The sequence below is a fragment of the Pristiophorus japonicus genome, unplaced genomic scaffold (assembly GCF_044704955.1).
Source record: "Pristiophorus japonicus isolate sPriJap1 unplaced genomic scaffold, sPriJap1.hap1 HAP1_SCAFFOLD_30, whole genome shotgun sequence".
NCBI classification, from domain to species: Eukaryota; Metazoa; Chordata; class Chondrichthyes; family Pristiophoridae; genus Pristiophorus; species Pristiophorus japonicus.
Window position 1 is genome coordinate 9,856,246 of NW_027252779.1, and position 144,179 is coordinate 10,000,424.

General features: G+C 44.7%; 25 non-coding genes across 25 annotated transcripts; all 25 read right to left on the minus strand.

Annotated features, from left to right (window-relative positions):
* Positions 1–46,419: 46,419 nt before the first annotated feature.
* On the minus strand, positions 46,420–46,501 carry trnas-gcu (transfer RNA serine (anticodon GCU)). Its single transcript has one exon. It is a non-coding gene; the product is annotated as a tRNA-Ser (tRNA).
* Positions 46,502–46,746: 245 nt separating this feature from the next.
* Positions 46,747–46,835, minus strand: trnar-ucg (transfer RNA arginine (anticodon UCG)). Its single transcript is given in 2 exon segments — positions 46,747–46,782; positions 46,799–46,835. It is a non-coding gene; the product is annotated as a tRNA-Arg (tRNA).
* Positions 46,836–48,759: 1,924 nt separating this feature from the next.
* Positions 48,760–48,841, minus strand: trnas-gcu (transfer RNA serine (anticodon GCU)). Its single transcript has one exon. It is a non-coding gene; the product is annotated as a tRNA-Ser (tRNA).
* A 2,270-nt stretch (positions 48,842–51,111) lies between these two features.
* On the minus strand, positions 51,112–51,196 carry trnas-gcu (transfer RNA serine (anticodon GCU)). Its single transcript has one exon. It is a non-coding gene; the product is annotated as a tRNA-Ser (tRNA).
* Positions 51,197–51,441: 245 nt separating this feature from the next.
* On the minus strand, positions 51,442–51,530 carry trnar-ucg (transfer RNA arginine (anticodon UCG)). Its single transcript is given in 2 exon segments — positions 51,442–51,477; positions 51,494–51,530. It is a non-coding gene; the product is annotated as a tRNA-Arg (tRNA).
* A 2,267-nt stretch (positions 51,531–53,797) lies between these two features.
* trnar-ucg (transfer RNA arginine (anticodon UCG)) lies at positions 53,798–53,886 on the minus strand. The gene is given in 2 exon segments: positions 53,798–53,833; positions 53,850–53,886. It is a non-coding gene; the product is annotated as a tRNA-Arg (tRNA).
* A 1,924-nt stretch (positions 53,887–55,810) lies between these two features.
* trnas-gcu (transfer RNA serine (anticodon GCU)) lies at positions 55,811–55,892 on the minus strand. The gene has a single exon. It is a non-coding gene; the product is annotated as a tRNA-Ser (tRNA).
* A 245-nt stretch (positions 55,893–56,137) lies between these two features.
* On the minus strand, positions 56,138–56,226 carry trnar-ucg (transfer RNA arginine (anticodon UCG)). The gene is given in 2 exon segments: positions 56,138–56,173; positions 56,190–56,226. It is a non-coding gene; the product is annotated as a tRNA-Arg (tRNA).
* Positions 56,227–58,152: 1,926 nt separating this feature from the next.
* trnas-gcu (transfer RNA serine (anticodon GCU)) lies at positions 58,153–58,234 on the minus strand. Its single transcript has one exon. It is a non-coding gene; the product is annotated as a tRNA-Ser (tRNA).
* A 245-nt stretch (positions 58,235–58,479) lies between these two features.
* trnar-ucg (transfer RNA arginine (anticodon UCG)) lies at positions 58,480–58,568 on the minus strand. Its single transcript is given in 2 exon segments — positions 58,480–58,515; positions 58,532–58,568. It is a non-coding gene; the product is annotated as a tRNA-Arg (tRNA).
* Positions 58,569–60,493: 1,925 nt separating this feature from the next.
* On the minus strand, positions 60,494–60,575 carry trnas-gcu (transfer RNA serine (anticodon GCU)). Its single transcript has one exon. It is a non-coding gene; the product is annotated as a tRNA-Ser (tRNA).
* Positions 60,576–60,820: 245 nt separating this feature from the next.
* On the minus strand, positions 60,821–60,909 carry trnar-ucg (transfer RNA arginine (anticodon UCG)). The gene is given in 2 exon segments: positions 60,821–60,856; positions 60,873–60,909. It is a non-coding gene; the product is annotated as a tRNA-Arg (tRNA).
* Positions 60,910–62,834: 1,925 nt separating this feature from the next.
* Positions 62,835–62,916, minus strand: trnas-gcu (transfer RNA serine (anticodon GCU)). Its single transcript has one exon. It is a non-coding gene; the product is annotated as a tRNA-Ser (tRNA).
* Positions 62,917–63,161: 245 nt separating this feature from the next.
* trnar-ucg (transfer RNA arginine (anticodon UCG)) lies at positions 63,162–63,250 on the minus strand. The gene is given in 2 exon segments: positions 63,162–63,197; positions 63,214–63,250. It is a non-coding gene; the product is annotated as a tRNA-Arg (tRNA).
* Positions 63,251–65,176: 1,926 nt separating this feature from the next.
* On the minus strand, positions 65,177–65,258 carry trnas-gcu (transfer RNA serine (anticodon GCU)). The gene has a single exon. It is a non-coding gene; the product is annotated as a tRNA-Ser (tRNA).
* Positions 65,259–65,503: 245 nt separating this feature from the next.
* trnar-ucg (transfer RNA arginine (anticodon UCG)) lies at positions 65,504–65,592 on the minus strand. The gene is given in 2 exon segments: positions 65,504–65,539; positions 65,556–65,592. It is a non-coding gene; the product is annotated as a tRNA-Arg (tRNA).
* A 1,926-nt stretch (positions 65,593–67,518) lies between these two features.
* On the minus strand, positions 67,519–67,600 carry trnas-gcu (transfer RNA serine (anticodon GCU)). The gene has a single exon. It is a non-coding gene; the product is annotated as a tRNA-Ser (tRNA).
* Positions 67,601–67,845: 245 nt separating this feature from the next.
* Positions 67,846–67,934, minus strand: trnar-ucg (transfer RNA arginine (anticodon UCG)). Its single transcript is given in 2 exon segments — positions 67,846–67,881; positions 67,898–67,934. It is a non-coding gene; the product is annotated as a tRNA-Arg (tRNA).
* Positions 67,935–69,860: 1,926 nt separating this feature from the next.
* Positions 69,861–69,942, minus strand: trnas-gcu (transfer RNA serine (anticodon GCU)). Its single transcript has one exon. It is a non-coding gene; the product is annotated as a tRNA-Ser (tRNA).
* A 245-nt stretch (positions 69,943–70,187) lies between these two features.
* Positions 70,188–70,276, minus strand: trnar-ucg (transfer RNA arginine (anticodon UCG)). The gene is given in 2 exon segments: positions 70,188–70,223; positions 70,240–70,276. It is a non-coding gene; the product is annotated as a tRNA-Arg (tRNA).
* Positions 70,277–72,201: 1,925 nt separating this feature from the next.
* On the minus strand, positions 72,202–72,283 carry trnas-gcu (transfer RNA serine (anticodon GCU)). The gene has a single exon. It is a non-coding gene; the product is annotated as a tRNA-Ser (tRNA).
* A 244-nt stretch (positions 72,284–72,527) lies between these two features.
* Positions 72,528–72,616, minus strand: trnar-ucg (transfer RNA arginine (anticodon UCG)). Its single transcript is given in 2 exon segments — positions 72,528–72,563; positions 72,580–72,616. It is a non-coding gene; the product is annotated as a tRNA-Arg (tRNA).
* A 1,923-nt stretch (positions 72,617–74,539) lies between these two features.
* Positions 74,540–74,621, minus strand: trnas-gcu (transfer RNA serine (anticodon GCU)). Its single transcript has one exon. It is a non-coding gene; the product is annotated as a tRNA-Ser (tRNA).
* A 245-nt stretch (positions 74,622–74,866) lies between these two features.
* On the minus strand, positions 74,867–74,955 carry trnar-ucg (transfer RNA arginine (anticodon UCG)). The gene is given in 2 exon segments: positions 74,867–74,902; positions 74,919–74,955. It is a non-coding gene; the product is annotated as a tRNA-Arg (tRNA).
* A 19,228-nt stretch (positions 74,956–94,183) lies between these two features.
* On the minus strand, positions 94,184–94,266 carry trnas-uga (transfer RNA serine (anticodon UGA)). Its single transcript has one exon. It is a non-coding gene; the product is annotated as a tRNA-Ser (tRNA).
* Between the last annotated feature and the right edge of the window lie 49,913 nt (positions 94,267–144,179).

Consider the following 144,179-nt stretch of genomic DNA (forward strand, 5'->3'; position numbering starts at 1 on the left):
GCATTGTGCTGATAAATGGCAAGCAACATTCTCTCCACACAAGTGTCAGGCGATGACAATCTCCAACAAGCTAACTGTCTACCCACCGCCATTTCATATTCAATGGCATTGCTTTTGCGAATCTCCCACTATCAACATCCTAGCGTCAGCATTGACTGGAAACCTAACTGGACTGGCCACATAAATAATGTAGCAACAGGAGCAGGTCAGATGCTGGGTATTCTGTGGCGAGTGTCTCAAATCTTGAGACTCCAAAGCTTTCCCACCAACTATAAACGAATCGATAGGGGATTAAGCGGTTATGGGGAGCAACCAGGAAAGTGCACCCAAGTCCAAGATCGGATCACCTATGATCGTATTAAATGGCGCAGCAGGCTCGAGAGGCCGTATAGCCGACTCCTTCTCATATTTCCTATGTTCTTATGTTCTCATAAGGCACAATTCAGGAGTATGATTGAATAATCTCAACTTGCCTGGATAAGTGCAGCCCCAAGAACGATCATGAAGCTCGACACTCTCCATGTCAAAGCAGTCCGCTTCATTAGCACCCCATCCACCTCCCTAAAAAATCACCCAGTCCATCACCGACATGCCGTGGCTGCAGTGTGTACCATCTGCAAGATGCACTGCTGCAACTCGCAAGTCATCACCAACAGCACCTTCCAAATCTGCGAACTCTACCATCCAGAAGGACAAGGGCAGCAAGCGCAAGGGAAAACCACCCTCTGCACGTCCCCCTACACCATCCTGACTTTGAAGTATATGTCCATTACTTCATTGTTGCTGGGTCAAAATCCTGGAGCTGCATCCCGAATAGTACTCTGGGAGTCCCTTCACCACATGGATTGCAACGGTTCAAGAAGACGGTTCACCACTATCTTCTCAATGCATATTAGGAATGGACTCCACATACTGACCTGGTTAGCAATGTCCAGATGCCATGAACGAATATTAAAACATGTACCTTGTTAAATGGTGCAGCAGGCTCGAAGGTCTACTCTTACATCATTATGTTCTGCCGAGTAGCATTATCACCAGTTCTGCAATATTTGATTCACAGACCATTTGAAAGGAATCAGGCAACGAGAACTGCATAAGCATCAAGTCGTGCAAAGCAAGGATAGTTGCCTTCACTAGTCCTGTGGGAATTCGCTACGAAGCAGTATTGCAAGACAGCACATTCTGCTGCAAACGATGCTTCTGTTACTTTCCAATAACAACACCAACCATTTTATTTTAATGTGACGTGTTAGATTTTAAAAACTATTCGCCTGAACCTATTTATTAAATGACTGTAACTAATACTAATTAAGATCATACCAGAATTTTCGCACTGGAGGATTGATGAGTGTAAAAATACAGGTTCTCTTCCATTTCTTCAGACGTGTGGAACCAAGATTATTCAGCTCCTACAGAATTAATCCCTTCTTATCGACAATGGAATAAGGAACAATTATACTGATTAAAGAGATTTATTACCCAATTTTCACTGCCGGCGGTGTTCCTTGTAAGCCAATATGACCTGTTTGTTAATCGGTGTTAACTGTCTCCCTGTTCTTACAGCATGTTTGATAAGGTAACTTGTTTTATGGATGTCAGCCTTACTCAGTCGCTAGTGACTGGAACCAAATCGTGTACTGCCTGTCTGTACTCTTCTAGTTTCCATTAATTTAATAATCTCACTGAAGTTGCAGTGTTCTTTCAGAATCCAGCACAAGGATTTTAGCGGATTTCTGGTGGCTTGTCACTCTGTGTAGAGAGAGCTTTGCAACACCTAATATAATGTGTGGGCCCGCTTCCCTGGTAAAGGGTCCAATACTACTCATGGTCTCGCAGTGCTCCGTGTTGACAATCTCACTGAATGAATTAAAATGCTGCACTCCAGACTTTGTAACTTTATTCATACCTTATCTGACTTTCTTACAGTGAACTTCGTGACAATTCGATACTCTTTCGAGCAAGCTGCCGCCTTTCCAAATGATTCTCTGTCGACAGACAATGGCAACAGCAGATCTACTGGTCATGATCATCAGTGTAATAGTTTATCATATTCTCAGTTATCACTTTCCACTTTCCTTCCTGTCCCACACTCTTGTGTGCACGTCTCTTCTATACATCGCCCATGTCAACATCGATCTTTCTATTCGGTTCACTATCTCCTTCACATTTGATCGATTTGTAGTTATCAGCTGCCAAAGGTTTAAAACAAATTATTGCACTGAGAGAACTGCAACCGCGGTTACAACAATGTTCTCGGTTCTGATCGTAATAAAGACCATTCCGATTTTGTTTTTGAATGAAGCGCAGCAAATAATTAACATTATGCAGTTGGCCTGCCGGCCAAATGTGGCTTTCCTTTCCTCACCCTCAGGTGCAGCGTACTTCTGGTTTCACATCGTCTGCGTAGTTCGGCTTAATTTTACTTTAATCAGCTTGTGCAACTCTTTGATCATCCAACGTGTTTTAATGGCCAATAGAGCCCGCAGGAGACTCCTAGGTCACAGCTGTGAGAATCAGTGTGATCCAGACAGAGGGAACCGAGTCAAATCCATAATTTTATTGTTCACTATATCGGGCAGTTTTATACTTTATGGCTGACAGCTGTCCTTAGCTTTCTAACTACTGTACTGACGAGACCCAATTATTACTGAGGTGACCGCATAAACCCAGCATATATCGCCAATGAAATTGGTGCTATGCTAAAACTTTTGAGTTCCTTTCTCAACCCGTGTATTTATGCAGCGACGCAGGCAAAATCAGAGAAGAGCTAATGAAGACGCTGACATCTCTATGGATACTGATTCTAAGATTAGTTAATAATGAAAGAAATACGAACTCAAGCTCGCCCTTGAAAAATAACATTCACTTTGACCTCAAATTCCAGCATAGACTGGGGTTTGTCTCCTGACATCTATGTCAAGATGATTCTTATAAAATCTCTCAGATAGGCGACAATATGTGTAGCACTTATTGCATTTAACCCACCTTTGACCGCCCCTCAAATACACATATAGTATTCGCTTCAGCCCCTCCCTCTGGTAGCGATTTCCAGAATGTCAACACTGTTTGAGTCAATAAGTTTCTTCTGAATTACTTATTTGATTTTTTGGCGACCATCTCACTATGATGGATTCCAGTTATGCTCTTCACCACAAGTAGAAACAATCATTCCATATCTACCCTATCAAATATTTCTTAATTTTAATAACCTATTTTTGGCCACTCCTCAGCGTTCACTTTTCAACAGAAAATAAATCAAGTCCATTCCTCGTTTCCTGCTAAGTATACACTCATATTTCTGGTATCATGCTTGCAAATCTTGTTTGCACCCTCAACAGCGCTTCTGTATCCTTTTTTTAAAGCATGGAATCAGAATTTTGCTCCACGTATGGTCGAACCAAGTTTCGATACACGTTTGGCATAACTTTACTTCTTTTCAAATCTATCGCTCTCGAGTTAAGTACTAGTGATCGGTTTGCTTTTTAGGGCCTTGTTTTCCTGCGTCGATACTTTTAGTGACTGGTTTATTTGTAATGCGAGATTTATTTTCTCACCTGCCCCAGCCAGACTCTCACCCTCCAAGTAATAAGTGACCTGTCCATTCTTCCAAGCAAATGTAAAATAGATGTAAAATGTAAAAATTTAGCAGCGCTGAATTTCATTTGCCAATTATCTACCTCTACTGCAAGTTTATTGTTAAGTTGATGCTGTTCTCCTCAGTATTGCCTTCTAACACAACCCCCCCAACAAATGTTGTGTCATCTACAAATCTACAAGTTGTGTTTTTGATTGCAAATTCTAAATCGGTAATGCAGTTTGTGAACAACAGTGCTCCCAGCAATTGTCCGTGTGGAACACCACTACCCACCTTCACCCACTTTAAATAGATATCCTTTTAACCGAAATCTCTGTTTACTCTCTCTCCGCCAGCTAGCGATAAGTTCTACTTGGTCCCTGACTTTCAATTCACTGACCATAAGCATTAGCCTATTATTTCGTAACCTATCGAAGTCCCATTGAAAATCTCGATCATTTACATGTACTGCATTACCATTGTCTATTAACTTGGTTGCCTCTTCAAAAAAATCACTGAGGATGTTCAAGCACGTAGTTCCCTTTTGAAATATGTGTTACCTATTCATTATCATAGTTTGGTTTCTAAATGTTCTATTTTCTGATTTCATAGCAATTCCATTTCTTTTCCTTCCACCTATTTATTATACAGCTCCCTGGACAAGATTTATTTCCCTTCTTAAATGTCGGTATTATGTTAACTATCCACCAATCCTCTGGCACTACAACTTTTGAACTAATTACTAGCAGACAGAAATATATTTATAACTGCTGCCTTTTAACAACTGCTGTTCAATGGCCATCGCCAGTGTAAGGCAGTGCATTCAGGGCAACATGCAGCATAACTGGGGACCTCGGATTGAGAGTGCTGCTCGGTGCAAAGGCATCAGTTGAAAATTTCAGTAAATTAATATGTTTAGTTTACCTCCTGTTCTTCCTCAGACAAAACTGCATGAACGTTTATGATGCAGTGTTTGAGTTACAGACTGGATCATATCGATGAGGGGCTGCCCTGAGATTGGTCAATTCCAATGTTAGCACTGCATGACGTGTTATTCGAGCAGTGTCGTGGACTGTGTCAACTTTACTATTGTTCAAAGAACTCGGCTACACATAGAATACAGCCAGCCCAGTGTCCACTCGATCATTACTCGCCTTGTTTGATTGATCGGCATTGCATAATGTAGTTGCTCTTTTGGTTTTACTTTCCATTAAAATGTATTGGCTTGATTTTGTTATAGTTTGTAAAGCCAGTTTGTATTTTTTACGTGGTGTCTTTCATCTAGCGGACGCCTGTAGTTCTCCTGATGGTGTTCTGTTGCACCCATTGTGGGAATATTCTCGGCCTGAACACAGGGAGTCAGAAGCGATGAAGGTAGCTCAGGTTAGAGCTCTTAACTTGACTATCTATAATGGGCTCGGTTCCAGAAGCGAAACAGTAACTAAGCTCGAGGTTTGCAAAAGATTTTCTAATTGTTACACGAGCCGGCCTTACACTGTAGAGAAACATAGAAACATCGAAAAATAGACATTTACAGCGCAGGAGGAGGCATCTGCGGCCCATCGTGTCCACGCCGGCCGAAAAAGAGCTGCATGGCCCTTGGTCAGCAATCTAAAAGTTACATATAAACCTATGAACAGTGACAGAAAGTCAAAGAGCACCGAGCACAACCAATTCGCCTCATAATACTGTGACATCCCATGTACTGAAACCATCTATATTCCAGCCCAACCGGTTGCAAGTGACCTCCTGGGAGAGGCAATAAACGAATAAAAACCAAGCCCAATTTAGGGAGAAAAAATCTGGGAAAATTCCACGAGTCCATATGGTGTTTCTACCGATATGGGAAAGCATTTGTAAAGCTGGTTTTCAGCGCTAAATGTGATTGCGCTGAAAACTTTTTTTTCCAATCAGTCAAGATGGAGCTTGACAGGTCCTCCGCATCTCGGGAGCGAATATATTTGCATGGGCAAGATTCTGGTATTCAGCTATATCTTGCCCAGCAAATGTACTCAAAACTCTTGTGCCTGATAAAACCAGGCACATAGCCTTCTTTTGCAGGCATAAGAGTTTTAACACACACAAAACATTGCAAAATAAAAATTTTAAAATACATTTTATCGTTAAAAAACCCTCCCCACTACGGTAAGTTTATTCTAAAATATAATTTTTAAACTTTTATTTTAAAAATCGGCAAATATATACGTTTTTAAATCCATAAATAAATGAATTACTAAAATATGTCGTGCTTTTTTTCTCTTTTATTATTGGATTTCTGTGTTTTGGGGGCTGTCACTCATTCATAATAATGTGAACTCCAACTTACGGAGTTCCCATTACTATGAATGAGAATAAACTATACCTGAATGGCTGCCCAGAACCATGTGACTCCAGCTTCTGGCCTGCGCACGTCCCAACATGCACGCACTTTGAGGCGCAGTCAGAGGAGGCCTCAGGATGGGGATCTCGCGTGGCTGCTGCAGCTTCAGGTAGTAGCCCTTCTTTTTTCTAGAATCCAGTAGAACGCCCGTGGGATGGAGAAAGTTGGATATATGGGCCAGTGACTTTCATGACCAGCTGAAGTTTCAATGTGTTTGCAGCCAATGAAGTACTTTTCGAGTGTAGTAACTGCTAAATGTGAGAAATAATTGGAGCAAATGTCAGTGCAAATCGGATATTAATTCTGTTCGAAGCAATACCTCCGTGTAGGAATACGTAAAGAACCAAATTCTATGATAGATTTTATTTTGTTGTGTTCTGTTTTAATTTTGTTTTATCTTGAAACTCACTTTAAGCTGCCATCGTGATTGATAACTGTGTAGTATCGATATACCAATTTACATTGTGAACTGTGGTGTCCTGTTCGGAGTGAGTTGCGGGGCAATATGTAAGGTGACCAAATGTTTCACTGATTAAGAGGAGAGACTGATTGTGCAACGCGGATCTTGGATCTGGGAACGTTGGGAGATGTGTGCTAAAAGTGAAGAGCTGAGTCTGCAGAGAATGCTACTGTTATGTATTCAGATGCTCTAATATTGATTCCACGAGACAATGTGTTGTCCTTGAACCATAGTGATCTTAGTCCATTTAATGTAACTCCAGAGTGAGGATAACACATGTTGGCCTGCCTTTTAAACTGGGCAAGGCACACGTGAACAGGTAACCTACAAGTCTCCAGCTGCAGTGCCACCTGGTGGCACACCGTGTAATAGTACAAGCAGTAACCATGCAGGATACATGAAAGATACAAAATCATGTGAACCATTGCGGAGGACTATTGCCCAAATAATCACTAACAGTGAACTCAGAAAAAGTTTGCATTCCCTATAAGACAAATTTATTGAATCGAGAAAACAGAGCAGTGTTTTTACTTAATGTTAATGCATCAAATCAAGGGCAGCAGTTGGTATATTCCATCATCGTGGTACATTACTAATTATAATAAATTCCTAAACGTTGAAATTATACTAGAATAATGACGGGACATTCCCAGAACATCCACAATTGCATGAGAAATCGCTCTGGCAGTTTCGCCGCAAATCTTGGATCTACGTTCTTATATTCTGCCCAATCAAGATGATAGCTAAGAGGCGGACTCCCAGAATTCACCAGTTCAGATTGAGTATCTCTCCCGGATAGACTGAAATTCTTAGAATGCAGCATTGTCTCAGTGTGTTTCTTTCCTTCTGACAAACATTCCATTGATGCAGCTTAACCCCATTCACTTCTCCTCTTTTATCCAGTCGCATACTGCTCAAGAAGAGACGTCTGACAATGTGTGACTGAGCATGTTGTCAATCAGAAAATAATATTTATTTTAAAGACAATTTCCAATTCCCGAGCAGTAAAACAACAAATAGCTTTGTTTTCTTACCGGCCTCGGATGCTCCCTGATAATTGTTCTGCATTGTATTCACCCACGCGGTGCTTAACGGGCAAATGATGAATGCAAAAACCTCCCACTCCATTATTAACGGTTTACTGTTGAGAGAGAGCAGATGGTTCACTTCAGATTTCGAAAATTAACATATATCTCCTATTCGTCTAAAGCTTCCCTTCTCTTGGCAGATAGAAATACGGACAAAGCAAAAGCAAAAGTATCTTATAAACTTGCAAATATCTCCTCGCTAAAATCTGGGGGCTTGTTCCAAATTTAGGAGAACTGTGTAGCAGACTGGGAAAGCAACAACCTCACATAATCATACTCACAGCTTCGTAGCTGTCTGCCGACGACCCAGACCATCAACAAAGTTGGTGTCTCATTACTCACTACAAGGACAAAACCAGCAGAGCTCGTGGCACAATGCTATACAGGCGGGAGGAGTGGCCCTGGGAATCCTCAGCATTGACTCCGATAAACTTGAACTTTCATGCCATCAGTTAAATCATGGAAAATGAAATATCCTTCTGATTATCAACTATGGCCCTGCTTCATTTGATGAATCAGTAGGCATTCATGTGGAACATTGGGGCTTCCGTATCAAGTACCAAGAATGGGTCAGTAGCACCAGTACCGGTAAGCTGCCGAGCCATGAAGGACATAATGGCCAGACTGGGCTGGTGGCAGTATGTGTGAAACCAACATGAGAGAAAAACATCCTTGTCCTGACCCTCAGCAGTCTACCTTTCACAGATACATCGCTCCTTGGCAGTATTGGCAGAATTGACCACTCAACAGATGTGCAGATGAATCCCCATCTTCACATTGCAGACACAAACCATCGTGTTTTGTGGCACTACTACTGTACTAAATTGGATAGATTCAGAACAGATGTAGCAGCTCAAAACTCGACCTCTATGAGGTGCAGTGTGCCAGCAGCAGAATTATATTGCTCCAAAATCTGTCGCATTATCGACCGGCATATCCCTCATGTCATCATTACCATCAAGCCTGATGGCCAACTGGGTTTCAGTGAGGAGTCTAGAAGAGCATGCAAAAGAAGCAACACCAGGCCTACCTCATAATGTGGTGCAAAACTGGAGAAGCTATTACAATGGAGAACACAGCGGAAGGAGCATTCTGTAAACAGAACTAACCAGCCCATTAACGAAAGGATCAGATTAAAGCTCTGCAGTCCTGCATCATGAATGGTCGTGGACAATTGAGCAACTAAGTGGAGGTGGAGGATCCATGAATACACCACAGCTTCAGTGCTGATGGAGCTCAGCACATGAGTACAAAGGACAAGCCTGAAGCATTTGCAAATATCTTCAGCTAGAAGTGCCGAGTGCATGATACGTCTCGGCCTTCTCCTGGCGTATCCAACATCACAGTTGCCAGTCTTAAACAAATTCAATTCATTCCACGCACAGGGTATAGTAGGAAAGTCTTCACTTCAGATTCACTTACTAACTAAACAGCGGTATAATCAATACATAATATTACTAACTGTACATTAAAAATGCCATTATATAATTGCTGCACTTATAATCATACTTGTTAACTTGCTGTGAAATATCCTGGGCATCCCTGGTTTTTGAAGTAAGATGGAAAGAAATGAAAGGTGCCCGGCGCCTCCTTGACCAAAATGTCAAAATAGCTGCCTGTAAAACAATAGGGATAACTTGACAAGGCTCTAGATAATTGATACGCGAAGCCATAACAAAATAATAATTGTTCACTTCCCAGGAGAGATTAATGTCATCATGTCCCATTTGAGTTAGACACTGCCAAGCAGTGAAAAACAGACCGTGCAAGATAAAGGACGGGTCATGAGGGTGATGGCTTGACAGGGACAGGCAGGATCACTGAGTATGTGGCACCTCTTTAATTGTATATTTAAATTCAAGTGTAAGCCCCATGAATGGCTTAACTTGTCCCCATAGATTTTTCTGCGAAGAATGGATATAAGAGGCGATCTCTTACATATGTGATGCAGAAAGATTCGGCAGAAAAGCTTACGGATATCCACAGATTGATCTCGGATGTACGGGCTGGAAGAGGGACCACATGTGTGACACAGACCTTATTCAGAGACAAAAGAACCCATGGGCTGGGGGAGCGGGTTGCACAAGCTGATCACAACCTGTCTACCCAGGACATAACGGGTAAAATAACACTTGATTGCGCCTCGTTAGCTACTGCTCAGATACAATAATGTATCAGATCTTCCTTGCACTGAATGAAATAAAACCACTGTCACCAATTATGGTCAAGCCGAATCGTTGGGAACATAAGATTGAAAAGGGTAATTGGCACAGACTCAGAAAATCAACACCTCCTGATATCACAAATTATATAAAAAGCAGTACATGTACGAACCCGACAGCAACCTGACTGTAGTGCTGAAGACTTGTGCACCAGAACCAAGCCCGCCTCCTTTGCTGGAGTAAAGCTAAAATACTGGTATCTAACTGAAAAAAAAACGAATACTTACCAAGGTATGTCACGTCCACAAAAAGTAAGCCAAATTGAATCCGGCTAATTACCGCCCATTCATTCGATTCTCACTCATCAGCAAATGATGGCAGGTTCCCTCTACAGTGCTATCAATCGGCAATTGCTCACCAATAACCAGCTCTCCGATGTTCAGCTTTGGTTCTGCCCGCACAACTCGGCTCCATAACACATTACAGCCTTGTTCCAAACATGGACAAAAGAATAAAATCGTGGGAGAAGCTGAAAGTGTCTGCCCTTGACATCAAGGCAGAATTTGACCTGGTGTGGCATCAAGACGCACGAGAAACAGTGGGTAAAACTTCCACTGGCTTCAGTCATACCCAGCACAAAGGCAGATTTTTGTGGTTATTGGAGGTCAACCATCTCAGCCCCAGCCTATCTCTGCAGGCATTCCTCAGGGAAGTGTCCAAGGCCCAAACTTCTTCAGGTGAATCATCAATGACCTTCCCTTCATAAGCAAGGGAGAAGTGAGGATATTCGGTGATGATTGCACAGTGTTCTGTTCCCCTCGAAATTACTTAGATAACGAAGCAGCCATGCGCGCATACAGATAGACCTGGAAAAATCCAGACTTGAGATCATAATTGTCAAGTAACAGTTATTCCCCACAAGTGCCAGATAATGATGCTTTCCAACAAGGAAGAATGTAACCACCGTCCCTTGATATCCAACGACATTACTTTGGCCGAGTCCTCCACCATCAACATCCTGCTGGTCACAATTGACTCGAAATATAACTGGACCAGCCACATAAATACTTTTCCTGCAAGAGCAGGTGACAGGCTTTATATGCTACGACGTGTGTGCACATCCCCAAAGCCTTTCCTCAAGCGACAAGGCACAAGTCAGTCGGGTGATGATACACTCTCCACTTGTCTGGATGAGTGAAGCTCCAAAAACAAACAAGAAGCTCGACACCATCAATGGAAAAGCAAACCGCTTTATTAGCGCACTATCGACCACGTTAAACATTAATTCCCCTCACCACCAGCGCGACTTGGCTGCACTGTGTACCATCTACAAAAAAACTGCAGCAACAAGTCAAAACTTATTCGACAGAACTTCTCAAAACCGCGACCTCTAAACCATAGAAGAATAAGGGCTTTATGCATTTGGCAAGAATACTACCTCCAAATTCTCCTCCAAGTGACACATAATCGCGCCTTGGAATATTATTGCAATTCATTGATCGTCACTTGGCTAATATCGTGGAGCTCTACCGAAGAACACTGCGAGCACCCTCACCACACGGTCTGCTGCGGTTCACGAAGGCAGTTCAACACTGAATTGTCAACTTCAAACAGGATTGTGCAATAAATGTGAATATTGCCAACGACACCGTAATGCCGTGAATGCACAAGCAAACTGTTTTTAAAAGAGTAAAGTTGCCTGAAATGTTCTGTTTTAGTAGACTATCTATTGTGCAGCTATGTACTGGTCTTGCAGCAGTGTGTGGATGATCATGAGGTGCTCTTGTGTGAACGGCTCTGTGACTCGGAATTTCCAGATCAGTTGCTTTAATTACATTTACTGCACACATTGTGACAGCGAAAATGAGCGCGAGGTATCTCAGGCTCCCGATCAGCTTTAAAGAAAAGTTAATTTTAAGGCCCCACAGCAAGAAAGGATCCACGTGGCAACCGATAACCCCACTGCTGAAAAGGTTTCAATGATTCATTTCTCTGTAACTAACGCCTGTGTTACAGGCAATGAAAGATGTTGATTCAATGATACAATTGTGAAAGACGAGGTTCTTCAAGCTCTGTATCTATTTATTCACACGTGGTCTATTTGGTTGACTGCCCAATGAAAGTGGAAATCTTTCCAGCAATCCAAGGAAGTACTCATGAATTAATGTAATCAATTTATAACCTCAGGCTGCTGTTGTTATTAATGCGCAGCATCCTTTGGTGCTGATTTACAGGGAAACACGCAATTCGCTTTGCAACCTTTGCTACTTAACCTCGTTAAGCAAATCTATGCGTTGATGATGTGCTATGCAATGGATGGATAACGCTGATTACATCTCTTCCCGAATTTTATTTGCCACTGTGCCTAACCTTAACTTTCGGCTATTTTTCTTGACGGTGAAATAGCGTTCAATACATGGCATGTGGTCTGGTTTTTCCCCTACTAGTTTTGCAAGGAAGATTTAATTCAATCACTCAGCAGCTTCAGGAATACCTAATCATCAGTTGAAAATTTAGATCCGAACGTGGTTAAATGAAAGTCAGTTTGGGTAGTGAGTCAAACCTCATTAATTCCTGGAGCTCCACTGGGAGGAAATACCCCAGTCAATTCTTTAGTAACAAGATAAGGGAAGGAAATTAGCATTCGTCAGATTCCTCAGCATATAACTGTCAAGATAGCTAAAAACAGCTTTACAACAATGGGATCTCCAGGACTTCGGAAGATACTTGGATTCACAGTGCGTGAGGTGCCGTGCATTTAATGATGTCTTTGGATCCCTTCTAAAACCACACAAGGAGCATCCTTTGGTTGTACTTCAATAGAAGGCAGAAATTGGAATGCCAGCTTTTGATTTGTGAAATTATGGACAAGCGCGGAAGACTATCTCCTTAAAATCTGTCATGATAAACATCGAACTGATCAAAATAATGTTAAATAATCGAGTTCTTGTTATTGTCTCCTAAGCTGCAGTACATGAGTAGTCATTTAAAAGAGTGTTTTTTTCGCTGATTTCAAGATAACTTGAGTGTTTCATCTCTTTAAATGTTTATTGTCAAACGGCCAGCATCGAGCTTGATCAGTTTACCACCATGTTTGCTTTGTTACTCAGCACATGGAGATTGCAGTTTGTTTACAGCAGAGTAGGTTGCGATGCTTTCAAACAGAAATATGAGATATTTGATAAACTTTCGACAATAAATACTAAACAGAATACGGTTATCCAATGAGCTCAAATGTTCCGCACACCTTTACTCCTAACTCCCAATTTCACATTTTGATGATATTGTAGATCTTTATGATTGAATTCTCTGCCACGAGGAACAATTTGCGCAAAGAAACTTGCGCACTCTCTTCATAATATTAAAAATGAGATTAGAAGGCATGTAGGTAGAATTTACGAATTCCTACAATGTGATCATAACTGGAAATGTGAATCACTGGAATCTCTTTTGCTGACCTGTGTGTACCATAAAGAGCGGAAGAATTTTTTCCATGATCAGCCTATCAGAAGTGAACACAATATAAATGGGCTAAGTTCAACAATTGCTGTAACAACAATAACACTTTGAGTTTGAACTCTATCCTTCGACGGACCATTCTCGAACAAAGGGATGATTGGGAACTGGTACAGTGTGGATAGCTGTGGAACTGGAACAACAGCAGTAAAGGGAACCAGGAGAGCGCGGTGGCGGCGGGGGGTGGGGGGATGCCAAAAACAAAGCGGGTAGATTCGAACAAATCAATCATATTTTGTTTTCAAATTTTAAAGACGGATAAGTGAAATTATACTAACAGCGATTCGATAAAATGCTAAAGGAAGAAATGGGATCAGTTTCAAACATGAATTGGACATGGTATTATGATCCATTTCGTTTCAAATTGAATTGTTGAAAATACATAACAGTTAAAGAAAAATCTTCAAAGTGAGCAAGAAAGATATCACGATAAGACTAGATTGACCCAGTCTTAAGTTGAGAGGTGAGGGTTTGGGTGAGGCGTTGATGACAGCGGGTGAATGACCTGGAAATTCGCGATATAGCCAGAGGATGGGTGGTTCTCTATAGAGCAGAGAAGGTTCAGGTGAAAGTTAAACGAGGTGTTCAAAATTAATAGTGGCCTGAGAAATTAAGGCTCGCTAAACAGAGAACACAAAGTTATGGCAATTGGCAAAAGAGCCAGGGGAAACTTGGATTGTTTTAACACGGTGATTTCTAATGATCTGGAATGCACTGGCGAACATGTTGATGCATGCAGATTCAATAAAAACGAACGATTTGCGTTTATATGGCGTCTTTTACTGCGTAAGGGCGCGCTAAAACACATTACAGACAATTAATTACATTTAAAGTGGAGTCACTTGTGCAATGTTGTGCACAACAAGGTCCCGCAAACAGCAATGAAATGAGCACCAAGTAATGCTGTTACTTAAGAGATAGGTTTTGGCCAGGATACGGTGGAGAAGACCTCTGCCCTTCTTCGAATTAATGCCATAATATGTGAGTGTAACATGGCTAATTTGCTGACGATGCCAATATTGGAGGAAAAGCAACGTGTGAAGAGGACACACAATATCTGCAAAAGGACATATACAGGCTAAGTGGAGTTTAATGTTGGAACGTGTGAGGTCATGCATTTTGGCAGAAAAAAATCAAAGAGAAAGTTATTATTTAACTAGAGAAAGATTGCAAAGTGCTTCAGTACAGCGGGACCTGGGGGTACTTGTGCATGAAACACAAAAGGTTAATATGCAGATACAGCAACTGATCAAGAAGGCCAATGAAATCTTGGCCTTTAATGCAAAGAGGATGGATTACAAAGGCAGGGAAGTATTGCTACAGCTAAAAAAGGTGTTATTGAGGCCAAACCTGGAATAATGCTTGCAGTTTTGGTTTCCATATTTACGAAAGGATATAGTTGCTTTGGAGGCAGTTCAGAGAAGGTTTACTGGGTTGTTTCCGGAGATGAGGCGGTTGACTTATGAGGAAAGGTCGAGTAGGTTGGGCCTCTGCTCATTGGAATTCAGAAGAATGAGAGGTGATCTTATCAAAACGTGTAAGATTATGAGTCGGCTTGACATGGTGGATGCAGAGAGGATGTTGCCACCGATGGCGGAGACTAGAACTAGAGGGCATGATCTTAGAATGTGGGGCCGCCCATTTAAAACTGAGATGAGGAGAAATTTCTTCGCTCAGAGGGGTGTAAATCTGTGGAATTCGCTATCTCAGAGAACCGTGGAAGATGGGTCATTGAATATATTTAATGCAGAAATCGACAGTTTCTTAGATGATAAGGGGATAAGAGATTACGGGTAGTGTGTAGGGAAGTGGAGCTGAGTCCATGATCAGATCAGCTTATTGAATGGTGGAGCAGGCTCGAAGGTCCGTATGGCCTACTCCTGTTCCTTTTTCTAATGTTCTTACGTCCTGAAGTTTTATGTCCACAAGTGTGGACAGAAGTGGCCTCGGTCGCGTTTCACACAAAGGACCGCACCTCTGACAATGCAGCACACACTCAATGCTGCAGTCAGCTGTCAGCATAGCTTTTCGGTCCAGATTTCTGCAGAGGAACTTTAACCCACGAACCTCTGACTCAGAGAATGTGATGATCGGAAACCTACTGACACCTTTTAAAGTTGTACCTTACAAAAATAAATTGGATATATACTTTGGAAAGTTAATGTTTGATCAGCCATGACCTGATTGCCTGGCGGAACAGGCTTGGGAGACTAAGTGGTCTCGTCCTCACCCTATGTTCCTATATTTGATAATCTGGAGGGAAAGACCATGGGAATTGGACTAAATGGGTGCCTATATTACAGAACGGGTATCGGCACGATAGGCCGAATGACAGCAGTCCTTGCTCTAGTTAATTCAGAGACCGTGGTCCAGAACTTCAAGAAGGGTAACTTTGAAGGTATGAGGCGTGAATTGGCTAGGATAGCTTGGCGAATGATACTGAAGGGGTTGACTGTGGATGGGCAATGGCAGACATTTAGAGACCGCGTGGATGAACGACAACAAATGTACATTCCTGCCTGGCGTAAAAATAAAAAAGAGAAGGTGGCTCAACCGTGGCTATCAAGGGAAATCAGGGATATAATTAAAGACAAGGAAGTGGCATACAAATTGGCCAGAAATAGCAGTGAACCCGGGGATTGGGAGAAATTTGGAACTCAGCAGAGGAGGAACAAGTGTTTGATTAGGGCAGGGAAAATGGAGTACGAGAAGAAGCTTGCAAGGAACATTAAGATGGAGTGCAAAAGTTTCAATAGATATGTAAAGAGAAAAAGATTAGTAAAGACAAACGTAGGTCCCCTGCAGTCAGAATCAGGGGAAGTCATAACGGGGAACAAAGAAATTGCGGACCAATTCAACAAGTACTTTAGTTCGGTATTCACTGAGGAGGACACAAACAAACTTCCGGATATAAAAGGGGTCGGAGGGTCTAGTAAGGAGGAAAAACTGAGGGAAATCCTTATTAGTCGGGAAATTGTTTTGGGGAAACTGATGAGATTGAAGGCCGATAAATCCCCAGGGCCTGATGGACTGCATTACAGAGTACTTAAGGAAGTGGCATTGGAAATAGTAGATGCATTGACAGTCATTTTCCAACATTCCATTGACTCTGGATCAGTTCCTATGGAGTGGAGGGTAGCCAATGTTACCCCACTTTTTAAAAAAGGAGGGAGAGAGAAAACAGGGAATTATAGACCGGTCAGCCTGACATCGGTAGTGGGTAAAATGATGGAATTAATTATTAAGAATATTATAACAGTGCATTTGGAAAGAGGTGATGTGATAGGTCCAAGTCAGCATGGATTTGTGAAAGGGAAATCATGCTTGACAAATCTTCTGGAATTTTTTGAGGATGTCTCCAATAGAGCGAACAAGGGAGAACCAGTTGATGTGGTATATTTGGACTTTCAGAAGGCTTTCGACAATGACCCACACAAGAGATTAATGTGCAAAGTTAAAGCACATGGGATTGGGGGTAGTGTGCTGACATGGATTGAGAACTGGTTGTCAGATAGGAAGCAAAGAGTAGGAGTAAATGGGGACTTTTCAGAATGGCAGGCAGTGATTAGTGGTGTACCGCAAGGTTCTTTGCTGGGGCCCCAGTTGTTTACACTGTACATTAATGATTTAGACGAGGGGATTCAATGTACTATCACCAAATTTGCGGATGACACTAAGTTGGGTGGCAGTGTGAGCTGCGAGGAGGATGCTGTGAGGCTGCAGAGTGACTTGGATAGGTTAGGTGAGTGGGCAAATGCATGGCAGATGAAGTATAATGTGGATAAACGTGAGGTTATCCACTCTGGTGTAAAAACAGAGAGACAGACTATTATCTGAATGGTGACAGATTAGGAAAAGGGGAGGTGCAAAGAGACCTGGGTGTCATGGTACATCAGTCATTGAAGGTTGGTATGCAGGTGCAGCAGGCGGTTCAGAAATCAAATGGCATGTTGGCCTTCATAGCAAGGGGATTTGAGTACAGGGGCAGGGAGATGTTGCTACAGTTGTACAGGGCATTGGTGAGGCCACAACTGGAGTATTGTGTACAGTGTTGGTCTCCTAACCTGAGGAAGGACATTCTTGCTATTGAGTGAGTGCAGCGAAGGTTCACCAGACTGATTCCCGGGATGGCACGACTGGATCAACTGGGCTTGTATTCACTGGAGTTCAGAAGAATGAGAGGGGACCTCATAGAAACATTTAAAATTCTGACGGGGTTAGACACGTTAGATGCAGGAAGAATGTTCCCAATGTTGGGGAAGTCCAGAACCAGAGGTCACAGTCTAAGGATGAGTGGTAAGCCATTTAGGACCGAGATGCAGAGAAACTTCTTCACCCAGAAAGTGGTGAACCTGTGGAATTCTCTACCACAGAAAGTTGTTGAGGCCAATTCACTAAATACATTCAAAAAGGAGTTAGATGAGGTCCTTACTACTAGGGGGATCAAGGGGTATGGCGAGAAAGCAGGAATGGGGTACTGAAGTTGAATGTTCAGCCATGAACTCATTGAATAGCGGTGCAGGATAGAAGGGCCGAATGGCCTACTCGTGCACCTATTTTCTATGTTTCTATGAATGGCGGTGCAGGCTAGAAGGGCCGAATGGCCTTCTCCTGCACCTATTTTCTATGTTTCTATGTTTCTATGTTTCTATGATTCTATGCATCTTGCATTGCGCGTGATCCTGTGCCCATTCAAAGGAATGATATTTGATGAAGCGCATTCACAATTTGCTAATAAACCACACACTGTTTGAGACTCGGGCAGTAGTGTGTGGAATTAAATAGTATATATCCACAATAAAAATAATGAAAGCACCCATAGGTCCAATAATTATATAGTGGTAATATAATAGGTACAGACACAGCTTTTTTCAGGATACAAGACCTTTAACAGGTAGATTATGAGGTTTAAATAAAACCGTTTAATTAGTGTACGGAGTAGAGCACAAATAAAGCATCGAATGAGTCATTGCTGGAGCGATGATTACGCGATTTTTAATGTAATTTAACCACATAACATGGGAATCTGGAATCCAGGCACACAGATACCACGAGATAATTGAATGGGGACTGACAGGAGCATAACTTTACTCACATCGTTTCATTGCCTCAATTAGAGAACATTCCTGAGGATCCGACGCTGGCTGAAATAAATCTAGTTTTTTAATTAATCCCAGGAAAGATATAATGTGTGAGCACCTGCAAGAGGAGCAATATAAAATGGAATTATTTTGGTTTGAGAGAGGTTGTGTAATCTTTACCTGACCTGGTGGAGTTTCTGAAACACATCAGTGGCCTGTAAGGCGGGAGCAATGCAGTACGAATGAGCCAGTCGGATTTTAATGCACTCGTGCACAAGGTTACGAAAATACAAACGGTGAAACGTTGTGGCATGGAGTTGGAAATTTTGCACTGCACAGAGAGCTAATTGAAAAATTACAGTAGTTTATTGACAAGTTGCAACATGTAAGTTACCATATCTACAAACGGTGAGGAGTTATGGGATGGGGAATGTGCGAGAGCAGAGTGAGTAATTACAAAATGACAGTACGCTATCGACAAATGGGAACATATAAGGGACAGGTGATATTTTACACTCTGGGTTCATCTTTTATACCAGTTTTTTGTAATGTTTGTTTAATAGAATCTCAACGGGAATAAGAGTATATTAGAAACAGAAACACTTTACAACCATAGAAATTTACTGGGTTGGTGTAGATCATTTGACCCAATCTCTCTCCACTGGGTTCTATAAAACAGCAATCAAAATCAATCAGCACTTTCCTCCTATCTCCCCACAATCTGTTATTTTCTCTGCTTCATATATTCATCAAAGTTTTCCTTAACTATTACTTGAGGCCAAACATTGTAAGCTCGATATATCCTTTGGCTAAACACATTCCCACGAACCACTCTGCTCATTCCTTTTATGACTAAATTAATATGATCACACTTTATCGCTGACCATTCTTCAAGACGGAATGATCCCTCCCACTTCACTATGCCAAAAATGTTCATAATGTTTAACATCTCATTTAAAGATCTTAGATGTGGATACTGCAGTAAAAAATCCATTAACTATGATGAGTGCAGTTCTGATCCAAGGCACTATCCTTCTGTATCTACAATACTCACTCTCTGTGGATTTAATGGCCTTAAGGCCTTGAGGCGACTGAAGCTGTGCCTGCTATTCTAATGGTGGCCACAACAATGCTTTGTAAAGATTCATCAACACTTGTTTATTATTGTGTTTTATTCGCATGCATACAAAATATAAATTTCAGTTGGCCTTATTACGGACTGATCCACCTGCAAACTAGTTTTGTTGTCATCATGTAATTGGATCCCGAGTTCTCGCTGTGACATCCACTCTTCAGTTCATTTCCATTGAGACTAATACCATTCCTTGGCATTTCTCGTAGATTGAGAAGAGATCACCGATAAATAAATTGTAAAGGATTCATATTTTACAGAACAAGTAAATTGCAAAGATTTAAACAAATATTTTGTAACTGACTTCAAGTTAGAAGGCACAAGAAGTATTCCAATCTAAGTGGGGAAAAAACGGATAATTAGGCTGAGTAACATAAACTAATTAATATCGGTAGACGAAAACAACTATAGAAAAGAAAGGGACTAATAGTTGACAAGTTCCCTGGATCTGATGAGCTACATTCTACAGTACTAAAAGGGACGGCTGCAGAAATAATGGATGCACTGGCTGTGATCTTTCAAAATTCCCTAGATTCTTTAACGGTCCCAGCGGATTGGAAGGTAGCAAATGTAACCCCGCTATTGAAGTTAGGAAGCAGTGATAAAACAGGGACTTTTGCCCATTTAGCCAGACATCAGTCGTCGGAAAGATTACAGGAATACAATTATTAACAAGATGGTAGTAGTCTACTTAGAAATGATAATATGATTATGCAAAATCAAATTCGTTGTCAGCAAAACAATGCATATTTCACAAAATTATTAGGATTTTTTGAATATGTAACTAGCAGGGTACATAACGGGGATCCAGTAGATGTAGTATATTTGGATTTCCAAAATACATTCGATAAAGTGCGATATAATAGGTTGTTTCGTAATATATGGGGAAATGGTGATGGGGTTAATGTAATAGCATGGATAAGAGATTGGTTAACAGACAGAATACAAGAGAGTTGTGATGATTGGGTCATTTTCAGATTGGCAGGCTGTAACTAATGTGGTGCCACAAGGAGCAGTGCTTGGACCTCAGCTATTTACGCTATATATTAATGACTTAGATGAAGGGACCCAGTGCAATGCATTCATGTTTGCTGACTATTCAAAGCTAGGTGGACAAATAAGATGTGAATAGGAAGCAAAGAGCCTGCAGAGGGATATAGCCAGATTAAGTGAGTGTGCAGAAAAGTGGCAGATTGAGTATAATGTGGACAAATGTGAAGTTATTCTCATTGGCAGCAATAATAGATAAAAATAATATTTTTCAATGGTGAGAAACTATTCCATGTTGGTACGCAGAGAAATTTAGTTGCCCTAGTACAGGAAACATGGAGACAGCAGGTACAGCAAGCCATTATGAAGGCACGTTGCATGTTAACTTCATCGCCATAGGGTTCGAGTGCAAGTTTAATAAAGTCTTGCTAAAATTCCACAGGGATCTGGTGCGACCACGCCAGTATTGTGCACAGTTTTGGTCTCCTAATTTAAGGAAATATATAATTGTATTTGAGGCGGTGCAACAAAATCTTCACTAGATTGGTTTCTCGGCTGATGCATCGAGGAGACTGTACTTAAACTCTCCAGAGTTTAGAAGAATACATGGTGTTCTCAGAGGGGAATTGAAAGGATAAAGCTGAGAAATGGTTTTTCTTGGCTAGAGAGTCAAGAGCGAGGGGATAGAGTCTTAGGGTAAGAGGCACTGAAATGAGGAGGAATTTCTTCACCCAGAGGGATGTAAAACTTTGAAAATATCTAGCCCAAAGGACTGTGGATGCTGAATCGTTGAGTATATTCAAAGCTGAGTTGGATAGATTTTATTCTCTATGTTAATTAAAGAATTCGTTGATAGGTGGGGACATTGAAGTTGAAGTCGAAGATCAGCCATCATCTTATTGCATGGCAGAGCAGGCGCCTAATACTCCTGCTGCTCCTAATTGTTAAGTTTTTATATTTATATAAGACAATAATGTCCAAAGAAACTTAACGATCATCTGAAAATATTCAGCCAAACACAAGAATACCTAAGTATCAGGTCGATTTTATCAGAATTTCGGCAGTGTTTTACAGATAACTTGCAAGAATTGTAATAATGAAGAACTTTATAGCAAACATTCATTTTGCATTACTTTATTAATTTGTTTGGAAGAGTGTTTCAGACAGAATATCAATAATATTACTCATGACAGTTTTGACGATAGCACAAAGGAAGAGCGGACCTAATCTATGTGCTGTGTGACAGAACCCACAGTGCATAATCGAGATTTTAAGTGAGTATCTGGGACAAATGAGGCGAAAGACCACATCGATTCGCCGAGTTACAATTGTTTCCTCCATTCGAACGCTGCTCACGTGAGAAGAACCTGATCTATTTGTCAAGAAGGAATGGTGAACAATAGAGAGCCCCGTGCCTGCATTATGCACACCGAACCTCCAACAAAGTTAGCAATAACGGCGATCGCAAGACCTTTGATTGTTTTGGCATTGAATGAAACATTATTTATGCTATTTAAGTGGCACGGCCGATCCCAGTATCTGCAGTGTAAGGTGAATTATTCTAGAGTCCTCATGTACAACTCAACTATTGAACTTCTTCATTATAATCTTTGATCTCTGAAGTTGAAATGTGCTAAATTTTAGGAATTGGCTATGTTTACTCATTTAAAAGCGTTTAAAAATAAAGCAATACAAACATCAAATGCATGTTACAAATTGGAGGAGATGTGCAAAGAAGAACTCTCGCATTTGTCCCATTCGTAGAAAGATGTACGTCGATGCTGGAAATAGAGCTGAAATTGAGCTTTAGTGACGAAGAAGCTTTCATTTGACTGAATCCATTTTATTCAAATTTTCTTACTCTTCGCAGAATGAATGTCCAGGATGATTTTAACAAATTCTTCAGCTCTTCTCTGAATTTCCTCTGGGTCGCTGCATAAATACACGGATTTTCAAACCAACTCAGATACTTCAGCATCGCCCCGGTTTCAGAGGCTATTTTTCCAGGGTCTGTGAGATCACCGCGGTAATAATTGAGGTTTGCCAGTTTGGCAGTTACCAAACTCACGGCAGATGTCAGCCACAACGGTATAACACTGCTGGATATAGTGAACAGTAAAATTACTGATGTCCTTCGACTCTCCATCTCCGGATCGCTCTGATTCTCAATCTTCTGGCCTCGGAGTCCCTTGCGTGATCTACTGGCCACTAAAATACGTCTGATTGTCAGACAATTTAAGAAGTAAATGGAAGCCAAACGCCCCAGGCGCTGTGAAACCATAGGTACGCTATACCAGCAGGTGATGAAATAAAAACCACACTTATCCGGCAGCCCCACTGCACATTGTTAATTATTTGATGAGGTTCAAATGCAAACAAAAGAGGGAAGTTCTTTAAAAAGATGAGGACTATGAAAGTTGTTATAACCGCGGCCGCAGTTCTCTCTGTGCAATACTTTGATTTAAACTTCTGGCAGCAAATAACTACAAATCGGTCAAATATGAAAGAGACGGTGAACCAAACTGAAAAATCGAGGTTGACAGCAGCCATGTATTGAATGAACTTACACACGGGAGTGTGGTAATTAAATGAAAGTGGAAAGTAATAACTGTATATATGATACACTGTTACATTGATGATCATGACCAGTAGATCTGCTGTTGCCATGGCCAACATGTAAAGAGAGATACACTTGGAAAGGCCGCAGTTTCCTCGGGAGAGAATCACCATTGTAACCAAGTTTGCTGTAAGAAAGAGCAAGGAGGCACATTTTATTTCTGTGTCAGGTTGGTATATATTTCGAGGTACATGTCCTCAGCATTTTACTCCGTTCAGTGTTGTTATCAACAATCAGCAGCGTGAGAACAGCATTTGTATTGGGGCCATTACCTGGGAAAGCGAACAACAATTTAATGAGATGCTGCAGTGTTCACTCCGCACGCGTAATGAAACAGTCTGGAAATCAGCTAAAATACTTTTGCCGTAGCTTCAGAGAACAGTATAAGTTCATTAATGTTACCAGCTTAAGGGGAACTGAGAATGTGCGGTCACACGATTCACGTATTTGCTTCCAGTCACGACCGACTCTGTCATGCTGCCATCTAGAACATACTCCTTTTAGAACCGGGATACAATGAACAAAGGTTAACAACAGAGAGGTTAGCATGGCTCACCGGGGACACCAACAGGTGCAAGAATCAGGTAAAAAATCCCTTTTGTCTGCAGCATCGTTAGTTGACCCATTTTCAATGAGAATGGATGAATTATGTCGGAGCTAAACGGCTCTGACTGGATAACTACTGAGGCTGTGGAAGTGAATGTATATTTATCCACACATCAGTCCACCAGGGACTCAATCAGGTTAAATCATACATTGCATTAGTTACAGTCATTTAACAAATAGAATGACGTAAGTTGTTTTTTATCTGATACGTCAGGTTAGAAAAATAATTGAAATTGTTATTAGAAAATGTCAGACAAACATGCACTATTTAAACATTCTTTACAATTAGAAAGTGCAATCTCCCGGTACTGCTGCAGAGCCGATTGCTACAGGAGCGCTAAGTGTGCTGACCCTCTCCTTGACTCAGTCTTATTGGTCCAACCTTTCTGAAACAGACTTTGAACCAAAACGTATGGTATTGGTGATGACCACTGTCAAGCGGCATTAGTTGTAGTACACCTACACGAATATGGGAGTTGACGGTGTTCCTCCTGTACCTATGGAAGTACTACACATAAATGCGTGATGACCGTGTTTATTTGGCTCGATGGGTACCCCTGCACTTACAGTGTTTCTCCAATACTAGTGGGATAATATGTTTATACTCGAGGTCATCTTGCTCCTCAGCAACTCGCGATAACCTTGCTATTGATGGATCTGAAAGTCCTGTTCTAGGTTGTCAATCTACTTACACCAACAGGACACCTGCTTCGCTGGTACGAGTGGATCCCATGGTTAGAATCTTCAGGTGACCATGCTCCTCCAGTAGCAGTGGTAAACCCACACTGAAAATGGTGGTGACAGTGCACGCCTGGTATTAATGTAAACCTACACATACAGGCGAGGTGAACGTGTTCCTCTGGTAGTAAACGTACCCTACACTTACACTAGCTGTGGTCATGCTCCACCTGTACTAGTTCTAATCATATATATGTTAGTTTAGATATGATCATGCTCCTCCCGGACTAGTGATACACCTACACTTAGACTAGAGCAGGCAGTGACTCTTCGTTGCTAGTGATACCCGACAGAGACTACACATGACACTTCTCCATCCGTATCAGTGGTATGCCTGCACTCATACTGGAGGTGACCGTGTTATTTCGGTATGAGTGGTATCCCTGCATTGTGGTCCATCTGGTATTAGGGGCAGTGAACATTTACATTAGAGCTGACCGTCCTCCGCCGGTGCTGTTGGTTCCCTATCCTTACACTAGTGGTGAACTTGATCGTCAGGCTACAGTACGTCCCTACACTTACTCCAGCGGTGCTACTGCTTCTAATGTACTAGAGATACCCATACACATGCACTAGTTGTGACCATGTTCCTTGTGTAATAGGGTGCCTATCGGTACTTCATATGTGACAAAACTATAGCTGATTGTATTCCTGTTCGAGGCTCCACTCTTGTTGCAATGATAGAGACCAACCTACTGCACGACTGGCGAATACTTTAAATTTCCGGCATTGGTGTTATACCTTTTGCTCCGACACAAGTACTGACCAGCTTAGCAATCCCTGTAAGGAAGGATTCCTTAGGTATGGATACCAGAATTGTACACAAACACCAGGTATGCTCTCACAAATATCTTACATAATTGCAGTAACATATCTTTACGTTTATACTACAATCATTTTGTAATGACGGCTAAAACACATTTTTATTTCCAAATTGTTTTCTCTACCTGCAGTGATATAAGTACTGGGGGAAACAAGTAAGAATACAATGATGTAGGAAATTATGAGGGGCCGAGATAGAGTGGAGAGGGATTGCATATTTCATTCAGCAGAGTGGTCAGTAACCACAGTGCATAGATTTAAACTAATTGGTAGTAGGATTAGATTGGAGATGGGTAGAATATGTTTCGCCCAGAAATTAGTGCGGGTCTTAAACTCACTAGCTGAATGTGGTAGAGGCAGAAACCTTGATCACATTTCAAAATTACTTTGCAATGGACTTTAAGAGCCGTAACCTACAAGCTACAAACCTGGGAGATGGAAAGTGGTGTGAGGCAGACTGGTTCCTTTACGGTCTGCACAGACAGAATGGGTGAAATGGATTCATGCTGAGCCATAAAGTGGTAAGATTATGTTCGGACCTTCGAGCCTGCTCAACATTCATTAAATCATGGAGGATCTTGTACTCAACTGTACCTTTTTGCATTATCGCCACATCCATTCCTACAATGAATATCCAGAAATCGATCGATCTCTGTCTTGAATATAATCAACGACTGTGCATTGATACGACAGTGTAGTAGAGAATTCCAAAGATTTACAATCATTTGATTGAAGAAATGGCACCTTATCTCAGTTCTAACTGGTTGATCCTTTATTCTGAGATTTGACGCCAATTCTAGACTCCACAGTCAGCATACATATCTTCCCTCCCTCGCAACTTAATTGACTTCGTTTCTATTAGATCACCTCTCATTATTCTAAACGAAGGAATTATAGGCCTAGTCTATGCAATCTCTTCACAGATGACAATCGCCTCAATCCGAGGATTCACTCTCATGAAACTTCGTTGCATTCCCTCTAAGGCAGGATTCCTTAGATAATGATACCAACACTGTACAGCATACTCCAGGTGTGCTCTCACCAAGAACTCATATAATTGCTGTAAGACGTCTTTACACTTATACTTCAATCATTTTGTAATGAAGGCTAATGTTACATTTACTTTCTTAATTGCTTGCTGTACCTGCATGTTTACATTCTTTGATTCGAGTATAAGAACACACAGGCTCTTCTGAATAACCATATTTCCCAATCATTCAGCACTGAAAAAATATTCTGCTTGTTTAGTTTTCCTGCCAAAGTGGACAACTTCATACTTCTCCACTTTGTATTCAATTTCCCATGTTCGTGCCTATTCACTTAATCTCTCTATATCCCTATGCAGGCTATTTGCATTCTGCTCACAATGTAATTTTCCACTTGTATCGTCAGCAAACTTGGATATATTCAATATGGGCCCCTTATCTAAGCCATTTATATAGACTGTAAATAGCTGCGGTCGAAGCACTGACACTTACAGTGATCCATTGGTTAGAAATTGACAGTGGTATTCCTGCCCTGAATTTATTTGCGTTAACCAAAGCTCAATACATACTAATATTTTACCCTCAATACCATGAGCCAGAAATTTGTGTCAGCATCATCATCATCATAGACCGTCCCTCGGAATCAGAGAAGACTTGTTTCCATTCATATAATGAGTTCTTAGATGGCTGAACAGTCTAATACGACAACCAGTGTCTGCCACAGGTTGGGCCGATTGTTGTTGCGGGAAAGGGTGGGTGGAACTGGTTTGCCGCAGGACCTTTTTGCAGCATGCACTTGGTTTCTTCATGATCTCGGCGACGAGACTCGAGGTCCTCCGGATGCGCTTAATCCACTTGGGGCCGTCTTTGGCCAGGTTCTCCCAGGTGTCAGTGGGGATGTTGCACTTCATCAGAGAGGTTTTGATGGTGTCCTTGTAACGCTTCCGCTGCCCAGCTTTCGCTCCTTTGCCGTGAAGGTTATCTGAGTTGAGCGCTTGCTTTGTGATTCTCCTGTCTGGCATGTGAACTATGTGGCATGCCCAGCGGAGCTGATCAAGTGTGGTCAGTGCTTCAATGCTGTGGATGCTGGCCTGTGTAATAACCTCTTGTGTAGCATATTATCGACTGCTGTTTGACAATCAAATTACAATAAATCCACTGTGCGCTCTTATCGACCCTGCTCGTCACAACCTCAAAAACTAATAGATTTGTTGATCATGACTTGCCTTTCATCAAATCGTGTTGATACTGACCAATCATAATATGATTTTCTAACTGACCTGTTACCAAATCCCTAATAATAGATTATTTGATTTTCATTTCCGCTACTACTGATGGCATGTTAACATATTTTCTCTCTTCTTCCTTTCTTGACTACCAGTTTACATTTGATACCTTCAAATCTGTGGGGAACGTTATAGAAGATAGGGAATTCTGGAAGATCAAAACCCATGCTTCCACTATCTCGGCAGCCAACATTTTAAAACCCTAGTTTGGAAGCCATCAGCTCCAGTGGATGTGTTGCCTTTCAGTCCTATTAATTCTCCAGTACCATTCCTTTACGAATAGCCTTAAGTTCCACATTCCAACTAGGCCCGTTGTTACCCACTATTTCCGGAATGTGTTATGTCTTCTTCCGTGAAGACAGATATAAAGTATTTGATTAATGACTCTCATATTTCCTTATTCACATTTATAATTTCTACTGTCTCTGTCTGTAATGGTTCAAAAAGGAACCTTGGGAGACCGCCAAGGGAATCTAAGTAAAACTGTTTTTGACTTGCCTTAATGTGGAGTCAGATGGTGCAGAAAGAGGACCTCGGCTCATCATCTAACTTTTTCCTCCTTCCCCAATGGCTGGGTCGCTGTCGTTGCCAAATGGATTTACTTGTGTCTCGACAACCGAGCTGCATTGGACGATGGGCATGTGAAGCTCAGAATTTTTAAGTGTAGGAAGCCGAAAATCCAATTTTCAGTGAGCTTTGGCTTTATGTCTTTGAGTCTCGTTAAAATTCTGCAAAACACTTGACGATGCTTTCCAGTACTAGAAAAATTTATCACCCTCTGGGAATGAAATCGGGCGGCAGTTCTTAACTGCGGCTCGTCCACATCATCGTCAGCAATAACATATATTTAACTAACGCCTTTAATGTAGTAAAATGTCACAGGGCACTTCCGGGTGCGTTTATGGAACAAAATATCATATCCAGACATATAAGCAGCTATCAGGACAGGAGGCCGAAATCTTGGCCAAAAAGGTAGGTTTTAAACAGCGTCTTTGAGGAGGAGAGCGAGAGAAACCGAGAGTGAGAGAGAGAGTTAGGTAGAGAGGAGTACATGATTCTGGAGGTTTTGTCAAATTGTTTGGCCTTTGCAGCTGAAGGGACGGTCGCCAATTGTGTTAAAAATCGTGGATGCACAAGAGGATAGAAGTGGAGCAGCCATATATCTTGGAGGGTTGTAGAGCTGGAGCAAGTTACAGAGAAAAAGATTGTTAGGCCATGGAGGGATTTGAAAACATGGATGAGAATTTAAAATCGCAGTTTTGCCAGACCGGGTGTCAATGTAGTTCTGGAAGTTCAAGAAATAATGAGTGAACGCGATTTGGTGCCAATTGGAATACAGGAAGCAGAAATCCGCATGGCTAGTTTTTGTACACCGGTTTTAGGCTACTATATCAACTTTACAAACGATCACGCAGAAAGAGAAATAAGTGTGTGCAACGGAATGATGTATTGTGAGTTTAGAAATTACTGTTTGCCATATTAGCAGATTAAATCATAATATTTCCCTCCAAACTATTAAATTGTGGTTTAGACATTGATATCATAAATGGCAGGCGAAATTGCTCGAAATGAATTTGTTAACCATGCCGATACCAGTAATGTACAGCAAAACATAGGAGAGAAAGACTGGACAACTATTAATATTCTTTCAATGGAGAGCAAATTCACATGGATATTAAAATGAGCCAGAGACCACAACCCATCCGTTCAATGCGCGATCAGTTAATTTAAAATACCCCGTCGGTGTCTTATCATATACTTTCAACAGGAGCACCAGTGCCATGTCAGTCCCTGTGAATAATTTTGGTAACTCGCTGGGAATTCCGAGGAAATTGGCAAGCACCGTTCCATTTCCGCAAACTGCGTGAAGAGCCCAATCGTTTCCCTGTGGAGCCATGTATCTCTGTGAGCTGGAGATCTTAGTGGAAGAATGCAAGGGGGTCATTCATCTACTTTAGCGGAGGTGTTAAACCATTTTATCAGAAATTTACTGTTTTCAATCAAGGATCTGCTGAGTGCAAGGGCGTTCCCCAGTCTTATAGTCTAGAACCGAAAATCGCTCCAATTCTTCATAGTTCAGTACAGACCGGTGAAATTGGATATCAGTATATGGGCACAACACGCGGACCAGCTAACGTCTGCTTTTCGTATTCCATGGATCAGCCCATTTATGCAACTAATTGCTAAAGCACACAGTGTAGCCATGTCGAAAATTCAATATTGCCTTATAATTCGTTCGGAGGAGGAAAAACAAATGATTAGCACCTTTGGAGACAATTTTGCAATAATCTGGCAGATGGGAAAATGATGAAACCAGTTGCTCGCCAGTTATGCACGCCATCTAATTTTAATTTCATTGAAGCCAATGGAGAGTAACATTCGCCCGTCCTGATTGTAAAAATTACCCCAGTGCGAGGGGTGTGTTTGAGAGATGTCGAGGTCCAGATATAAGTGAACTCTGAGCGGACAGGCTGAGATGTGTAGAGTTGACACCGCCCGATTGCCAGTCTGATCACCTAGAACCAACAAGTAATGAATACCCTCATGGGTGAAAGGTGAAGTGGGGGAATTGGCAGGTGGTACAGGGAGAAAGTAATATCGTCTTAAGTCAATCGAGTAATTGCGCCATTGTTAGTTTATTTCAGTCGTTTAAGCAACAAGCGCATTACTTCATTATAGATCATTGTCACCTTCATCATCAAAGGCAGTCCCTCGGATTCGAGGAAGATTTGCTTCCACTCCTGAAGTGAGTACTTTGGTGGATGAACATTCAAATACGAGAGCCACGGACTCTATCACCGTTGAGATAGATAGTCGTTGGGGGAAGGGTTAGGTGGGACTGTTTTTCTGATCTCTCTTTCTGTTGCATGCACTTGATTTCTGCATGCTCTCAGCGTTGAGACTCGAGGTGCTCAGTGCCTTTCTGGATGCGCTTCATCCACTTCGGGCGATCTTTGGCCATTGACTCCATGGTGTCGGTGGGGATGTCACACTTTATCAGGGAGGCTTTGAGGGTATCCTTGTAACTTTTCCTCTGACCACCTTTGGCTCGTTTGCCGTGAACGAGTTACGAGTGGAGCATTGCTTTGGGACTCTCGTGTCTGGCATGAGAACTATATGGCCTGTCCAGCGGAGCTGGTCGAGTATGGTCAGTGCTTCAGTTATGTGGATATTAGCCTGTGCAAGGTTATTCATTGCAGAAAGACCAAAGATTCAGAGCTGAATCCTGTTTTAATCCCGGGTGATTTTTTCCCAACTATAAACCTTGTGACTGGTCTCAATATCTCATCATTCTCTTTTTTGATGAGCTGGATTTTCACGTAATGCACATAACTTCACACATGTTGATCGACAGGAAGAAATAAGGTCAATCAGGAACTGGATTCGGACGCCACGGAACAAAGAGTCTTCTTACTTAATCATAGAAATCCAGAATGAAACAGCACAGACAGAGGCCATTTCACTCATCGTGCCTGTGCCGACTTTCTGACAGAGCTATCCAATTACACGCACCCCGCTGCTCATTCGCCATAGCACTGATAAATATTCCGTTTTACGTGGCTTTCCAGTTCCCTTTTGAAAGGTATTGTTGAATCTGTATCCACCGCCGTTTGGCATTACATTCCAGTTCATAAGGACTCGCTGGGTAAGTACATTTCTCCTCATCGCCCCTCTTGCACTTCTGCCAATTACATTAAAATGTGTCGTCTGTTTAAAGACTCTTCTATCAGTGGAAACAACTTCACCCCAATTATTTTATCAAAACGCATCATAATTTTGAACACCTCTAATTAATCGCTCTTTATTCCACCATACTCGAAACAGAATGCTCCCAGCATTGTTTACCCTTCACATAACTGAGAAAATTCACCACTGCCAAATTTCTAAAAAAATCCCAGCACCATCAAGGTATTGATTTCCTTCCTAAAATATCGTATCCAGAATTAGACGCAATGCCCCAGTAGAGGCCTAATCAACGATTTGAAAAGATTTAGCATAACATCTGTGCTTCTGTACGCTATGCCTGTATTTGCAACGCAAATTATCCCATATGCTTTTGAACAACTACATCAGTTTCTCCTGCTATCAGTAAAGATGTGAGACCCTGAATCTCCAGGCCTCTCGCTTCCTGCACCAACTTTAAAATTGGACTATTTATTTTATAAAGACGCTCCTCGTTCCTCCTTCAGAATGCTTATAATCTAAATTAATGATTTAGATGAGGGGATTAAATGTGGTATCTCCAAATTTGCGGATGACACGAAGTTGGGTGGCAGTGTGATCTGCGAGGAGGATGCTGTGAGGCTGCAGAGCGACTTGGATAGGTTAGGTGAGTGGGCAAATGCATGGCAGATGAAGTATAATGTGGATAAATGTGAGGTTATCCACTTTGGTGGTAAAAACAGAGAGACAGTATATTATCTGAATGGTGACAGATTAGGAAAAGGGGAGGTGCAAAGAGACCTATTTGTCGTGGTACATCAGTCATTGAAGGTTGGCATGCAGGTGCAGCAGGCGGTTAAGAAAGCAAATGGCATGTTGGCCTTCATAGCAAGGGGATTTGAGTACAGGGGCAGGGAGGTGTTGCTACAGTTGTACAGGGCATTGGTGAGGCCACACCTGGAGTATTGTGTACAGTTTTGGTCTCCCAACCGGAGGAAGGACATTCTTGCTATTGAGGGAGTGCAGCGAAGGTTCACCAGACTGATTCCCGGGATGGCGGGACTGACCTATCAAGAAAGTCTGGATCAACTGGGCTTGTATTCACTGGACTTCAGAAGAATGAGAGGGGACCTCATAGAAACATTTAAAATTCTGACGGGGTTAGACAGGTTAGATGCAGGAAGAATGTTTCCAATGTTGGGGAAGTCCAGAACCAGAGGTCACAGTCTAAGGATAAGGGGTAAGCCATTTAGGACCGAGATGCGGAGGAACTTCTTCACCCAGAGAGTGGTGAACCTGTGGAATTCTCTACCACAGAAAATTGTTGAGGCCAATTCACTAAATATATTCAAAAAGGAGTTAGATGAGGTCCTTACTACGAGGGGGAACAAGGGGAATGGGGTACTGAAGTTGAATGTTCAGCCATGAACTCATTGAATGGCGGTGCAGGCTAGAAGGGCCGAATGGCCAACTCCTGCACCTATTTTCTATGTTTCTATGTTTCTATGTTACACACTTCTCAATATTACATGTCATCTGCAATGTGCCCCAATTTAAGGTCTTCATTTGTGCCACTGAAAGCATTTCTAAACGGTACTGGTATCAGCATGTTGTGGGTTGGACCTCGTAGATTAGTGTTTGCGAAGGGTTGTCCTGATCAGTGGGCTCATGGGAATGCTAGGAAAGAAAACAGCGTTATTGCAAAATAGTAAATAAACAAATAAAAAATACAAAAATATACAAACAAACAAGCTGAGGTGAATGATAATGATTTCCCCCACGTACTAAATTAAATTTTCGATAAATGAGAATCGCGGCATACGTTGTAATAGGCGAGGATTTACAGTGAAAATAACTGTGCGTGTAATTCAACTCACTGTTAATTATTCACGAATCGGACCGCAAATTCGAGTTAGGACAGGTGAGCAGCTCAAAGCGAAATCCTGGTGTTGCTGTCCGAGATCCAGTTCTAAGCTGCTTCGAAGTAAGCTGCTCGCATCTCCCTTTCTGGTTGCCCATCCAAGTGTATTGAGCTGCATGCATTTCCTGTACTTGCATAACAGAGAGAGGCTAATCTTGCCACACAAAGCTAGGGATGGTCTACATAGGGCGAAGTGGCATTTTTTAAGCGTGATAAATTTTCATTCTTGTCAAACAATCTCCCCGGCACTGATAATTAACTTTACGAATGTAGACTTCAGATTTTAATTGTTGAACGAGATTATTTTAGAAACGAAAAATTAAAAATAATTCGTTTAACTTTCTTTATGTCTGTTTTCTCTCTCTGTGAATCCAATGTCTGTTTCCCGTTCTTTATTTCACTTTCAATACCTGAGTTGATCTTGAATATTCTAACTTATACTTCCTGTTTCCGAATCTGCACCGTTCAAACATGAACCCTTCAATATGATTGCTGATTGAGATACATAGATGCTTGCTGGGTTCACACAGTTTCTTTCTGCTCTCTTGTGGGGGCTGCAACGTTTTCAAACCTTCCTGCAGCTATCAGTACAAACGGTCATAGATGTTGAATGGACATGGACAAGTCTAACGAAAGCTGTGCACCGTTCGTCCGCAAAATTCCTGGCGCAAAATTTATCATTGCAATACCTTGGAGAGGTGCTTAGCAAATTAAGATTTTTAGAATCAATATTTAGCAGAGCCGGAAGTATTAGTCAGTAATTTAACCTTGTAACTATAAATCTTATTGACTTGTATTATGGAATGGTTCCAGTGCTCCTTGCCTACGAAAACGGAAACGACAATTGATTTCAGCAGCTAGAGCATTGCCAGCACGTAAAGAACGACTACGACAATGAAAAGCTGTATCTTTGCATCAGTGCCAATAAAATGTTCAGGGCAACAAGAAATAAAACGACTTCAGGCAACGAGAGCTGTTGTACATAGAACGACAACACGATTCAAGGAGAATCTGACAATTAAGCTTACAAATTAGCCAATATATTTGGAGTGACATTGATTTGCGCCAGTACATGTGAATGGGAAATTGAAGCGAGTGTTATGATCCTCCCGTTTATCCTCCTCAATTGAATTCAATGCAAAAGAAAATCGAGAGGAGCGCAACCCAGTCTAATTGCATCCCCATTATCTCGATATGACGCAGTCATCCACATGGCATCATAAACATGTCTTCAGCTGAAAGCTTATTTCAGTGTGGGGAAGGGAATTACTGCTCCAGTCCATGGAAATAATATTCGGCCTCAACTTTAAATTTGCCTTTCAATAACAAAACTTACTGCAATATTGGAATTCTATAACAACAGTTAATTGAAGCATATCTGTGATTCTGGCTGAGAGGGAGCAGTCACACAATACAAGCGCTAGAGCGCCATGGCTGGACGGCTGATGTAATTACAGCTTAAGGTCTGCTCATTTCAAATGAGAACAGATGACCATTTAATGGGAAATATTATGGCAGGTTGTGCACATAGAAAGTACGGACAGGCCGAAGAGTGCTTTAATCTTCATAGCACCATTTCATAGATTCATAGAATTATACAACAGAAAAGGAAGGCATCGTTTCTGTGCTTGAACCCTGAAAGAGATATACATTAAGAAACAATTCCCTGCATTTCCCCATAGCCGCGCAATTTTTTTCCATTCAAGTATTCCTCCAATTCACTTTTGAAAGTTATTACTGAAGCTGCTTGCACAATCCATTCATGACTTCCAGATCATAGCAAGTCGCTGTGTACAAAACAAATCCATTATATCTCCCTGTTGGTTAATTTGCTAATTACTTTCCAATTGATTCCTCTGGCCAGCGACACTCTGCCACTGGAATCATGTTTTAATTATTTACTCTATAACCACAACAGGATTCTTCCGGCCTATGTAATAAATATTTTTGTTAGCCATTTGGAGATTTTAAGAACGTTTATGTTGTCTCTCTAATGATTTATATTAACTTCAAACTTGTTTCCTGTTTACATGACTTTATACTATGTTCCATACATAGTATGTTCAAAATTCTCCCACTCCAGGCGAGGTTCTAGACCACCCTAACTTCTTTTGTCGAGCTACATTAGGCAGACAACGCTTGCGTCTGCACCCATTCAGAGTCTGAACTCCAGGACAGAGTCAACATATTTACAGAGGCATACAAAAGCATGGGTCTTAGGCTAAACACCTGTAAAACAAAGGTCCTCAACCGGCCTGTCCTCGCCACACAACACTGACCCCCATAATGTAGTCTATTTCCCATACCTCGGGAGCCTCTTATCAACAAGTGCAGACATTGATGAGGAGGCAAAACAAGTGCGCCAGCACAGCCTTCTGCCGCCTGAGGAAATGAGTCTTCGAAGACCAGTCTCTCCAATCTACCACCAAGCTCATGGTCTACAGGGCTGTAGTTATACCTACCCTGCTGTATGGATCAGAGATACGGAACATGTACAGCAGGCACCTCAAGTCCCTGGAGAAATACCACCAACGATGCCACCGCAAATTCTCTGGAAGGGCAGACACACCAACACTAGTGTCCTCGACCAGGCCAGCATTCCCAGCATTGGAGCACTGAGCATACTTGACCAACTCCGCTGGGCAGTCCACATTGTTCGCAAGCCAGACACGAGACTCCCAAAGCAAGCACTCTACTTGGAACTACTTCATGGCAAACGAGCCAAAGGTGGACAGATGAAACTAGGACATCCCAAGAACCTTCCTGGTAAAGTGCAACATCCTCACTGACCTCATCTGAGAGTTTCTGGCAGGAGATCGCCCTAAGTGGAAGAAGTGAATCCGGGAGGATGTGAACGCCTCAAGTCTCATCGCCAAGTACATGCAGAATATAAATGCAAGCAGCGGACAGAACGTGCAGCAAACCTGTCCCACCCTCCCTTACCCTCAACGACTGTCAGGGACTGTAGCTCTCGTATTGGACTATTTAGCCACCTAATGACATTCTAAGAGAGGAAGCAAGTCTTCCTCGATTCCGACGGACTGCCTATGTCCCTTCATCCCATAGCAACGCTGAATTGAGACTGCACTGCAGTTACGCCATTAAGATTGCAAACACGGAGGAGAGTGGGGGGGGTCTTGGAATTCCTCCTAAATGGATGTCTCAATGCTTCTCTCTGTAGTTGATACGCTAACATTGGTTTCACGATGCCTGTTTGTGCCTGGGAAATGGAAAGTGATGCATAGTTGTACTGTGAAGGGCAATCTCAATAGTTTTGTGTAGGAAATTATTTAATTGTGCAACGAACCATAACACGCTCAGAGAAAGTGCCAATTTGAAATAGTTATTCGTGTATTAATGAAGTTATGTTAACATTGTAGAAAACATTGCTTAGGCTTCAGCTGGACTATTGAAGCCAATTATTGCCTTTACGCTTTCGGAAGGAGGTCAAAGCCTTAGTGAGGATGTGGGTGAGATTTTATACAATGGCATTAAGGATGAAAAACTTCAGTTCCTTGGATAGTCTAGAGAAACTGGGATTGTACTCCTTAGAGCAAAGAATGCTAAGGGGAAATCTGATAGAAATGTTAAAAATCATGTAGACGTTCGATAGATAAAGGAAGGAGAAAGATTCCAGTGGCAGAGCGATCGGTACCAAGAGAAGTAGATTTAAGGTAATTGGAAAATTAACCAGTGGAGACATGAGGACAAAAAATATGCATGGAGTTGTTGTGGTGTGGAATGCATTGTCTGAACAGGTGGTGGAAGCAGATTGAACGATAACTTCAGAAGGGGCATTGGTAAATACAGTTCTGCACTGACGGTCAGATTAAAGGACATAGAATCACAGCTATTACCAGAAGGGCAGAGAATGAGTGGGGACCTATCATCGAATTAAGTGAACAACATGACCGGATTGGCTGTGCCAAGAAAGGCACTGATTGCATTCAGCGCCAGACACGTCACCACATTTATGGAAAAAGCAAAAGATTATTAAAATATTTGAATTTCGTGATATCTTCTCAATGACATTAGTTGTCTGGGTGGACAATCGCATTCAAAGCAACTAACTAAATACATAAACGAGTTCCAAATTCGATATAAAATGGATTTATTGCAATAAATATAGAATTATAGAATCGTACAGGCCAGAAGGCGGCCAGCCAGTCCATAATATATGTGTCGGTTCTTTGAAAGAGCAAACAAATGAGATTATATTTTTCTCGTAACAACATTTGACCTAGTATAGCAGGTTATGTAGTTGGCAGGGTGGAGAAACAGAAGAAGTGGGATGTATTTCAAACCGATTTGTATAGCAAAGCGTTTTTCGATTTTGTATTTCGCAGCGCCATCTAAGTAGTGTCAGTTACTGTACTGACCAGGGATAAAGTCAAATAAACAAGTAATTAAATAATTACATATACATTATCGGCTAGACAGACATTAGGAACATACGAACATACTAACGTGAGTGGACCTTTCAGCCCCTCTGAACTGTTCCGCCATTCAACTAGATTATTATAGCTCAACTCCACCTACCCGTCTTCGTTCCAAAGAACCTTCAGACTCTTACCTAGTAAAAATGACAGAAGAAAATGTGTCGGGAATTAACATTGGACCTAATGGTTAAAACATTGGGAATTATCCTAAAACGGCGACTCGCTATTACCCGCTTTACTGTAAAAAAAAGTACGAATTTACGCCATTTAAATAAAAAGGCCAATGGCCCAAAATTGCCCTTTGCCGCGATTGTTGGCATGCTGGGACTTCCTCTTCCTGGCATGGAAGTCCCAACCTCGGAGCAGTATTGGGCCTTGCACCCTTCACAGGAAGTAGCACAGTTTCTCTGGTGCTCCTCTTCTTTGAGGGGCGCTCTCACGACGTTTGCGTGTCACTGAGTCCATCTACGTGTAGCAATGCCACTCCACGCCAATTAAATGGGAGTGTCGCAGCAAACTCTGCAGGTCGTTTGGTTTCCGTTTCTAGGCCACCAGCGAGGCGATGGACCGGTCCAGCAGCCCAAATGGGAGCGCTAGGCTACAACATCGTCGGCCGACAAATAAAGATGACGGCTCTGGGTACTAAAGGTCACCCTTTTAAGGGGTGTCCCGCCAATCTGGTGGTGACATCGACCTTCGCCAGCCTCCCAAACCGCAGGGCAAATTGCCTGGTGGGGACTAAAGGAGTCTTCACTGTGTCGGTACTCACAACGACTACGTCATGGTCGGTTGCACGCAGGCCTGGGGCTTTAAACATGGGGCGCGGCGATGCCAGGACAGTACCCTCCGAATCTCCAGTGCGATTTCACAATTAGTACAAGGGCCCCTCCTCCCCCGCGTGTAAATGCCATTGAGACCCGTTAGCGCCACTGGAAGCACTAAAGGGCTATAAAAAATGGCAAAGTTGCCCTGCACCACAATTAGGGGGCGGTAACTTTCTGAGGTTGGGACTTTTACTGCCAACCACAGACGTCCCACTCCCGCCACAGAATTCGCCTTATCTAAACGCAAAGGCAGCAGACCACAATCTCTGCCACTCTTCCTGTGGCGGTAACCAGGGTGCTGTTAAGCAACGTTTAAACTACTTAAATAATTAAGGAGAACTTTTAAATTTTTAATGAACGAAACTAACTTTTAAGCATTCTGATTTACATTTTAGACGTTCTTTTAATCAACTTTTAACGTACTCTTAATCGATTTATTAAGCCTTTAATCAACCTGCGTAATTTTTTTAATATTTTGAAATACTTTTAAACGCTGAAACTTTTAAAACAACTTGGAAACCTCTGAGGAAATATTTAAACTTGGAATAAACTTTACAAAACATCCTTTGGAAGCCCAAAATCCGATACATCATCCACACTAACATAGCCCCAACGCAGAGTGGACAGCAGAAGCAGTGCCGTAAAAAGGTTAATGCCTTGGCATTTAAATACCCGGTTAGGAGAGCACTATACAGCCAGCGCCTCACATCTAATCTGGCATGTCTTGATGACCCTGAGATGCTCAATTCCTAAAGCGTTTGGTCTGGCCTCCAGGCCTCCATAAACAGTGTCTGTGAAGGGAAACTTTGTTACTCACACAGAAAAAAACAGGACTGCTTGATAAAAATGATCGGGAGATCGAAGAACTACCAGATCGCAAGCCTCAAGCAACAACCCAACTTGGGAGCAGCAAGGCAGCATTACAGACGGCTGAAGGCCGAGGTCCCACAAAAAAAAACGAGACCTAAAGAACAGGTGGTGAATGGAGAAAGCACAGGAGATACAACAACTGGTCGACAGCCACGATATGCAAGGATTATTCTTCGCAGTCAAGGCCACTTACGGTCCAAGCTTGCAAGGCCCCAAGCGACTCCTGGCTAACAATGGAGGAGCACTCATCAAGGAGAGTGTGGCTGTCAGGGCCCGGTGGAAGGAACACTTTGAAGATCTCCTCAATCGAGACTCTGCCGTTGACTCAAGTGTTCACAACTTCGTCCCGCAGCATGCGACCCGCCACCACCTCAGTGACACCCCAACGCTGCAAGAGGTAGCAAAGCCATAAAACAGTTCACGAACAAACAAGACTATGGGTACGGATGGAATACCTGTTGAGCCGGTAAAGTATGGCGGACAGGCGCTGTTAGCGCCGACACATAATCTCATCCCTCTCATTTGGAGGTAGGAGAGCTGCTGGGAGATCTCAGAGATGATGTGATCATGATCATTTTTAAAAAGGGGGACAAGTCCGACGACGGCAACTACAGGGGAATCTCCCTATTATCAGCTACTGGGAAGGTTGTCGCTAGAGTTCTCCTCAACCATCTTTTCCCTGTGGCTGAGGAACTCCTCCTGGAGGCACAGTGCGAATTTCGTCCCCTACGTGGCACAACGCACATAATCTTTGAAGAGAGACAGCTGCAGGAACAATGCAGGGAGCAGCGCCAGCCCTAGTACATTGTCTTTTTCGATCTTACAAAGGCCTTTGACACTGTCAACCATGAGGGTCTATGGAGCATCCTCCTTCGTGTTGGATGCCCCCAAAGCTTTGTCAACATCTTTCCCCTACTCCATGACGACATGCAGACCATGATGCTGACCAACGGATCCATTAGCAAACCCAATTCACGTCCGGACCGGGGTTAAACATGGCTACGTCATCGTTCCAATCTTCTTCTCAATCTTCCTCGCTGCCATGCTCCACCTCACAGTTAACAAGCTTCCTGTTGGAGTGGACATAAACTATAGAACTAGTGGGAAGCTGTTTAACCTACGCCGTTTCCAGGCCAGGTCCAAGATCACCTCAACCTCTGTCATTGAGCTGCAGTACGCGGACGATGCCATTATCAGTGCATTATCTGAGGCTGAACTCCAGTATATTCGATGTATTTTCAAGTCATATGAAAGCATCGGCCTTACGCTTAACATCCGTAAGACAAAGTCCTTCACCATCCTATGTTCGCCGCACAGCACTGCCCCCCAGTCATCAAGATTCACGATGTGGCCCTGAACAACGTGGACCACTTCCCATACCTAGGGCGCCTCTTACCAGCAAAGGCATACATTAATTCGGAGGGTAAACATCGTCTCCTTTGCGCTATGCAGCCTTCGGCCGCCTGAGGAAAAGAGTGCTCGAAGATGTGGCCCTCAAACCTACCACCCAGCTCATGGTCTACAGGGCTGTATTAATACCCGCCCTCCTGTGTGGATCAGAGGCATGGATGATGTACAGAAGACACATCAAGTCGCTGGAAAGAGATCACGAACGCTGTCTCTGCAAGATCCTGCAAATCCCCTAGGAGGACAAGCGCATCAATGTCCTCACCCAGGCGAACAACCACACCATTGAATCAATGACCATACTCGATTAGCTTCACTGGGCAGGCCAAAGAGTTCGCATGCCAGATACGAGACTCCTGGGCAATTGCTCTATGCGGTGCTCCTTCACGGCAAACGAGCCAAAGGTGGGCAGCGTAAGTGTTATATGACACCCCTAAAGCCTCCCTGGTGAAGTGCGACATCACCACCGACACGTGGGAGTCCATGCCCGGAGTCCGCCCTAGGTGGAGGAAGGGCATCCGGGAGGGCGTTGAGCACTTCGAATCTCAATGCTGCGAGCAGGAAGGGGTCAGGTGCAGGCAGTGGAAAGAGAGCGTGGTAAATCAGTATCACCCCCACTCCCACCCATCACATCTCCTGTCGAATGGCGGTCGAACCTGCGACTGGGTCCATGACATTCGAGTTCGACTATGCAGCCACCAAAGAACTCACTTTAGGAATGGAAGCAAGTATTCCTCGATTCCGAACGACTGTCTATGATGAGGGCTATTGGGGCACTGCAGGAAGCTCTACGTGGAGGCTGCATTGCGCTGATGAGCTTCAAAGCCTCGCCCCTTTGATTAAAGGCGAGGACCGCTGCACACCCTGCAAAGCCTCTGATTGCCTGCAATCGACCACGAGCGCAGTGTGAGATTGGGCCTACAGCCAGGCAGCCAAGACGGAGTGCTGGACGAAATGATGGCGGACCGGACCACGCTAGGGCCGACATTATTGTGCCGACCAGAGTTGGGCGAGAAACAAAGATGTCGTGCCGGGGTGCCATCCCCATTAATGAGCGCCCCGATAGATGTCGACCAGTTCTTTGATGCAGAAAGCTAGTGATGACATCTGCTCGCGCCAGCGTCGCGGTCCAGAGATAAATTTGCCCCACGAGGATCGATCGCATTGTACCTGGTCCCAAAGCTGGTGAAGTTGACCTAATGTGCAAATAACCCAATCGAGCGCGCTACTTGGGCGAATGACTTATCAATCCATCTTTGATTTAGCTCTCTCTGATGTTTCCCTCAGGTGAGCTGTTTCTGATCCACACTTAATTTTATCTGGTGAAGAGAATGACTCGAGGCCTTCATGCCAAAAGTATTGGAACTATTCGCAAATTTTACATGTTTAAGAACGGCTGAATTGCGCCTGTTAACTTAATGCTCTATTTTACTAAACTTCACAAGATAATAGTTCTCATAAGTAGCGTTCCCTAATTCATAAGGCACAGATACATACGTGAAGATGAAAAATGTCGGAAACAAGCATCAAAACCGAGGACTGTGGAGAACAGCAAGTTCGTTTGTTGCCAGCTCAGTTTCCTCAGGACGTTCCATGGGTCATCAGGTCTGCACAAAATCTCATGGTGGGTTGTTGCTTTATTAATGGGGTTCCATGTTAAACTGTACCCGCAGTGAGCACACGGGATTTCATTTCTATGATAACACCAATACCTGCCTCCGTGTTGTAATGGGGAATAAGGTAATAGTAGAGAATTTAAAAAATACTTTGCGTCTGTCATCGTGGAAGTTGATGAATAAAATCTCCTGGAAATATTGGAGAACCAAGGGTGTCGCAAACGAGGAACTGAAATAAATTAATATTAATACAGGAATAGTTTTGGATATTTAATGGTTCTTAAAGTCAATACATCCCTTGGACCTGATGGTCGACATCCTTGGATTTTGAAACATTTGGCATTAGAGTTAGTGGATGCATTGGTTATCATCTTCCAAAATTCCAGGATTTTTGGAACGGTTTCTGCGAATTGAAAGGTAGCAAATGTAACCCCGCTTTTGAAGAAATAATAATAATAACTTTTATTATCTGGCGCCTTTAACGATATAAAACTTCACAAGGCACTTCACAATAGCCTTACAACATGTTAAATATTAACAAGGGATGGAAAGGGAAAACAAGTGGGAGAAGGAAGTGCAAAAGACTTTAAAAAGTCGGTTCTGAAGCGGCAGCTAAAATGCACATACAAATAGACACAGGCGAAAAAAATTAAACAAAGAAATTCAAATTACATTGTAAATAATAGAATAAGGAGTATACAAAAGTAAACCAGTATAATAATAATTAATTATAATTAAACATAATTAAATAATATATGCAATGATTATAGATTAAGTTAAAAATTAAGAAAGACGTGAGAGAGAAAACGGGCTACTGCAGACCAGACAGGTTCACGTCAGTAGTAGGGAAACTGCAAGAATCTATTATTATATTTGTGGTAACAGAACACCTGGAAAATAATAATACGACTAGGCAGCGTTAATACGGATTTATGAAAGCGAAATCATGTTTGGGTTTTTGAGGAGAAGAGATAAGAGGGGCTGGTGAATGTACTGTATTTGGATTTTCTGAAGGCAATATACAAGTTGCCACACAACTGGTTATTAAACAAAATTAATCCTCATCGACTTGGGAGATATATGTTAGCATGGATTGAGGATTGCTTAACAGACAGAAAACAGAGATTAGAAACAAACGGGTCATTTTAGGGTTGGGAGTCTGTAAATCGCGGTTACAACAAGGATCATTGCTTCTACCACAACTATTCACAATCTATTTCAATTATTTGGATGAGGGGAATATATCCAAGATTATTGATGATACAAAGCTAGCTGGGATTACAACATTTGAGGAGGATGCAAAGAGATTTCAAGGGGAAATTGACAGGCTAACTGAGTGGGCAATAAGATGGCAAATGGAATATAATTTGGAGAAATGTGAAGTATCCACGTTGGTAGGAAAATACAAAAGCAAAGTATGTTTTAAATGAAGAGAGGTTGGCGAACGTTGGTGTTCAGAGGGACCTGGGTGTCCTGTATGAGAATCGCTGACAATTAACACGCAGGTACTGCAAGCAATTAAGAAAGCAAATGTTGCATTGGCATTTATTACAAGAGGTTTTGCGTATCAGAGTGAAGATGACTTAATACAATTACATAGCGTCCTGATGGGAGCACACCAGTAGTACTGAGTATCGCTTTATTCTCCTTACATAAGGAAGGCTGTGCTTGCCATAGAGGGAGTGCAACGAAGGTTCATCAGACTGATTCCTGAAATGGGGAGATTGTCCGATGAGGAACGATTGATCGTTAGGCCCATATTTTCTAGAGTATACAAGAATATGAGATGATCTCATTGAAACATTAAAAAAAAATCAGATTTGACTTGACTGGGTACATGCAGCGACGATGTTTCCCTTGGCTGTTTCTTCTAGAACCAAGGAATGCAGTCTCAGAATAAGGGGTCAGCAATTTAGTACTGAGATGAGGAGAACTTTCTTCATTCAGATGGTGTTGAAACTTGAGAATTCTCTAACCGAGAGGGCTGGGGAGCCCCACTCTTTAGTATGCTCAAGGCAGACATCGATAGATTTTTGGATACACAGGGAATCAAGCGATATGAGAATAGAGCAGGAAAGTGGAGTTGATGTCGAACATCAACATTTATCTAAATGAAAGGCGGAGCAGGCTCGAGTGACCGAATGGCCTATCCCTGCTCCTGTTTCTTAGAGAAACATAGAAATCTACAGTGCAGAAGGAGACTATTTCGGCGCATCGTATCTGCGCAGGCCGACAAAGAGCCACACGGCCCTCAGTCAGCACCCTGAAGGTTACATATCAACCGATGAACAATGAACAATGCCGGAAAGGAAAAGAGCAACCAGCCCAAACAGTCTGCCCCACAAAAGTGCGCCACTCCTTCACCGAAACATTCCACACTCGACCCCAACCGGTACCATGTGTTCTCCTGGGAGAGAGAAAAACAACATCAAAACCATGTTCTTATATTCATATTATGCCAGAGTATATAAATGATTTAACTAATACAATTTTTCATGCTGTTTAAAATTTTTACGTGGGACGTTGTAAACATCTTGAAAGGCGTATAAATTCTTCCTGGTGGGTGATATTTATCAGTTGGGTATGATGTGCGGGCGATATAATGCCACCCGTTTGTCACCTCCGCCCGACCAGATTTTATACAGGACTCACTTTACGAACATGACTTTTACAACTCTTTCTAATTGTTCCCTCCATGCACGTCATTTTTTTAAACAGGAGGCCTGTGAGAGAGAAACATGCTTCTTGAGGACTTTTCCCGATTATTGGTGTGATTCTGCCACATAGATTCGAACGTTCCAGGGAATAACATAGAAGATTGAGGAATCACGACCGGCGCCTGAACAGAATGAACTACTGCTCACAACAGAGTGTGTATATGGTGAGGCTGTCATAATGTCGGATGATTTTTGGTTGCCGAGGCTGCGCTTTAGCAAAAAGGCAATCAGCCTGTGTGTGACATGTTAATGGTGACCTGCATACACGCGCAAAGACCTGCACTGCCTTGTCAGTGTCCATGAATGTAACAACAGCACTGAACTTCTTTGCAAGTGCATCACTTCTGTTCGGCAATGCGGAAATTTCGAACCAAGAGCGCTGTGATGGCCTATATGCAGCAGGTGACATATGCCATATTGCGTAGGGCTTCTGAGTTCATAGAGTTTTAATTGTCCACTCGGCAGAAAAAGGACTGAGCTCTTGCATTTTTTAGGATTGGCAACTTCCCAAAAGTGGTGGCCCCATCGCTGGAACCCATATTGCAATGAAGGCACCAATTGATTCATCTGTATCCGACATCAACAGGAATAGGTTTCATTCCTTAAATGCAACGACTGACTGTGATGCACAACTGAGGATCCTAAACGTGAAGGCTGATCACCGGGGAGGTGTTCATGACTCCTTCGTCCTCCGTCACTCGGAGGTATATGGTTCTATCAGAACATTGCCTTCTGAATCCGCAATGTAAATTGGCCGACAAGGGCTACCCGCTAAAACCGTGGCTGATGACACCACAGTGCAGGACCAATAATGAGGCAAATGAGAGATAAAACTCTGCCCAGCTGGCCATCACAGCAAGTGATCGCAAGTACAATCCAGCTTCTGAAATCACGTTTTATGACGTTAAATGTGCTATATAAATGCAAGTTGTTTTTGTAGTTGAAATTAACTTCATGAAGTGTTTATGTTTATTCAATATACACTCAAATGATTTTCCGTGCACAAACCCGTTAACTTTGTCCCACTGCTGGCCACTATGCAGCCACGCATGCGCAATGCAGCGCCAGGAGCTTGTGAGCATCCTGTGCTGGTCTGCTCGATGGTTGCGCGATCATGCAGCCACGCGCTCACATGTCTAGCGGCTGTTAGAAGCGGAACTTTGAGTAAAATATGGCGGGGCTCGACCGGGATTTGGCCCGTGACCTCTCGCATTTCAAATGTGATAATTCCGAAGGGAGAATCGTAACAGTGGACCAACGAGGCGCCGACAGTGAAAAGCGCAGCTCTCAGATTCTGACGGTGGTGAGAAATGATATTATGGCCCATCGTGCATGTGCTGTCTCTCAGATACCTATCTAATTAGTGCCCCTCGCCATTGTACTGCAACTGTTCTCCTTTTGACGAATACATTATTAATTTGAGACATGACAGGAGGAAAGTACAGCATCCCTGTAAGTAAAAGGGGAATTTGGCGATGAGGTTAAATGTGAATGTCAAAAAGTGGTTACGCTGCAAGCCAACGACGACGAGAATGGGATTCGAAACCATGCGTGCAGAGCACAATGGATTAGCAGTCCATCGCCTTAACCTCTCGGCCACCTCGTCTCTGCTATAAGACATTGTCAGCCATTCAATCTCCTGCTTTTTGTATCCAAACAGAAATAATGTGCAAGAAAGTCCACTTCACAGCTTGCTCTGCCCGTGCATGCAGATCGACAATGATGAAAACTTGCCATGAGATTCTTCAAGCAAACAGCCTTCCTTCACTTCAGGTGAGTGACTGGAAGAGATGGTTGGTTTCTCGGCAGAATCACAAGAAATAATATAAAATTTCACGTAGCGAGCTAAGTTGACAGCGGCAGGACTCGAACCTGCAATCTTCTGATAACTTTGCTGTTATAATCGAAGTCAGACGCCTTATCCATTAGGCCACGCGGCCGCTGCTAGCATCATTCATTGTGTTGTTGTGCATATTGCGAGCAAATTCGGGGCAACTGCAATATCAAGGAGTGGATTTAGGAAAAGATGAGCATATTTCGAGTGAATGAACAGATGCACTGCGATCTGGGTGCGCACCGGCGCAGGCAACCCCAATGTAAATTGGAACACTGTACTTTAACAATTCGGTCATTGCAGCTGAAATCATACTCCATCTCAAACAATACAGTATGACCCGGGTTTATGAGAAAATCCGTTTTGAAGGGAAAGATTATGAACCGGAACTGACAACCAGCCCATTTAAACAGACACAGAATGATCCGGGATTGCAAGGACATCCATTTTACCCAGATGCAGAATGACCCTTGACTGACAGCAGTTCCCTTTTAAATGAATAAAGTGAGATTTCGATCATCCCTGAAGGCAATTGTGCAGTGGGGCTCAGGACCACGCGGCGCAGAGACTGTTATTGAAGCCACATGTGATAGACAAGGAGGGAGGGACGTAAAACCAGCCCAGTCTGAAACACACAAACAAACTAAAATTCCTTAACCTCCAAAGGCAGCTTTTGAAATTTGAAATTGGAAATCCGGGACAGACAGCACATCCCTTTTAAACAGACACAGAATGATGAGGGTCTGATAGCACACCATTTACAGAGACAGAGAATGATCTCGGACAGACAGCAAATCCCCTTAAAAGGGACACGGAAATAGAATGAATAAAAACAGATAAATATGTAAATCTCGGCAGGTCGTGCAGATTTTGTGGAGGAAGAATCCGGTTTCACGTTCTGTTGGATAATCATTCCGATATTACAGGAAAAAGTTAAAGATTACAGATATTTTCAACAAAAATAGCGCCTGGAAAAAATATGCAGCGAGAAAGTTCAAATGGGAACGTCTGTGATACAGCGGAACGCAGGAGTGATTAAATAATACATGGCACAAAGGAGAAAGGCAAAGTGGATGGTAATCGGGCAATAACGTAACAAAGGATGGTCCAGAGGAGGTGTTAGTGGGAACAGCAGAACCATTACCAGACAATGGGAGCGATGCTTATCATCCGATACGTTGAACCTGATGTTGAGGCCAGAAGACGAGAACATGCCTACAATATAGGCTATCACCGCCTTTTAATCAGACCAGGCAGCTTTGCCAGCCCGGATTGATTTCCTGTCCGCTTTGAATTCGGCAGCCAAGGGACGAATTCAAAAGTCAGCTTCTCTCATCTTTTCAGCTCTAGAGACAAAGGACGCACTCATATTCAGGGCAGAGGTGGAGATTGACGCTGAATGTATGCTTATCCCAATTGAGGTGAACTTATGCGTACAGACAGGAAGATATACTGATCAAGTATCGGCCGGAACCAAACAAGGCTTTAGGTTATCCAACGAGTCACAGAGCCGAGTACCTCTGAGATATTTTAACTTTACTCAGTTTGGCGGGTTTCACTTTGCTCTGGGATTTCGATGCTAAGGGAACATCGGCGTAAAATCAAACGTTTTAACGTGAAATACGTCTGTTTTCTAACATGTCGAGCGGCTGTTGGACGCGGAACTTTGAGTAAAACATGGCGGGGCTCGTCCGGGATTTGGCCCGTGAACTCTTGCATTTCAAATGTGATCATTCCGAAGGGAGAATCATAACCGTGGACCAACGAGCCGCCGACAGTGAAAAGCGCAGCTCTCAGATTCTGACGGTGGAAAGGAATGATATTATGGTCCATCGTGCATGTGCTGTCTCTCAGATACCTATCTAATTAGTGCTCCTCGCCATTGTACTGCAACTGTTCACCTTTTGACGAATATATTACTAATTTGAGACATGACAGGAGGAAAGTACAGCATCCCTGTAAGTAAATGGGGAATTTGGCGATGAGGTTAAATGTGAATGTCAAAAGCTGGTTAAGCTGCAAGGCAACGACGATGAGAATGGGATTCGAACCCATGCGTGCAGAGCACAATAGATTAGCACTCCATCGCCTTAACCTCTCGGCCACCTCGTCTCTGCTATAATGCATCGTCAGCCATTCAATCTCCTGCTTTTCGTATCCAAACAGAAATAATGTGCAAGAAAGTCCACTTCACAGCTTGCTCTGCCCGTGCATGCAGATCGACAATGATGAAAACTTGCCATGAGATTCTTCAAGCAAACAGCCTTCCTTCACTTCAGGTGAGTGACTGGAAGAGATGGTTGGTTTCTCGGCAGAATCACAACAAAGAATATAAAATTTCACGTAGCGAGCTAAGTTGACCACGGCAGGACTCGAACCTGCAATCTTCGGATAACTTTGCTGTTGTAATCGAAGTCAGACGCCTCATCCATTAGTCCACGCGTCCGCTGCCAGCGCCTTTCATTGTGTTGTTGTTTTTATTGCGAGCAAATTCGGGGCAACTGCAATATCAAGCAGTGAATTTCGGAAAACATGAGCATATTTCGAGTGAATGAACAGATGCACTGCGATCTGGGTGCGCACCGGTGCAGGCAACCCGAATGTAAATTGGAACACTATACTTTAACAATTCGGTCATTGCAGCTGAAATCATACTCCTTCTCAAACAATACAGGATGACCCGGGTTTATGAGAAAATCCGTTTTAAAGGGAAAGATTATGAACCGGAACTGACAACCAGCCCATTTAAACAGACACAGAATGATCCGGGATTGCAAGAACATCCCTTTTACCCAGATGCAGAATGACCCTTGACTGACAGCAGTTCCCTTTTAAAAGAATAAAGTGAGATTTCGAACATCCCTGAAGGCAATTGTGCAGTGGGGCTCAGGACCACGCGGCGCAGAGACTGTTATTGAAGCCACAGGTGAAAGACAGGCAGGAAGGAAGGAAGGAGGGAGGGACGTAAAACTAGCCCAGTCTGAAACACACAAACAAACTAAAATTCCTTAACCTCCAAAGGCAGGTTTTGAAATTTGAAATTGGAAATCCGGGACAGACAGCACATCCCTTTTTAACAGACATAGAATGATGAGGGTCTGATAGCACACCATTTTACAGAGACAGAGAATGATCTCGGACAGACAGCAAATCCCCTTAAAAGGGACACGGAAATAGAATGAATAAAAACAGATAAATATGTAAATCTCGGCAGGTCGTGCAGATTTTGTGGAGGAAGAATCCGGTTTCACGTTTGTCGGATAATCATTCCGATATGACTGGAAAAAGTTAAAGATTACAGATGTTTTCAACAAAAATAGCGCCTGGAAAAAATATGCAGCGAGAAAGTTCAAATGGGAACGTCTGCGATACCGCGGAACGCAGGAGTGATTAAATAATACATGGCACAATGGAGAAAGGCAAAGTGGGTGGTAATCGGGCAATATCGTAACAAAGGATGGTCCAGAGGAGGTGTTAGTGGGAACAGCAGAACCATTACCAGACAACTGGAGCGGTGCTAATCATACGATACATTGAACCTAATGTTGAGGCCAGAAGACGAGAACATGCCTACAATTTAGGGTATCACCGCCTTTTGATCAGACCAGGCAGCTTTGCCAGCACGGATTGATTTCCTGTCCGCTTTGAATTCGGCAGCCAAGGGACGAATTCAAAAGGCAGCTTCTCTCATCTTTTCAGCTCTAGAGACACAGGACGCACTCATATTCAGGGCAGAGGTGGAGATTGACGCCGAATGTATGCTTATCCCAATTGAGGTGAACTTATGCGTACAGACAGGAAGATATACTGATCAAGTATCGGCCGGAAACAAACAAAGCTTTAGGTTATCCAACGAGTCACAGAGCCGAGTACCTCTGAGATATTTTAACATTACTCAGTATGACGGGTTTCACTTTGCTCTGGGATTTGGATGCTAAGTAAACATCGGCGTAAAATCACACGTTTTAACGTGAAATACGTCTGTTTTCTCACATGTCGAGCGGCTGTTAGAAGCGGAACTTTGAGTAAAACATGGCGGGGCTCGTCCGGGATTTGGCCCCTGACCTCTCGCATTTCAAATGTGATCGTTCCGAATGGAGAATCATAACCGTGGACCAACGAGCCGCCGACAGTGAAAAGCGCAGCTCTCAGATTCTGACGGTGTTGAGAAATGATATTATGGCACATCGTGCATGTGCTGTCTCTCAGATACCTATCTAATTAGTACCCCTCGCCATTGTATTGCAACTGTTCTCCATTTGACGAATATATTATTAATTTGTGACATGACATGAGGAAAGTACAGCATCCCTGAAAGTAAAAGGGGAATTTGGCGATGAGATGAAATGTGAATGTCAAAAAGTGGTTAAGCTGCAAGCCAACGACGAGGAGAATGGGATTCGAATCCATGCGTGCAGAGCACAATGTATTAGCAGTCCATCGCCTTAACCTCTCGGCCACCTCGTCTCTGCTATAAGAAATCGTCAGCCATTCAATCTCCTGCTTTTTGTATCCAAACAGAAATAATGTGCAAGAAAGTCCACTTCACAGCTTGCTCTGCCCGTGCATGCAGATCGACAATAATGAAAACTTGCCATGAGATTCTTTCAGCAAACAGCCTTCCTTCACTTCAGGTGAGTGACTGGAAGAGATGGTTGGTTTCTCGGCAGAATCACAACAAAGAATATAAAATTTCACTTGGCGTGCTAAGTTGACCGCGGCAAGACTCGAACCTGCAATCTTCTGATAACTTTGCGGTTGTAATCGAAGTCAGACGCCTTATCCATTAGGCCACGCGGCCGCTACCAGCACCATTCATTGCGTTGTTGTGTATATTGCGAGCAAATGCGGGGCAACTGCGATATCAATTAGTGGATTTCGGAAAAGATGAGCATATTTCGAGTGAATGAACAGATGCACTGCCATCTGGATGCGCACCGGCGTAGGAAACCCCAATGTAAATTGGAACACTATAGTTTAACAATCGGTCATTGCAGCTGAAATCATACTCCTTCTCAAACAATACAGGATGACCCGGGTTTATGAGAAAATTCGTTTTGAAGGAAAAGATTATGAACCGGAACTGACAACCAGCCCATTTAAACAGACACAGAATGATCCGGGATTGCAAGGACATCCCTTTTACCCACATGCAGAATGACCCTTGCCTGACAGCAGTTCCCTTTCAAAAGAATAAAGTGAGATTTCGAACATCCCTGAAGGCAATTGTGCAGTGGGGCTCAGGACCACGCGGCGCAGAGACTGTTATTGAAACCACAGTTAAAGACAAGCAGGAAGGAAGGAAGGATGGAGGGAGGGACGTAAAACCAGCCCAGTCTGAAACACACGAACAAACTAAAATTCCTTAACCTCCAAAGGCAGGTTTTGACATTTGAAATTGGAAATCCGGGACAGACAACACATCCCTTTTAAACAGACACAGAATGATGAGGATCTGATAGCACACCATTTTACAGAGACAGAGAATGATCTCGGACAGTCAGCAAATCCCCTTAAAAGGGACACGGAAATAGAATGAATAAAAACAGATAAATATGTAAATCTCGGCAGGTCGTGCAGATTTTGTGGAAGAAGGATCCGGTTTCACGTTTGTCGGATAATCATTCCGATATTACAGGAAAAAGTTAACGATTACAGATGTTTTCAACAAAAATAGCGCCTGGAAAAAATATGCAGCGAGAAAGTTCAAATGGGAACGTCTGTGATACAGCGGAACGCAGGAGTGATTAAATAATATATGGCACAATGGAGAAAGGCAAAGTGGGTGGTAATCGGGCAATAACGTAACAAAGGATGGTCCAGAGGAGGTGTTAGTGGGAACAGCAGAACCATTACCAGACAATGGGAGCGGTGCTTATCATCCGATACGTTGAACCTAATGTTGAGGCCAGAAGACGAGAACATGCCTACAATATAGGGTATCACCGCCTTTTAATCAGACCAGGCAGCTTTGCCAGCACGGATTGATTTCCTGTCCGCTTTGAATTCGGCAGCCAAGGGACGAATTCAAAAGGCAGCTTCTCTCATCTTTTCAGCTCTAGAGACACAGGACGCACTCATATTCAGGGCAGAGGTGGAGATTGATGCTGAATGTATGCTTATCCCAATTGAGGTGAACTTATGCGTACAGACAGGAAGATATGCTGATCAAGTATCGGCCGGAATCAAACAAGGCTTTAGGTTATCCAACGAGTCACAGAGCCGAGTACCTCTGAGATATTTTAACTTTACTCAATTTGGCGGGTTTCACTTTGCTCTGGGATTTGGATGCTAAGGAAACATCGGCGTAAAATCACACGTTTTAACGTGAAATACGTCTGTTTTCTCACATGTCGAGCGGCTGTTAGAAGCGGAACTTTGAGTAAAACATGGCGGGGCTCGTCCGGGATTTGGCCCGTGACCTCTCGCATTTCAAATGTGATCATTCCGAATGGAGAATAATAACCGTGGACCAACGAGCCGCCGACAGTGAAAAGCGCAGCTCTCAGATTCTGACGGTGGTGAGAAATGATATTATGGCCCATCTTGCATGTGCTGTCTCTCAGATACCTATCTAATTAGTGCCCCTCGCCATTGTACTGCAACTGTTCTCCATTTGACGAATATATTATTAATTTGTGACATGACATGAGGAAAGTATAGCATCCCTGTTAGTAAAAGGGAAATTTGGCGATGAGGTGAAATGTGAATGTCAAAAAGTGGTTAATCTGCAAGCCAACGACGACGAGAATGGGATTCGAACCCATGCGTGCAAAGCACAATAGATTAGCAGTCCGTCGCCTAAACCTCTCAGCCACCTCTTTCCTGCTATAATATATCGTCACCCATTCAATCTCCTGCTTTTTGTATCCAAACAGAAATAACGTGCAAGAAGTCCACTTCACAGCTTGCTCTGCCCGTGCATCCAGATCGACAATGATGAAAACTTGCCATGAGATTCTTTAAGCAAACAGCCTTCCTTCACTTCAGGTGAGTGACTGGAAGAGATGGCTGGTTTCTCGGCAGAATCACAACAAAGAATATAAAATTTCACGGAGCGAGCTAAGTTGACCACGGCAGGACTCGAACCTGCAATCTTCTGATAACTTTGCGGTTGTAATCGAAGTCAGACGCCTTATCCATTAGGCCACGCGGTCGCTGCCAGCGCCAGTCATTGTGTTGTTGTGTATATTGCGAGCAAATTCGGGGCAACTGCAATATCAAGGAGTGGATTTTGGAAAAGATGAACATATTTCGAGTGAATGAACAGATGCACTGCGACCTGGGTGCGCACCGGCGCAGGCAACCCCAATTTAAATTGGAACACTATAGTTTAACAATTCGGTCATTGCAGCTGAAATCATACTCCTTCTCAAAAAATACAGGATGACCCGGGTTTATGTGAAAATCCGTTTTAAAGGGAAAGATTATGAACCGGAACTGACAACCAGCCCATTGAAACAGACACAGAATGATTCGGGATTGCAAGGACATCCCTTTTACCAGATGCAGAATGACCCTTGACTGACAGCAGTTCCCTTTTAAAAGAATAAAGTGAGATTTCGATCATCCCTGAAGGCAATGGTGCAATGGGGCTCAGGATCACGCGGTGCAGAGACTGTTATTGAAGCCACAGGTGATAGACAAGGAGGGAGGGACGTAAAACCAGCCCAGTCTGAAACACACAAACAAACTAAAATTCCTTAACCTCCAAAGGCAGGTTTTGAAATTTGAAATTGGAAATCCGGGACAGACAGCACATCCCTTTTAAACAGACACAGAATGACGAGGGTCTGATAGCACACCATTTTACAGAGACAGAGAATGATCTCGGACAGACAGCAAATCCCCTTAAAAGGGACACGGAAATAGAATGAATAAAAACAGATAAATATGTAAATCTCGGCAGATCGTGCAGATTTTGTGGAGGAAGAATCCGGTTTCACGTTCTGTCGGATAATCATTCCGATATTACAGGAAAAAGTTAAAGATTACAGATGTTTTCAACAAAAATAGCGCCTGGAAAAAATATGCAGCGAGAAAGTTCAAATGGGAACGTCTGTGATACAGCGGTACGCAGGAGTGATTAAATAATACATGGCACAATGGAGAAAGGCAAAGTGGGTGGTAATCGGGCAATAACGTAACAAACGATGGTCCAGAGGAGGTGTTAGTGGGAACAGCAGAACCATTACCAGATAATGGGAGCGGTGCTTATCATCCGATACGTTGAACCTAATATTGAGGCCAGAAGACGAGAACATGCCTACAATATAGGGTATCACCGCCTTTTAATCAGACCAGGCAGCTTTGCCTGCACGGATTGATTTCCTGTCCGCTTTGAATTCGGCAGCCAAGGGACGAATTCAAAAGGCAGCTTCTCTCATCTTTTCAGCTCGAGAGACACAGGACGCACTCATATTCAGGGCAGAGGTGGAGATTGACGCTGAATGTATGCTTATCCCAATTGATATGAACTTATGCGTACAGACAGGAAGATATACTGATCAAGTATCGGCCGGAACCAAACAAGGCTTTAGGTTATCCAACGAGTCACAGAGCCGAGTAGCTCTGAGATATTTTAACTTTACTCAGTTTGACGGGTTTCACTTTGCTCTGGGATTTGGATGCTATGGGAACATCGGCGTAAAATCACACGTTTTAACGCGGAATACGTCTGTTTTCTCACATGTCGAGCGGCTGTTAGAAGCGGAACTTTGAGTAAAACATGGCGGGGCTCGTCCGGGATTTGGCCCGTGACCTCTCGCATTTCAAATGTGATCATTCCGAAGGGAGAATCATAACCGTGGACCAACGAGCCGCCGACAGTGAAAAGCGCAGCTCTCAGATTCTGACGGTGGAGAGAAATGATATTATGGCCCATCGTGCATGTGCTGTCTCTCAGATACCTATCTAATTAGTGCCCCTCGCCATTGTACTGCAACTGTTCTCCATTTGACGAATATATTATTAATTTGTGACATGACATGAGGAAAGTACAGCATCCCTGTAAGTAAAAGGGGAATTTGGCGATGAGGTGAAATGTGAATGTCAAAAAGTGGTTAAGCTGCAAGCCAACGACGACGAGAATGAGATTCGAACCCATGCGTGCAAAGCACAATGGATTAGCAGTCCATCGCCTTAACCACTCGGACACCTCTTTTCTGCTATAATATATCGTCAGCCATTCAATCTCCTGCTTTTTGTATCCAAACAGAAATAATGTGCAAGAAAGTTCACTTCACAGTTTGCTCTGCCCGTGCATGCAGATCCGCAATGATGAAAACTTGCCATGAAATTCTTTAAGCAAACAGCCTTCCTTCACTTCAGGTGAGTGACTGGAAGAGATGGCTGGTTTCTCGGCAGAATCACAACAAAGAATATAAAATTTCACGGAGCGAGCTAAGTTGACCGCGGCAGGACTCGAACCTGCAATTTTCTGATAACTTTGCGGTTGTAATCGAAGTCAGACGCCTTATCCATTAGGCCACGCGGTCGCTGCCAGCACCAATCATTGTGTTGTTGTGTATATTGCGAGCAAATTCGGGGCAACTGCAATATCAAGGAGTGGATTTAGGAAAAGATGAACATATTTCGAGTGAATGAACAGATGCACTGCGACCTGGGTGCGCACCGGCGCAGGCAACCCCAATTTAAATTGGAACACTATAGTTTAACAATTCGGTCATTGCAGCTGAAATCATACTCCTTCTCAAAAAATACAGGATGACCCGGGTTTATGTGAAAATCCGTTTTAAAGGGAAAGATTATGAACCGGAACTGACAACCAGCCCATTGAAACAGACACAGAATGATTCGGGATTGCAAGGACATCCCTTTTACCCAGATGCAGAATGACCCTTGACTGACAGCAGTTCCCTTTTAAAAGAATAAAGTGAGATTTCGATCAGCCCTGAAGGCAATGGTGCAATGGGGCTCAGGATCACGCGGTGCAGAGACTGTTATTGAAGCCACAGGTGATAGACAAGGAGGGAGGGACGTAAAACCAGCCCAGTCTGAAACACACAAACAAACTAAAATTCCTTAACCTCCAACGGCAGGTTTTGAAATTTGAAATTGGAAATCCGGGACAGACAGCACATCCCTTTTAAACAGACACAGAATGATGAGGGTCTGATAGCACACCATTTTACAGAGACAGAGAATGATCTCGGACAGACAGCAAATCCCCTTAAAAGGGACACGGAAATAGAAATGAATAAAAACAGATAAATATGTAAATCTCGGCAGATCGTGCAGATTTTGTGGAGGAAGAATCCGGTTTCACGTTCTGTCGGATAATCATTCCGATATTACAGGAAAAAGTTAAAGATTACAGATGTTTTCAACAAAAATAGCGCCTGGAAAAAATATGCAGCGAGAAAGTTCAAATGGGAACGTCTGTGATACAGCAGAACGCAGGAGTGATGAAATAATACATGGCACAATGGAGAAAGGCAAAGTGGGTGGTAATCGGGCAATAACGTAACAAAGGATGGTCCAGAGGAGGTGTTAGTGGGAACAGCAGAACCATTACCAGATAATGGGAGCGGTGCTTATCATCCGATACGTTGAACCTAATGTTGAGGCCAGAAGACGAGAACATGCCTACAATATAGGGTATCACCGCCTTTTAATCAGACCAGGCAGCTTTGCCAGCACGGATTGATTTCCTGTCCGCTTTGAATTCGGCAGCCAAGGGACGAACTCAAAAGGCAGCTTCTCTCATCTTTTCAGCTCGAGAGACACAGGACGCACTCATATTCAGGGCAGAGGTGGAGATTGACGCTGAATGTATGCTTATCCCAATTGAGGTGAACTTATGCGTAGAGACAGGAAGATATACTGATCAAGTATCGGCCGGAACCAAACAAGGCTTTAGGTTATCCAACGAGTCACAGAGCCGAGTACCTCTGAGATATTTTAACTTTACTCAGTTTGACGGGTTTCACTTTGCTCTGGGATTTGGATGCTATGGGAACATCGGCGTAAAATCACACGTTTTAACGCGGAATACGTCTGTTTTCTCACATGTCGAGCGGCTGTTAGAAGCGGAACTTTGAGTAAAACATGGCGGGGCTCGTCCGGGATTTGGCCCGTGACCTCTCGCATTTCAAATTTGATCATTCCGAAGGGAGAATCATAACCGTGGACCAACGAGCCGCCGACAGTGAAAAGCGCAGCTCTCAGATTCTGACGGTGGTGAGAAATGATATTATGGCCCATCTTGCATGTGCTGTCTCTCAGATAACTATCTAATTAGTGCCCCTCGCCATTGTACTGCAACTGTTCTCCATTTGACGAATATATTATTAATTTGTGACATGACATGAGGAAAGTACAGCATCCCTGTAAGTAAAAGGGGAATTTGGCGATGAGGTGAAATGTGAATGTCAAAAAGTGGTTAAGCTGCAAGCCAACGACGACGAGAATGAGATTCGAACCCATGCGTGCAAAGCACAATGGATTAGCAGTCCATCGCCTTAACCTCTCGGACACCTCTTCTCTGCTATAATATATCGTCAGCCATTCAATCTCCTGCTTTTTGTATCCAAACAGAAATAATGTGCAAGAAAGTTCACTTCACAGCTTGCTCTGCCCGTGCATGCAGATCGACAATGATGAAAACTTGCCATGAAATTCTTTAAGCAAACAGCCTTCCTTCACTTCAGGTGAGTGACTGGAAGAGATGGCTGGTTTCTCGGCAGAATCACAACAAAGAATATAAAATTTCACGGAGCGAGCTAAGTTGACCGCGGCAGGACTCGAACCTGCAATCTTCTGATAACTTTGCGGTTGTAATCGAAGTCAGACGCCTTATCCATTAGGCCACGCGGTCGCTGCCAGCACCAGTCATTGTGTTGTTGTGTATATTGCGAGCAAATTCGGGGCAACTGCAATATCAAGGAGTGGATTTAGGAAAAGATGAACATATTTCGAGTGAATGAACAGATGCACTGCGACCTGGGTGCGCACCGGCGCAGGCAACCCCAATTTAAATTGGAACACTATAGTTTAACAATTCGGTCATTGCAGCTGAAGTCATACTCCTTCTCAAAAAATACAGGATGACCCGGGTTTATGTGAAAATCCGTTTTAAAGGGAAAGATTATGAACCGGAACTGACAACCAGCCCATTGAAACAGACACAGAATGATTCGGGATTGCAAGGACATCCCTTTTACCCAGATGCAGAATGACCCTTGACTGACAGCAGTTCCCTTTTAAAAGAATAAGGTGAGATTTCGATCAGCCCTGAAGGCAATGGTGCAATGGGGCTCAGGATCACGCGGTGCAGAGACTGTTATTGAAGCCACAGGTGATAGACAAGGAGGGAGGGACGTAAAACCAGCCCAGTCTGAAACACACAAACAAACTAAAATTCCTTAACCTCCAAAGGCAGGTTTTGAAATTTGAAATTGGAAATCCGGGACAGACAGCACATCCCTTTTAAACAGACACAGAATGATGAGGGTCTGATAGCACACCATTTTACAGAGACAGAGAATGATCTCGGACAGACAGCAAATCCCCTTAAAAGGGACACGGAAATAGAAATGAATAAAAACAGTAAATATGTAAATCTCGGCAGATCGTGCAGATTTTGTGGAGGAAGAATCCGGTTTCACGTTCTGTCGGATAATCATTCCGATATTACAGGAAAAAGTTAAAGATTACAGATGTTTTCAACAAAAATAGCGCCTGGAAAAAATATGCAGCGAGAAAGTTCAAATGGGAACGTCTGTGATACAGCAGAACGCAGGAGTGATGAAATAATACATGGCACAATGGAGAAAGGCAAAGTGGGTGGTAATCGGGCAATAACGTAACAAAGGATGGTCCAGAGGAGGTGTTAGTGGGAACAGCAGAACCATTACCAGATAATGGGAGCGGTGCTTATCATCCGATACGTTGAACCTAATGTTGAGGCCAGAAGACGAGAACATGCCTACAATATAGGGTATCACCGCCTTTTAATCAGACCAGGCAGCTTTGCCAGCACGGATTGATTTCCTGTCCGCTTTGAATTCGGCAGCCAAGGGACGAACTCAAAAGGCAGCTTCTCTCATCTTTTCAGCTCGAGAGACACAGGACGCACTCATATTCAGGGCAGAGGTGGAGATTGACGCTGAATGTATGCTTATCCCAATTGAGGTGAACTGATGCGTACAGACAGGAAGATATACTGATCAAGTATCGGCCGGAACCAAACAAGGCTTTAGGTTATCCAACGAGTCACAGAGCCGAGTACCTCTGAGATATTTTAACTTTACTCAGTTTGACGGGTTTCACTTTGCTCTGGGATTTGGATGCTATGGGAACATCGGCGTAAAATCACACGTTTTAACGCGGAATACGTCTGTTTTCTCACATGTCGAGCGGCTGTTAGAAGCGGAACTTTGAGTAAAACATGGCGGGGCTCGTCCGGGATTTGGCCCGTGACCTCTCGCATTTCAAATGTGATCATTCCGAAGGGAGAATCATAACCGTGGACCAACGAGCCGCCGACAGTGAAAAGCGCAGCTCTCAGATTCTGACGGTGGAGAGAAATGATATTATGGCCCATCGTGCATGTGCTGTCTCTCAGATACCTATCTAATTAGTGCCCCTCGCCATTGTACTGCAACTGTTCTCCATTTGACGAATATATTATTAATTTGTGACATGACATGAGGAAAGTACAGCATCCCTGTAAGTAAAAGGGGAATTTGGCGATGAGGTGAAATGTGAATGTCAAAAAGTGGTTAAGCTGCAAGCCAACGACGACGAGAATGAGATTCGAACCCATGCGTGCAAAGCACAATGGATTAGCAGTCCATCGCCTTAACCTCTCGGACACCTCTTCTCTGCTATAATATATCGTCAGCCATTCAATCTCCTGCTTTTTGTATCCAAACAGAAATAATGTGCAAGAAAGTTCACTTCACAGCTTGCTCTGCCCGTGCATGCAGATCGACAATGATGAAAACTTGCCATGAAATTCTTTAAGCAAACAGCCTTCCTTCACTTCAGGTGAGTGACTGGAAGAGATGGCTGGTTTCTCGGCAGAATCACAACAAAGAATATAAAATTTCACGGAGCAAGCTAAGTTGACCGCGGCAGGACTCGAACCTGCAATCTTCTGATAACTTTGCGGTTGCAATCGAAGTCAGACGCCTTATCCATTAGGCCACGCGGTCGCTGCCAGCACCAGTCATTGTGTTGTTGTGTATATTGCGAGCAAATTCGGGGCAACTGCAATATCAAGGAGTGGATTTAGGAAAAGATGAACATATTTCGAGTGAATGAACAGATGCACTGCGACCTGGGTGCGCACCGGCGCAGGCAACCCCAATTTAAATTGGAACACTATAGTTTAACAATTCGGTCATTGCAGCTGAAGTCATACTCCTTCTCTAAAAATACAGGATGACCCGGGTTTATGTGAAAATCCGTTTTAAAGGGAAAGATTATGAACCGGAACTGACAACCAGCCCATTGAAACAGACACAGAATGATTCGGGATTGCAAGGACATCCCTTTTACCCAGATGCAGAATGACCCTTGACTGACAGCAGTTCCCTTTTAAAAGAATAAAGTGAGATTTCGATCAGCCCTGAAGGCAATGGTGCAATGGGGCTCAGGATCACGCGGTGCAGAGACTGTTATTGAAGCCACAGGTGATAGACAAGGAGGGAGGGACGTAAAACCAGCCCAGTCTGAAACACACAAACAAACTAAAATTCCTTAACCTCCAAAGGCAGGTTTTGAAATTTGAAATTGGAAATCCGGGACAGACAGCACATCCCTTTTAAACAGACACAGAATGATGAGGGTCTGATAGCACACCATTTTACAGAGACAGAGAATGATCTCGGACAGACAGCAAATCCCCTTAAAAGGGACACGGAAATAGAAATGAATAAAAACAGTAAATATGTAAATCTCGGCAGATCGTGCAGATTTTGTGGAGGAAGAATCCGGTTTCACGTTCTGTCGGATAATCATTCCGATATTACAGGAAAAAGTTAAAGATTACAGATGTTTTCAACAAAAATAGCGCCTGGAAAAAATATGCAGCGAGAAAGTTCAAATGGGAACGTCTGTGATACAGCAGAACGCAGGAGTGATGAAATAATACATGGCACAATGGAGAAAGGCAAAGTGGGTGGTAATCGGGCAATAACGTAACAAAGGATGGTCCAGAGGAGGTGTTAGTGGGAACAGCAGAACCATTACCAGATAATGGGAGCGGTGCTTATCATCCGATACGTTGAACCTAATATTGAGGCCAGAAGACGAGAACATGCCTACAATATAGGGTATCACCGCCTTTTAATCAGACCAGGCAGCTTTGCCTGCACGGATTGATTTCCTGTCCGCTTTGAATTCGGCAGCCAAGGGACGAATTCAAAAGGCAGCTTCTCTCATCTTTTCAGCTCGAGAGACACAGGACGCACTCATATTCAGGGCAGAGGTGGAGATTGACGCTGAATGTATGCTTATCCCAATTGAGGTGAACTTATGCGTACAGACTGGAATATATACTGATCAAGTATCGGCCGGAACCAAACAAGGCTTTAGGTTATCCAACGAGTCACAGAGCCGAGTACCTCTGAGATATTTTAACTTTACTCAGTTTGACGGGTTTCACTTTGCTCTGGGATTTGGATGCTATGGGAACATCGCCGTAAAATCACACGTTTTAACGCGGAATACGTCTGTTTTCTCACATGTCGAGCGGCTGTTAGAAGCGGAACTTTGAGTAAAACATGGCGGGGCTCGTCCGGGATTTGGCCCGTGACCTCTCGCATTTCAAATGTGATCATTCCGAAGGGAGAATCATAACCGTGGACCAACGAGCCGCCGACAGTGAAAAGCGCAGCTCTCAGATTCTGACGGTGGTGAGAAATGATATTATGGCCCATCGTGCATGTGCTGTCTCTCAGATACCTATCTAATTAGTGCCCCTCGCCATTGTACTGCAACTGTTCTCCATTTGACGAATATATTATTAATTTGTGACATGACATGAGGAAAGTACAGCATCCCTGTAAGTAAAAGGGGAATTTGGCGATGAGGTGAAATGTGAATGTCAAAAAGTGGTTAAGCTGCAAGCCAACGACGACGAGAATGAGATTCGAACCCATGCGTGCAAAGCACAATGGATTAGCAGTCCATCGCCTTAACCTCTCGGACACCTCTTCTCTGCTATAATATATCGTCAGCCATTCAATCTCCTGCTTTTTGTATCCAAACAGAAATAATGTGCAAGAAAGTTCACTTCACAGCTTGCTCTGCCCGTGCATGCAGATCGACAATGATGAAAACTTGCCATGAAATTCTTTAAGCAAACAGCCTTCCTTCACTTCAGGTGAGTGACTGGAAGAGATGGCTGGTTTCTCGGCAGAATCACAACAAAGAATATAAAATTTCACGGAGCGAGCCAAGTTGACCGCGGCAGGACTCGAACCTGCAATCTTCTGATAACTTTGCGGTTGCAATCGAAGTCAGACGCCTTATCCATTAGGCCACGCGGTCGCTGCCAGCACCAGTCATTGTGTTGTTGTGTATATTGCGAGCAAATTCGGGGCAACTGCAATATCAAGGAGTGGATTTAGGAAAAGATGAACATATTTCGAGTGAATGAACAGATGCACTGCGACCTGGGTGCGCACCGGCGCAGGCAACCCCAATTTAAATTGGAACACTATAGTTTAACAATTCGGTCATTGCAGCTGAAGTCATACTCCTTCTCTAAAAATACAGGATGACCCGGGTTTATGTGAAAATCCGTTTTAAAGGGAAAGATTATGAACCGGAACTGACAACCAGCCCATTGAAACAGACACAGAATGATTCGGGATTGCAAGGACATCCCTTTTACCCAGATGCAGAATGACCCTTGACTGACAGCAGTTCCCTTTTAAAAGAATAAAGTGAGATTTCGATCAGCCCTGAAGGCAATGGTGCAATGGGGCTCAGGATCACGCGGTGCAGAGACTGTTATTGAAGCCACAGGTGATAGACAAGGAGGGAGGGACGTAAAACCAGCCCAGTCTGAAACACACAAACAAACTAAAATTCCTTAACCTCCAAAGGCAGGTTTTGAAATTTGAAATTGGAAATCCGGGACAGACAGCACATCCCTTTTAAACAGACACAGAATGATGAGGGTCTGATAGCACACCATTTTACAGAGACAGAGAATGATCTCGGACAGACAGCAAATCCCCTTAAAAGGGACACGGAAATAGAAATGAATAAAAACAGATAAATATGTAAATCTCGGCAGATCGTGCAGATTTTGTGGAGGAAGAATCCGGTTTCACGTTCTGTCGGATAATCATTCCGATATTACAGGAAAAAGTTAAAGATTACAGATGTTTTCAACAAAAATAGCGCCTGGAAAAAATATGCAGCGAGAAAGTTCAAATGGGAACGTCTGTGATACAGCAGAACGCAGGAGTGATGAAATAATACATGGCACAATGGAGAAAGGCAAAGTGGGTGGTAATCGGGCAATAACGTAACAAAGGATGGTCCAGAGGAGGTGTTAGTGGGAACAGCAGAACCATTACCAGATAATGGGAGCGGTGCTTATCATCCGATACGTTGAACCTAATATTGAGGCCAGAAGACGAGAACATGCCTACAATATAGGGTATCACCGCCTTTTAATCAGACCAGGCAGCTTTGCCTGCACGGATTGATTTCCTGTCCGCTTTGAATTCGGCAGCCAAGGGACGAATTCAAAAGGCAGCTTCTCTCATCTTTTCAGCTCGAGAGACACAGGACGCACTCATATTCAGGGCAGAGGTGGAGATTGACGCTGAATGTATGCTTATCCCAATTGAGGTGAACTTATGCGTACAGACTGGAATATATACTGATCAAGTATCGGCCGGAACCAAACAAGGCTTTAGGTTATCCAACGAGTCACAGAGCCGAGTACCTCTGAGATATTTTAACTTTACTCAGTTTGACGGGTTTCACTTTGCTCTGGGATTTGGATGCTATGGGAACATCGCCGTAAAATCACACGTTTTAACGCGGAATACGTCTGTTTTCTCACATGTCGAGCGGCTGTTAGAAGCGGAACTTTGAGTAAAACATGGCGGGGCTCGTCCGGGATTTGGCCCGTGACCTCTCGCATTTCAAATGTGATCATTCCGAAGGGAGAATCATAACCGTGGACCAACGAGCCGCCGACAGTGAAAAGCGCAGCTCTCAGATTCTGACGGTGGTGAGAAATGATATTATGGCCCATCGTGCATGTGCTGTCTCTCAGATACCTATCTAATTAGTGCCCCTCGCCATTGTACTGCAACTGTTCTCCATTTGACGAATATATTATTAATTTGTGACATGACATGAGGAAAGTACAGCATCCCTGTAAGTAAAAGGGGAATTTGGCGATGAGGTGAAATGTGAATGTCAAAAAGTGGTTAAGCTGCAAGCCAACGACGACGAGAATGAGATTCGAACCCATGCGTGCAAAGCACAATGGATTAGCAGTCCATCGCCTTAACCTCTCGGACACCTCTTCTCTGCTATAATATATCGTCAGCCATTCAATCTCCTGCTTTTTGTATCCAAACAGAAATAATGTGCAAGAAAGTTCACTTCACAGCTTGCTCTGCCCGTGCATGCAGATCGACAATGATGAAAACTTGCCATGAAATTCTTTAAGCAAACAGCCTTCCTTCACTTCAGGTGAGTGACTGGAAGAGATGGCTGGTTTCTCGGCAGAATCACAACAAAGAATATAAAATTTCACGGAGCGAGCCAAGTTGACCGCGGCAGGACTCGAACCTGCAATCTTCTGATAACTTTGCGGTTGCAATCGAAGTCAGACGCCTTATCCATTAGGCCACGCGGTCGCTGCCAGCACCAGTCATTGTGTTGTTGTGTATATTGCGAGCAAATTCGGGGCAACTGCAATATCAAGGAGTGGATTTAGGAAAAGATGAACATATTTCGAGTGAATGAACAGATGCACTGCGACCTGGGTGCGCACCGGCGCAGGCAACCCCAATTTAAATTGGAACACTATAGTTTAACAATTCGGTCATTGCAGCTGAAGTCATACTCCTTCTCTAAAAATACAGGATGACCCGGGTTTATGTGAAAATCCATTTTAAAGGGAAAGATTATGAACCGGAACTGACAACCAGCCCATTGAAACAGACACAGAATGATTCGGGATTGCAAGGACATCCCTTTTACCCAGATGCAGAATGACCCTTGACTGACAGCAGTTCCCTTTTAAAAGAATAAAGTGAGATTTCGATCAGCCCTGAAGGCAATGGTGCAATGGGGCTCAGGATCACGCGGTGCAGAGACTGTTATTGAAGCCACAGGTGATAGACAAGGAGGGAGGGACGTAAAACCAGCCCAGTCTGAAACACACAAACAAACTAAAATTCCTTAACCTCCAAAGGCAGGTTTTGAAATTTGAAATTGGAAATCCGGGACAGACAGCACATCCCTTTTAAACAGACACAGAATGATGAGGGTCTGATAGCACACCATTTTACAGAGACAGAGAATGATCTCGGACAGACAGCAAATCCCCTTAAAAGGGACACGGAAATAGAAATGAATAAAAACAGATAAATATGTAAATCTCGGCAGATCGTGCAGATTTTGTGGAGGAAGAATCCGGTTTCACGTTCTGTCGGATAATCATTCCGATATTACAGGAAAAAGTTAAAGATTACAGATGTTTTCAACAAAAATAGCGCCTGGAAAAAATATGCAGCGAGAAAGTTCAAATGGGAACGTCTGTGATACAGCAGAACGCAGGAGTGATGAAATAATACATGGCACAATGGAGAAAGGCAAAGTGGGTGGTAATCGGGCAATAACGTAACAAAGGATGGTCCAGAGGAGGTGTTAGTGGGAACAGCAGAACCATTACCAGATAATGGGAGCGGTGCTTATCATCCGATACGTTGAACCTAATATTGAGGCCAGAAGACGAGAACATGCCTACAATATAGGGTATCACCGCCTTTTAATCAGACCAGGCAGCTTTGCCTGCACGGATTGATTTCCTGTCCGCTTTGAATTCGGCAGCCAAGGGACGAATTCAAAAGGCAGCTTCTCTCATCTTTTCAGCTCGAGAGACACAGGACGCACTCATATTCAGGGCAGAGGTGGAGATTGACGCTGAATGTATGCTTATCCCAATTGAGGTGAACTTATGCGTACAGACTGGAATATATACTGATCAAGTATCGGCCGGAACCAAACAAGGCTTTAGGTTATCCAACGAGTCACAGAGCCGAGTACCTCTGAGATATTTTAACTTTACTCAGTTTGACGGGTTTCACTTTGCTCTGGGATTTGGATGCTATGGGAACATCGCCGTAAAATCACACGTTTTAACGCGAAATACGTCTGTTTTCTGACATGTCGAGCCTTTGTTAGAAGCGGAACTTTGAGTAAAACATGGCGGGGCTCGTCCGGGATTTGGCCCGTGACCTCTCGCATTTCAAATGTGATCATTCCGAAGGGAGAATCATAACCGTGGACCAACGAGCCGCCGACAGTGAAAAGCGCAGCTCTCAGATTCTGACGGTGGTGAGAAATGATATTATGGCCCATCGTGCATGTGCTGTCTCTCAGATACCTATCTAATTAGTGCCCCTCGCCATTGTACTGCAACTGTTCTCCATTTGACGAATATATTATTAATTTGTGACATGACATGAGGAAAGTACAGCATCCCTGTAAGTAAAAGGGGAATTTGGCGATGAGGTGAAATGTGAATTTCAAAAAGTGGTTAAGCTGCAAGCCAACGACGACGAGAATGAGATTCGAACCCATGCGTGCAAAGCACAATGGATTAGCAGTCCATCGCCTTAACCTCTCGGCCACCTCTTCTCTGCTATAATATATCGTCAGCCATTCAATCTCCTGCTTTTTGTATCCAAACAGAAATAATGTGCAAGAAAGTCCACATCACAGCTTGCTCTGCCCGTGCATGCAGATCGACAATGATGAAAACTTGCCATGAAATTCTTTAAGCAAACAGCCTTCCTTCACTTCAGGTGAGTGACTGGAAGAGATGGCTGGTTTCTCGGCAGAATCACAACAAAGAATATAAAATTTCACGGAGCGAGCCAAGTTGACCGCGGCAGGACTCGAACCTGCAATCTTCTGATAACTTTGCGGTTGCAATCGAAGTCAGACGCCTTATCCATTAGGCCACGCGGTCGCTGCCAGCACCAGTCATTGTGTTGTTGTGTATATTGCGAGCAAATTCGGGGCAACTGCAATATCAAGGAGTGGATTTAGGAAAAGATGAACATATTTCGAGTGAATGAACAGATGCACTGCGACCTGGGTGCGCACCGGCGCAGGCAACCCCAATTTAAATTGGAACACTATAGTTTAACAATTCGGTCATTGCAGCTGAAGTCATACTCCTTCTCTAAAAATACAGGATGACCCGGGTTTATGTGAAAATCCATTTTAAAGGGAAAGATTATGAACCGGAACTGACAACCAGCCCATTGAAACAGACACAGAATGATTCGGGATTGCAAGGACATCCCTTTTACCCAGATGCAGAATGACCCTTGACTGACAGCAGTTCCCTTTTAAAAGAATAAAGTGAGATTTCGATCAGCCCTGAAGGCAATGGTGCAATGGGGCTCAGGATCACGCGGTGCAGAGACTGTTATTGAAGCCACAGGTGATAGACAAGGAGGGAGGGACGTAAAACCAGCCCAGTCTGAAACACACAAACAAACTAAAATTCCTTAACCTCCAAAGGCAGGTTTTGAAATTTGAAATTGGAAATCCGGGACAGACAGCACATCCCTTTTAAACAGACACAGAATGATGAGGGTCTGATAGCACACCATTTTACAGAGACAGAGAATGATCTCGGACAGACAGCAAATCCCCTTAAAAGGGACACGGAAATAGAAATGAATAAAAACAGATAAATATGTAAATCTCGGCAGATCGTGCAGATTTTGTGGAGGAAGAATCCGGTTTCACGTTCTGTCGGATAATCATTCCGATATTACAGGAAAAAGTTAAAGATTACAGATGTTTTCAACAAAAATAGCGCCTGGAAAAAATATGCAGCGAGAAAGTTCAAATGGGAACGTCTGTGATACAGCAGAACGCAGGAGTGATGAAATAATACATGGCACAATGGAGAAAGGCAAAGTGGGTGGTAATCGGGCAATAACGTAACAAAGGATGGTCCAGAGGAGGTGTTAGTGGGAACAGCAGAACCATTACCAGATAATGGGAGCGGTGCTTATCATCCGATACGTTGAACCTAATATTGAGGCCAGAAGACGAGAACATGCCTACAATATAGGGTATCACCGCCTTTTAATCAGACCAGGCAGCTTTGCCTGCACGGATTGATTTCCTGTCCGCTTTGAATTCGGCAGCCAAGGGACGAATTCAAAAGGCAGCTTCTCTCATCTTTTCAGCTCGAGAGACACAGGACGCACTCATATTCAGGGCAGAGGTGGAGATTGACGCTGAATGTATGCTTATCCCAATTGAGGTGAACTTATGCGTACAGACTGGAATATATACTGATCAAGTATCGGCCGGAACCAAACAAGGCTTTAGGTTATCCAACGAGTCACAGAGCCGAGTACCTCTGAGATATTTTAACTTTACTCAGTTTGACGGGTTTCACTTTGCTCTGGGATTTGGATGCTATGGGAACATCGCCGTAAAATCACACGTTTTAACGCGAAATACGTCTGTTTTCTGACATGTCGAGCCTTTGTTAGAAGCGGAACTTTGAGTAAAACATGGCGGGGCTCGTCCGGGATTTGGCCCGTGACCTCTCGCATTTCAAATGTGATCATTCCGAAGGGAGAATCATAACCGTGGACCAACGAGCCGCCGACAGTGAAAAGCGCAGCTCTCAGATTCTGACGGTGGTGAGAAATGATATTATGGCCCATCGTGCATGTGCTGTCTCTCAGATACCTATCTAATTAGTGCCCCTCGCCATTGTACTGCAACTGTTCTCCATTTGACGAATATATTATTAATTTGTGACATGACATGAGGAAAGTACAGCATCCCTGTAAGTAAAAGGGGAATTTGGCGATGAGGTGAAATGTGAATTTCAAAAAGTGGTTAAGCTGCAAGCCAACGACGACGAGAATGAGATTCGAACCCATGCGTGCAAAGCACAATGGATTAGCAGTCCATCGCCTTAACCTCTCGGCCACCTCTTCTCTGCTATAATATATCGTCAGCCATTCAATCTCCTGCTTTTTGTATCCAAACAGAAATAATGTGCAAGAAAGTCCACATCACAGCTTGCTCTGCCCGTGCATGCAGATCGACAATGATGAAAACTTGCCATGAAATTCTTTAAGCAAACAGCCTTCCTTCACTTCAGGTGAGTGACTGGAAGAGATGGCTGGTTTCTCGGCAGAATCACAACAAAGAATATAAAATTTCACGGAGCGAGCTAAGTTGACCGCGGCAGGACTCGAACCTGCAATCTTCTGATAACTTTGCGGTTGTAATCGAAGTCAGACGCCTTATCCATTAGGCCACGTGGTCGCTGCCAGCACCAGTCATTGTGTTGTTGTGTATATTGCGAGCAAATTCGGGGCAACTGCAATATCAAGGAGTGGATTTAGGAAAAGATGAACATATTTCGAGTGAATGAACAGATGCAAGGCGACCTGGGTGCGCACCGGCGCAGGCAACCACAATGTAAATTGGAACACTATAGTTTAACAATTCGGTCATTGCAACTGAAATCATACTCCTTCTCAAAAAATACAGGATGACCCGGGTTTATGTGAAAATCCGTTTTAAAGGGAAAGATTATGAACCGGAACTGACAACCAGCCCATTGAAACAGACACAGAATGATTCGGGATTGCAAGGACATCCCTTTTACCCAGATGCAGAATGACCCTTGACTGACAGCAGTTCCCTTTTAAAAGAATAAAGTGAGATTTCGATCATCCCTGAAGGCAATGGTGCAATGGGGCTCAGGACCACGCGGCACAGAGACTGTTATTGAAGCCACAGGTGATAGACAAGGAGGGAGGGACGTAAAACCAGCCCAGTCTGAAACACACAAACAAACTAAAATTATTTAACCTCCAAAGGCAGGTTTTGAAATTTGAAATTGGAAATCCGGGACAGACAGCACATCCCTTTTAAACAGACACAGAATGATGAGGGTCTGATAGCACACCATTTTACAGAGACAGAGAATGATTTCGGACAGACAGCAAATCCCCTTAAAAGGGACACGGAAATAGAATGAATAAAAACAGATAAATATGTAAATCTCGGCAGATCGTGCAGATTTTATGGAGGAAGAATCCGGTTTCACGTTCTGTCGGATAATCATTCCGATATTACAGGAAAAAGTTAAAGATTACAGATTTTTTCAACAAAAATAGCGCCTGGAAAAAATATGCAGCGAGAAAGTTCAAATGGGAACGTCTGTGATACAGCGGAACGCAGGAGTGATTAAATAATACATGGCACAATGGAGAAAGGCAAAGTGGGTGGTAATCGGGCAATAACGTAACAAAGGATGGTCCAGAGGAGGTGTTAGTGGGAACAGCAGAACCATTACCAGATAATGGGAGCGGTGCTTATCATCCGCTACGTTGAACCTAATGTTGAGGCCAGAAGACGAGAACATGCCTACAATATAGGGTATCACCGCCTTTTAATCAGACCAGGCAGCTTTGCCAGCACGGATTGATTTCCTGTCCGCTTTGAATTCGGCAGCCAAGGGACGAATTCAAAAGGCAGCTTCTCTCATCTTTTCGGCTCGAGAGACACAGGACGCACTCATATTCAGGGCAGAGGTGGAGATTGACGCTGAATGTATGCTTATCCCAATTGAGGTGAACTTATGCGTACAGACAGGAAGATATACTGATCAAGTATCGGCCGGAACCAAACAAGGCTTTAGGTTATCCAACGAGTCACAGAGCCGAGTACCTCTGAGATATTTTAACTTTACTCAGTTTGACGGGTTTCACTTTGCTCTGGGATTTGGATGCGAAGGGAACATCGGCGTAAAATCACACGTTTTAACGTGAAATACGTCTGTTTTCTCACATGTCGAGCGGCTGTTAGAAGCGGAACTTTGAGTAAAACATGGCGGGGCTCGTCCGGGATTTGGCCCGTGACCTCTCGCATTTCAAATGTGATCATTCCGAAGGGAGAATCATAACCGTGGACCAACGAGCCGCCGACAGTGAAAAGCGCAGCTCTCAGATTCTGACGGTGGTGAGAAATGATATTATGGCCCATCGTGCCTGTGCTGTCTCTCAGATACCTATCTAATTAGTGCCCCTCGCCATTGTACTGCAACTGTTCTCCATTTGACGAATATATTATTAATTTGTGACATGACATGAGGAAAGTACAGCATCCCTGTAAGTAAAAGGGGAATTTGGCGATGAGGTGAAATGTGAATGTCAAAAAGTGGTTAAGCTGCAAGCCAACAACGACGAGAATGAGATTCGAACCCATGCGTGCAAAGCACAATGGATTAGCAGTCCATCGCCTTAACCTCTCGGCCACCTCTTCTCTGCTATAGTATATCGTCAGCCATTCAATCTCCTGCTTTTTGTATCCAAACAGAAATAATGTCCATAAAGTCCACTTCACAGCTTGCTCTGCCCGTGCATGCAGATCGACAATGATGAAAACTTGCCATGAAATTCTTTCAGCAAACAGCCTTCCTTCACTTCAGGTGAGTGACTGGAAGAGATGGTTGGTTTCTCGGCAGAATCACAGCAAAGAATATAAAATTTCACGGAGCGAGCTAAGTTGACCGCGGCAGGACTCGAACCTGCAATCTTCTGATAACTTTGCGGTTGTAATCGAAGTCAGACGCCTTATCCATTAGGCCACGCGGTCGCTGCCGGCACCAGTCATTGTGTTGTTGTGTATATTGCGAGCAAATTTGGGGCAACTGCAATATCAAGGAGTGGATTTCGGAAAAGATGAACATATTTCGAGTGAATGAACAGATGCACTGCGACCTGGGTGCGCACCGGCGCAGGCAACCCCAATGTAAATTGGAACACTATAGTTTAACAATTCGGTCATTGCAGCTGAAATCATACTCTTCTCAAAAAATACAGGATGACCCGGGTTTATGTGAAAATCCGTTTTAAAGGGAAAGATTATGAACCGGAACTGACAACCAGCCCATTGAAACAGACACAGAATGATTCGGGATTGCAAGGACATCCCTTTTACCCAGATGCAGAATGACCCTTGACTGACAGCAGTTCCCTTTTAAAAGAATAAAGTGAGATTTCGATCATCCCTGAAGGAAATGGTGCAATGGGGCTCAGGACCACGCGGCGCAGAGACTGTTATTGAAGCCACAGGTGATAGACAAGGAGGGAGGGACGTAAAACCAGCCCAGTCTGAAACACACAAACAAACTAAAATTCCTTAACCTCCAAAGGCAGGTTTTGAAATTTGAAATTGGAAATCCGGGACAGACAGCACATCCCTTTTAAACAGACATAAAAAGATGAGGTTCTGATAGCACACCATTTTACAGAGACAGAGAATGATCTCGGACAGACAGCAAATCCCCTTAAAAGGGACACGGAAATAGAATGAATAAAAACAGATAAATATGTAAATCTCGGCAGGTCGTGCAGATTTTGTGGAGGAAGAATCCGGTTTCACGTTTGTCTGATAATCATTTCGATATTACAGGAAAAAGTTAACGATTAGAGATGTTTTCAACAAAAATAGCGCCTAGAAAAAATATGCAGCGAGGAAGTTCAAATGGAAACGTCTGTGATACAGCGGAACGCAGGAGTGATTAAATAATACATGGCACAATGGAGAAAGGCAAAGTGGGTGGTAATCGGGCAATAACGTAACAAAGGATGGTCCAGAGGAGGTGTTAGTGGGAACCGCAGAACCATTACCAGACAATGGGAGCGGTGCTTATCATGCGATACGTTGAACCTAATGTTGAGGCCAGAAGACGAGAACATGCCTACAATATAGGGTATCACCGCCTTTTAATCAGACCAGGCAGCTTTGCCAGCCGGGATTGATTTCCTGTCCGCTTTGAATTCGGCAGCCAAGGGACGAATTCAAAAGGCAGCTTCTCTCATCGTTTCAGCTCTAGAGACACAGGACGCACTCATTTTCAGGGCAGAGGTGGAGATTGACGCTGAATGTATTCTTATCCCAATTGAGGTGAACTTATGCGTACAGACAGGAAGATATACTGATCAAGTATCGGCCGGAACCAAACAAGGCTTTAGGTTATCCAACGAGTCACAGAGCCGAGTACCTCTGAGATATTTTAACTTTACTCAGTTTGGCGGGTTTCACTTTGCTCTGGGATTTGGATGCTAAGGGAACATCGGCGTAAAATCACACGTTTTAACGTGAAATACGTCTGTTCTCTCACATGTCGAGCGGCTGTTAGAAGCGGAACTTTGAGTAAAACATGGCGCGGCTCGTCCGGGATTTGGCCCGTGACCTCTCGCATTTCAAATGTGATCATTCCGAAGGGAGAATCATAACCGTGGACCAACGAGCCGCCGACAGTGAAAAGCGCAGCTCTCAGATTCTGACGGTGGTGAGAAATGATATTATGGCCCATCGTGCATGTGCTGTCTCTCAGATACCTATCTAATTAGTGCCCCTCGCCATTGTACTGCAACTGTTCTCCATTTGACGAATATATTATTAATTTGTGACATGACATGAGGAAAGTACAGCATCCCTGTAAGTAAAAGGGGAATTTGTCGATGAGGTGAAATGTGAATGTCAAAAAGTGGTTAATCTGCAAGCCAACGACGACGAGAATGGGATTCGAACCCATGCGTGCAGAGCACAATGGATTAGCAGTCCATCGCCTTAACTTCTCGGCCACCTCTTCTCTGCTATGATATATCGTCAGCCATTCAATCTCCTGCTTTTTGTATCCAAACAGAAATAATGTGCAAGAAAGTCCACTTCACTGCTTGCTCTGCACGTGCATGCAGATCGACAATGATGAAAACTTGCCATGAGATTCTTCAAGCAAACAGCCTTCCTTCACTTCAGGTCAGTGACTGGAAGAGATGATTGGTTTCTCGGCAGAACCACAACAAAGAATATAAAATTTCACGTAGCGAGCTAAGTTGACCGCGGCAGGACTCGAACCTGCAATCTTCTGATAACTTTGCGGTTGTAATCGAAGTCAGACGCCATATCCATTAGGCCACGCGGCCGCTGCCAGCACCATTCATTGTGTTGTTGTGTATATTGCGAGCAAATTCGGGGCAACTGCAATATCAAGGAGTGGATTTAGGAAAAGATGAGCATATTTCGAGTGAATGAACAGATGCACTGCGATCTGGCTGCGCACCGGCGCAGGCAACCCCAATGTAAATGGGAACACTATAGTTTAACAATTCGGTCATTGCAGCTGAAATCATACTCCTTCTCAAACAATACAGGATGACCCGGGTTAATGAGAAAATCCGTTTTAAAGGGAAAGATTATGAACCGGAACTGACAACAAGCCCATTTAAACAGACACAGAATGATCCGGGATTGCAAGGACATCCCTTTAACCAGATGCAGAATGAGACTTGACTGACAGCAGTTCCCTTTTAAAAGAATAAAGTGAGATTTCGATCATCCCTGAAGGCAATTATGCAGTGGGGCTCAGGACCACGCGGCGCAGAGACTGTTATTGAAGCCACAGGTGATAGACAGGCAGGAAGGAAGGAGGGAGGGACGTAAAACCAGCCCAGTCTGAAATATATAAATATTTAACATTTTTAGAAAATAAATGCATTTAAATTGTATTTTAAAAAAATTGAATTTGAGTTGCTTTAAAGAAATAAATAATTGATTCATAATCTATGTATTTTGTTATTGAACGAAGGCTGTGTAACTATAAGAATTCCATTGGAAATGAGAGGTGCAGTCAATAAATACCCAAACACAGTACGCCCCTGGTGGAAGACAAGCAATGATGGAAGATGTGGGCTACAAGGGCGATCTTTTAAAGTCGAGTGTATCATTCTGCTGGATCTGACAGCAGCTGCTTGTGCTGTGAAAGAGGTCAAATGTAATAGAGCCCAGCGCAGGCAGAACTGAAAAAGCACAGTTATTTTGGAAGTTAAAAATTTGGGATTATATATAAATATACACATATATATATATATATACATGTATAAACAAAGTCAGTCAGTCAGTCATGTCATGTATTGGTTTGATTTGATTTGAATTTGAAAATAAGGATGGAGGATGTCATCATGTCACACAGCCCAAACGCAAACCCTGTCTAAAATCGCTATATTTCTAACTTGTGTATTTTCCCTTCTTTCAGATGTGGAATAGCAAAATCCCACAGCAGATTCTTCTACCGTCAGAGAGTCCACTAAGGAGTGTTCAATCAAATCAGTACGGTTTCAAGTTGCATTTAATGCATTTTTCTCACATGACAGTAAGATCGCACAGCACGTTTGCACACACTCTAGATTACACAAACACACAAACAAACTAAAATTCCTTAACCTCCAAAGGCAGGGTTGAAATTTGAAAATGGAAATCCGGGACAGACAGCACATCCCTTTTAAACAGACACAGAATGATGAGGATCTGATAGCACACCAATTTAAAGAGACAGAGAATGATCTCGGACAGACAGCACATCCCCTTAAAATGGGACACGGAAATAGAATGAATAAAAACAGATAAATATGTAACACTCGGCAGGTCGTGCAGATTTTGTGGAGGAAGAATCCGGTTTCATGTTCTGTCGGATAATCATTCCGATATTTCAGGAAAAAGTTAAAGATTACAGATGTTTTCAACAAAAATAGCGCCTGGAAAAAATACTCAGCGAGAAAGGTCAAATGGGAACGTCTGAGATACAGTGGAACGCAGGAGTGATTAAATAATAAATGGCACAATGGAGAAAGGCAAAGTGGGTGGTAATCGGGCAAGAACGTAACAAAGGATAGTCCAGAGGAGGTGGTAGTGGGAATAGCAGAACCATTACCAGAAAATGGGAGCGGTGCTTTTGATCCGATACGTTGAACATCATGTTGAGGCCAGAAGACGAGAACATGCCTACAATAGAGGGTGTCACCGCCTTTTAATCAGACCAGGCAGCTTTTCCAGCCCGGATAGATTTCCTATCCGCTTTGCATTCGGCAGCCAAGGGACGAATTCAAAAGGCAGCTTCTCTCATCTTTTCAGCTCTAGAGAAACAGGACGCACTCATATTCAGGGCAGAGGTGGAGATTGACGCTGAATGTCTGCTTCTCCCAATTGAGGTGAAGTTATGCGTACAGACAGGAAGCTATACTGATCAAGTATTGGCCGGAACCAAACAAGGCTTTAGGTTATCCAACGAGTCACAGAGCCGAGTACCTGTGAGATATTTTAACTTTACTCAGTTTGGCGGGTTTCACTTTGCTCTGGGATTTTGCATGCTTATGAAACATCGGCGTAAAATCACACGTGTTAACGTGAAATATGTCTGTTTTCTCACATGTCGAGCGGCTGTTAGAAGCGGAAATTTGAGTAAAACATGGCGGGGCTCGTCCGGGATTTGGCCCGCAACTCTCGCATTTCAAATGTGATCATTCCGAGGCAAGAATCATAACCCTAGACCAACGTGCCGCCGACAGTGAAAAGTGCAGCTCTCAGATTCTGACGGTGGTGAGAAATGATATTATGGCCCATCGTGCATGTGCTGTCTCTCAGATACCTATCTAATTACTGCCCCTCGCCATTGTACTGCAACTGTTCTCCTTTTGACGAATATATTGTTAATTTGAGACATGACATGAGGAAAGTACAGCATCCCTGTAAGTAAAAGGGGAATTTGGCGATGAGGTTAAATGTGAATGTCAAAACGTGGTCAAGCTGTAAGCCAACGACGACGAGTCCGTCGCCTTAACCTCTCGGCCACCTCGTCTCTGCCTTAATACATCGTCAGCCATTCAATCTCCTGCTTTTTGTATCCAAACAGAAATAATGTGCAAGAAAGTCCACTTCACAGCTTGCTCTGCCCGTGCATGCAGATCGACAATGATGAAATCTTGCCATGAGATTCTTTAAGCAAACAGCCTTCCTTTACTTCAGGTGAGTGACTGGAAGAGATGGTTGGTTTCTCGGCAGTATCAAAACAAAGAATCAAACATTTCACGCAGTGAGCTAAGTTGACCGTGGCACGACTCTTCTGATAATTTCGCGGTTTTCATCGAAGAGAGACGCTTATCCTTCAGGCCACGCAACCCCTGCGTACGACGTGCATTGTGTTGTTGTGTATATTGGGAGAACATTCGGGGCAACTGCAACATCAAGGAGTGGATTTCCGAAAAGTTGAGCATATTTCGAGTGAATGAACAGATGCACTGTGATCTGGGTGCGCACCGGCGCAGGCAGCCCCAATGTGAATTGCAACACAACAGTTTAACAATTCGGTCATTGCAGCTGAAATCATCCTCCTTCCCAAGCAATACAGGATGACCCGTGTTTATGAGAAAAGCCGTTTTAAAGGGAAAGATTATGAACCGGAACTGACAACCAGCCCGTTGAAACAGACACAGAATGATCCGGGACTGCAAGGACATCCCTTTTAACCAGATGCAGAATGAGCCTGGACTGACAGCAGTTCCCTTTTAAAAGAATAAAGTGAGATGTCTATCATCCCTGAAGGCAATTGTGTAGTGGGGCTCAGAGCACGCGGGACAGAGACGGTTATTGAAGCCACAGGTGATTGACAGGCAGGAAGGAGGGAGGGACGTAAAACCAGCCCAGACTGAAAGCCAATTTTTAAATATAGATATATTTCACATTTTAAGAAAATAAATACATTTAATTTTTTTTTAATTGAATTTGATTTGTTTTAAATAAATAAATAATTGATTCATAATCCATATATTTTTGATTGAACGAAGGCTGTGTGACTGGAAGAATTAGATTGGAAATCAGGAGGTGCAGTCAATAAATACCCAAACACAGGAAGCCCATGCTGGAAGACAAGACACGAGGGAAGCTGTGGGCTACAAAGGCGATCTTTTAAAGTCGCGTGTGACTTGCTGCTGGATCTGACAGCAGCTCCTTGTGCTGTGAAAGAGTCAAATGTAATAGAGCCCGGAGCAGGCGGAACAGAAAAAGTACATTTAATTTGGAAGTTAAAAAGTTGGGATTGGATATAAATATATATATATATATATATATATAAAAACATACAAAGTCAGTCATGTCTTGTCTCGTCTTGTTTTGATTTGATTTTATTTGATTTGAATTTGAAATTAAGGGTGGAGGATGTCATCACATCACACAGCTCACACGTAAGCTCTCGATAAAATCGCTATATTTCTAACTTGTGTATTTTCCCTTCTTTCAGATATGGAATAGCAAAATCCCACAGCAGATTCTTCTACCGTCCGAGAGTGCACGAAAGAGTGTTCAATCAAATCAGTACGGTTTCAAGTCTTCATGTAATGTATTTTTCTCACATAACAGTAAGATCGCACAGCACATTTGCACACACACTTTGTTACACAAACACACAAACAAACTAAAATTCCTGCACCCTCTAAAGGCAGTGTTTGAAATTTGAAATTTGAATTCCGGGACAGGCAGCACATCGCTTTTAAACAGATACAGAATGATGCAGAGCTGATAGCACACCATTTTAAATAGACAGGGAATTATCCCAGACAGACAGCACATCCCCGTAAAAGGGACAGGGAAACAGGATGAATAAAAACAGATAAATATGTAAAACACAGCAGTTCGTGCAGATTCTGTGGATGAAGAACCCGGTTTCACGTTCTGTCGGATAATCATTCCTATATTTTAGGAAAAAGTTAAAGATTACAGATTTTTAAACAAAAATAGCGCCTGGAAAAAATACGCAGCGAGAAAGGTCAAATGGGAACGTCTGTCATACAGTGGAACGCAGCAATGATTAAATAATACATGGCACAATGGATAAAGGCAAAGTGAGTGGTAATCGGCCAATAACGTAACAAAGGATGGTCTAGAGGACGTGTTAGTGGGAATAGCAGAACCATTACCAGACAATGGTAGCGGTACTTATCAACCGATACGTTGAACCTAATGTTGAGGCCAGAAGACTATAACATGCCTACAATATAAGGTGTCACCGCCTTTTAATCAGACCAGGAAGCTTGGCCACGCCGGATTGATTTCCTGTCCGCTCTGAATTCGGCAGCCAAGGGTCTAATTCAAAAGCCAGCTTCTCTCATCTTTTCAGCTCTGGAGAAACAGGACGCTTTCATATTCAGGGCAGAGGTGGAGATTGACGCTGAATATATGCGTATCCCCATTGAGTAGAACTGATGCGTACAGACAGGAAGATATACTGATCAATTATTGGCCGGAACTAAACACGGGTTTACGTTATCCAGCGAGTCACAGAGCCGAGTACCTCTGAGATATTTTAACTTTACTCAGTTGTGTGAGTTTCACTTTGCTCTGGGATTTGGACGCTGTGCGAACAATCGCCGCAAAATCACACGTTTTAATGTGAAATATATTTGCTTTCTCACATGTCAAGCAGCTGTGAGGAGCGGAACTTTGAATAAAAAATGGTGGCGCTCGTTCAGGATTTGGCCCGAGACCTCTCGCATTTCAAATGTGATCATTCCTTAGCGAGAATCATATCCCGAGACGAACGAGCCGCCGGCAGTGAAGAGTGCAGCTCTCAGATTCTGACGGTAGTGAGAAAAGATGTTAGGCCCATCGTGCTTGTGCATTCACTCAGAGATCTATTTAATTAGTCTCCCTCTCCGCAGTCCGACAAATGTTATCCATTTGACGAATATATTATTAATTTGAGACATGACATGATCAAAGTGCAGCATCCTTGTCAGTGAAAGGGAAATTCGGTATGAGGTTAACGTGATTGACGAAGTGACCAGGGGAGTCAAAGCTGAACACAAATACGACGAGGATGGGATTCGAACTCATCGTGCAGAACAAAATTGATTAGTAGTCCACCGCCTTAATTTCTGGGCCACCTCGCCTTTTATTCAGCTAAGCGTCAGCGTTTAATCTCCTGCTTTTTGTAACCCAACAGAAATAACGTGCAAGAATATCCACTTCACAGCTTGCTCTGCACGTGCATGCAGATCGACAATGATGAACACGTGCCATTAGATTCTTAAAGCAAACAGCCTTCCTTTACTTCAGGTGAGTGACTCGAAGAGATGGTTGTTTTTTCGGCAGAATCGCATCAAATATAACACTTCACGCAGCGAGTTAATTGACCGCGGCAAGATACGAATCTGCAATGTTTTGATAAGTTCGCGGTTATAATCGAAGTCAGACGCCGTATCCATTAGACCACGCGGCCGCAGCCACCATCGTGCACTGTGCTGTTGTGTATATTGCGAGCAAAATCAAGGAGTGGATTTAGGAAAAGATGAGCATATTTCGAGTAAATGAACAGATGCACGGCGATCTGGGTGCGCACCGGCGCAGGCAACCCCAATGTAAATTGGAACACAACAGTTTAACAATTCGGTCATTGCAGCTGAAATCATGCTCCTTCTCAAACTATACAGGATGACCCGGGTTTATGAGAAAATCCGTTTTAAAGGGAAAGATTATGAACCGGAACTGACAACCAACCCTTTTAATCAGATACAGAATGATCGGGGACTGCAAGGACATCCCTTTTACCCAGATGCAGAATCACCCTTGACTGACCGCAGTTCCCTTTTAAAAGAATAAAGTGAGATTTCTTACATCCCTGAAGGCAATTGTGCAGTGGGGCTCAGGACCATGCTGGGCAGAGACGGTTATTGGAGCCACAGGTGATAGACAGGCAGGAAAGAGGGAGGTACATAAAACCAGCCCACTGAAAGCCAATTTACAAATATATATATATTAAACAACTTAAGAAAATAAATACATTTAATTTTTATTTAAAGAAAATTGAATTTGATTTGTTTTAAATAAATAAATAATTGTTTCATAATCTAGATATTTTTTGATTGATCGAAGGCTGTGTGACTGGAATAATTCCATTGGAAATGAGGGGTTGCCTCTTATCAACAAAGGCAGAAACTGATATGGAGATTCAGCATCTCCTCCAGTGCTCCTGTGCAGCATTCGGCCGCCTGCGGAAAAGACTGATTGAAGACCAGGCCCTCAAATCTACCACCAAACTCATGGTCTACAGGGCTGTAGTAATACCCGCCCTCCTGTATGGGTCTGAGGCATGGACGATGTGCAGAAGCCACCTCAGGTCGCTGGAGATATATCACCAACGATGTCTCCGCAAGATCCTGCAAATCTCCTGGGAGGACAGACGCATCAACATCAGTGTCCTCGACCAGTGTAACATCCCCAGTATTGAAGCACTGACCACACTCGATCAGCTTCGCTGGGCAGGCCACATAGCATTCATGCCAGATGTGAGACTCCATAAGCAATGCTTTATGCGGAACTCCTTCATGGTAAACGAGCCAAAGGAGGACAGCGTAAACGTTATAAGGACAACCTCAAAGCCTCGCTGGGAAAGTGCGACATTACCACTGACACCTGTGAGACCCTGGCCGCAGATCGCCCGAGGTGGAGAAAATCCATCCGGGAGGGCGTTGAGCTCTTTGAGGCTCGATGCAAGGAGCATGAAGAGCCCAGGCGCACGCAGCAGGAGGAGCGTGCGGCAAACCAGCCCTACCGACCCCTTCCCCTGACGAATGTCTGTCCCACCTGTGAAAGGGTCTGTGGCCCTCGTATCGGACTGCTCAGCCATAAACAAATCACTTCGGGAGTGGAAGCAAGTCCTCCATAGGACCCCTGGACCTGATGGCTTATATCCTGTGGACACAACCAATGCATCCATAGGATATAAGCCATCAGGTCCAGGGGACTAGTCCGCCTTTAGTCCCATTATTTTACCTCATACTGCTTCATTCGTGATAATGATAGTATTAAGTTCCTCCCTCCATATAGTCCTAGGATTGATTATCCACTATTTGGATGTTTTTACTGACTTCTACCGTGAGAACTGAAACAAAATATTTGTTCAAAGTCTCTGCCATTTCCCTGTTCTCGATTATTAATGCCCCAGTCTCATCCTCCACGAGACTAACATTTACTTTAGCCATTCTTTTCCTTTTTACATACCTGTAGAAACTCTTACTATTTGTTTTTATATTTCGTTCAAGTTAACATTCATAATCTACCCTCTTTTAACCATATTTTTAGTCATTCTTTGCTGGATTATAGAAATGTCCCAATCCTCTGGACTCGCGCGAGTGGATGATTGGGTGAGCGTGACAGAACAGGTGGCCGACAAGTTGCTGCAAAATAATTCAGAACAATTACACCTCAAACCACCTCCAAACAGAGCGGATTACGTGCGAATGCCTACAGCTACTGATTCATTGTGAACAGGGCTCGAACTTACTCAGAAACAATTTCGATTACATTCCTAATCCAAAGATTTAACCACCCAGCCAAGGCAGCTAGCACGTCGCATTTTTTTAAACACACACTGAATGAAGCAGCACTGAGAGCGCAATCATTTTAAACAGATAAAGACTGATCCGAGACTGACAGTACAACAACTTGATGTCACTGTATTACACAATAGAAAGCGGGAATGGCTGAATCGCTTTCGGCGGGAATTAAATGCTGTACTCCCTGCTTGTCTCAGCTAATCAGCTCGTTGGTCAAGGGGTATGATTGTCACTTATATAGGAAAATAATGGAACCCTTGCTAATGGAGAAAATAGAAGAACATCTAGAAACCAAAAGTATAAAAATGAATAATCAGCATGGATTTCAATAGGGAAAGTACTGCTGGACCAAACTCATAATGTTTGAAGAGGTTATAGAGAGGGTAAACATTGATCATGCAATAAGTATAAGGTATCTAGATTTTCAAAAGACCCTCACTATGATACCCAATAATAACCTGCTGAGCAACGTCAGGGTATAAGCAGCAGAATGCATAGCGAGCTAGCTTCAAGACTGAAATCAGAGATTGGAGGTAAAAGGCAGATATTCACATTGGCAGAAGATGTGTAGTGGTGTTCCAAAAGGATCAATGCCGGAACCACTATTGTTCACAATTTATATTAACGATTTAGAATTTGGAACTAAAAACAGAATTTCCAAATTTGCCAATGATACCAAATTGGAGGATATTTATACTGAGGAGGGCTGCAACAAATTAAGGACAACATTAATAAACACGCAGAATGGGCATATAATTTTCAATTAAGTTCCACACACACACATGTGAGGTATTACATTTTGGTAGGAAGCATATGGAGGTCACTAATTACTTTGCACAAACGACTCTCGGTGGGGTAGAGGAACAATAGGATCTCTGAGTACAACTACACAAATCACAAAAATTGTCACAGAGTTTACCAAGACAAAATAAAGGTAACTAAGAAGTGGAGGATATTTCTAGTGGTATAAAATTGCAAAATAGGAAGGTTATGCTAAACCTGAATTGAACCTCGGTTAGACCACACTTAGAGTACTGTATGCAGTTCTGGTCATCCTAATATAAAGATGATATAGAGGCATTTGGGAGGGTGCAGAGAAGATTTACACGGATGCTGCCAGAAATGGGAGGTTATTCATAACTGGAAATAATGAACAAGCTGGGTCTCTTTTCTCTTGAAGATTGATCTATAGGGGTGACCTAATAGATTTATTTAAAATTATGAAAGATTTTGATGGAATGTTTACAGAGAGAATGTTTTCACATGTGGGGAAGAGCATAACTGGAGGCCACCAATATAAGATAGTCATCAAAAAATTCAGAAATCAAATAGAGAATTCAGAAGCAACTTCTTTCTGGAAAGAGTGATGAGAATGTGGAATTCAAAGGCGTAGGAGTGGTTCAAGCGAATAGTATAGATGCATTTACGGAGAAGCTATACAAGCATATGACGTAGAAAGGAATAGATGGCTATGCTGATAGATTTAAATCAAGAAAGACTCCAGAATATTCGAGCGGACCATAAACGCTGGCATGGTCAGAATATCCAGAAAGGCAGTATACGCTATGCTGTCCTTTGTAAGCCTATTTAATTCAGGTATCTGCAGCATTATGCATTGGATTCAATGAAAAGCTCTGTGAGTATAGGTAGGAGTGTCTGTGTCACTGTAAGAGCCTTCTGTTTCTGTGTAATAGTTTTTGGGTCTCTTTAGGTGCTGTCTGGGTCTGTGTTGCAGCTGCCTGTGTCAGGATTTGAGCTGACTGTGTCTGTTTAAGTGTTGTCCGGGTTTGTGTAGGAGCGTCGGGCTTTGTGTTGCAGCTCCGTGTGTCAGGTTTGGAGCTGACTGGGTCTCTGCAAGAGTTGCCTCTTTTTATGCCGGAGAGTCTGCATCTGTGATGGAGTATGTCTGTCTCTGGTTGATCTCCCTGGGTCAGTGTGGTTCTGCATTGAGCTTTTTGATTCAGTACCGGTGCTGTCTTTATCTTTAAATGAGTTGTCTGCATCTCCGAAGCGAGCTGTCTGGCTAGGTGAACGAGCAGTCTGGTCCTTTGTCGGAACTGTCTGCGCCTGTGCAAGAACTGCTTATATTTGTGCAGGAGCTCTTGGATCTGTGTTGGTGATGCCTTGGCCAGGTTAGAGCTGTCTATGTCTATGAAGGAGGGACATAATCTGTCTCGGAGGTCCCAATGTCTCTGAACGGAGCTGTATGGGTTTGTGTAGGAAAGTTTGTGCCTGTGCTGTTAATCCCTGCTTCAGTGTAGCACCTGCCTGGTTCTGTACAGGAGCTGCCTAATTTCGCGAAGGAAATGTCAGTGTCTCTGTCGAAGCTCTCTGGAAATGTGTTGGTGTAGTCTGCAGCTGTTGAGGACATGTTTGCTCCTGTGTAGGTGATGCTGGGTCTCTGAAAAGAACTGTCTCAGTCTGTACACAAGCATTTTGATGCTGTGTATGCGCTTTGCCTATCTGCACAGGAGTGTATGGATCTGTGCAGTAATGTGTGACTCGCTGTAGGATCAGTACTCTTCTGTACGGGAGCTGCCTGGGTCTGTTTAGCCGCTGTCTCGGTCGGTGCAGTAAAAGTTTGGATCTGTGAAGGTAGATTGTGTTACTGTGTCGGAAGTTTGTGAATCTGTGAATGTGGAGTCTGGGACTGTGAAAGAGCCGTCTGAATATGTGTTGCAGTGTCTGGCTCTGTGAAGGAATAGTCTGGGGCTGTGAAATTACATAGAAATCTAGAAATCCACAGCGCTGAAGGAGGCCAATTCGGCCCATAGTATAAATGCCAGCCGACAAAAAGCCACAGGGCCCTTTGATCAACAACCCTGAAGGCTATATATGAACCTGTGAAGTATGACAATGGCGGAAAGATAAAGAACGCCCAGCCCAATAAGTCCGCCCCACACAACTTCTACAACCCTTGCACCGAAAAATTATACACACCACCCCAACCCGAGCCATGCGAACGCATGGGAGAAGCAAAAAAGCAGAAAAATCCCCTAGGCTAATTGTGGGAAAAAATCTGTTAAAATTCCTCTCCATCTACGCGATCAAATTAGTCCACGAGATCAACTTGGCCGTATTGGAATCCCTGCAGTACTTACCATCGTATCTGCGCCAGCCAACAAAAGGTTATCCAGCCTAATCCCACTTACCAGCTCTCGGTCCATAACTCTGCAAGTTACAGCAAGGACGTTGTACTTGACTGTATAATACATTGGTTAGGCCGCTGCTGGAGTACTGTGTGCAGTTCTGGTCACCACATTTAAAAAAAAAGATGTGATTACGCTGGAAAGGGTACTGAGGAGATTTACAAAAAAAGTTGCCTGGAATGGAGAATTTTGGTGATGAGGAAAGATTGGAAATGCTGAGTCTGTTTTCTTTGGAACAGAGAAGGCTGAGGGGAGACTATATTGAGGTGCATAACTTTATGAGGGATCTAGATAGAGTTGGAAGGAAGGTCCTGTTTCCCTTTGCAGAGTGGTCAACAACCAGGGGGAATAGATTTATACTAATTTCGGGATGGACCAATTCCCCTATCTCGGGCCCCTCCTATCAACAAGAGCAGGCATTGATGACGAGATCCAACACCGCCTGCGGTACGCCAGTGCAGCCTTCGGCCGCCTGAGGAAAAGAGTGTTTGAAGATGAGTCCCTCAAAACTGTCAACAAACTCATGGTCTACAAGGCTGTAGTAATAGCCGCCCTTCTGTATGGCTCAGGGACGTGGACTATGTACAGTAAACACCTCAAGTCGCTGGAGAAATGCCACCAGCGATGTCTCCTCAAGATCCTGCAAATCCCCTGGCAGGACAGACGCGCAAACATTCGCGTCCTCGTCCAAGACATCATCCCCAGCATTGCACCACTTACCACACTTGATCAGCTCCGCTGGGCAGGCCATATGCCAGACACGAGACTGCCATAGCAAGCGCTCTTCTCGGAACTCGTCCACGGCAAATGAGCCAAAGGCAGACAGAGAAAACGTTAAAAAGACACCCTCAAAGCCTCCCTGATAAAGTGTGACATCCCCACTGTGAACTGGGAGTCCTTGGCCATAGATCGCCCTAAGTGGAGGAAGTGCATGCGGGAGTGTGCTGAGCTCCTCGAGTATCGTCGCCGAGAGCATGCAGAAATCAGGTGCAGGCAGCGGAAGAAACTGCGGCAAACCAGGCTGCCTGCCCATCCTTTCCCTCAACGACGGTCTGTCTGACCTGTGACAGAGACTGTGGTTCCCGTATTGAACTGTACAGCCATCGAAGAACACATGCTAAGAGTGGAAGCAAGTCTTCCTCGATTCCGAGGGACTGCCTATGATGATGAATTAGGGGGAGGGTTAGACGAGCTGTGAGGATAAATGTCTTCACCCAAGGCGTCATGGTAGTAGGAAACTCAATGCCTCAATGCGGCAGAAACCCTCACACATTTTAAAAATACTTGAATGCCACTTAAATTGCTGTAACCCATAGGACGGACTTAGAGCTGGGAAGTGGGAACTAGGCTGGAAAGCTCTTGATCGGCCTACTCGGGCACTATTGGCTGAAATGGCCTCCTTCCATGCTGTACATTTTTGCATTTCCTATACTACAAAGTGATCACATTTTAAAAGTAATGAATTTGCTCTGAACTGCTTTGGGAAGTGCTAAGGTAAAAGTCGCTATAGGAATGCTATCATTTTAATGTAAAAGTGCCATAAGAAAGTACATAGCATTAAGGCCGGTTGCCTCACTTGGTTAGCGCTTGGTGTTAGTAACGCCAAATTGGCGAGTTCGTACCCATTACGGGCCATTTATTTTATTTTTGGTGGTGCGGTTGGCCTGCAAGTATTTTAGAGCAGCTTAAACATTCAGGGACGAAACTCACACCAAACCTGTAATACATTGAAGCAATGCTGCAAAACATTAGTTCTGCCGAGAGCTGGTGGCCCTGAGGAGTGTTTCCAGCATTAAATGAATAATTCCATATCCTCCGGGGATTTGTGACTTCTCGTATTTCAATCAGTGAAAGGCTCACTGCCGCTGATTGGTTTGTTGTGCAAAGTATGGAACTGATCTAAATACAATTCTGCTGCATAATCCCTCATTATAAGTACATAAGAATTAGGAACAGGAGTAGGCCATCTAGCTCCTTGAGCCTGATCCACCATTCAACAAGATCATGGCTGACCTGGCCGAGGACTCAGCTCCACGGACTCGCCCGCTCCCCGTAACCGCTAATTCCCTTATTAGTTAAAAATGTATCTATCTGTGATTTGAATACATTCAATGAGCTAACCTCAACTGCTTCCTTGGGCAGAGAAGTGCACAGATTCACAACCCTCTGGGAGATGAAATTCCTTCTCAACTTGGTTTTAAATTGGCTCCCCCTTATTTTGAGGCTGTGCCCCTAGTTCTAGTCTCCCCGACCAGTGGAAACAACCTTTCTGCAACTATCTTGTCTCTCCCTTTCATTCGTTTAAATGTTTCTTTCAGATCACCTCTCATCCTTCTGAACTCCAACGAGTAAAGACCCAGTCTACGCAATCTATCATAATAAAGTAACCCCCTTATCTCCGGAATCAGCCTATTAAATCTTCTCTGTACACCCTTCAAAGCAAGTATATCCTTCCTAAGGAAAGGTGATGAAAATTGCACGGAGTACTCCAGGTGCGTCCTCAACAATGCCCTATACAGTTGCAGCAGGACCTCCCTGGTTTTCTACTCCATCCCTCTCGCAATGAAGGCCAACATTCCATTCGCCTTCCTGATTACTTGCTGCACCTGCAAACTAACATTTTGTGATTCATATCTGCTCAGAACTCTGCGCGCTTTCGGGTTCGGGACGCATTTCGTCGCCCGGATCCGACTTTTGTACGCCGCCGCGGAGTGTCTGATTAAGGTTAACGGGTCCTTGATGGCGCCCCTTCTCTTTAGGAGAGGGGTGCGCCAGGGATGCCCCATGTCCGGCCAGTTATACGCCGTTTGCGTGGAGCATTTCCTGCGCCTCTTGCGGACGAGGTTGACGGGACTGGCTCTGCAAGGGCCGGGCGTGGAGATCGTCCTCTCGGCTTACGCCGATGACGTGCTCCTCGCGGTAGAGGATCCCGCTGACCTGCGGAGGATGCGCGAGTGCCAGGAGATTTACTCGGCCGCGTCCTCCGCCAGGATCAACTGGGAGAAATGTTCCGGACTCCTGGTGGGTCAGTGGCGGGTGGACTCCCTGCCGGAGGAGCTCAGGCCTTTTGCCTGGAGCACGACCCATCTCCTCTATCTGGGAGTCTACCTTAGCCCCGACGAGGGAGCCTGGCCGGCGAACTGGCAGGAGCTGGAGGCCAAGGTCGCCGCTCGCCGAGGGCGCTGGACAGGACTGCTCCGAGTGCTGTCCTACAGGGGTCGAGCGCTAGTCATAAACCAGCTGGTGGCCGCAATGTTGTGGTACCGGCTGGTCACTTTGACCCCTCCCCCTGCGTTTGTCGCCAAGATACAGAAGAAGCTGGTGGACTTCTTCTGGAACAAGAGGAAGCACTGGGTCTCTGCCGCGGTCTTGAGTCTCCCGCTTGAGGAGGGCGGTCAGTCGTTGGTGTGCGTCATCGCCCAGCTCGCGACTTTCCGTCTTCAGACCCTGCAGAGATACCTTTACGTCGAGCCCCCACCTAGGTGGTGTGCTCTGGCGAGGTATTTCTTCCGCCAGCAGCGCGACCTCAATTATGACACGCAGCTCCTGTTTGTGAACTTGGGGGGTGCCTAGACCGCCCTCCGGGAGCTGCCTGTCTTTTACAGGGAATTCATCAGGGTCTGGAACAAAGTCTCCACCAAGCGCAGCTCTCCGCCGGCTGGAGTGGCGGCCGTCCTGCAGGAGCCGCTGCTCGGGAATCTGTACCTCCACGGCAGAGGTTTCATGTGGCGGTCGGAAGAGAGGGCTGTGGCTGGTGAGGTGACCAAGGTCAGGGACCTGCTCGATGGCGGAGGTGCGGGCTGGATGGCGCCAGACACGCTGGCGCGGCGCCTAAACTCTGCCAACGTCCGCCACGCGGCCAATGCCATCGAGTCGCTAAAAACAGCTCTGGGCCCTGACTCCGTTAGGTGCATCGAGGAGGCTCAAGCACGTGGGGAGATCCCGTCCGAACTGACCCCCGTCCGGACGGAATTCCTCATCGGCGCCAAACCCCGGAACCTCCCTCGGGGGCCGGCGCCTCACAACTTGAGCCGCCTCGGGGAAATCCCCTCCGTGCCTTTCAGTTCCGCGCGGAGGGGTTTCCTGTACGGGCTGCTCCTGCACACCCTCAACTTTGCCATCCTCGCCGGCCGTCCGGACACGCCATGGCGTACCATCTTGCCGTCCGGAGGAGGCGGAGGTCCCCGATGGAGGGCACTCTACGCAGGGGTCCTCCCACTATTCATCGGGGACCTGGCCTGGAGGGTGGTGCACGGAGCAGTGCCGTGCAACAAATTTTTAAGCCGGTTCACGGACTCCCAGGACGCCTGCAATTTCTGCGGTCTGGAGGAGTCCGTGTTCCATGTTTTTATTGAGTGCACGCGGTTGCAGCCCCTGTTCCATTATTTGAAGGGGCTGCTCCTGAAATTCTGGCTGCACTTCAGTCCCACCCTCCTGATCTTTGGGCACCCTGTGCGGAGGGGAGCGGGTAGGTCCGAAGGCCTCCTCATAGGACTGCTCCTGGGCACGGCCAAGGGTGCCATCAGCCGGTCCAGGCAGCGGGCGGTCGAGGGGGTCGTTCAACCTGACTGCCTGCCTCTCTTCCGCTCTTACATCCGGTCCAGGGTGTCCTTGGAGATGGAGCACGCGGTGTCCACCGGTACGCTCGCGGCCTTCCGCGAGAGGTGGGCACCGGTGGGACTGGAGTGCATCATCACGCCCGGCAACCAAATTTTAATTTGATTTTACGTTTTAAAGTTTAATTTGTTTTAATTGCCGGTGCTTTTAGTGTCCCCTTCCCTTTTATAGGGGGCACCGGAGAAATTGTGATTTTAGTGCCCAAAAAAAAAATAATAAAAAAAAACACAAAAAAAAAAAGGAAAAAAAGGGCCTTGTAAATGTCTGGTGTGTCAGCCAGGTCGGGTGGCACAGTTTAATGTTTATGTTTTGCAGGTAGACTCTAAAAGAGTTTCATGCACAAGGACCCCCAGGTCCCTCTGCACCTCAGCATGTTGTAATTTCTCCCCATTCAAATAATATTCCTTTTTACAGTTTTTTTTCCCCAAGGTGGATGACCTCACATTTTCTGACATAGTATTCCATCTGCCAAACCTTAGCCCATTCGCTTAACCGATCTAAATCTCTTTGCAGCCTCTCTGTGTCCTCTACACAATCCTCTTTCTCACTAATCTTTGTGTCATCTGCAAATTTTGTTACACGACACTCTGTCCCCTCTTCCAGGTCATCTATGTATATTGTAAACAGTTGTGGTCCCAGCTCCGATCCCTGTGGCACACCACTAACCACCGATTTCCAACCCGAAAAGGACCCATTTATCCAGACTTTCTGCTTTCTGTTCGTTAGCCAATTCTCTATCCATGCTAATAGATTTCCTATGACTCCAGGTATCTTTATCTTCTGCAGTAACCTTTTGTGTGGCACCTTATCGAAAGCCTTTTGGAAATCTAAATACACCACATCCATCGGTACACCTCTATCCACCATGCCCGTTATATCCTCAAAGAATTCCAGTAAATTATTTAAACATGCTTTCCCCTTCCTAAATCCACATTGCGTCTGCTTGATTGCACTATTCCTATCTCGGTTCCCGCTATTTCTTCCTTCATGATAGCTTCAAGCATTTTCCCCACTACAGATGTTAAAGTAACCGGCCTATAGTTACCTGCCTTTTGTCTGCCCCATTTTTTAAACAGAGGTGTTACATTTGCTGCTTTTTAATTCACTGGTACCTCCCTAGAGTCCAAAGAATTTTGGTAGATTATAACGAATGCATCTGCTAGAACGTCCGCCATCTCTTTTAATACCCTGGGTTGAATTTCGTCAGAATCAGGGGACTTGTCTACCTTGAGTCCTATTAGCCTGTCCAGCACTAGCCCCCTAGTGATAGTGATTATCTCAAGGTCCTTCCTTCCCACATTACCGTGACCAGCAATTTTTGAAATGGTTTTTGTGTGTTCCACTGTGAAGACCGAAGCAAAATAATTGTTTGAGGTCTCAGCCATTTCCACATTTCCCATTATTAAATCCGCCTTCTCACCTTCTCAGGGACCAGCATTTACTGTAGTCACTCTTTTCCGTTTTATATATCGGTAAAAGCTTTTACTAACTATTTTTATGTTTTGTGCAAGTTTACCTTCGTAATCTAGCTTTCCTTTCTTTATTGCTTTCTTCGTCATTCTTTGCTGTCGTTTTAAATTTTCCCAATCTGCTAATTTCCCACGAACCATAGCCACCTTATAGGCATTGATTTTTATTTTGACACTCTCCTTTATTTCCTTGGTTATCCACGGCTGGTTATCCCTTCTCTTACCGCCCTTCTTTTTCACTGGAATATATTTTTGTTGAGCACTATGAAAGAGCTCCATAAAAGTCCTCCACTGTTCCTCAATTGTGCCACCGTTTAGTCTGTGTTCCAGTCTACTTCTGCCAACTCTGCCCTCATCCCACTATAGTCACTTTTGGTTAAGCATAGTACGCTCGTTTGAGACACTACTTCCTCACCCTCAAACTGTGTTACAAATTCAACCATACTGTGATCACTCATTCCGAGAGGATCTTGTACTGGGAGATCGTTTATTATTCCTGTCTCATTACACAGGACCAGATCTAAGATAGCTTGCTCCCTTTTACGTTCTGTAACATAATGTTCTAAGAAACAATCCCGTATGCATTCTATGAATTCCTCCTCAAGGCTACGCAGTGCGATTTGATTTGACCAATCGATATGTAGGTTAAAATCCCCCATGATTACTGCCGTTCCTTTTTCACATGCCTCCATTATTCCCTTGGCTATTGCCCGCCCCACCGTGAAGCTATTATTTGGGGGCCTATAAACTACGCCCACCTGTGACTTTTTCCCCTTACTATCTCTAATATCTACCCACAATGATTCAACATTTTGTTAATTAGAGCCAATATCGTCTCTCACACCTGCCCTGATATCATCCTTTATTTACAGAGCTACCCCACCTCCTTTCCCTTCTTGTCTATCCTTCCGAATTGTCAGATACCGCTGTATCTTTAATTCCCTGTTCTGGCCAACCTGCAACGTTTCTGTAATGGACAACAAATCATACCCATTTATGATGAATTGTGCCGTCAAATCATTTACCTTATTTCAAAAGCTGCGTGTGGTTAGGTAGAGTGTTTTAATACTAGTTTTTAAACCAGAATTTTTAGTTTTGACCCCTCCTGCAGCCTCTTTATATTCACACATATTGTCCCTTCCTATCACCTTGTCGTTTACACTTTCCCCAGTGCTACTCTGCTCGATTGCCTCCTACCTTTTGCATTTTTGGGGTCCTGTGATCTGAGCTCTCACCCACTCTAACTAGCTCAGAGCCCTGTCCTGGGTTCCAAATACTCCTTGCATTGTGGCACCGAGATTTCATGCTTGCCTTTTTATTACACTTTGACCCTTTAGAATTTTGCTGTACATTATTCTGCTGCAAACATCAGGGGCCGCGTCGCTTAATGGATAAGGCATCTACTTTGATGCAAACACTGATGTTATCAGAACATTGCAACGTCAAACGCTGCCGTGGTCATTTTGGCAAAACTTGTTCATCTTTATAAAACCAAACCTCGTTCGCACTCATTAACTAAAGGTGAGTTCCTCCCAAACAATGCACTTGACTTTATTAAAAGGCATTTTTTCATACTGTGTATATTGCTCACTGATTTTTGCAGATAGTGTCCAACAAACCAACAATTAATACCGATAAACTATGAATGTTTCCAGTTCGAACAACAGCTTCGCGTCAATCAGTGTAATGAAGGGATTTGTGATCAGATTCCAATGAGATTCCCGGTAGTCGATAAAGAAACAGCACCTGTAGAATCGCTGCGAGCAGGGTTTGAACCTGCGCACGAAAACCTCCATTGGATTTCAAGTCCAACGACTTAACCACTCAGCCATCGCAGCTACAGAGTAGAGCTGCTTTAATAGTCGAATCGTCGGTGCAATTTATCAGAGACCGCCTGCATGCTTGCCCGATTGGATCTCCCAGACGATGTGAAAATTAAATCACAGAATCGCAGAATCTTCAGCAAAGAAGGAAAAATTTCGGTTAGAACTGAAAGAATTTACATTTCGGGAAAAACTGAACAGTCTGGGGAGCTTCTTTCTCGAAAAACAAGTGAGATATATTTTTACATTATGAAGGTATTTGATCGAGTTGATGTGGAGAAAATGTTTGCTATTGTGCAGGAGTTCAGAACGGAAGGTCACCGGTAAATCCAGTGGACAATTCAAGAGCAACTTATTTACCAAAGAGTGGTTAGAATGTGGAAGATGCTACATAAGCAGTAGTTGAGGCGAATAGCACAGATTCATTTTAAAGGGAAATTACCTAAGCACATGACTGAGAAAGCAATAGAACAATATGCTGATCGGATCAAGTGAAGTAGCGTAGTATGCAGCATTAACTCTCGCAACACCAGTTAGGTACAATTGTCTCTTTCTGTGATGCAGTCTCTATATAACGTTATGTAACACACATTTTAAACAACTACAACAACTTATATATAATTAGCACCTCGAAATTAGCGAAATATCCAAGGCGCTTCACAAGAGTATTATGCGATACGAATTTGACACCGAACCACTAAATACAAATTAGCGCAGGTGACTGAAAGATTGGTCAACCAGATATGCTTGAGCATGAGGAAGAAAGCTGTACATTGCAGGTAGATATCAAAGAACCTGTCAGGGGTTTAATGGAATTCAACCCGAAGAAATGTTAGATAATGCATTTGGGGAGTGCTTATAGGAAAAGCGAATAAACATTAAATGTTAGGCCACTGATGAGTGTAGAGGTGCAAATGACCTTGGAGTCCATGTCCACAGAATCCTTGACGGTAGCAGGGCAGGTCGATACGATGCTTGTGAAGTATAGTCAGAAAGCAAAAGGAGGCGGGGTGGCGTTGCTGGTTAAAGAAGAAATTAATGCAATGATAAGGAGCGACATTTGCTTGGATGATTAGGAAGCGGTATGGGGGGAGCTGCAGAATACCAAGTGGCAGAAAACGCTAGTGGGCATTGTGTACAGACCTCCAAACAATAGTAGTGAGGTTGGGGACAGCATCAAACAAGAAATAAGGGATGTGTGCAATAAAGGTACAGCAGTTACCATGGGCAACTTTAATCTATATATTGATTGGGCTGACCAAACTGTTAGCAATGCGGTGGAGGACGATTTCCTTGGGTATATTAGGGATGGTTTTCCAGACCAATATGTCGAGGAACCACCTAGAGAGCTGGCCATCGTGGACTAGGTGATGTGTAATGAGAAGGGACTAATTTTCAATCTTGTTGTGCGAGGCCCCTTGGGGAAGAGTGACCATAACATGGTAGAATTCTTTATAAGATGGAGAGTGACACAGTTAATTCAGAAACTAGGGACCTGAACTTTAGGAAAGGTAATTTCGATGGTATGAGGCGAGAATTGGCTAGAATCAGAGAGTTGTTAAACTGTGCAATTCCCTGCAGCAAAGAGTTGTTGATGCCAGTTCATTGGATATATTCAACAGGGAGTTATTGTGGCCCTTATGGCTAAAAGGATCAAGAGGTAGGGAGGAAACAGGAAAGCGGTACTGAGGGAATGATCAGCCATGATCTTATTGAGTGGTGGTGCAGGCTCTAAGTGTCGAATGGCGTACTGCTGAAACTATTTTCGATGTTTCTATGTTGAGAAGCAACACGGAATACTTGCCTTCATTAGATGAGCCATAGAATATACGATCGGGGAAGTTATGCTTCAAATGTGTAAAACTCTAGTTGGGCCACAGCTAGATTATTGCATGTTTCTCTGGTCACCGCATTACAGCAATGATCAGACAGCACTCGTGAGCATACAGGTTAGATTTAGGCGGATGGTGAATTTAGCTCTGAGTAAACATTGCATCGGCTCGGTTTGTTTTCTTTGGAACAGAGGAGGCTAAGGGGTCCGTATTGAAGTGAATAAAAATATGAGTGACCTAGATCGAGTGCATAGAAAGGATCTATTTCCCTTCGCAGAGTGGTCAACAACCATGCGTCATAGATTTAAAGTAATTGGTAGAAGGTTTTCCGGAACTTGAGGTACACTGTTTTCACCCAGGGATGATTAGAGTCTGGAATTCACTCCTGAAAGTGATTTAGAGGCAGAAGTCCTCACCACTTTTAAAAGTCCTTGAATGTGCACTTCAATTCCAGTAACCTAAAAGGCTATGGACTAAGAGCTGGAAAGTGCCATTAATCTGGATAGGTCGGAATTTAGTCGGAATTTAGGTCATGATCTGGTGTTTCTTCGGCAGCTCAGTGCATTTTGCAGCAAATCAATACTTCAGAGAAGGGAAACTGCGTTCCCTGCAATTCCTGCTACACAGTGGCTCCTATCCTACCGACTTTTCCATTGAGTACTCTTAGAACCTGAGTCTATTACACAGGAACAAGAGCAAGCCATCGAACCTGTTACAGAAGGACAGCAGAATTCCATTAGCCCCTCGAGCCAGTTGCAAAGGACAAGAGGAAGTAATTCAGATCCTTGGGCTTTTTATACAAGAATAGTAGAACGCCTTCGGCCGCTCGTACCTGCTGCATAGATGACGAGGAGGCACACTTTCCTGTTACACAGAAGGCTGGAGGCCATTCAGCCGCACCGCACTGTTGCACAGGGAAAGGAGAAGGCCATTAACGTCTCAAATCTGAGCTTTCGGAGAGGCAGAAGCAGATCAGTTCCTTGAGCTTGCTCTACAAGAAGAGTATAAGTTCATTTAGATCCTAGAATATAGAAACATAGAAAACGGAAGCAGTAATAGTCCATTCGGGCCTTCGAGTCTGCACCGCCATTTAATATGATCATTCCTAATCCTCTATCTCAACACCATATTCACGCTTTTCCCCCATATCACTTGATGTCTTTTGTGTCTAGAAATCTATCTCCCTCTTAAGTATATTCAGTGACTCGCCATTCACAGCCTTCTGTGGAAGGGAATTCCACAGCTGCACCACTCTCTGAATGAAAAGAAAATCTCGCCTTCACCTTCCTAAATTTCCTACCCCGTATCCTGAGACTGTGAACCCTTGTTATAACCTTCCCAATCAGGTGAATCTTCTTCCCCACATCCAGTCTATTCAAACCTTTCAGAATGGTATACGTTGCAATGAGATCCTCTCTCATTATTCTAAACTCTACAGAATACAGGCCGAGTCGACCCAATCTTTGCTCATACGACAGTCCTGCCATCCCAATAATCCATCTGCTGAAACTTCGCTGCACTCCCTCTATGGCAAGTATATCCTTTCTTGGGTAACGAAACCAAGACTGCACACAATACTCCAGGTGCGGTCTCACCAAGGCCCTGTAGAACTGTAGTAACACATCTTTACTCATTTACTCACATACTCTTGGAATGAAGGCCAACATACCATCTGCCTCCTCACTGCTTGCTGCACCTGCATGTATGCTTTCAATAGACAATTTTACAAGGACACCAGGTCCCTCTGCCCATCGATCCTGTTTCCTGTCCATTAACCAATTTTCAATCCATGCTAGTAAATTACCCCCAATCATATATGTTTTAATTTCGCACGCTACATCTTACGTGGGACTTAATCAGAGGCATTCTGAAAATCCAAATACACTATATCCACTGGTTTCCCTTAACTTTTCTTTCAGTTACATCCTCAAAAACTCAAGTAGGTTTGTCAAACATGATTTTCTTTTCATGAATTCATGTTGACTTTGTCTAATCCCTTTGGTATTCTTAGTGTTCCGTTATAATATCCTTTACTATAGATTCTCGCATATTCCCGACAACTGGTGTTCGGCTAACCAGTCTGTAGTTCCTTATTTTCTCTCTCCCTCCATTTTTAAATAGTGGGGTTGCATTTGCCACCGTGCAAACTGCAGGAACTGTTCCATAATCTATAGATGTTTGGAAGTTGTCAACCAATGCATGCACTATTTCCATTGCAACCTCTTTTATTACTCTGGGATGCAGATCATCAGGCCCTGAGGATTTATCGGCCTTCATTCCCATTAGTTTCCTCAGCACTATTTTCTTACAAATAATCATGTCCGTTAATTCCTCTTGCTCACGAGATCTTTGGTTCACAAGCATTTATGGGATGTTATTTATGTCCTCCATGAAGACAGAACCGAAGTATTTATTTAATTGTCCTGCCATTTCCTTGTTCCACATTGTAAATTCACTAATCTTTTCCTTTTTACGAACTTGTAGAATCTACTGCAGCCGGTTTTTATGTTCCATGCAAGTTCACTCTTATACTCTATTTCTCGCCTCTCAATCAATCTCTTGGCACATTTTTGCTGAATTCTAAATTGTTCCCCATCCTCAGGGTTGTACTTTCTCTGGCAGCTTTGTATAACTCTTCTTTAAATCTAATACTATCCTTAATTTATTTTGTTAACCATGGTTGGGCCAGCATCCTTTTTGTTTACACCAGAAAGGAAAGTATAACTGCCACAATTGATACATTCGTTCCTGAAATGTTAGTCCTTGCCCATCCACCAACATGACGTTTATTGACTCTTCCCAATTTATCATACCCCATGCAATTCATTCCCCATGCATTCGTAGATTCTTTAGCTTAGATTTAGGACCATAGATTCGAATTGGGCTACTTCACTTTCCATCTTAATAACGAGTTTTTTCGAGTTATTGCCACTCTTCGCTAAAGGACCCCAGACAACTTGACTTTTAATTAACCCCTTCTCATTACACAAGACCCAATCTTGGATATTCTGTTCCCTAGTACGCTCCGCAAAATACTGGGCTAAAAAAACAACTGGTACAAACGCCAGGAATTCATCGGCCACATTATTATTACTTTAATTTATATTTAGTTTAAAGTCACCTTCGATGATGGTAGTACCCTTGTTACATGCAGCTCTAATTTCCTCTTAATGTTATCCTCTACACTACCACAACTGTTTGGAGGCCGATGGACAACTCACACCAATCTTTTCTTGTCCTTCGTTCTCCTTAGCGCCATCCAACTGAATCTACATCGTGTCTTTCTGAGCCGAATACCTTTCTCATTATTGCACTGATATCATCCTTTACCAACAACGCAACACAACCCGCTCTTCCTTTTTGCCTGTCCTTCCTAAATACCGGATAATGGTTGATATTCAGTTCCCAACCCTGGTCACCGTGCAACCCTATGTCTGTAATTGCAACGATATTGTATCTGTTTACATCTGTTTGCGCTGTTAATTCTTCTATCTTATTACAGATGCTTCGTCCATTCAGATACAATGCTTTTGGATTGGTCTTTTTAACATTATTAGAGATCATAAAAATGTTTTGCACTATAGCTCGATTTATCTTATCGCTTTTTTTCTTATCAGGATCCTATTTTTTAGTGCACTCTTTTGTTTGTATACTCTGTCCCTACTTGACATAATGTGGTTACATTACAACAATCACTTTCCGGCATTGCTTCATTTTCATTTCTCTTTAGCATTCTAGATTTCTCTTCATTGCGACCGTCCTCTCCACCGCCTCCCCTCTCCCACACCTCTCTCCCCTTAATAGAAGATGTTGCATAGGATTAGGACGAGGCATTTCAGACACACCGACCTGTTATGCAGAAACAGGTGGAGATTAATCAACCCCTAGAACCTGTTACATAGGACGCGGGGGATGACATTCCGTCCCTCAAACTATTGCACAGGAACAGCCTGAGTCATTCAGCCCCTCGAGCACATTACACAGCCGGAGGCCTGTGACACTGGGCGAGTAATCCAGTGAGAGAAAATCACAGTTCACCAAGAGAGTAGGACAAATTAAATTCATTTAAATACATCTAGAATTTTAAAAGACCATTGACGCAACACACCCATCTCGTTCAATAATCTCCTTTAGTGAAGGAAATCTGCAGTCCTTACTGGTCTGGGCCCAAATGTGGCCCTGATCCAGGGCAACGTGGTTGGCTCTTTACGGCTCTCTGAAAAGGCCTAGCGAGAAACTCATTTGCATAAGGTGGCTAATCATCACCTTCACAAGGGCAATTAGGGAAGTGCAACAAAGGCTGCCCTTGCTAGTATTGTCCACATGCTAGAATGAATAAAAGAAACAAAAGTATCTCTAGAATGTTACACAGGAAAAAGAAGAACCGCAAGAGAGGTCAGAGAATGTGGAGTCTGGAGACAAGTAGATAAATGCATAGCTAGCTGGCTTTAAGCCAGAAAGCAGAAAGTAGTTGTAAAAGTTAGCTTTTTCGAGTGGCAGAAGGTGGGTAGTGCTGTTCCACAAGGATCGGTGCTGGGACCACTGTTTTTTGCAATTTATATTAATGACTTCTACCTGGGAATCAAAAACACAATTTCTCAATTTGCGGATGACGCCAAATTAGTTGGATATTCAATACTGAGGATGACTGCAACAAATTCGATCGCAAAAACCTGTTGTATAGATGACGAAAATGCAATGCCAAACCAACTAACCCATTTGCACAGAAATAGTAGGAGGCAATTGAGCCTCTCCAGTCTGTTGCACAAGAACAGGAGAAGGCCATTAGCCACTTGCTAGCGATGGCAACATGCTTGAAAGAATAAAATAAAAAAATAGATTGTTACATGATTACAAGAAGAGTTGGAAAGTGGGATAAGGCGGGATAGCAATTTTCGGACTGTGCGGACACGCTGGGCCGAAGTAGCCTCCTTCCGTGCTGAAAGGTTCTACGAGTCCATGACAAAACATTGCTTTCAAACAGAAACATGATGATTCGGGTCTGACAGGGCATCCGTTTTAGACGGCGGCGGTTGATCCAGTGGCGATGAAAGTTCATCGACCTGAAACGTTCACTCTGTTTCTCTCTGCGCAGATTCTGCCTCATCTGCTGAGAGTTTCCAGATTTTTTTAGCTCAGATTACGCATCAACATTATTTTACTTTTGTATTGATGCACAATTTGGCGACTCTGTGGCGCAATGGATAGCACGTTAGATTTTTAATTCTTGGCATATTAAACATTCAAAGTTTTTGTGCTCGACTCCCACCAGAGTCAGGATTTGAGCCTGGGCCTCACAATGAACTTTGCATCAAAGCAATACTTCAGAGAAGGCAAACTGTGGTCCCTGCACTTTCTGTTGCACAAGTGGGTCCAGTCCTTCCCAAGTATCATCTGAATATTTTGCACAGTAACGGATGCAAGCAATCGAGCCTGTTACACAGGGACAGGTGGAGGCCAATGAATCACTTAACCCCTCAAACCAATTGCAAAGGGCAGGAGGAACCCATTCAGCTGTGTGCGCCTGTTTTACAAGAAATGTCGAACTCCATTCGGTCGCTCGAACCTTTCGCATAGTTGACCAGAAGTGAATGCCAAACCAACGAAGCTGTTGAGCAGAAATAGGAGGATGCCATTGAGCCTCTCCAGTCTGTTGCACAAGGACAGGGGAAGGCCATTACCTCCTCGAGCTTGAGGCATAGGACTAGCGGATGCCATTCAGCTCCTTGAGACTTATCTATAAGAAGACTAGAAGTCCATTTAGCCATTCGAAAGGTTGAAGTTGAGGCATTTGCCACTCACGAACCTGTTATACAGGAACAGGAGGAGGCTAATCAATCTCCCGATCATGTTGCGTAGTAACAGGGCACACCATTCCTTCCCTCAATCTGTTGTAATGGAATAGGAGGTGTCATTCAGCCCCTTGAGCGCATTACACAGATGGAGGTCAATCACAGTAGCATGATGGTTATGTCATTGGACTAATAATCCAAAAAGAAGACATCATAGCCCGCCACGAGAGTGGGGAAATTTAAATTCAATTAATTAAATCTGGAATTTTAAAAGTATCAATAATGATGACCATTGTAACAAACTCCTCATCTGGTTCACTTGTCTCCTTTCGGGAAATAATTCTGCCGTCCTTACCGGTCTGGGCCTACATGGGACTCCAAACCCACAGCAATGTCGTTGGTTCTTAACTGACCTCTCAAATAGCCTGGCGAGCCAATCGGTTGCGTAAAGTGACTCACCAACAATTTCACAAGGGCAGATGGAGATGAGCAACAACTCCGGCCCTTGCTAGCGATGTCGACATGCTTGAATGAATAAAATAAAAAAAATAGATTGTTACATCGGAACAAGAAGAGCCTCAAGCCAGGTCAGCGAATGCGGAGTCAGGTGACAACTGGCAGAATGGATAGCTAGCTGGCTTCAAGACAAAAATCAAAGAGTAGCTGTAAAAGTTAGCGTTTCTTAGCCACAGAAGGCAAGGATCGGTGCTGGGACCACTGTTTTTCAAAATTTATATTAAAGATTTAGACCTCGGAATCAAAAACAACATTTCTAAATGTGTGGGTGACACCAAATTAGGAGGGATAGTCAATACGGAGGAACACTGCAACAACTTACAAGAGGACATTAATAAACTTGCAGAATGGGCATATAATTGGCCAATGAATTTCAAACCATATAAATGTGAGGTGTTACATTTAAGTAGGAGACTTAGTGAGGTCACTTATTATTGGCAGGTGCCAGTCTGGGTGGTGTAAAGGAACAAAGGGATATCGGAGTACAAATATACAAACTCTAAAAAATAACGGCATAAGTTAGCAAGGCCATAAAAAGCAAACCAAACACGTCGATTTATTTCTAGAAATACAGAATTGAAAAGTAGCGACATTATGCTAAACCTGTATTTAACCTTCATTAGATCACGCTTAGAGTACTACGTACAGTTATGTTCTCCATATTATAAAAAGGGCATAAAGGCATTTCAGAGGATGCAGAGAAGATTTACAAGGATGATACCAGAACAGACAGCGTATACAAATCAGGAAAGGATGAACAGGCAGTGTCTCTTTTCTCTTGAAAAAGGAAGGCTGAGGCGTGACATGATACAGACATTTAAAATTATGAAAGATTTTGATGGAGTGGATTCAGTTAGAATGTATCAACTTGTGGGAAACAGAATAACTGGACGCTATCAATATAAGATAGTCACCATGAAATCAAAATCGGGAATTCAGAAGAAACTTATTCACCCAAAGAGTGGTGATATTGTGTAACTCGGTACCACAGGGAGTGGTTGAAGAGAATAGTATGGAAGTATTTAAGGAGGGGCTAGTCAGGCATATGAAAGAGAAGGAAATAGAGCATTAGGCTGTTGAGGAATGTTGACCGGAGGCTCCAGTGGAGCATAAAAGACTGGCTGAGGCGAATGGCCTGTTTCAGTGCTGTCTTTCCGATGTAATCCAATGCTTGACATGAGTGTACTTGACTCCATTCCGCAGAATGCTACCGGCCACCACCCAAATGAGAACCCAACACTGCACGAGGTAGAAAACGCCATAAGAAAGCTAAAAAAATAACAAGGCTACGGGGACTGACGGAATCATTGCTGAGGCACTAAAGTATGGCGGTGAGGCACTGCTAGCGCGAATACATGACCTTCTTTCTCTCATCTGGAGGGAGGAAAGCATGCCGGGAGATCTTAGTGATTCAGTGACCGTGAACATCTTTAATAAGGCAATAAGTCCGACTGCAGCAACGAAAGGGGAATCTCCCTGTTTCAGCCACTTGGAAAGTCATCGCTAGCCTCCTGCTCAACTGACTTCTCCCTGTGGCCGAGGAGCTCCTCACGGAGTTGCAGAGCGGATTTCCTCCCCTCCGGGGAAAAACTGACATGATTTTTTGCAGCACGACAGCGGCAGGAAAAGTGCAGGTAACATGGCCTTCTTCGACCTTACAAATGCCTTTTCCACTCTCAACCACGAGAGCCTAAGGAGCGTCCTCCTCTGTTTCGGACGCCACCAAAGGTACGTCACCATCCTCCGCCTGCTGCACGATGACATGCAGGCCGTGATCCTTACCAACGGATCCATCACAGACAGAATCCACTTCCGGACCGGGGGTCAAGCAGTCTGCGCAACTCTCCAACCCTCTTCTCATTCTTCCTCGCTGCCATGTTCCACCTCACAGTCCATAAGCTCCCCGCTGGAGTGGAACTAAACTACAGAACCAGGAGAAACCTGTTCATCCTTCGCCATCCCGAGGCCAGGTCCAAGCACATCCCAACCTCTGTCGTGAGCTACAGTACGCGGATGACGCCTGCGTCTGTGCTCACACAGAGGCTGAACTCCAGGACACAGTCGAGGTATTTATTGAGGCACACGAAAGCAAGGCGCTTGCGCTAAACATCAGTAAGACAAAGGTCCTCCACCAAACTGTCCTCGCTGCACAGCACTGCCCCCCATTCATCAACATCCATGATACGGCCCTGGACAACGTGAACCAATTTATTATTTCGGGCGCCTCCTATCAACAAGAGCTGGCATTGACGACAAGATCCAATAACGTCTCCAGTGCGCCAGTGCAGCCTTCGGCCGCCTGTGGAAAAGTGTGGTTGAAGACCAGGACTTCAATACTTTCACCAAGCTCATGGTCGACAGGTCGTAGTAATACCCGCCCTCCTGTGCTGCTCAGAGATGTGGAACATGTAAAGTAGACACCGCAAGTCGCTGGAGAAATACCACCAACGATTTGTCTGAAAGATCCTACAAATCTCCTGGGAGGACAGGCGCACCAAATTTAATATCCTCGTCCAGGACAACATACCCAGCATTGTAGCACTGACTACACATAATCAGCTCCGTTGGGCAGGCCACATAGTTCGCATGCCAGACACGAGACACCCAAAGCAAGCGCTCTACTCGCAACTCATCCACTGCCAACGAGCCAAAGGTGGGCAGTGGAAACGTTACAAGGACACACTCAAAGCCTCCCTGATAAAGTGTGACATTCCCACTGACACTTGGGAGTCACTGCCCCATAACCGCCCTAAGTGGAGGAAGTGCATCCGGGAGGGCACTGAGCTGCTCGAGTCTCATCCCCGAGAGCATGCAGACATCAAGCGCAGGCAGCGGAAAGAGCGTGCAACAAACCAGACTCCACGCCCACCCTTTACTTCAAACACTGTCTGTCCCACTTGTGACAGAGACTGTGGTTCTCCTATTAGACTGTACAGCCACCTACCAACTCATGCTAAGAGTGGAAGCAAGTCTTCCTCGATTCCGAGGGACTGCCTATGATGATAATGATGATGTGAGGCTATTGCACAGGAAGAAGCCTTTCAGTACCTTCAACCTTGTACGCAGGAGCAGGCTATTCATCCCCTCATACATGTTAAATAGTAACAGGTGGCCACCATTCAACTTTTCAAGCGTTTTAAATAAGAACAGGAGGTGGGTCATTCGGCACTTTCCAGACAGTTTTATAGTTATAGGAAAAGGCAATTCTGCCCCTCGAATCCGTTGCATAGGAACAGGAGGTTGTCATTCAGCCCATCGATGCTCATACACTAGAAAAAGAGGAGGACATTCAATCTCCCGAGCCGGTTACATAGGAACAGGAGAAAAATATTCAACCCACAGAGGCTGGTTAATCAGGAACAGGAGGAGTTCATTCACTCCCTCAAGCTTGTTAGACAAGAGAGCAGGAGGGCATTCAGTCACTCGAGCTTGTTACACAAGAATAGGAGGAGGCCATTCATCCACTTGAGCCTGTTACGCTGGAACGGGTAGAGGCGATTCAGTCCTTCGAGCCTGTGGCAGTGGAACAAGAGGACATCATTCAGCCCCCATAAATTGTTACACAGAATCACACTATTCGGCCCCTCAAAACACATACATTGGAATAGAGGGAATGATTAAACGCTGCTCAGCCTATTAGACATCAACAGGATACATATAAAACATACAAACATCGAAAATGGATGCAGGAGTAGGCCATTCGGCCCTTCGAGCCTGCACCACCATTCATATGATGATGGCTGATCATGCAAGATCAGTACACAATTCCTGCTTTCTCTCCATACCACTTGATCCCTTTAGCAGCAAGTGGCACATCTTAGTCCCATTTTGAATATATCTAACGAACTGGCTACAACAACTTTCTGTGATAGAGAATTCCACAGGTTCACAATTCTCTGAGTGAAGAAGTTTCTCCTCATCTCAGTCCTAAATGGCTTACCCCTTATCCTTCGACTCTGAGCCCTAGTTCTGGATTTCCCTAACATCGGGGACATTCTTCCTGCATTTAACCTGTCCTATCCCGTCAGAATTGTATCTGTTTCTATAGAATCCCCTCTCATTCTTCTAAATTCCAGTTAATATAAGCCAGTCGATCCAGGTGGAGGCGATTCAAGCCCTCGACCCTTGTATTTAGGAAACGGAGCAGGCCATTCAGCCACTCAAGCCTGTTACATAAGAGCTGAAGGAGGCTATTCATCCCCTTGCCCTATTTGCATAAATAAAGGATGAAGTGAAGAGTGCGGTTGCACAGTGGTTATGTTACTGGTTTAGTAATTCAGAGGCATGTGTACACATTCAACCATGGCAGCTGTGGAACTTGAATTGAATTCAGTAAATACATCTGGAATTAAAATGACGTTATCCTGTCCTTCCTCCTCAACTCTATCAGCCTAATGTTCTGTTCCCTTCTCCCTCATATGCATATCTCAATTTTCCTCGCCGCCATGCTCCACCTCACAATCAACAAGCTCCCCATTTAAATTCAGGACCAGTAGGAAGCTGTATAAACAACGTCGCATCCAGGGGAGGTACAAGATCACCCCTACCTCTGTCATTGAGCTGCACTATGCGGACGCCACCTGCGTCTGTGCACATTCAGTGGCTGAACTCCAGGGTATAATCACTGTATTCCCTGAGCCATATGAAAGCATGGGCCTTACGCGGAACATCCGTAAGACAGAATTCCTTCACCAGCCTGCCATCGCCGCACAGCACTGCCCTCCAATCATCAAGGCCCAAGGCACGGCCCTGGATAACGTGGACCATTTCACATATCTCGGCAGTCTCTTATAAACAAAGGCATATGTGAATGCAGAGATTCAGCATCGCCTCCAGGGCGCCAGAACAGCCTTCGGCCGCCTGCGGAAAGAAGTGTTTTAAGATCAGATCTTAACAAATCTACGACCAAACTCATGGTTCATAGGGCTGTAGAAATACCCGCTCTCCTGTATGGGTCTGAGGCATGCACGATGTACAGAAGGCACCTCAAGTCGCTGAATATATATCACCAACGATGTCTCCGCTAGATCGTGAAAATCTCCGGGGAGGACAGGCACACCAACATCAGTGCCCTCGACCAGGCTAAAATCCCCAGTATTGAAGCACTGCCCACACTCGATCAGCTTCGCTGTGCAGGCCACAGAGTACGCATGCCAGATACGAGACTGCAGAAGCAAATGCTTGCGGCGGAGCTCCTTCATGGTAACCGAGCCAAAGGAGGACAGCATAAACGTTATAAGGACATCCTCAATGCCTCCCTGGTAAACTGCGACATCACCACTTACAACTGGGAGACCCTGGCCGCAGATCGCCCGAGGTGGAGAAAGTCCATCCGGGAGGGCGTTGAGCTCTTTGAGGCTTGATGCAAGCCGCATGAAGAGCCCAGGCGCACGCAGCTGAAGGAGCGCGCGGCAATCCAGCCCAACCGACCCCTTCCCCCGTCGAATGTCTGTCCCACCTGTGACAGAGTCTGTGGATCTCGCATCGGTCTGTTCAGCCATGAAAGAACTCACTTTGGAGTAGAAGCAACTCATCCTCAATTCCGAGGGGCTGCCTATGATGATGGGGAAATTTTAGGATTGAGCAAAGTAGACCAATATGTGTTTAAATATGTCTGTGCTGTCAGTCCCAGATCATTCTGTGTCTCTTTAAATGGATATGCTGTCAGTTCAGTTCATTCTTTGGCAGTATAAAAGGGATGTGTTGTCTGTCCAGGTTCATTCTGTGCGTGTGTCTGCTTAATATTAGTGTGATTACAGCTGTGAAGACAGAATTTCTAACGTGATATATTTGAAAGCGAAATGGGTTTCCTTGCGTAGGAATGAACCCAGTTGACAGCGCGTCTGTTGAATAATTCAAAATGTATTTATATTTGAGTAAAACCCTTTCTCTAATCATAGCTGAAGCCCTGAAAAAGCTTCAATTCTCTCCACAATAAAGTGACCAGCTGTGGACACATTGCCGAATGGATAAGGCATCCGCGTTCAGTTTTAATCGTGATGTTGTCAGAAGATTGCAGGTTCGGTTGTGCTCCGGTTGTTTAACTCACCTGGCAACACTTATTCTTCTGTGTTCCGAATCTCCCCAAAAAGCGACCAATTCTGACAGTTACTCAACTGAAATTATGGAAACGACTGCTTACTGAGACTGATTCTGCGTTTTACACATTGTCGATCTGGGGGCACCCGCAAGGCATGCGACGAACATAAGAAAATAAGCATTAGTAGAAAGGGTCGGCCATTCTGCCCTTCGAGCCTGCTCCGCAATGAAATCATCTCCTATTCTTCTAAACTCTGTAGAATATAGGCCTAGTCTACTCAACCTCTCCTCATGGAACATAACTTTGCTGTTTCGAGTCTGTTGAGGTAGGTTTGCCCAGTGGCTTCCAACGTGGAAAGGAACTGTTTTTACCCGACCATTTCTAACAGTCTCTGACCTTACATAACGGACTTAGCGAAAATAATTTTGCTCACAGAAGCTGACTGTCAGTTTTTCACATTGTTATCGGGGTGCACGGGCAGGTCTTATGGTAAAGAGAACTGTCGTGCACGTTTTCTCTTTGAATGTAATTTCTTAAAAAATCTTTTTCAGTTCACTCCAGATGAATGATCTGAAGGAAGAAGTGAGGAAAAATTTCATCTCCGATCCGGATCTCTGTTCCACCTTCATTCAATAAGTGAAGAATTCCAATAGTCAGTGTTCATTTTAACAAGACGTGAACAATGCTGGGGCAGAGACCAGTGGTTTTAAGGAGATGTGGATTCAATGCCTATTGTATGTATGTTTCAGTCAAATTCTGGGATGATTCATCAGCATCAGAAGTTTACAATAAATGAGCACAACGGTTTAGGCGGCAATCGCCTTAACGTCCCGTCGCCTGTCTAAGATAACTCAGTCATTCAATCTGGTGCTGTTAGCCTTCGTTCAATCAAAAATATATAGATTAAGAAACAATTATTTATTAATTTAAATCATATCAATTTCAACTTTTTGCAATAAAATTGTAAATTTAGTTATTTTCTTATTATGATAAATATATACATGTTTTAAATTGTCTTCTTGTCTGGGTTGGTTTTAATTCCCTGTCCAGGACGGTGTCTGTTTAAACCGGATGGTTGTCAGTTCCTTTAAGACGTATTTTCTCATAATCTGGATCATCCTGTATATTTTCAAAGGAGTGTGATTTCAGCTGCGATAACCGAATTCTTAAACTGTTGAGTTTCAAGCTACATTGACGTTGCTTATGTCCGTGGGCATCCATATCGAAGCGCATCTATTCATTACTCAGAATATGCTCATGTTTTCAGAAATCCACTCCTTGACATCACCCTTGTCCCAAATTTGCTCTCAATATAAAAAACAACAAATTTTGCTCCGATGGCAGCGGCCGCGAGGCATAATGGATAATGGTAACTGTGATATTATCAGAAATTGCAGCTTTGAGTCCTGCTGCGGTCAACCAACTCGCCGCGTGAAATTTAATATTGTTTTTGACACTGCCTCAAAACCAACCATCTCGTACAGTCACTCACATGAAGTAAAGGATGGCTGTTTGCTTTAAGAAGCTAATGGCACATATTCATCACTGTCGATCTGGTTGCACAGGCAGAACAAGCGGTAAAGTAGACTTTCGTGCACGTTATTTCTGTTTGAATGCAAAAAGTAGTGGATGGATGTCTGATGTTGATGTAAGTAGGAGACGAGGTGACTGAGAGGTTCAGGCAATGGACTGCTGATCCAGTATGCCACCAGCTTCGTCGTTATTGTGTTAAACATTTGACCCCTCGGTTTTCTTCGTCAATCACATTTAACCTCATTGCCAAATTCACCTTTTACTGACAAGGATGCAGCTCGTTGGTGAAGTAATGTCTCAAAAAATAATCTATTCATCAAAGGGAAAACATTAGCAGGACTATGGAGAGGGGGACTCATTAGATAGATCTCTGAGAGTCAGCAAATGCACGATGGGCCAAATAGCAAACTAACGTCAGCATATGAGAGCGATGTCCCTCACTGTCGGCGGCTCGTTGGTCTAGGGGTATGATTCTCGCTTAGGGATTTTAATAATTGAAATGCAAGAGATCCCGAACGATCCCTGCCAACTTTTAGTCAAAAAAAAACCTCTCAGCTTGTTGACATGTGAGAAAACTGACATGTTTAAAATTAAAAAGTGTGATTTCGCTCCGTGACTCCCACAGCGTCCAAAATCCTGGAGATTCTCAGGATCAAAGTGAAACTCACCGAACTTAGTAAAGTTAAAGTATCTCAGATGTACTCGGCTCTGTGTCTCATTGGACATCTTAAACCCGTGTTTGGTTCCGGTCAATACTTGATCAGTATAACTTCCTTTCTGCACGCATGAGCTCACCTCCATTGGGATAAGCATGCATTCAGCGTCAATCTCCACTTCAACGTGAAACATGCTCTGCCCTGAATATGAGAGCGTCCTGTTTCTCTGGTGCCGAAAAGATATGAGAAGCTGGCTTTGGAATTGGTCCCTTGTCTGGCGAATTTAAACCGTACAGGAAGTCAATCAGGGGTGGCCAAGCTGCCTGGTCAGATTAAAAGGAATTCACAACCTACATTTCAGCCATGTTACAGTCTTCTGGTCTCAATATTCGGTTCAATGTGTCGGATCATAAGCACCGCTCCCATTGTCTGGTAATGGTTCTGCTGTTCCCACTAACCCCTCCTCTTGTCCATCCTTTGTTACTTTATTGCCCGCTCAGCATCCACTTTGCCTTTTCGCATTGTGTTATTTATTATTCAATCACTCCTACGCTCCACTGTGTCACAGACATTCCCTTTTGTCCTTCCTCGCTGCCTATTTTTTTCCAGGCGCTTTTTTCGTGGAAAACATCTGTAAACTTTACATTTTTCTGAAAATATCGGATTGATCATCTGACTGAACGTGAGCACGGGTTCTTCATCCACAGAATGGTCACGACCTGCTGAGTTTTACAGAATTCTTTGTTTTTGTTCATTGTGTTTCTGTATCCCTTTTAAGGTGATGTGCTGGTCTGCCCGGGGTCATTCTCTGTCTCTCCAAAATGGTGTGCTACCTGTACCGGATCATTATGTATCTGTTTAAAGGGGATTTGCTGTCTGTCCCGGATTTCAAATTTCAACTTTCAAAAACTACCTTGGGAGGGTGCAGGAATTTTAGTTTGTTTGTGTGTTTGTGTAAGTGAGGGAGTGCGTGCAAATGTTCTGCGCGATTTTACTGTGCATTTCATGTCATGGGAGGAAAAATGCATTACATGCAACTTGAAGCCACACTGATTTGATTCAACACGCATTCGAGGACTGCCTGACAGGAGAAGAATCGACTGTGGGATTTTGCTATTCGACGTCTGAAAGAAGGCAAATCACATAAGTTAGAAACATAGCGATTTTAGCGAGAGCTTGCGGATGTACTAAGTAACATGATGAGCTCCTTCCACCTTATTTTTAAATACAAATCAAATCAACCGAAGACAAGACATGACTGACTGACTGACTTTGTTTATATATATATATGTATGAATATTTATATATGCGTATATTTACATACATTCCCTACTTTTTAACTTTCACAATAAATGTGCTTTTTCTGTTCTGCCTGCACTGGGCTCTATTACATTTGACCTCTTTCACAGCACACGCAGCTTCTGTCAGATCCTGCAGAAAGGCACTCGCGACTTTAAAAGATCGCCTTTGTTGCCCACATCTTCCCTCGTGGCTTGTCTTCCACCATGGGCTTTCTGTGTTTGGGTATTTCCTGACTGCACGCCCTGATTTCCAGTGGAGTTCATGCAGTCACACAGCTTTTGTTCAATCAAAAATATATAGATTAAGAAACAATTATTTATTTATCTAAATCAAATCAAATTCAATTTTTTGCAATAAAATTGTCAATTAATTTAATTTCTTATTATGATAAATATATATATGTTTTAAATTGTCTTTTTGTCTGGGTTGGTTTTACTTCCCTCCCTCCTTCCTGCCTGTCTATCACCTGTGGCTTCAACAACCGTCCCAGCCCCGCGTGGACCTGAGATCCACGATCACTCACGCACAGCACAATTGCCTTCAGGAATGATAGAAATTCCACTTTATTCTTTTAAAAGTGAACTGCTGTCCGTCAAGAGCCATTCTACAGCTGTGTAAGAGGGATGTGCTTCCTGTGCAGGATCATTCGATGTCTGTTCAAACGAGATGGTTGTTAGTTCCGTGTCATCAATTGCCCCTTTCAGACGTATTTTCTCATAATCCGGATCATCCTGTATATTTTAAAAGGAGTGTGATTTCAGCTGCGATAACAAAATTCTTAAACTGTTGTGTTTCAAGCTACATTGACATTGCCTGTGTCCGTGGGCATCCAAATCGCAGCGCATCTATTCATTACTCGAAATATGCTCATGTTGTCCTAAATCCACTCCTTGACATCTCCCTTGTCCCAAATTTGCTCTCAATATAAAAATCAACAAATTTTGTGCCGACGGCCTAATGGATAAGTGCGATTGTATCCGCGATGTTATCAGAAGATTGCAAATATTTACAATCTATATTAGCGACAGGGAAGAATGAACTGAGTGTAATGTAGCCAAGTTTGCTGACAACGATGGGTGGAAAAGCAATGTGTGAGGAGGACATAAAAAAACTGCAAAAGGACAAAGGCAGGCTAAGTGAGTGGGCAAACATTTGGCAGATAGAGGGTAATGTTTGAAAGGGTGAGATCATGCACTTTTGCAGAAAATTCAAGAGCAGATTATTATTTAAATGGAGAAAGATTGCAAAGTGATGCAGTACAGTGGGACCCGAGGGTTCTTGCCTGAAACACAAAAGAATAGTGTCCAAGTACAGCAAGTGATCAAGTAGAACAATGGTATCTTGGCCTTTATTGCAAAGGGGATGGAGTATAAAAGCAGGGAAATCTTGCGACAGCTATATAAGTTATTGGTGAGGCCACACTAGGAATACTGCGTGCAGTTTTGTTTTCCATATTAATGAAAGGATATACTTGCTTTGGAGGCAGTTCAGAGAAACATCACTGGATTGATTCCGGAGATGAGGGTGTTGACTTATGAGGAAAGGTTGAGCTGGCTGGGCATTAACTCTTTGGAATTCAGAAAGAATGAGAGGTGATCATATTGAAAAGTATAAGATATGAGGGAGCTTGACAAAGTGAATGCAGAGAGGATCTTTCCACTGATGGGAGAGACTCCAACTAGAGGGCATGATCTTAGAATAAGTGGCCACCCATTTAAAACAGAGATGAGCACAGTTCGGATGTACATCCAGCCTCTTTTCTCTTTGAGTGTCATTTCTTAAAAAATCTTTGTCAGTTCACTCCAGAAGAATGATCTAAAGGAAGAAGTGAGGAAAAGTTCGATCTCCGATCCGGATCTCTGTTCCTCCTTCATTCAAGAAGTGAAGAATTCCAATAGTCAGTGTTAATTTTAACAAAACTTGAACAATGCTGGGGCAGAGACCAGTGGTTTTAAGGAGATTTGGATTCAATGCCTACTGTATGTAAGTTTCAGTCAAACTCAGGGATGATTCATCAGCATCAAAAGTTTACCACAATAAATGAGCACAGTGGTTTAGGCGGCCATCGCCTTAACTTGCCGTCTACTGTCTCAGCTCTTCAATCTGGTGCTGTTAATGTCCAACCAGAAATACTCTGCTAGAATGTCCCGCTTACTTTAAAAGTCCTGCCCGTGCATCCAGATTGACAAAGTTCAAAATGTAGAATCAGATTCTGCAAGCAAAATGCCTTCAGGAATGCTATAAACTACCTCTTCGAATGAAGCCTTTTACTCTGATCAGACAGCCTGGCGACGCCGGTTTGATTCCCAGCCATTACAGAATCCTCTACAGATAGACCACATTTGGCGCACTGTGTGCAAATCTGGTCGCCATATTATTTACAAAATTGATATAATGGAACTGGAGAGGATAAAGAGATGATTTACTCGGAGGATACATGAAATGCGAGGATATATATCTGGAAAGGATGAACAGGCCGCGTCTCTTTTCGCTTGAAAAGAGAAGTCTGAGGGTGACCTAATAGAGGTCTGCTCGACAAGAAAGGGTTTGATTGGTTAAATGCACAGAGAGAGAGTTTCCAAATGTTGGCAGAACCGTCACTGGAGGGTATCAATATAAGATCGTCACCAACAAATCCAACAGTTAGATAAGTATATGTGCGAAAAAGGAATATAGTGTTATTCTGATGAGAGGATGTCCAGTGGACCATAAAGGTGGGAATCGACTGGTAGGGTCGAATGGCCTGCTCCTGCTCTGTATATCCTAATTAATCGTATGCATTCGGCACACATGATACTAATTCAAAGACCAGCTCCTTAAAACCTTCAGCACTAGAGAATGGGCACTGACTAAAATACAGTGCTGAGGATTTTTCAAGATTATTTTGAGATTGACGCTGAATTTAAATATATCCAAATTCAGGCGAGTTCCTGCGTAATCAATGGAACACGGGTGTCAGACGTCAAGTCGACACAGCGCCGCATACACGGGGAAACATTTAACTTTACTCAGTTGATAAGTTTTCATTAGTTGCTCATGTGAAGCTCTGAGATTTCGGAAAATGTGGGGAAAATGGAGCAAATTCATAAGTTTATATTTACTTTTATCTAAAATCCATCGAGGCTCGCTTATTAATTTGAGAAATTTTATGAGCTGAGTGTAACATGCTCGGTAGAAAAAGCTTTGTCTCCGATTTAATAAACCTCTCTTTATATATTATACAGTCTCGGAAATATTTTTCCACAAAAAATGGCGTCACGACAGGATACTGTCCGATCAGATGTGATCACTTAAGACAGTATCTGGAATCTGGTGTTAGAGACTGAAAAGAGAGGTGTATGTACAAGACGGGATTGTGTACAAGATACGAGTAAGTAGATAGCGGGAAGAGGCTGACTAACAGTTTGATTTTTCCCTTTGGTAAATAAGGTCGGTGCGGAAGGGAACTGATCACTCCAACCTAGAGCCGAAAAACTCCGGTGGTAAGGAAACACGCTAGCTTTGGTGCGAAGACAAAGAGTCTCCACAGAGTAGTCGTGGTCGTGAGTATTACAGGAACAAAGGGAAACGTCCGAGACTGGCAAAGATGGAAGGTAAGGAAGGGAATATAAAACAAAGGCCGCCCGGGTTGTTAATCAATTCCTATATGACCGATCGACAGGTCTTAATCAAGAAAATGCAAAAGGACGGTTCGGATGTATCCCAGACGTTAGAACAACAGCGAAGTTGGATAGTTAAACAAAAGAAAGATAAAACTGAAAAAGCCGGAGTATTATTGGTGCATCAGTTCGGTGGACTGTTTGAACAGGTTAAGGATGTTAAAGAGAAAATGGATGAAAAAAGTTAACAATTAAACCAGGCACAAAGGAAAGATTTAGAGTGGGAAAAGAAATGCCTGGTGCTGGAACAACAAATCCAGGATCGATCTCAATGGGGGGGATCGCTGCCCACTTACGAGAATTATCGATGCGAAGCAACCGCCCCGGGTCAGGAAGATTTAGAAACCCTCCCGGTGGCGCCGGTAACAAGAGGGGGGACGGCCGTAAATCCCACTGCGACCTATAAGCTCTTAAACCCCGGCGAAAGACAGCAGATAATAGCATCCCTGGGTAAATTACAGCCCCGATGTGCGAATATATAAAATTTTGGGCAGAGATGGATACGGTTTGGGTGGGCCACCAACTACACCTCAGAGATATCCACCAACTAGTCCGAGCGGCTTGCCCGGCAGATCGGTGGAGAGTAGTGGCCGGAGGAGCCGCGGTAGCAGCCAAAGTCAACTTTTCAGGGGGACGCTGGACATACGCGGTACCTTTAACCACCGAAGTAGATGGTCAACAGGCGGCCTTTGGCCCTTTTAAAACCGATATCCAACGGGTTTTAGGCAATGCCCCTTATAATTGGGGTAAAATTAATAAAACCAAACAGCAAAAAGAGGAAGGAGCCTCAGAATATGGGGAACGATTGTTCCAGATAAATCAAGAATGCTCTGGACAGGGAAAGCCAGGCTGCGGTGACCGAGCATTTATCCAGGCATATTAATAGCCTCAGAAACCAAGGAAGGACATCAGGCAACCCTATACTTAGTATTAAGGGCTCTGGAAACGGCGGGCCTTAAGGTTAACCCCAAAAAGGCCCAGGTAGGAAAATCCCAGGTCCTGCACCGAGGGTACTGCCTCTCAAAGGAGCTGAAAGACATGCCCTCGGATAGGAAAAAGGTTGTCAAGGACATGCCTAGACTAGTAACGGTAAGGGGGTGTGAGGAACGTACTGGGCCTCTTTAATTACAGCCGGAACTTTATCCCTGATTTTGCAAAAATTGCTGAGCCAATACAAAGTTTAGTGAAAGGGGGGAAACCGGCCCTAGACCTCATAGTGTGGGGCTCTGAACGACGACAGGCGTATAGTAAACTCAAGTCAGAACTAGTCTTCGCACCTGGATTGGGACTGCCTGACATGGGTAAGGATTTCCACATCCACTGTAACAATGAAGGTGGGTTCTATATGGCCGTGGTCACCCAAGATCACGGGGATAAAAGGAGACCTATAGCCTATTACTCTACCACCGAAAGCTCGGTGGTGATTGGGTTATCCAGATATATAGCCGCGCTAGATTGCGCAGCTTGGGCGGTAAAAATTAAGCGAGCCTGTGGTGATGACTGGAAACATCATTCTCCACACTAAACACACATTCGTAGAAATGTTAAACACAGGAAAACTGAGAAGCGTATCTAATATGAGACGGGCAAAGTGGGAATCAGTCCTCTTAACACCCAACAAAGTGCTAACCATAATTAGGGATGTAGGAAACAAACATCAGAAGGTATGATGGGTGAAGGGGAACCCCACTTTTGCGAAGAGGTATGTGAGGATATAGAAGAGGATAGAATAAAACACGCCCCACTTCAAACCGCAGAACAAACCTTGTTTGTGGACGGCTCACGAAAATACGTAGAGGACTACCTCGTACCGGATGGGCCGTAGTTAACCAGGATCTAGAGTCAGTTGAATCAGGTCGAATTAATGGGGGGTCGTCAGCTCAAGTGGCAGAACTGGTAGCCCTCACCCAGGCACTGGATTTATCGGAAAATAAGATTGTTAATATCTATACGGACAGTAGATATGCATTCGGGGTAGTACATGATTATATAACAGCATGGGGGAGAAGGGGTTTTATCACAACTAGCGGACATCCCATAAAGCATCAGCTGAGAATAGAAGCTCTTTTAGCAGACAGTAGTAAACCAAAACAGGTAGCGGTTATTGAAATTAAAGCCCACAGGAGGGAGCCGGACTGAACCAGTCCAGATTGGCTGAGTCACCACGTAAATAAAGCTGCAGACCTAGCTGCACAGAAGGCATTAGAACAGTAAGAGTGTGAGGAAGCCTCAGTCAGTGCCGCTGGTGCCCGAGACGAACAGATAAGTATTGATAAACTGCACCAGGACACTTCTGAGGAGGAAATAGGTATGTGGACAAAGCAGGGCGCAACGCAAGGGAAGGATAACGTTAGGAGACGAAACGACAAGGTAATGGCGCCTGAATGCATACAGAATAACTTATTGGAGTTGCATCATGGCCTGTCTCATTCAGGACGAGAGGAAGAGATTGGTGGTGGAAAGGGATGGGGAGAGACATCGCCATCGATGAGTTACGTACGAACAATATAATCCAGGCAGGCCCATTAAAATTAAAATTAAAACGGGGGCTATGGGAACACGTACAGATTGATTTCACAGACCTTTTGCCCCCATCCCATGGAAAAAGATATTGCCTAGTGATTATTGATCAATTGACCCGGTGAGTGGAAGCTTTCCCCACACGTGATTGCACTGCCTCAACAGTGGCAAGGATATTGACCGAGCAGGTGATTCCCAGATGGGGAGTGCCTCAACAGTGGCAAGGATATTCTAACCAAGGCACCCACTTCATCGGGAAAATTGTAAAAACAATATGCCAGCTGATGGGCATAAAACAAAAATTCCACATCCCCTACCACCCGCAGAGTTCTGGGATGGTAGAGTGCATGAACCATACCCTTAAGAACCCACGGGCAAAGGACATGTAAACGTCAGGAAAAACATGGACAGAAGTATTACCCATTATATTGATGAAGTTAAGAGCCACGACAAACCGGACAACCGGATTAACCCCTTATGAACTTATGACAGGAAGGGCGATGCAATTACCAGAGAGCACCATAACAGGGGGGGGGGCGATCTCGGCCAATTAAAAGACAAAATAAAACGGTATGTTTTGGAACTAAGTACTCAATTGAAAGAGATGCGTATATTAGTTAGGGACAATCAGGATGAAAGAGACGCGGAAGCAAAGCTTACAAAGCTCCCTGAAGTCCCGTTGGCATGAAGGCGCGTTATGGTAAGGGTCCTCCTAGGAAAACCGGGGTTTGCCCCAAAATGGTTAGGATCATATGAGATTATAATCAGCGGGGCCACTTGTGCTTGCATCGATGTGAAAGGGAGCGGACAATGGAAGCATTGGACCCAGCTTAAGGTTTTTGAACCAGCCGTTTAGCACACATATTAGTTGTTGTTGTTTGTCTATTTACAGATTGACAGCGAGAGATTCTTCAAGCAAGCCATTTGGCCATTTTGCCTTTGATTATTTGTTAAATATAGAGTAATAAGTTGATGAAATTATATATTGCGATCGGTGCAATTATCATACTTCGTGTTAGGTCCGGCCTGCTAGCGAGACCAAAACGAGAGTTACATGTAAATACCATTTTGTACATGTCTTATGTTTTTGCGCAAAATGAGAGCTTTTCTAGTTGCTGGGTATGTTCGCACATCCCCATACAGAGCAAAGGAGGCATCCCTTTGAGGTCAATTTCCATTAACATTTCGGAAGTAGCAGAGTGGGTAATGCGGCAAAACGGTACAGGGGAAGTAAATGATACCTGGAACCAGAGTGGGGAAAAAGAAACGTGGAGATCAAGGGTTTACCTTTTGGATGAATTGACGGATGGTACCAGCCGGAATACAATAGGTCGATACGACCCCCGTTCCTGGTTTTGACCAACACCTCAGGAGTTGGAAGGCCCACTGCTGACATTTGTTTCACTACAACCCTGACTGGTGAGGAAACACGTTTTGTAGCAGGATACTTTAACCTCACCAGGTGGAACATAATAGCCAGCGAAACAACAAACCAGGGGTTCTTGGAAATAGAGGGTTTGAAGAATCAGACAAGTAGCCAGGACTGGGACCCTAAGATTAGGCGGCGACGGGGGCTGAGAGAGAGATTGGGATCGAATCTAACAGCATACATTGCCACTTATTTTGTGTGCGGGCATAAGGCCTACCCCTGGTTGCCACAGGACTGGAGGGTGTCCTGTTATTTGGGATGTGTGTTCCCTTTTGTCAGACGGGTACGTACTTTAGCAGAAGTACAGACACCAGGTCGACGAAGACGAGATCTTACCCCGGTAGAGAGGCTATTTGGGGTCATGATGCTCCCATTCGGGGTAGGACGCACCATAGATGAATTCCGTAACCTAGAGAGGGTACTGGAACAGAGAGTTAACGAAACTGCTGAAGCAATGGAGGGCATAACGGCTGAAATGGTAGCCATACGCACATTGGTACTCCAGAACCGAATGCCCCTAGATTATATACTAGCACCAAGTGGGGGCACATGTGCCTTAATTGGAGCTGAATGTTGCACTTACATTTCCTATAATTCAGAAAACATAACCAACCTTGCTGCTCACATAAGAAGGGAGGTAAAGAAGTTATCCACGACAGCAGGAGGTTCTGGTTGGTTTGACTGGCTGTTAGGGGAATCCTGTGGGTCCTATCTTATGCATGGAGTAATTATTCTGGTTGTAATAATAATTCCTTGCTGTCTGATTATCGGGTGTTTTAATATCTGCTATAAAGTTATGATGGCTCGACTGATGCCAGTAGCCAGTGTAATTGGCGCAGAAGAAGCACACCTGATGGAAATACTTGAAGGCACCAAGGATGAAGAAACAGATGACGATGACACCGACCACGATCTTTGAAGGGTAGCCTAGAGCTACAGGCAAGGTGGACATACGGAATATCAGGGAAGTAACATACACCAAAGGACGAATATATGACACCATGCTACTATCATAGTGGTCATCTGGATTTCGTGAACATCCTCCAGGACCAAAAGGGGGAATATTGTTCGAGCGGATTTTTGGACATATACTTGACTAGTATACGGGACCAAACATTTGTTTTTATTTTCCCCTTTAATGATTGTAGTACGGGACAATAATGATGCATTATGCTTTGTATAAAAAAAAACACAGTTAGATTTCAAGGTATGCTGGCCTTGAGTTATGGAGATAGGAAAGTGAGATAATGAACGACTGGAGAGATAAGTGGGGGTATGTTTGACTATACCGGTGCCAAAAAGCCTGCACTTGTTTATAATGCCCTGTCACAATGCGAGGTTGGTTTATATCAAGAGCTCAGCCTTGGATAGTAATTGTATGAAAAGCTTTGTAAACCTTGTTTATAATTAGCCACTTTCCCTCTCCCTCCCTTTTTAAAAAGTGGTGTTACATTAGCTACCCTCCAGTCCATAGGAACGGCTCCAGAGTCGATAGACTGTTGGAAAATGATCACCAAATAATCTACTATTTCTAGGGCCACTTCCTTAAGTACTCTGGGTTGCAGACAATCAGGCCCCGGGGATTTATCGGACTTCAATCCTATCAATTTCCCTAACACAATGTCCAACCTAATATGGATATCCTTCAGTTCCTCCTTCTCACTAGGACTCTGTCCCCTACTACTTCTAGAAGGTTATTTGTGTCTTCCTTCGTGAAGACAGAACCGAAGTAATTATTCAATTGGTCCGCCATTTCTTTGTTCCTCATTATAAATTCACCTGAATCCGACTGCAAGGGACCTACGTTTGTCTTCACTAATCTTTTTCTCTTCACATATTTATATAATCTTTTGCAGTCAGTTTCTATGTTCCCGGCAAGCTTCTTCTCATACTCAATTTCCTCCCTCTTAATTATACCCTTTGTCCTCCTCTGCTGAATTCTAAATTTCTTCCAGTCCTCAGGTTTGCTGCTTTTTCTGGCCAATTTATCAGCCGCTTTCTTGGATTTAACACTCTCCTTAATTTCCTTTGTAATGCCACGGTTGAGCCACCTTCCCAGTTTAAATTTTACTCCAGACAGGGATGTACAATTGTTGAAGTTCATCCATGTGATCTTTAAATGTTTGTCATTGCCTATCCACCGTCAAACCTTTAAGTATCATTTGGCAGTCTGTTCGAGCCAATTCACACATCAAACCTCAAAGTTACCTTTCCTTACGTTCAGGACCTTAGTTTCTGAAATACGTGTGTCACTCTCCATCATAATAAAGAATTCTACCATGTTATGGTCACTCTTCTCCAAGGGGCCTCGCCCAACAAGATTGCTAATTAGTCCCTTCTCATTATATATCACCCAGTCGAGGATGGTCAGCTCCCTAGTTGGTTCCTCGACATATTGGTCTAGAAAACTACCCTAATACACTCCAGGAAATCCACCTCCACTGCATTGCTACCAGTTTGGTTAGCCCAATCTATATGTAGATTAATGTCGCCCATGATAACTGCTGTACCTTTATTGCATGCATCCCTAATTTCTTGTTTGATGCTGTCCCCAACCTCACTACTATTGTTTGGCGGTCTGTACACAACTCCCTCTAGCGTTTTCTGCCTTTTGGTGTTCCGTAGCTCCAACCATACCGATTCAACATCATCGAAGCAAATGACCTTTCTTACTTTTGCATTAATTTCCTCTTTACCTAACAATGCCACCCTGCCTCCTGTTTCTTTCTGTCTCCCCTTCCTAAATGTTGCATACCCCTGTATGTTAAGTTCCAAGCCTTGGTCACCCTGGATACATGTCTCCGTGATGCCAATTACATCATACCAGTTAATTGCTATCTGCACAGTTAATTCGTCCACCTTTTCCGAATACTTCTCGCATTGAGACCCAGAGCCTTCAGGCTTGTCTTTCTAACACACTTTGCTCCTTTAGAATTTTGCTGCAATGTGGCCCTTTTTGCCTTCGGTTTCTCTGCCCTCCACTTTTACTTTTCTTCTTTCTATCTATCTTTTGCTTCTGCCCCCATTCTACTTCTCTGTCTCCCTGCATAGGTTCCCATCCCCCTGCCATATTAATTTAACTGCTCCCCAACAGCACGAGCAAACACTTCCCCTGTGACATTGGTTCCAGCCCTGCCCAGGTGCAAACCGTCCAGTTTGTACTGGCCCCACCTCCTCCAGAACCGGTTCCAATGTCCTAGGAATTTGAATCCCTCCCTTTTGTACCACTCCTCAAGCCACATATTCATCTGAGCTATCCTGAGATTCCTAATCTGACGAGCACGTGGCACTGGTAGCAATCTTGAGATTACTTCTTTTGAGGGAGCATTATTCTGTATTTAACCCATGTTGTACCTGTGCTGGGAGTGATTGATGGAATAGTGTAGAGGGAGCTATACTCTGTATCTAACCCTTGCTGTACCTGCCTGGGAGTGTTTGATGGGACAATGTAGAGGGAGCTTTATTCTGTATCTAACACGTGCTGTACCTGCCCTGGCAGTGTTTGATGGGACAGTGCAGAGGGAGCTTTACTCTGTATCTAACCCTTGATGTACTTGTCCTCGGAATTGGACAGTGCAGAGGGAGCTTTACACTGTATCCAACCCATGCTGTATTTGCCCCTGGGAGTGTTTAGTGGGACAGTGCAGAACGAGCTTTCCTCTATATCCAATGCGTGATGTCCCTGCCTGAGTGTTTAATGGGGCAGTATAGAGGGAGCTTTACTCTGTATTTAACCCAGGCTGCAGCTACCGTGGGGTTGTTTGGATTTGACAGCATTGAGTGAGCTTTATCCTATATCTAACCCTTCCTGTACCTGCTCTGGGAATGTTTGATTGGACAGTGGAGAAGAAGCTTTACTCTGTATCTAACCCGTGCTGCACCTGCTCTGGGAGTGTTTGATGAGACAGTGTAGAGGGAGTTTTACTCCGTATATAACCCGTGCTGTAACTGCTCTGGGAATGTTTGATTGGACAGTGTAGAGGAAGCTTTACTCTGTATCTAACCCGTGCTGCACCTGCTCTGGGAGTGTTTGATGAGACAGTGTAGAGGGAGTTTACTCTGTATCTAACCCGTGCTGTACCTGCTCTGGGAATGTTTGATGGGACAGTGTAGAGGGAGCTTTACTCTGTATCTAACGCGTGCTGTACCTGCTCTGGGAGTGTTTGATGGGACATTGTAGAGGGAGCTTAACTCTGTATCGAACCCGTGCTGTACCTGGTCTGGGAGTGTTTGATGAGACAGTGTAGAGGGAGTTTTACTCCGTTTATAACCTGTGCTGTACCTGCTCTGGGAGTGGTGAAGTGAACCTAGCTGTGTCCATTCTCATTCTTGTTAAAGATGTTGGATCTTCTCCCCATATATGGACCTTCAGCCATGGTGGTGACAGACGTTCCCAGGTTCTGATGCTCTATAATATATATATTAATAGGAGGGTTAGAGGGAAATATTAAAATGGGAAGGAGCACATTGCCTTGTTAAACATGATACCCAGTCCCTCCTCTTCCCCCACCAGTACAACAGCGGTTAGCTCTGGGATGAACATTTCCAGAGTGCTACCATCAACTCTCCACATCAGGTGTGACACAGACAGCTGCCTAGTAAATCCAGTGAGTCCCACTGATCTCCACAACCCAGTTCCAGACGGGCTCCCGTCGGCCGAGACTCCGCACTGGGAGCACCCATTGGTGAGATTTAATCACAGTGTAGGCCCAAACCATTATTCCCAAGGTAGGGAAAATTCAGCAGGGAAATGTGGAGCCGGTGATCATTGATGAATGAAATTATCCTTCATTCAGTTTTACTTGATCTGGCAGAAGAACATAAGAAATAGGAGGAGTAGGCCATCTGGGCCCTCAAGCCTGCTCCGCCATTTAATGGCGGTATTGTATTATTTTTATTCACAGATGTGTGTTTAATATTTTTGAGTTGGGATGTTAAATTATGTTATTTTATGACTATTATATCTATCCACATACACAACATATAGCTGGGTGTAATTCCTCTGGTCTCTATGGGCACTGGTATTGTCCTTGTGTTCAGGGAGATGTGACCTGGTTGCTGCTTCTATTTTAATATATTGACCATATCTCATGGTGTCAGCACCTGATTAATGAACTCCACTGGGCGGGCCACATTGTTCACATGCCTGACACAAGACTCCCAAAGCAAGCGCTCTACTCGGAACTCCTTCACGGCAAACAAGCCCAAGTTGGACGGAGGAAACGTTTCAAGGACACCCTCAAAGCGTCCTTGATGAAATGCAACATCACCACCGACACCTGGAAGTCCCTGGCCAAAGACCGCCCTATGTGGAGGAAGTGCATCCGGGAGGTCGTTGAGCACCTCGAGTCTCGTTGCTAAGAGCATGCAGAAATCAAGCTCAGTTCGCGGAAGGAGCGTGCGGCAAACCAGTCCCACCCACCCTTTCCCTCAACCACTGTCTGTCCCACCTGTGACAGAGATTGTGGTTCTCGTATTGGACTCACGTTTAGAGGGGAAGCAAGTTTTCCTCGATTCTGACGGACTGCCTGCGATGATGATGAATGAGCACTTTCGGGGGTGAGGTCATTTCCCACTGTCCCACTGATAACATAATGTGGAATGAATTGTGTACCTTCACAGTCAGGGGATAAATAACATTGATTTGTTTCATTATCTTTAGGTGTTTTACAATCTCAAAACACCATAAATATATCATTGGTAGAGTTGGCTGATGTTTTACAATCACAATTCTCCACTTGTGCGTGTGCAGACACAGGCTCATGCACGTTAACTCTCAGCATCCTTTCCTTTTACCACAGTGGAAATGCAAGCGATTCAGTCTCGGATAAGGAATTTCTCCAAACAATTGTTGAAGTTATTCCCTGGCATTAATTTGTCAGGAGTTAGGAAATTAGCAACAGGGTTTTGGATGAGTGCAAGTTTACGGAGGGTGCAAGAAGGGAGGCCGGCCTGGATAATGCTGCAATATTCAAGTCTCGAGGTAGCAAAGGCAGAGATAAGGTTTTCAGCAATAGATGGTTCACCTGCTTTTGTTCCTCAGTCTACAACCCCTGTTCACTTCCAGCTGCAGACCTTTTTCTATCACTCCATCATTTACACGAGATCTAATTATGCGAGACAGAAAATTAGATAAATATTGATAAACTGACGTGGATTGGGACTCCCCCTGACATTTTTCGCTTGTCCATCCCCAGGACCAGTGTGTATCTGAGTCAATGGGACTCTCTCTGACCTTTCTCCCCATTCTATCCCCAGAACCAGTGTGTATCTGAGTCAGTGGGACTCTCTCTGACCTTTCTCCCCAGTTTATCCCCAGGACCAGTGTGTATCTGAGTCACTGGGACTCTCTGACCTTTCTCCCCAGTCTATTCCCAGAACCAGTGTGTATCTGAGACAATGGGAAACTCTATGACCTTTCTCCCCAGTCTATCCCCAGGACCAGTGTTTATCTGAGTCAATGGGACTCTCTCTGAACTTTCTCCCCAGTCTATCCCCAGGACCAGTGTGTATCTGAGTCAATGGGACTCTCTGACCTTTCTCCCCAGTCTATCCCCAGGACCAGTGTGTATCTGAGTCAATGGGACTCTCTCTGACCTTTCTCCCCAGTCCCCCAGAACGAGTGTTTATCTGAGTCAATGGGACTCTCTCCGACGTTTCTCCCCAGACCCCCAGGACCAATGTTTATCTGAGTCAATGGGACTCTCTGTGATCTTTCTCGCCAGACCCCCAGGACCAATGTGTATCTAAGTTAAATGAACTTTCTCTGACATTTCTCCCCAGTCCCCCAGGACCAGTGTGTATCTGAGTCAATGGGAACCTCTCTGACCTTTCTCCCCAGACTATCCCCAGGACCAGTGTGTATCTGAGTCAATGGAACTCTATCTGATCTTTCTCCCCATTCTATCCCCAGGACCAGTGTGTATCTGAACCAATGGGACTCCCTCTGAGCTTTCTCCAAAGTCTATCCCCAGGACCAGTGTTTATCTGAGTCAATGGGACTCTCTCTATCCTTTCTCCCCAGTCCCCCAGGACCAGAGTGTATCTGAGTCAATGGGACTCTCTCTGACCTTACTCCCCAGTCTAGCCCCTGGTCCAGTGTGTATCTGAGTCAATGGGACTCTCTCTGACCTTTCTCCCCTGTCTATCCCCAGGACCGGTGTGTATCTGAGTCAATGGGACTCTCTCTGACCCTTCTCCCCAGACGATCCCCAGGACCAGTGTTTATTGGAGTCAATGGGACTCTCTCTGACCTTTCTCCCTAGTCTATCCCGAGGACCAGTATGTAACTGAGTCAATGGGACTCTCTGACCGTTCACCCCAGTCTATCTCCAGGACCAGTGTGTATCTGAGTCAATAAGACTCTCTCTGACATTGCTCCCCAGTCTATCCCCAGGACCAGTGTGTATCTGAGTCAATGGGACTCTCTCTGACCTTTCTCCCCAGTCTATCCCCAGGACCAGTGTGTATCTGAGTCAATGGGACTCTCTCTGACCTTTGTCCCTAGTCTATCCCCAGGACCAGTGTGTTCCTGAGTCAATGGGGCTCTCTGACCTTTATCCCCAGTCTATCCCCAGGTTCAATGTGTATCTGAGTCAATGGGAATCTCTCTGACCTTTCTCCCCAGTCTATCCCCAGGACCAGTGTGTGTCTGAGTCAATGGGACTCTCTCTGATCTTTCTCTCCAGTCTATCCCCAAGAACAATGTGTACCTGAGTCAATGGGACTCTCTCTGATCTTTCTCGCCAGACCCCCAGGAGCAATGTGTATCTGAGTCAAAGGAACTCTCTCTGACATTTCTCCCCATTCCCCCAGGACCAGTGTGTATCTGAGTCAATGGGACTCTCTCTGACCTTTCTCCCCAGTCTATCCCCAGGACCAGTGTGTATCTGAGTCAATGGGACTCACTCTGACCTTTCTCCCCGGTCCACCAGGACCAGTGTGTATCTGAGTCAATGGAACTCTCTCTGATCTTTCTCCCCAGTCTATCCCCAGGACCAGTGTGTATCTGAGTCAATGGGACTCCCTCTGACCTTTCTCCCCAGTCGATGCCCAGGACCAGTGTTTAGCTGAGTCAATGGGACTCTCTCTGACCATTCTCCCCAGTCTATCCCGAGGACCAGTATGTAACTGAGTCAATGGGACTCTCTGACCTTTCACCCCAGTCTATCCCCATGACCAGTTTGTATCTGAGTCAATGGGACTCTCTGACCTTTCTCCCCATACCCCCAGGACCATTGTGTATCTGAGTCAATGGGACACTCTCTGACCTTTCTCCCCAGTCTATCCCCAGGACCAGTGTGTATCTGAGTCAATGGGACTCTCTCTGACCTTTCTCCCCAGTCTATCCAAAGAACCAGTGTGTTTCTGAGTCAATGGGACTCTCTCTGACATTTCTCCCCAGTCTATCCCCAGGACCAGTGTGTATCCGAGACAATGGAACTCTCTCTGATCTTTCTCCCCAGTCTGTCCCCAGGACCAGTCTGTATCTGAGTCAATGGTACTCCCTCTGACCTTACTCCCCAGTCTATCCCCAGGACCAGTGTTTATCTGAGTCAATGGGGCTCTATATTACCTTTCTCCCCAGTCCCCCAGGACCAGTGTGCATCTGAGTCAATGGAACTCTCTTTGATCTTTCTCCCCAGTCTACCCCAGGACCAGTGTGTATCTGAGTCAATGGGACTCTCTCTGACCTTTCTTCTCAGTCTATCCAAAGGACCAGTTTGTATCTGAGTCAATGGGACTCTCTCTAACCATTCTCCCCAGTCGATCCCCAGGACCAGTGTTTATCTGAGTCAATGGGACTCTCTCTGATCTTTCTCCCCAGACTATCCTGAGGACCAGTGTGTATCTGAGTCAATGGAACTCTCTCTGATCTTTCTGCCCAGTCTATCCCCAGGACCAGTGTGTATCTGTGTCAATGGACTCCCTCTGAGCTTTCTCCCCAGTCTATTCCCAGGATCAGTGTTTATCTGAGTCAATGGAACTCTCTCTGACCTTTCTTCCCAGTCTACCCCCAGGACCAGTGTGTATCTGAGTCAATGGGACTCGCTCTGACCTTTCTACACAGTCTATCCCGAGGACCAGTATGTACCTGAGTCATGGGACTCTCTGACCTTTCACCCCAGTCTATCCCCAGGACATGTGTGTATCTGAGTCAATGGGACTCTCTGACCTTTCTCCCAAGACCCCGAGGACCAGTGTGTATCTGAGTCAATGGAACTCTCTCTGACCTTTCTTCCCAGTCTATCCCCAGAACCAGTGTGTATCTGAGTCAATGGGACTCTCTCTGACCTTTCTCCCCTGACTATCCCCAGGTCCGGTGTGTATCTGAGACAATGGGACTCACTCTATACTTTCTCCCCAGTCCCCCAGGACCAGAGTGTATCTGAGTCATTGGGACTCTCTCTGACCTTACTCCCCAGTCTATCCCCAGGACCAGTGTTTATCTGAGTCAATGGGACTCTCTCTGACCTTTCTCCCTAGTCTATCCCGAGGACCAGTATGTAACTGAGTCAATGGGAATCTCTGACCGTTCAAGCCAGTCTATCTCCAGGACCAGTGTGTATCTGAGTCAATGGGACTCTCTCTGACATTTCTCCCCAGTCTATCCCCAGGACCAGTGTGTATCTGAGTCAATGGGACTCTCTCTGACCTTTCTCCCCAGTCTATCCCCAGGACCAGTGTGTATCTGAGTCAATGGGACTCTCTCTGAACTTTGTCCCTAGTCTATCCCCAGGACCATTGTGTTTCTGAGTCAATGGGGCTCTCTGACCTTTCTCCACAGTCTATCCCCAGGACCAGTGTGTAACTGAGTCAATGGGACTCTCTCTGACCTTTCTCCCCTGCCTATCCCCAGGACCGGTGTGTATCTGAGACAATGGGAAACTCTCTGACCTTTCTCCCCAGTCTATCCCCAGGACCAGTGTTTATCTGAGTCAATGGGACTCTCTCTATACTTTCTCCCCAGTCCCCCAGGACCAGAGTGTATCTGAGTCAATGGGACGCTCTCTGACCTTTCTCCCCAGTCTAGCCCCAGGTCCAGTGTGTATCTGAGTCAATGGGACTCTCTCTGACCATTCTTCCCAGTCTATCCCCAGGACCAGTGTTTATCTCAGTCAATGGGACTCTCTCTGACCTTTCTCCCCTGTCTATCCCCAGGACCAGTGTGTATCTGAGTCAATGTGACACTCTCTGACCCTTCGCCCCAGTCGATCCCCAGGACCAGTGTTTATCTGAGTCAATGGGACTCTCTCTGACCTTTCTCCCTAGTCTATCCCGAGGACCAGTATGTAACTGAGTCAATGGGACTCTCTGACCGTTCAACCCAGTCTATCTCCAGGACCAGTGTGTATCTGAGTCACTGAGACTCTCTCTGACATTTCTCCCCAGTCTATCCCCAGGACCAGTGTGTATCTGAGTCAGTGGGACTCTCTGACCTTTCCCCCCAGTCTATCCCCAGGACCACTGTGTATCTGAGTCAATGGGACTCTCTCTGACCTTTCTCCCCAGTCTATCCCCAGGACCAGTGTGTATCTGAGTCAATGGGACTCTCTCTGAACTTTGTCCCTAGTCTATCCCCAGGACCAGTGTGTTTCTGAGTCAATGGGGCTCTCTGACTTTTATCCCCAGTCTATCCCCAGGTCCAATGTGTATCTGAGTCAATGGGACTCTCTCTGACCTTTCTCCCCAGTCTATCCCCAGGACCAGTGTGTGTCTGAATCAATGGGACTCTCTCTGATCTTTCTCCCCAGTCTAGCCCCAGGACCAATGTGTCCCTGAGTCAATGGGACTCTCTCTGATCTTTCTCGCCAGACCCCCAGGACGAATGTGTATCTGAGTCAAAGGAACTCTCTGTGACATTTCTCCCCAGTCCCCCAGGACCAGTGTGTGTCTGAGTCAATGGGACTCTCTCTGACCTTTCTCCCCAGTCTATCCCCAGGACCAGTGTGTATCTGAGTCAATGGGACTCACTCTGACCTTTCTCCCCAGTCCACCAGGACCAGTGTGTATCTGAGTCAATGGAACTCTCTCTGATCTTTCTCCCCACTCTATCCCCAGGACCAGTGTGTATCTGAGTCAATGGGACTCCCTCTGACCTTTCTCCCCAGTCGATCCCCAGGACCAGTGTTTATCTGAGTCAATGGGACTCTCTGTGATCTTTCTCCCCAGTCTATCCCGAGGACCAGTATGTAACTGAGTCAATGGGACTCTCTGACCTTTCACCCCAGTCTATCCCCAGGACCAGTTTGTATCTGAGTCACTGGGACTCTCTGACCTTTCTCCCCATACCCCCAGGACCATTGTGTATCTGAGTCAATGGGACACTCTCTGACCTTTCTCCCCAGTCTATCCCCAGAACCAGTGTGTTTCTGAGTCATTGGGACTCTCTCTGACATTTCTCCCCAGTCTATCCCCAGGACCAGTGTGTATCTGAGTCAATGGAACTCTCTCTGATCTTTCTCCCCAGTCTATCCCCAGGACCAGTGTATATCTGAGTCAATGGTACTCCCTCTGACCTTACACCCCAGTCTATCCCCAGGAGCAGTGTTTATCTGAGTCAATGGGACTCTCTCTGAACTTTCTCCCCAGTCTATCCCCAGGACCAGTGTGTATCTGAGTCAATGGGACTCTCTGACCTTTCTCCCCAGTCTATCCCCAGGACCAGTGTGTATCTGAGTCAATGGGACTCTCTCTGACCTTTCTCCCCAGTCCCCCAGAATGAGTGTTTATCTGAGTCAATGGGACTCTCTCCGACGTTTCACCCCAGACCCCCAGGACCAATGTTTATCTGAGTCAATGGGACTCTCTGTGATCTTTCTCGCCAGACCCCCAGGACCAATGTGTATCTAAGTTAAATGAACTTTCTCTGACCTTTCTCCCCAGTCCCCCAGGACCAGTGTGTATCTGAGTCAATGGGAACCTCTCTGACCTTTCTCCCCAGTCTATCCCCAGGACCAGTGTGTATCTGAGTCAATGGAACTCTATCTGATCTTTCTCCCCATTCTATCCCCAGGACCAGTGTGTATCTGAACCAATGGGACTCCCTCTGAGCTTTCTCCAAAGTCTATCCCCAGGACCAGTGTTTATCTGAGTCAATGGGACTCTCTCTATCCTTTCTCCCCAGTCCCCCAGGACCAGAGTGTATCTGAGTCAATGGGACTCTCTCTGACCTTACTCCCCAGTCTAGCCCCAGGTCCAGTGTGTATCTGAGTCAATGGGACTCTCTCTGACCTTTCTCCCCTGTCTATCCCCAGGACCGGTGTGTATCTGAGTCAATGGGACTCTCTCTGACCCTTCTCCCCAGACAATCCGCAGGACCAGTGTTTATTGGAGTCAATGGGACTCTCTCTGATCTTTCTCCCTAGTCTATCCCGAGGACCAGTATGTAACTGAGTCAATGGGACTCTCTGACCGTTCACCCCAGTCTATCTCCAGGACCAGTATGTATCTGAGTCAACAAGACTCTCTCTGACATTGCTCCCCAGTCTATCCCCAGGACCAGTGTGTATCTGAGTCAATGGGACTCTCTCTGACCTTTCTCCCCAGTCTATCCCCAGGACCAGTGTGTATCTGAGTCAATGGGACTCTCTCTGACCTTTGTCCCTAGTCTATCCCCAGGACCAGTGTGTTCCTGAGTCAATGGGGCTCTCTGACCTTTATCCCCAGTCTATCCCCAAGAACAATGTGTACCTGAGTCAATGGGACTCTCTCTGATCTTTCTCGCCAGACCCCCAGGACCAATGTGTATCTGAGTCAAAGGAACTATCTCTGACATTTCTCCCCATTCCCCCAGGACCAGTGTGTATCTGAGTCAATGGGACTCTCTCTGACCTTTCTCCCCAGTCTATCCCCAGGACCAGTGTGTATCTGAGTCAATGGGACTCACTCTGACCTTTCTCCCCGGTCCACCAGGACCAGTGTGTATCTGAGTCAATGGAACTCTCTCTGATCTTTCTCCCCAGTCTATCCCCAGGACCAGTGTGTATCTGAGTCAATGGGACTCCCTCTGACCTTTCTCCCCAGTCGATGCCCAGGACCAGTGTTTAGCTGAGTCAATGGGACTCTCTCTGACCTTTCTCCCCAGTCTATCCCGAGGACCAGTATGTAACTGAGTCAATGGGAATCTCTGACCTTTCACCCCAGTCTATCCCCATGACCAGTTTGTATCTGAGTCAATGGGACTCTCTGACCTTTCTCCCCATACCCCCAGGACCATTGTGTATCTGAGTCAATGGGACACTCTCTGACCTTTCTCCCCAGTCTATCCCCAGGACCAGTGTGTATCTGAGTCAATGGGACTCTCTCTGACCTTTCTCCCCAGTCTATCAAAAGAACCAGTGTGTTTCTGAGTCAATGGGACTCTCTCTGACATTTCTCCCCAGTCTATCCCCAGGACCAGTGTGTATCCGAGACAATGGAACTCTCTCTGATCTTTCTCCCCAGTCTGTCCCCAGGACCAGTCTGTATCTGAGTCAATGGTACTCCCTCTGACCTTACTCCCCAGTCTATCCCCAGGACCAGTGTTTATCTGAGTCAATGGGGCCCTATATTACCTTTCTCCCCAGTCCCCCAGGACCAGTGTGTATCTGAGTCAATGGAACTCTCTCTGATCTTTCTCCCCAGTCTACCCCAGGACCAGTGTGTATCTGAGTCAATGGGACTCTCTCTGACCTTTCTTCTCAGTCTATCCAAAGGACCAGTTTGTATCTGAGTCAATGGGACTCTCTCTAACCATTCTCCCCAGTCGATCCCCAGGACCAGTGTTTATCTGAGTCAATGGGACTCTCTCTGATCTTTCTCCCCATACTATCCTGAGGACCAGTGTGTATCTGAGTCAATGTAACTCTCTCTGATCTTTCTGCCCAGTCTATCCCCAGGACCAGTGTGTATCTGTGTCAATGGGACTCCCTCTGAGCTTTCTCCCCAGTCTATTCCCAGGATCAGTGTTTATCTGAGTCAATGGAACTCTCTCTGACCTTTCTTCCCAGTCTACCCCCAGGACCAGTGTGTATCTGAGTCAATGGGACTCGCTCTGACCTTTCTACACAGTCTATCCCGAGGACCAGTATGTACCTGAGTCATGGGACTCTCTGACCTTTCACCCCAGTCTATCCCCAGGACATGTGTGTATCTGAGTCAATGGGACTCTCTGACCTTTCTCCCAAGACCCCGAGGACCAGTGTGTATCTGAGTCAATGGGACACTCTCTGACCTTTCTCCCCAGTCTATCCCCAGGACCAGTGTGTATCTGAGTCAATGGGAGTGTCTCTGACATTTCTTACCAGTCTATCCCCAGAACCAGTGTGTATCTGAGTCAATGGGACTCTCTCTGACCTTTCTCCCCTGACTATCCCCAGGTCCGGTGTGTATCTGAGACAATGGGACTCTCTCTATACTTTCTCCCCAGTCCCCCAGGACCAGAGTGTATCTGAGTCATTGGGACTCTCTCTGACCTTACTCCCCAGTCTATCCCCAGGACCAGTGTTTATCTGAGTCAATGGGACTCTCTCTGACCTTTCTCCCTAGTCTATCCCGAGGACCAGTATGTAACTGAGTCAATGGGAATCTCTGACCGTTCAAGCCAGTCTATCTCCAGGACCAGTGTGTATCTGAGTCAATGGGACTCTCTCTGACATTTCTCCCCAGTCTATCCCCAGGACCAGTGTGTATCTGAGTCAATGGGACTCTCTCTGACCTTTCTCCCCAGTCTATCTCCAGGACCAGTGTGTATCTGAGTCAATGGGACTCTCTCTGAATTTTGTCCCTAGTCTATCCCCAGGACCATTGTGTTTCTGAGTCAATGGGGCTCTCTGACCTTTCTCCCCAGTCTATCCCCAGGACCAGTGTGTAACTGAGTCAATGGGACTCTCTCTGACCTTTCTCCCCTGCCTATCCCCAGGACCGGTGTGTATCTGAGACAATGGGAATCTCTCTGACCTTTCTCCCCAGTCTAGCCCCAGGTCCAGTGTGTATCTGAGTCAATGGGACTCTCTCTGACCATTCTTCCCAGTCTATCCCCAGGACCAGTGTTTATCTCAGTCAATGGGACTCTCTCTGACCTTTCTCCCCTGTCTATCCCCAGGACCAGTGTGTATCTGAGTCAATGTGACACTCTCTGACCCTTCTCCCCAGTCGATCCCCAGGACCAGTGTTTATCTGAGTCAATGGGACTCTCTCTGACCTTTCTCCCTAGTCTATCCCGAGGACCAGTATGTAACTGAGTCAATGGGACTCTCTGACCGTTCAACCCAGTCTATCTCCAGGACCAGTGTGTATCTGAGTCAATGGGACTCTCTCTGACATTTCTCCCCAGTCTATCCCCAGGACCAGTGTGTATCTGAGTCAATGGGACTCTCTCTGACCTTTCTCCCCAGTCTATCCCCAGGACCAGTGTGTATCTGAGTCAATGGGACTCTCTCTGAACTTTGTCCCTAGTCTATCCCCAGGACCAGTGTGTTTCTGAGTCAATGGGGCTCTCTGACTTTTATCCCCAGTCTATCCCCAGGTCTAATGTGTATCTGAGTCAATGGGACTCTCTCTGACCTTTCTACCCAGTCTATCCCCAGGACCAGTGTGTGTCTGAATCAATGGGACTCTCTCTGATCTTTCTCCCCAGTCTAGCCCCAGGACCAATGTGTCCCTGAGTCAATGGGACTCGCTCTGATCTTTCTCGCCAGACCCCCAGGACGAATGTGTATCTGAGTCAAAGGAACTCTCTGTGACATTTCTCCCCAGTCCCCCAGGACCAGTGTGTGTCTGAGTCAATGGGACTCTCTCTGACCTTTCTCACCAGTCTATCCCCAGGACCAGTGTGTATCTGAGTCAATGGGACTCACTCTGACCTTTCTCCCCAGTCCACCAGGACCAGTGTGTATCTGAGTCAATGGAACTCTCTCTGATCTTTCTCCCCACTCTATCCCCAGGACCAGTGTGTATCTGAGTCAATGGGACTCCCTCTGACCTTTCTCCCCAGTCGATCCCCAGGACCAGTGTTTATCTGAGTCAATGGGACTCTCTGTGATCTTTCTCCCCAGTCTATCCCGAGGACCAGTATGTAACTGAGTCAATGGGACTCTCTGACCTTTCACCCCAGTCTATCCCCAGGACCAGTTTGTATCTGAGTCACTGGGACTCTCTGACCTTTCTCCCCATACCCCCAGGACCATTGTGTATCTGAGTCAATGGGACACTCTCTGACCTTTCTCCCCAGTCTATCCCCAGAACCAGTGTGTTTCTGAGTCATTGGGACTCTCTCTGACATTTCTCCCCAGTCTATCCCCAGGACCAGTGTGTATCTGAGTCAATGGAACTCTCTCTGATCTTTCTCCCCAGTCTATCCCCAGGACCAGTGTATATCTGAGTCAATGGTACTCCCTCTGACCTTACTCCCCAGTCTATCCCCAGGAGCAGTGTTTATCTGAGTCAATGGGACTCTATCTTACCTTTCTCCCCAGTCCCCCAGGACCAGTGTGTATCTGAGTCAATGGAACTCTCTCTGATCTTTCTCCCCAGTCTATCCCCAGGACCAGTGTGTATCTGAGTCAATGGGATTCCCTCTGACCTTTCTCCCCAATCTATCCCCAGGACCCGTCTTTATTTGAGTCAATGGGACTCTCTCTGACCTTTCTTCTCAGTCTATCCCCAGGACCAGTTTGTATCTGAGTCAATGGGACTCTCTCTGACCATTCTCCCCAGTCGATCCCCAGGACCAGTGTGTATCTGAGTCAATGGGACTCTCTCTGACCTTTCTCCCCAGTCCCCCAGAACGAGTGTTTATCTGAGTCAATGGGACTCTCTCTGACCTTTCTCGCCAGTCCCCCTGAACGAGTGTTTATCTGAGTCAAAGGGACTCTCTCCGATCTTTCTCGCCAGACCCCCAGGACCAATGTGTATCTGAGTCAAAGGAACTTTCTCTGACCTTTCTCCCCAGTCCCCCAGGACCAGTATGTATCTGAGTCAATGGGAACCTCTCTGAAATTTCTCCCCAGTCTATCCCCAGGACCAGTGTGTATCTGAGTCAATGGAACTCTCTCTGATCTTTCTCCCCATTCTATTCCCAGGACCAGTGTGTATCTGAACCAATGGGACTCCCCCTGACCTTTCTGCCAAGTCTATCCCCAGGACCAGTGTGTTTCTGAGTCAATGGGACTCTCTCTGACATTTCTCCCCAGTCTATCCCCAGGACCAGTTTGTATCTGAGTCAATGGAACTCTCTCTGATCTTTCTCCCCAGTCTATCCCCAAGACCAGTGTGTATCTGAGTCAATGGTACTCCCTCTGACCTTACTCCCCAGTCTATCCCCAGGACCAGTGTTTATCTGAGTCAATGGGACTCTATCTTACCTTTCTCCCCAGTCCCCCAGGACCAGTGTGTATCTGAGTCAATGGAACTCTCTCTGATCTTTCTCCCCAGTCTATCCCCAGGACCAGTGTTTATCTGAGTCAATGGGACTCTCTCTGACCTTTCTCCCCAGTCCCCCAGGACCAGAGTGTATCTGAGTCAATGTGACTCTCTCTGACCTTTCTCCCCAGTCTAACCCCAGGACCAGTGTGTATCTGAGTCAATGGGAATCTCTCTGACCTTTCTCCCCAGTCTATCCCCAGGACCAGTGTTTATCTGAGTCAATGGGACTCTCTCTGACCTTTCTTTTCAGTCTATCCCCAGGACCAGTTTGTATCTGAGTCAATGGGACTATCTATGACCATTCTCCCCAGTCGATCCCCAGGACCAGTGTTTATCTGAGTCAATGGGACTCTCTCTGATATTTCTCCCCGGTCTATCCCCAGGACCAGTGTGTATCTGAGTCAATGGGACTCTCTCTGACCTTTCTTCTCAGTCTATCCCCAGGACCAGTGTGTATCTGAGTCAATGGGACTATCTCTGACCATTCTCCCCAGTCTATCCCCAGGACCAGTTTGTATCTGAGTCAATGGGACTATCTCTGACCATTCTCCCCAGTCGATCCCCAGGACCAGTGTTTATCTGAGTCAATGGGACTCTCTCTGATATTTCTCCCCAATCTATCCCCAGGACCCGTCTTTATTTGAGTCAATGGGACTCTCTCTGACCTTTCTTATCAGTCTATCCCCAGGACCAGTTTGTATCTGAGTCAATGGGACTCTCTCTGACCATTCTCCCCAGTCGATCCCCAGGACCAGTGTGTATCTGAGTCAATGGGACTCTCTCTGACCTTTCTCCCCAGTCCCCCAGAACGAGTGTTTATCTGAGTCAATGGGACTCTCTCTGACCTTTCTCGCCAGTCCCCCTGAACGAGTGTTTATCTGAGTCAAAGGGACTCTCTCTGATCTTTCTCGCCAGACCCCCAGGACCAATGTGTATCTGAGTCAAAGGAACTTTCTCTGACCTTTCTCCCCAGTCCCCCAGGACCAGTATGTATCTGAGTCAATGGGAACCTCTCTGACCTTTCTCCCCAGTCCCCCAGAACGAGTGTTTATCTGAGTCAATGGGACTCTTCTGACCTTTACCCCAGTCCCCCAGAACGAGTGTTTATCTGAGTCAATGGGACTCTCTCCGACGTTTCCCCGCAGACCCCCAGGACCAGTGTTTATCTGAGTCAATGGGACTCTCTCTGATCTTTCTCGCCAGACCACCAGGACCAATGTGTATCTGAGTCAAAGGAACTTTCTCTGACCTTTCTCCCCAGTCCCCCAGGACCAGCGTGTATCTGTGTCAATGGGAACCTCTCTGACCTTTCTCCCCAGTCTATCCCCAGGACCAGTGTGTATCTGAGTCAATGGAACTCTCTCTGATCTTTCTCCCCATTCTATCCCCAGGACCAGTGTGTATCTGAACCAATGGGACTCCCTTTGACCTTTCTCCCAAGTCTATCCCCAGGACCAGTGTTTATCTGAGTCAATGGGACTCTCTCTATCCTTTCTCCCCAGTCGCCCAGGACCAGAGTGTATCTGAGGCAATGGGACTCTCTCTGACGTTTCTCCCCAGTCTAGCCCCAGGTCCAGTGTGTATCTGAGTCAATGGGACTCTCTCTGACCATTCTCCCCAGTCTATCCCCAGGACCAGTGTTTATCTGAGTCAATGGGACTCTCTCTGACCTTTCTCCCCTGTCTATCCCCAGGACCAGTGTGTATCTGAGTCAATGGGACTCTCTCTGACCCTTCTCCCCAATCGATCCCCAGTACCAGTGTTTATCTGTGTCAATGGGACTCTCTCTGATCTTTCTCCCCAGTCTATCCCGAGGACCAGTATGCAACTGAGTCAATGGGACTCTCTGACCTTTCACCCAAGTCTATCCCCAGGACCAGTTTTTATCTGAGTCAATGGGACTCTCTGACCTTTCTTCCCATACCCCCAGGACCATTGTGTATCTGAGTCAATGGGACTCTCTCTGACATTTCTCCCCAGTCCCCCAGGACCAGTGTGTGTCTGAGTCAATGGGACTCTCTCTGACCTTTCTCCCCAGTCTATCCCCAGGACCAGTGTGTGTCTGAGTCAATGGGACTCACTCTGACCTTTCTCCCCAGTCCACCAGGACCAGTGTGTATCTGAGTCAATGGAACTCTCTCTGACCATTCTCCCCAGTCGCCCAGGACCAGTGTGTGTCTGAGTCAATGGGACTCTCTCTGACCTTTCTCCCCAGTCTATCCCCAGGACCATTGTGTATCTGAGTCAATGGGACTCTCTCTGACATTTCTCCCCAGTCCCCCAGCACCAGTGTGTGTCTGAGTCAATGGGACTCTCTCTGACCTTTCTCCCCAGTCTATCCCCAGGACCAGTGTGTATCTGAGTCAATGGGACTCACTCTGACCTTTCTCCCCAGTCCACCAGGACCATTGTGTATCTGAGTCAATGGGACTCTCTCTGACATTTCTCCCCAGTCCCCCAGGACCAGTGTGTGTCTGAGTCAATGGGACTCTCTCTGACCTTTCTCCCCAGTCTATCCCCAGGACCAGTGTGTATCTGAGTCAATGGGACTCTCTCTGACATTTCTCCCCAGTCTATCCCCAGGGCCAGTGTGTATCTGAGTCAATGGGACTCTCTCTGACCATTCTCCCCTGTCTAACCCCAGAACCAGTGTGTTTCTGAGTCAATGGGACTCTCTCTGACATTTCTCCCCAGTCTATCCCCAGGACCAGTGTGTATCTGAGTCAATGGTACTCCCTCTGACCTTACTCCCTAGTCTATCCCCAGGACCAGTGTTTATCTGAGTCAATGGGACTCTCTCTGACCTTTCTCCCCAGTCCCCCAGGACCAGAGTGTATCTGAGTCAATATGACTCTCTCTGACCTTTCTTCCCAGTCTATCCCCAGGACCAGTGTGTTTCTGAGTCAATGGGACTCTCTCTGACCTTTCTCCCCAGTCTATCCCCAGGACCAGTGTTTATCTGAGTCAATGGGACTCTCTCTGACCTTTCTTCTCAGTCTATCCCCAGGACCAGTTTGTATCTGAGTCAATGGGACTCTCTCTGACCATTCTCCCCAGTCGATCCCCAGGACCAGTGTTTATCTGAGTCAATGGGACTCTCTCTGACCTTTCTCCCCAATCTATCCCCAGGACCAGTGTGTATCTGAGTCAATGGGACTGTCTCTGACATTTCTTACCAGTCTATCCCCAGAACCAGTGTGTATCTGACTCAATGGGACTCTCTCTGACCTTTCTCCCCTGTCTATCCCCAGGACCGGTGTGTATCTGAGACAATGGGAAACTCTCTGACCTTTCTCCCCAGTCTATCCCCAGGACCAGTGTTTATCTGAGTCAATGGGACTCTCTCTATCCTTTCTCCCCAGTCCCCCAGGACCAGAGTGTATCTGAGTCAATGGGACTCTCTCTGACCTTTCTCTCCAGTCTAGCCCCAGGTCCAGTGTGTATCTGAGTCAATGGGACTCTCTCTGACCATTCTCCCCAGTCTATCCCCAGGACCAGTGTTTATCTGAGTCAATGGGACTCTCTCTGATCTTTCTCCCCAGTCTATCCCGAGGACCAGTATGTAACTGAGTCAATGGGACTCTCTGACCTTTCACTCCAGTCTATCCCCAGGACCAGTTTGTATCTGAGTCAATGGGACTCTCTGACCTTTCTCCCCATAACCCCAGGACCATTGTGTATCTGAGTCAATGGGACACTCTATGACCTTTCTCCCCAGTCTATCCCCAGGACCAGTGTGTATCTGAGTCAATGGGACTCTCTCTGACCTTTCTCCCCAGTCTATCCCCAGAACCAGTGTGTTTCTGAGTCAATGGGACTCTCTCTGACATTTCTCCCCATTCTATCCCCAGGACCAGTGTGTATCTGAGTCAATGGAACTCTCTCTGATCTCTCTCCCCAGTCTATCCCCAGGACCAGTGTGTATCTGAGTCAATGGTACTCCCTCTCACCTTACTCCCCAGTCTATCCTCAGGACCAGTGTTTATCTGAGTCAATGGGACTCTATCTTACCTTTCTCCCCAGTCCCCCAGGACCAGTGTGTATCTGAGTCAATGAACCTCTCTCTGATCTTTCTCCCCAGTCTATCCCCAGGACCAGTGTGTATCTGAGTCAATGGGATTCCCTCTGACCTTTCTCCCCAGTCTATCCCCAGGACCAGTGTTTATCTGAGTCAATGGGACTCTCTCTGAGCTTTCTCCCCAGTCCCCCAGGACCAGAGTGTATCTGAGTCAATGTGACTCTCTCTGACCTTTCTCCCCAGTCTAGCCCCAGGACCAGTGTGTATCTGAGTCAATGGGACTCTCTCTGACATTTCTCCCCAGTCTATCCCCAGAACCAGTGTTTATCTGAGTCAATGAGACTCTTTCTGAGCTTTCTTCTCAGTCTATCCCCAGGACCAGTTTGTATCTGAATCAATGGGACTCTCTCTGACCATTCTCCCCAGTCGATCCCCAGGACCAGTGTTTACCTGAGTCAATGGGACTCTCTCTGATCTTTCACCCCAGTCTATCCCCAGGACCAGAGTGTATCTGAGTCAATGGGACTCTCTGACCTTTCTCCCCAGAACCCGAGGACCAGTGTGTATCTGAGTCAATGGGACTCTCTCTGACCTTTCTACCCAGACTATCCCGAGGACCAGTATGTAACTGAGTCAATGGGACTCTCTGACCGTTCATCCCAGTCTATCTCCAGGACCAGTGTGTATCTGAGTCAATGGGACTCTCTCTGACAGTTCTCCCCAGTCTATCCCCAGGACCAGTGTGTATCTGAGTCAATGGGACTCTCTCTGACCTTTCTCCCCAGTCTATCGCCAGGACCAGTGTGTATCTGAGTCAATGGGAATCTCTCTGACCTTTGTCCCTAGTCTATCCCCAGGACCAGTGTGTTTCTGAGACAATGGGGCTCTCTGACCTTTATCCCCAGTCTATCCCCAGGTCCAATGTGTATCTGAGTCAATGGGACTCTCTCTGACCTTTCTCCCCAGTCTATCCCTAGGACCATTGTGTACCTGAGTCAATGGGACTCTCTCTGATCTTTCTCGCCAGACCCCCAGGACCAATGTGTATCTGAGTCAAAGGAACTCTCTCTGACATTTCTCCCCAGTCCCCTTGGACCAGTGTGTGTCTGAGTCAATGGGACTCTCTCTGACCTTTCTCCCCAGTCTATCCCCAGGACCAGTGTGCATCTGAGTCAATGGGATTCACTCTGACCTTTCTCCCCAGTCCACCAGGACCAGTGTGTATCTTAGTCAATGGGACTCTCTCTGACCTTTCTCCCCAGTCCCCCAAAACCAGTGTGTATCTGAGTCAATGGGACTCTCTCTGATCTTTCTCCCCAGTCTATCCCCAGGACCAGTGTGTATCTGAGTCAATGGGACTCCCTCTGACCTTTCTCCCCAGTTGATCCCCAGGACCTGTGTTTATCTGAGTCAATGGGACTCTCTCTGATCTTTCTCCCCAGTCTATCCCGAGGACCAGTATGTAACTGAGTCAATGGGACTCTCTGACCTTTCACCCCAGTCTATCCCCAGGAACAGTTTGTATCTGAGTCAATGGGACTCTCTGACCTTTCTCCCCACACCCCCAGGACCATTGTGTATCTGAATCAATGGGACACTCTCTGACCTTTCTCCCCAGTCTATCCCCAGGACCAGTGTGTATCTGAGTCAATGGGACTCTCTCTGACCTTTCTCCCCAGTCTATCCCCAGAACCAGTGTGTTTCTGAGTCAATGGGACTCTCTCTGACATTTCTCCCCAGTCTATCCCCAGGACCAATGTGTATCTGAGTCAATGGACCTCTCTCTGATCTTTCTCCCCAGTCTATCCCCAGGACCAGTGTGTATCCGAGTCAATGGTACTCCCTCTGACCTTACTCCCCAGTCTATCCCCAGGACCAGTGTTTATCTGAGTCAATGTGACTCTATCTTACCTTTCTCCCCAGTCCCCCAGGACCAGTGTGTATCTGAGTCAATGGAACTCTCTATGATCTTTCTCCCTAGTCTATCCCCAGGACCAGTGTGTATCTGAGTCAATGGGATTCCCTCTGACCTTTCTCCCCAGTCTATCCCCAGGACCAGTGTTTATCTGAGTCAATGGGACTCTCTCTGAACTTTCTCCCCAGTCCCCCAGGACCAGAGTGTATCTGAGTCAATGTGACTCTCTCTGACCTTTCTCCCCAGTCTATCCCCAGGACCAGTGTGTATCTGAGTCAATGGGACTCTCTCTGACCTTTCTCCGCAGTCTATCCCCAGGACCAGTGTTTATCTGATTCAATGGGACTCTCTCTGACCTTTCTTCTCAGTCTATCCCCAGGACCAGTTTGTATCTGAGTCAATGGGACTCTCTCTGACCATTCTCCCCAGTCGATCCACAGGACCAGTGTTTATCTGAATCAATGGGACTCTCTCTGATCTTTCTCCCAAGACTATCCTGAGAACCAGTGTGTATCTGAGTCAATGGAACTCTCTCTGATCTTTCTCCCCAGTCTATCCCCAGGACCAGTGTTTATCTGAGTCAATGGGACTCCCTCTGAGCTTTCTCCCCAGTCTATCCCCAGGACCAGTGTTTATCTGAGTCAATGGGACTCTCTCTGACCTTTCTCCACAGTACCCCAGGACCAGTGTGTATCTGAGTCAATGGGATTCTCTCAGACGTTTCTCCCCAGTCTATCCCCAGGACCAGTGTTTATCTGAGTCAATGGGACTCTCTCTGAACTTTCTGCCCAGTCTATCCCCAGGACCAGTGTGTATCTGAGTCAATGGGACTCTCTCTGACCTTTCTACCCAGTCTATCCCGAGGACCAGTATGTACCTGAGTCATGGGACTCTATGACCTTTCACCCCAGTCTATCCCCAGGAGCAGTGTGCATCTGAGTCAATGGGACTCTCTGACCTTTCTCCCCAGACCCCGAGGACCAGTGTGTATCTGAGTCAATGGGACACTCTCTGACCTTTCTCCCCAGTCTATCCCCAGGACCAGTGTGTATCTGAGTCAATGGGACTGTCTCTGACATTTCTTACCAGTCTATCCCCAGGACCAGTGTTTATCTGAGTCAATGGGACTCTATCTTACCTTTCTCCCCAGTCCCCCAGGACCAGTGTGTATCTGAGTCAGTGGAACTCTCTCTGATCTTTCTCCCCAGTCTATCCCCAGGACCAGTGTGTATCTGAGTCAATGGGATTCCCTCTGACCTTTCTCCCCAGTCTATCCCCAGGACCAGTGTTTATCTGAGTCAATGGAACTC